The sequence below is a fragment of the Pogona vitticeps genome, chromosome 2, assembly GCF_051106095.1.
Source record: "Pogona vitticeps strain Pit_001003342236 chromosome 2, PviZW2.1, whole genome shotgun sequence".
Lineage (NCBI taxonomy): Eukaryota > Metazoa > Chordata > Lepidosauria > Squamata > Agamidae > Pogona > Pogona vitticeps.
The window spans coordinates 162770426-162899531 of NC_135784.1; the positions used below are offsets into that span (position 1 = coordinate 162770426).

At 43.6% G+C, this 129106-nt stretch overlaps 6 protein-coding genes across 7 annotated transcripts; 5 read left to right on the forward strand and 1 right to left on the reverse strand.

The window, feature by feature from the left end:
* Positions 1-2889: 2889 nt before the first annotated feature.
* On the forward strand, positions 2890-13569 carry LOC140704658 (keratin, type II cytoskeletal 5). Its single transcript, XM_078384611.1, has 7 exons — positions 2890-3423; positions 5499-5713; positions 7058-7118; positions 7552-7647; positions 8306-8470; positions 9039-9164; positions 9636-13569. Exons 1-7 carry the CDS (start codon positions 2890-2892, stop codon positions 9858-9860), a joined length of 1422 nt encoding a protein of 473 aa, XP_078240737.1. The 3' UTR covers positions 9861-13569.
* Positions 12986-25934, reverse strand: ETAA1 (ETAA1 activator of ATR kinase). Of its 2 annotated transcripts, none has more exons than XM_072991050.2 (6): positions 25635-25934; positions 22756-22893; positions 21185-21264; positions 19260-19378; positions 16335-18313; positions 12986-13817 (listed from the first exon to the last, which is right to left on the reverse strand). In XM_072991050.2, exons 1-6 carry the CDS (start codon positions 25834-25836, stop codon positions 13705-13707), a joined length of 2631 nt encoding a protein of 876 aa, XP_072847151.2. In that variant the 5' UTR covers positions 25837-25934; the 3' UTR covers positions 12986-13704. The 2 variants fall into 2 exon arrangements, with proteins under 2 accessions (XP_072847151.2, XP_072847148.2); XM_072991047.2 differs by having other exon boundaries at positions 22756-22908; positions 25635-25933.
* A 4739-nt stretch (positions 25935-30673) lies between these two features.
* Positions 30674-46860, forward strand: LOC110070015 (keratin, type II cytoskeletal cochleal). The gene is made up of 9 exons (XM_020777602.3): positions 30674-31006; positions 33119-33327; positions 37808-37868; positions 38124-38219; positions 38461-38625; positions 39123-39248; positions 40772-40992; positions 43248-43282; positions 46325-46860. Exons 1-9 carry the CDS (start codon positions 30746-30748, stop codon positions 46558-46560), a joined length of 1410 nt encoding a protein of 469 aa, XP_020633261.3. The 5' UTR covers positions 30674-30745; the 3' UTR covers positions 46561-46860.
* A 9983-nt stretch (positions 46861-56843) lies between these two features.
* LOC110070018 (keratin, type II cytoskeletal cochleal) lies at positions 56844-73504 on the forward strand. Its single transcript, XM_072988896.2, has 9 exons — positions 56844-57362; positions 59284-59492; positions 60787-60847; positions 62076-62171; positions 63545-63709; positions 65510-65635; positions 67288-67508; positions 68934-68965; positions 69077-73504. The coding sequence occupies exons 1-9, from the start codon at positions 56892-56894 to the stop codon at positions 69355-69357; spliced, it is 1662 nt and encodes a 553-aa protein (XP_072844997.2). The 5' UTR covers positions 56844-56891; the 3' UTR covers positions 69358-73504.
* A 13498-nt stretch (positions 73505-87002) lies between these two features.
* On the forward strand, positions 87003-103455 carry LOC110070016 (keratin, type II cytoskeletal 8). Its single transcript, XM_020777604.3, has 9 exons — positions 87003-87879; positions 90721-90929; positions 92415-92475; positions 94173-94268; positions 94892-95056; positions 95680-95805; positions 97066-97286; positions 98125-98156; positions 98272-103455. The coding sequence occupies exons 1-9, from the start codon at positions 87397-87399 to the stop codon at positions 98541-98543; spliced, it is 1665 nt and encodes a 554-aa protein (XP_020633263.3). The 5' UTR covers positions 87003-87396; the 3' UTR covers positions 98544-103455.
* A 6870-nt stretch (positions 103456-110325) lies between these two features.
* Positions 110326-125532, forward strand: LOC110070014 (keratin, type II cuticular Hb3). Its single transcript, XM_020777601.3, has 10 exons — positions 110326-110589; positions 112800-113008; positions 115797-115857; positions 116020-116115; positions 118163-118327; positions 119546-119671; positions 120368-120588; positions 121511-121542; positions 123619-123699; positions 125453-125532. The coding sequence occupies exons 1-10, from the start codon at positions 110326-110328 to the stop codon at positions 125530-125532; spliced, it is 1335 nt and encodes a 444-aa protein (XP_020633260.3).
* Positions 125533-129106: the final 3574 nt, after the last annotated feature.

Sequence of the window (129106 nt, forward strand, 5' to 3'; positions counted from 1 at the left end):
TTTATTTATTTATTTATTTATTTATTTATTTATTTATTGGATTTATATACCGCCCCATCGCGCTACAAGCACTCTCTGGGCGGTTTACAATTTTTAATTATACAGGCTACACATTGCCCCCCCCAGCAAGCTGGGTACTCATTTTACCGACCTCGGAAGGATGGAAGGCTGAGTCAACCTTGAGCCGGCTACCTGGGATTTGAACCCCAGGTCGTGAGAACACTTTTAGCTACAGTACAGCGTTTTAACCACTGCGCCATGAGGCTCTACTTGTAGCCACAACTCCACTGACAAAGTTTTACTAGAGGAACACTGAAAACTGTATTTGTGACTGGTATTGTCGAGAGAAGCTGGCAGCAGCTGCAGCCCTTGTCTTTATACTATTTAACCAGTAAACTCATGTGGTGCAGCTCCCTCACAGTGCCATACAGGCCCCCACTAAATTGCTCTGGAGGCTTCTCAGAGCCTCCAGCCTAACACAAGGTGGCACTGGGGAAAGAAAGAATCAATGAAAACAGATGAGAACTGTAGGAAGGTTCTTTCAGAACTCCATTCCATGCACAATCGCGGTTAAGCGAAAACATCATAAAGCAAAATTAAAAAACCTGTTGAAACGCATTGAAACCCATTCCATGCGTTCCAATAGGGTAAAACTCACCATCCAGCGAAGATCCTCAATACGGCGGCCATTTTCGCTGCCTGTATAGTGAGGAATCCATCCCTAAACACAGCGGGGAGCCATTTTAATTACCCGGCAGCCATTATTCAAGGTTGAAGGGTGAAGTCTGCATAGTGAAAGGCCTAATTTTGGTGGGTGAATCTGTTCTTTGTGCAGACACCGTGGACAGTCCCACAGTAGATGAACCAGCCACATGACTCAGCCCGAGGCAGGTTCATACACCATCTTCTCTTCTTTACACATGAGCCTGGCTAGTCTCACTGCTTCTGGGCATGAAGAGGTGGCAACCCTGCCTAGATGAGAGGCTGCTTGGCAGCAAAAATGGGTGGGTGCTGCACATGCACACAGAACGTCCTTCCAAAAGAACTGAAGTCGAATTGGAAGAAAATCTTCTTCTTAGGGAAATTACAGTGTGTACCGTATGGACTAAGCATTCCTCTCAAATGACAGGGGTATATTTGTTCTGTGTCGTCAAGTCAGAACAGACTTATAGTGACCCTAATAGAGCTTTCAAAGTAGGTGAGATATTTAAGGAGTAGATTTACCGGTTCCACTCCCCCAGTGAGTTTCCATGACTGAGCAGGGATTTGAACCCGGGTCTCTAGAGTCCTAGTCCATCATCACTCAATCCACTACAACACACAGGGGATCGAGTGACATAAATCCATTCAATTAATTCCATTACCCGTACCCTTATGTGCACTGTAATAAAGATAGCGGGTGTGGATAGAGGGTTAGACGAGGACTCAAGAGACTTGTGTTTGAATCTGGGTTTGGCCATGGAAACTCTCTATAGGGTAGCAATGGTAAAACCATGGCCAAATATCTCACATACCTCAAAAGCCTTATTGCAGTTGCCACAACTGGATATATGACTCAGCAGCATATCAGACACATTAAACACATACAATGAAGAAAGCAAGCACTAGTTTCATTATGTGCTGCCCTCCCATAATGAGACTCGTGTGGGTGCAGCACAACCTTCTTGTTCAGAATTGTCAGCTTCTGGTAGGAGAAGAATAAGAATAATCAGAGATGCTAAACAGCTGCAGTATTCGTATCCTGAGCAGATGCATACCGACTGAAGCTGTGAACTTGCATTGGTAGCCATATTCTGTTTTGTGATTAGTCTCTGAAAGGTAAATATGGACTTTCTTTGCAAGTCTGATCACCGAAGCATACAGCATTTCTGAGAAAATCCCCAATTCTGTTGTCAGTCAGAAAACAGGTCAATCAGAGGGCATACACATGCCCCTTGACGTCTAGTTTAACCCTACAATCTCTTAGCCTCCGAGCAACCCAGACGTGGCATTGGAGATGGGGAACTGGGCAAGAGAAGACTGGGGGAGGAGAGCTGAAGCCCTCCCCATCATGATCCCTTTGGGCAAAAGGTCTCACAATTGTCTGTTTTCCCAGTACTGAAGGTACCAATCTTTGCCTGATTTCATCTGTGGTAGATTATGCAAATATTAAAACTGCTGGATAGCTCAGTGGTTTGGGTCTCTGGCTATGGAGCAAGAGGTTGGGAGTTTGATTCCCCATAGAGGATCCATGATCCATAGGGTCCCTTCCAGCTCTGGTAGTTTTAAGATGATGATGATGATGATGATGATGATGATGATGATGATGATGATGATGATGATGATGATGATGATGAAGAAGAAGAAGAAGAAGAAGAAGAAGAAGAACTCTATTCCTACCATTTACTTCTCTCAATCCAGGCAAGCTGGTGTGAAATAGGCCAACTTCCACATGGTCTGGCATCCCTGGTTTCATGGCAAGCTCTATCAATGGCTTCCCAATTTCTTGTTCCCCAGCTCAGGTACAAATTGAGCTCATTAATACTGTCTGTCTCTCTCTCTCTCTCTCCAACTGCCTACAGCCATGGGCAAGGAAGGCAATCATCATCCCCAAGTGATACAGTTCAGACTGTTGCACTTCCATTGGGTCCTCTGCCTGTGGGTGTGGGTGCCAGGGCCGAGTGATGTCACCATTCAGAAAAGCCTCAGGCATGCCCAGCCCCATTAATCAGAAAAGATGATCCATAGCATTTGTAGCCAATCCCACTTCCTCAAAAATATAAATAAAAGACGAGCCCTTAAGTGCCGGAGATCACAAGTACACCAGCTCCCCTGTAATCTCCTGTCTGTGCTTGCTCTCTCTCTCTCCTTCCGCCTGTACTTCCCTCCTGTCAATTGACTCCAGCTGAAATGGCTCACCAAACCACCGTGAAGGTCCAGAGGAAAGGCTTCAGCAATGCCTCTGCCATCCTTCCTACCTCGTCTCGCAGTAGCTTCAGTACACGCACTACTGTAACCCGAGGCGGAAGCTGTGGTGTCGGTGGTGGTGCCAGTTTTGGCAGAGTTGGTGGTGGTAGTGGCGGCGGCGGCTTTGGCAGCCGAAGCCTCTACAATCTGTGTGGCTCTAAGAGGATCTCCACTGTGGGTGGTGCTGCTGGTGGGGGCAGCGGCTATGGGTTTAGTGGGGGCAGCGGCTATGGGCTTGGTGGTGGCGTGAGCGGCGGCTACGGGCTAGTTGGAGCTGGATTTGGCGGTGGCGTGGGCTTCGGAGGTGGCCCTGGCTTCCCTGTCTGCCCACCGGGTGGGATCCAAGAAGTGACCATCAATCAGCACCTGCTGACCCCTCTCAACCTGGAGATTGATCCCAACATACAGAGAGTCCGTCAGGAAGAGAGGGAGCAGATTAAGACACTCAACAACAAGTTTGCCTCTTTCATCGATAAGGTAAGGACCAAGAGTGTTCCTATATTCCATCTCTTTTTGTGCTCTGAGATCTCTACTGTCTCCTCTTGTGACTGTGCCACTCTTGAAACAAGACATGTGCCAGGCAGGTATGCCGTCAGGGCTGGGCCACCTTCATATCGGCCCTCCCCTCCTGTGATTTCAAGAGCCTTACGGCATGCAGACATTTTTTTGCAAGAGATGTTTTTCCTGGCGTTTAGGCAATGGGTTTGGAAAAGCTTCTAAAGCTGTGATCACGTTTGGCTTAACACAGACACCTGAGGTGAATTTGCAGGCCCCTGCTCGGGAGGAATACCTCAGCATTCAATAGTTTCCAGAAGGCTGCAACTCCTCCTCTGGAAGTTAGTCCTGTTCAGTCCAGGGGACTTACGTCTCAATAGACCCCGTGTAAGGTCGGCGAAGGTTCCTGCGCAACCCTTAACGGACTAATAACTGTGCGTCAAAGTGTGGTTAGTGGCACAACTTTTTTAAAAAGGCAAGTCTGGTCCAGAAATGCACAGCCCGCATCAGGGGTGCAGTTTTGCTCAGAGGGCTATGACTTGGATGGATCAAAGAGGGTTGGAGGGAAAGGTGACTCACGATGAGTAGTAATGATGGATAGAGGAGAGCCAGGTAGGGGAAGGAAAGTGCAGCAAGATGAGGCTTGAACTGTTCAGGCTTCATTGGTTCACTTCTTCATTCCGATTTGTAATATTTCATCCCTGAAATATTGGCACAGGGGCCATAGTGGTTTAAAAAAACTTTTATCTATGTGAGCTATATCTCCAAGTGGGTTAGTCCTGGCAAACACACAAAGCCCATGTAAAAGTTAAGTGCAGGTCAACTGAAACAGCTAAAAACAATACCAAAATAATTTTGAGTTCTTCAATGGCCTTACCCCAATGATAACAACCACAATAGGTAGACATACAGGCAGACAGAACAGGCAGGCAGAGGGTGCAGGGGTTAGAAAATTGGGCTATGGAGACATAAGTCCAAATCCCCTCTCAGCCATGTATTTTCAGATTGGCCTGCCTCACTGGGTTGCTGTAAATGCTAAATGGAGAGGAAGAATCATGTACCTCACCAGGACAGATGTGCTGTAAATGCAGCAAAGGTTTTTTGTTTGTTTGTTTAAAGAAAAGGGAGTTAAGTCGGTCAGTAGTCCTTTAAAAATCTCAAATTTACGTGAATTTTCAAGAAGCAAAAACTTCATAGGAGTGTTGCAGCCAGAAACATGCAAGTCAAGCTGTTTGTGGTCCCTGTCATTTTTTCATGCTTGATTTATTATTCTGTTCCATCCAATTTCCACATCAAGCTTTTTTGAGAAAGAAAGAAAGAAAGAAAGAAAGAAAGAAAGAAAATATTTAAAACCAGTGTTCTAGTAGGAAAAGCTCTCTCAAAATACACATTGCATTTTTGTATCTTGCTATTATTTTAAAACCCAGTTTTGATAACCTAATGAAGAATTACTTTCCATCATTCAGCTACAGTGGTGCCTCGCTAGGCAGTTACCCCACATGACCGTTTTTTCACTAGACAATGACTTTTTGCGATTGCTATAGTGATTTGCAAAACAGTGATTCCTGTGGGGGAATTTTGCTGGACAATGTTTGGTCCCTGCTTCGCAAACCAATTTTCGCTAGACAACAATTTGCTTTTCACTAGACAATGATTTCGCTAGACAGTGATTTCAGTGGAATGGATTATCATCATCTAGTGAGGCACCACTGTAATTTCATCAAGAGCTGTGTACTAATCCATTAAGTATAAATTAGGCCAGTTTCTGCTGGAAATTCCAAACACTGCATCCCTGAAAGGTTCACAGTTGCAGCTTAACTTGGGAGAAGCTTTCCATACTCCTTTCTTGTATGAATATTTGCCACAGAGATGGCCTGGTCTATCAAGAGATAGATGGCCTGGTCTATCATAGATAGATGGTCTATCAAGATGGTTACCTTCGGGGTGGGGCCCACCATTTGAGAAGCACTCTGTGTTAGAACCCTCAGTGGGCTTTACTTGTTTTCTGTGTGTGTGTTTTAAGTGCATTGTGATATTCTGGGTCTTTGTGTTTCCAGGTGCGTTTCCTTGAACAACAAAATAAAGTATTGGAAACAAAATGGACCCTGCTTCAGGAACAGGGCCAAAAAACCATTAGAAACAACATTGAACCCCTTTTTGAGACTTACATCAACCATCTGAGGCAAACACTGAACAACCTGGAGAACGACAAGGGCAGACTTCTCTCTGAACTGAACAACATGGAGAACCTGGTTGACGACTTCAAGACCAAGTACACCTCTCCCTTTTCTCAAACTCTTATTGTTTCTTCTTTCTCATGCATTCCTCTTTCCCTTTCTTATGCTGCTACAAAAGCCACAGCTAAGACAAACAAGGCCCTTTTAAAAAGGAACCTTGTATGGAGGTTGCTCTGTACGGTGATCTGTTTGTGTGTTCCTTCTGACATCTGGATCTGCCAACTGGCAGATTTCAGAATCCCCAATTAGCCTCCAAAATCGTTTCCTATCTTCCAACCTGTCCCCTTCTTCTGTTGGTTTTATGAAAGAGACAAAAAAGATAAGGGTTATGTGAGTTCCCTTGCACTTTGGGATAGATCATGATTTGGTCTGCAGTGAACCGAGCCTCACCCGATTCAATTTGTGCCCTGGATCTGGATTGCTTTCTAAATTCAGATCTCCAGCCTTCCCACTGACTTGCATAGGAAAAGGGAAATGGCTATGGTTTCTTTCTTTTGGCAAGGAGATACATAAAATTCGGCAATATGATAGACCCTACAAAGCGGAATAAATGTTCCAAATTTCAAATAGCTTGCTTCTGGACTTGTATACTGGTAATCTTTAAGTGATGAAAGTGAAATTCTCAGATGGCATGTTATGGTTATTACCGAACAGATCAGCTCCTTTCTTTCATTCCCAACCAATTGTTCACATAATTCTTCCCACCTCTACCCCTTTCCTGGTTATACCAGACATTCAAATCACAGAATCAGTCCAAATAGCCTTTGATTTGCCATGAAACCAAATCTGCTCATGGTGTTTTGATCTAGACCCAGGCAAAGCAGCCCAGATCAGGTTGATTATGTTCAAGATTCCACACTGGACTAAAGCTGATGCTCAGCACTACCAAAGATGACTCACATTGTCCAGAATACTCTAGAGCTTAAAGCAGCCACATTGCGGAGTCAATAGAAGAGCAAACCAATGTCAAATATCAATTTCTTTGAGAATTGCTTGTTTCAGCTGTCGCTTTTGACTATACTTACCAAGAGTGGAGAACAGGAGTGGTTAGCATCTGAGGCAACTGCAAGATGGTGTTCCTGATAAAGTCCTTCAGATCCTCCAAGACATCCCTTGGGTGCTGGAGTGTTTTTGCCCCAGATCTCCAGAGTAAGCGGAGCCACACCATAAGGAAAGCAAACTGGAGCACAGTTCTCAAGGCATACCATCTTTTGGACTCTGGATCTTGCTGGTTTTCCTCTGCAGGAGGGGTTGTACATCTTCCCTGTCACTTTCACTGCAGAGGATGAATCTCCTAAACCCTTCCAAAACTCTTTAAAAACCTCAGCTCTCACTTCGCCATTTGGCTGAACATTCACTGTTTTTCTCTTTCCCGACAGGTATGAAGATGAGATTAACAGGCGAACAGCAGCAGAGAATGATTTTGTAACACTGAAGAAGGTGAGGATCTGTGTGCAAGCACATGATTCTGTAAGGAGGGGGGAATGTAGCAGTCCTTTACTGTGAGAGGTATTGTTCGTTTGTTACTGTGTTAGAGAGTGAATCACAAAAGATGCAGCCAGATTTCAAAATACTTCTCCATATATATTTTGAACATTTTAAAAACTGTGCCAGAATTCACCATTTTAAAAAAGCTATGCAAGTGCTTTTCTTAAATGTTTTTTTATTAAAACATTTTTAAAATGTTTACAAAATGGCAACATTGCTTATCATTCGTGGTGTCACTAACATTAACCAATACATCCATGTGACATTCCCACAACTATATTCCACATAGCACTCAGTAATAGGTAATGAATGTACATCCTGTGCTTTTATAACTTCTGACCATTTAGCAACTAGATTTTTGATTCAAGAATATCTTTTTTTTAAGGATGTGGATATTGCCTATGTGAAAGATGTTGAGCTACAAGCCGATATACAATCTCTACAGGAGGAAATCAACTTCCTCAGAGCTGTGTATGAAGAGGTAAGGGTCACTGCTTTTTTCCTTTGAAGGGAAGCTATCTGCACAGATTGCCAAAGACACCAACATTTCACCTGGATACTATAATTCTGCAGAATAGGTGCAGAATTACTGGTTGGCTGTGGCCCATCTCCCATCTACGGGTATCAACAGGGCTACATGAACCAGAATTCTCAAGTAAATTCTGCAGTTTCTGGTTGACCAAAAATGTGAAGGGAAAAAACCCAAAAGGAACCTTAAAGGAAAAAACACAGAGAGAGACAGACATTTGCCAAATAAACTTGACAAGATTAGCAGCATTTCTCAGGAACAGAATACAGTATGTCTTCCTATCCTTATACTGCCAATTGAGTTTCAACTTCAGTGCAACTAAGCAGGCCTTCACATCTTCCCTGCTCAAGATTCACTGGAAAAGTACTAAGCTAGACAGAATTAAGCAGTCTTCTGTTCAGAAAAACTGGCAGAGCAGGAAGATGAGATGAAGGTCTCATTTCTACGGGAAGCTGACAAATATCTGTGATGAAGAGGAAGTCTTGACAGGGAACCTCGGCATGGCAAAACCAATGATATAATGTAGCCAGGGCTCAGAGGGTCAAACCTCTGGGATTTTTTGAATAACAGGATTAATATTCAAGGTAATTTTTAAAAAAAACAATTACAGGAACTCTCACAGATGCAGACCCAAATCTCTGACACTTCAGTGGTTCTGTCTATGGACAACAACCGCAACCTGGACCTGGACAGCATCATTGCTGAAGTCAAAGCCCAGTATGAAGACATTGCCAACAGGAGCAGGGAGGAGGCTGAGTCATGGTACCAAACCAAGGTAAAGTATTCTATATTAAAGCAGTGGTTCCCGACCTTCGGTCCCCTATGTTTTTGGACTGCAGCTCCCAGGAATCCTGGCCAGCACAGCTAGAAGTCTTCTGGGAGTTGTAGTTCAGGAACATCTGGGGACCCAAGGTTGGGAACCACCGTATTAAGGAGAAGTGGCTAAAGTGCCTACATTAATGTTTCATTGGTTCAGAGCAGAAGCCCAATTATCCCACCCTCCACTTTAAGGTGGCTCAACAATATTCCAGAGTAAATTCCAATTTATTTCCTTTAAGCAATTCTTTCCTTACATCTCAGATCTTTCTCCCTTTAATTTAAAAAAACAAAACAAAGCAGAAATTCATCCACAGAAGCAGTGCCACCTTCCAGCTGTAGGCAATGGAGAGGGAAGAAGATCTGGTGTTGGTAGCAAACCAAGAAAGGAGGCTCCTAGTGGGCCATGGGCAACCTAATTTTAATATGCAATGCCAGTGTATACTATGTATTATACAGTGCAAATTAAAGCAGATGACTGATAGGATGCACCTCCAGCTGATCTGTTTGCTTTTTATGGACTTTAGTATGAAGAACTCCAGCTCACGGCTGGCAGACATGGAGATGACCTCCGCAACACCAAGCAAGAGATTGCAGAGATCAACCGACAAATCAACAGACTGCGAGCTGAGATTGACAGCGGGAAAAAGCAGGTGAGATACTGGACTCCCTCACGAGTCTCTGAATAATGAAATATTTAGCCTTTGTTTCAGCCCAAAGGGTTACCAATTTCACAGTTGGGAATTCCATCCTATCTTGTACCTTATGATGGTCCTTGACTGAAGTGGATTTAACATTTCATGCTCACCTATTTCTCCATTTGCTTAAACCCTATTCTCTGCACGACCAGCTTCATTAGATGCCATTAGAAATTACAAGCAACATGTTTATGTTAGCATCTCAGTCACATTGTCCCAATGACATTACTGTATTTATTTATTTAACTTATATGCTGCCCACACTACCCAAAGGTCTCTGGGTCTTATCAGCATCCCTTACTCAATGAGAGTTCTGTTTACCCGTGGCTCTGGACCCACAGAAGCAAGCAGGCAAAGAAGGAAAGCTGCCCTGTGGCATCTCCCCATATCACTGATCTAAACCAGCCTTTTCCTCCCCACCCGTAGATTGCCCGCCTGCAGGCATCTATTGCTGAAGCAGAAGAACGTGGGGAGCTGGCTCTCAAAGATGCCAGGCAGAAGCTGGCTGAGCTTGAGGACGCCCTCCAGAGAGCCAAGCAAGATATGGCCCGCCAGCTGAAGGACTACCAGGAGCTGATGAACCTGAAGCTAGCCTTAGATATTGAGATTGCCACCTACAGGAAGCTCCTAGAGGGAGAGGAATGCAGGTGAGTGAGCTATAACCTCAGCATCTACATACGAAGTGCCATCCTTCTACCCACCACATGGATGAATCCTTAATATCTTTGGCTCTATCCAAATTCCCCATTTCTTATCTTTCCTTATTCCGGCCGAGATAATTAAGGGGTACTCAATATCCTTAAGGGATATTAAATATTGTATCTGTCTATCACATGGAGCCTAAGGGAGAGAAAGGTTCTCCTCTTCTACTCATGAAACATTGGGAAGGAGAACAGGGACCCATGTGGTGCCTGTCACAGTAAGCGGTGCTGATGTGCCATGGTGCCTATCTAGATTCCCAGGAACGTGGTCTTCCAGGTTCTCAGGACACCTGCTAACTGCTGCATTAAGTGTCACAGCGTCTAGTCTAGTGGCTTGGAAAAAGGTCACTTCCAGATCGCAGTGCGAGTCTTGCCTTCTTCTCCCAGCATGTGTGTCAGGGTCTGTCTTCAAGGTCATCCTCAGCCTCACTAGTCAAGCAGCTCTTCTAGGGACATCGATGGTCCCCTCCTTTTGGTACCCCATAATAACCAGTTTTAGATCTCCTAGAACTAAGGATTCATGGGTGACTTGTCAGAGAAAAGGTTCCAGAAGGAAAGGAAGCATCTGGCACATCTCCTCAGTGTTGTGGTATAGACATTCATGAATTATCAAGGCGGAGGTCGGGGAGGGTGGGGAGGTCTGCTGTTGGGAGTTAAGGGGCAGAGGTAGTGGAGGTGGCCTACATTCCAATTACTAGAAGTTGAGTCTGGTGTGATTTCATTATGTGCCATCATTTCCCACCCTAGGAATCAGTGACCTCAAAAAGATCTTGTCATTGCTAGCCCTGCTCAGTTTTTGGAAATTAGAAGGTGTGACTTCCTTTGCTGAGTCAACCCATATCATGTTGGGTCTTGGTTTGGAAGGTACAGGGAGAATTTTACTGAAAAGCAGAGCCAAGTATAGGCACACTTCTATTTCATCTAAGGCAGAGGTTCCCAACCTTGGGTTCCCAGATGTTCTTGGACTACAACTCCCGGGAACTTTGTCCAGCACAGCTAGTGGTGAAGGCTTTTAATCCAAGAACATTTAGGGATCCAAGGCTGGGAGCCACTGATAAGGGGAAGAGTAGAATTCCACTTCTTTTCAGTCAGCTCTAGATGATCAGATTGTGCTTAAATATTGACCAACTGTTTTGTTTCCTGACAGGCTGTCTAACAATGCAGCAAACGCTGTAAATATATGTAAGTATCCTGAGGACCACAGGCTTTTCACTGGTGGGAGGAAGGATTCTCAGTTCTGTTTGGCTAAAGGTCCACACTCACTTTGCTTCCATCTGCTCTCCAGTCATGTCTCCTGTATATCCACTTGTATTGCAGTCACTCCTATCTGCCTTTTGCCTACCATAATACTTCGGGGGCCCATTCATTTATTTTAGCTGGCTCACTAGCACATTTCTGAAGTCTTGAGCTTGTCCTGTTTGCTTTTCACAGCTGTTGTCTCTTCAACCGTCTCACGTGGAGCCACTCTTGGCAGTGGTCTGGGCTACGGAGGTGGGAGCAGCCTTGGCATTGGAGGAGGCAGTGGTTTCGGTGCAGGAGCAGGATACGGCCTTGGGAGTGGAATGGCCATGGGAGGAGGCAATTTCAGTGCCGGAAGTGGAAGAAGCATCGGAGGAGGAGTGAGCCTTGGAGGTGGCAGCTCCTCTAGTGTGAAAAGGGTTTCCTCAACTCAGAGAAGTTACAGAAGCTAAAAAATCCAACGCCATAAAACCCTTTAAAAAGAAAATGTAACATGTGAACCATTTCTCATCATGGTACACACACGTTTCATACCCAACAGCTTTGGTAAGACATCCAGCTGGCTTGATCATACTTGGAAATATGCAAAGCCCTGTGTTTCAAATATCCACTTGGTGCTCAGCTGTCCCTTCAACTTGATCAGCTGTACAGATGGGTCATCTCATTCTACCTTTTTTTTTTTTGCTTTCAAGTTTAGATTTTCAAATTTTGTATAAACCACATCACCTCTTTGTGCCTTCAGTAGTTTGAGCCTCACTTCACTTTTGTATGTCCAATAAAAATGCATACTGTAATTTATAAAGCCGTCTCTTTTCAATATGCAAGAGAAAATAAGGACATATAGATTACTAGGATGCAATTTGTAATATCCCCACATCTCCCTTACATATGGACACTGAGCCACCCACTGCTATACTTTCTCCCTACCACGTCCAGAGATCATTTGAATGGCAAAATAGTATATCAGTGCTAGTTCCTTTGTGTGTGTTTTTGATTACTGCTCTCATAAATACAATCAGCCTGCCCATATACCGTATTTTTCCATGTATAAGACTATACTTTTGTCTAAAAATTGAGGGTCATCTTATACATGGAAATAAGCTGAGAAGAGTACAAAACAAATGGAGGAGAAAGCAGGGATCAAATTGTTCCTGCAGGGCTTTGATCCCTGCTTTCCCCTCCACCTGCTAATCCTTAGCAAAAGGAAATCAGGGATCAAAGTGCTGCAGAATCCCTTTGATCCCTGCTTTCCCCTCTGCTTGCTAAGTCCCATGGGGCTTAACAAAAGGAGGGGGGAAAGAATCAAAGCAATCCCATGGCTGCATAAGGGGGTATGGGATCAAAATGATCGTGCAGTTGCGGGATTACTTTGATGCCTTTCCCCCTCCTTTTGCTAAGCCCTGCTTAAAGTATCACACTTCTGACAAATTGATGAATTAGCAATTTTTGACAAATTTGCAATTCGTTTTTAATTTGTGTCCATTTCGCATGGCAACCCTACAAATGAGTGATCTCCAAAATATCAACAGCCCTGCTCAGCTCTTGTAAGCTCAAGGCTTTGGCCTCGACAGAGTGAATCCATGTCATTTTTGGTCTTTCTCTTTTCTTGCTAGACTACTGTGAAATATTCTCCTATAGAAAAATCTGTAGTGGTTGGCCCATATAGCAAGCACCTGAGCACACAAAACGTGACACATTAACCAAAGGCTGTATTCTCTGATTTTTTTTAAAAGGACATGTTGCTTTTTGAACCTCTGAAGAGGCACAAGTGTTCCAATATACAAGCTCTGTTTCTTTACTGCAAACTAGAGGACAGTATCAAGTAGAAAAGAGCAATTGACTGAAACAGTTGTAATTTTAATCACAATTTACAAAGTGTACATAATTTACAAAGTTAAATAAATCATATGGTTTACTGGAAGCAGTTCACAAAATCAGGCCTGGCTTTTGAAGCAATGCGACAACCCAAAATTGCAAATCATACAAGGTTCAAACTGCTGTGCCTAGGAGTGAAGAGGCAGCTTTGTCTCTTTTCAACGTTCCAGAAACTGTTAATTCTAGAACACTATCACCAGTGGGCCTGGAATAAATGATAACTGGACAGGACATCATGAGAATCACTCTGTCCCAGGAAAGAATTACATGATAAACATACCATGAAATTAAAATATCTTGAATGTTTGATTTCCTACATATTGCAAACAAAACATTGGCACAATATTACCTTTGACCTGATACAGTCAATGCCAAACGTGTTAGTGAGTCAAAGAAATTGGTAACAAAAAAAAACCACAACCAGATGCTGGGCTGGTCCTTCACAAACAGGGAAACCATTTGTAGCTGTAAACAGTAGTGTTTCAAGGGGGAAAGAACAGCTAAAACAAAACAGCAACCACTAAACCTTGAAGCCGCTCTGTACTTCTCTATTGATATCAATATTTTGGAGACTCAAGATATAAGCAAGGGGGCAGAAGCAGTTCAACTGTAAAATAATAACTCCTGTGACTTTTATGATTCAATGCCCAAGGGCCAGCTGGTCCTCTTCCTGCCCCTGCTCAAGTCGCCGCTGTGTTTTTTAGCAATGCTTCCATCTTCCATTTTCTCCGCTCAAGAGCCTCCTGCTTTTTCCTTGCGATTTCTTCTTGAGAACATCTTCTGCTTCTCTGTTCTAAGAAAGAAGATGTGCATTAGGGGCCGGTCGTACTCGGCCTTGTGCTCTAAGGGTAGCAACGTCTGTCTGGCTGCAGGATACCATACCAATAACCAGACAGAACAAGTTCATTTAGAATCTGCTGGAAGGAAAGAAGACTTCTGACTTTTGTGTTGGCACACAAACACTCCTCAAAGAGAAAGACAGACTGCTTCAAGGGGACTGGATGTCCTCCTGAGAGAATTGTCCCCAGAGATTTCAAATAAAAATAGAATGGAGAAAAGAACATTTTCCTGGGTTTCATGAAAGTCCAGGTCCGATACAGCACAAAGTTTGGGGCGGGGGAGAATGTCAACGGAAGGGATGACATTCGTGGTTTGGAAAGTTCTTCCATTTTGACAATTGACTGTCTTGGCAGTTATACTGGTGGCTTGGTTTGGTTTTTTGCTTTGTTCTGAAGGGCCATCTTCCTGTCTGATAAAAATGGAATTGACAGGAACACGTTTTTGCTTTCAAAATAAGCAGATACATGGGCATACCCCCCTTCCTGGTAACTCTAATCTACAGGTATGTAGAATAATTGGGTCATTTCAGACTAATTCTCCGCTTCTTCAGATATCAAATTTAAAGGAAATGTGGCACTTTTCAGTTTAGCAAACAGGATGGCAACCTAAACAAAAAGGCAGGGCAAACTTTGATGGCAGGAGAATGAAGGAAAATGCTAAGCTTCAAGACCATGACACAAGAGCCTAGGTACACTTCCTTTGCAGCAGAAACCTACAAGGCATGAAGCACATTTGATTATTCTGAGTTTTTTCACTATGAAAGTTAGCCCGTCAAGTAAGACAAGCCCAATTCCTGTGCACAGGATCACGGCACCTTTACAGGCAAATCCAAACACACTCAAGATGAAATTATCTGACTGCCAGATTGCAGTGTACTAATATGGGTGGTGTCAAGGTTTCTGAATTTTCTCTGGAGGTCTACGGCATTCCTGTAGAACTCTTAGGCATAGTCAAGCACCTGGTTTCTGGGCCTGACAGTGGAATTTAATCCAGAGTTATGACAATCCCAGCTTTCCTTTCTGAAGAAAACACATATCTCCCCTCTACTGCTACACTTCAGTCATCAAAGAGACGGCAACTATGCAAGGCCTTCACTTCCAGTCAGTGGAACCTGTGTGCCTTAAGGGTACCTAACCACTCACGCAGATTAGCACCTATACATATAAGCAGGCTACAATTCCAACTGATCGGTTTATTTCCAAGTACAGTGATGCCTCGCAAGATGAAATTAATTCATTCCCCGAGTCATGTCGTATTGCGAAAATTTCATCTTGCGAAGTGCGGTACCAATGGTTGTGCGATTTAAAACAAACAAAAAGGAAAAGAAAAACAACTGTCTTGTGAAGCACAGCCATAGAAAAATTGGTCTTGCGAGTCACCAAACAATTTGCAAAACGCTTTCGTCTTGCAAGTTTTTCATTGCGTGAGGCATTCGTCTTGCGAGGAATCACTGTACACAATCTGGGTTATCTTCATGGAATAGTGGGTCTGACGAGCTGCAGACACACCACCGCCCCAGTGAAAAACACAAATCAAATACTTGTAGCCACAACTCCACTGACAAAGTTTTACTAGAGGAACACTGAAAACTGTATTTGTGACTGGTATTGTCGAGAGAAGCTGGCAGCAGCTGCAGCCCTTGTCTTTATACTGTTTCATCTGTAAACTCATGTGGTGCAGCTCCCTCGCAGAGCTACACAGGCCCCCACTAAATTGCTCTGGAGGCTTCTCAGAGCCTCCAGCCTAACGCAAGGTGGCACTGGGGAAAGAATCAATGAAAACAGATGAGAACTGTAGGAAGGTTCTTTCAGAACTCCATTCCATGGACAATGGATAAAACGCTCAGAGGATCAGCTCCAAATCCAGCCCAAAGCACTCAACTTCTGAGAAATACTAAGCCACTGTTGCGCTGCATATACCCTGCAGCACCATAAAGATGAAGAGTTATTCTAGTATCCAGCCCAAGAAAAGGTGAAGGACTGCTGAGTCACGGCTCTCAATCCAGAGGGTCTCTCCCCCACCTTGACACTAGAAGGCACTGTTAAAAGGTCTCTCCCTTCCTGCAGGTTTTGGTTTAATTTTAAATTCCTCATCCCACTATTTGCTAGACAGCTCAGTCTTGCAACAACAAAATGAGGAATTCAGAAAGCAGAGCTCATCTTATGAACAACTGGGGAATGCAGAGCATTTGTGAAAGTGCATAAAATGAATTTTCCCAACCCACTGTATTTAAATCAAAGACTAAGAGAACAATCTGAACATGATTGGCAGGGATACCCAAGGGTGCTGGAACCATCCCAGGCAAAGACCTGGGCTCTTAATGTGCACCAGCCCCAAGAGAGGAGATCCAGTGTAGCCAACACCACTCCTAGTACGGCCTTCACATTCCCCTCACACCGAGACAGACATCAACCTGATATTCCAAAAATCCTCTAAAACTCTTACCACAATTTGTGTGAACCAAACCTACCTGCTTCAAACTGTGCAAAGGAATCCGAGAGATGCCTTTTAAAAGGTGGCTTTGTATTTGTCTGGACTGTTGTCTGAAGGGGGACATTGGAGGTATTCCTGCTTTCCAACAAGCCCAGGTGAGTTCCAGAAAGTGTTCCCAAAGTTCTGTTTTCATGGTCCACAGCAAGAGCTTGAGACTGACCCGTCTTTCTGAATACATAGTTTGATTTCACAGCTATCATCTGATTAATGAGGCTGCCCGTCTCTACCTTGCCCTCATGACAAAGGCCATTTTGCCATTTTCCATTGTTGACGTTTGGATGCCCATTTGAGAGCATGGGTGAGCCTGTTCGAGAAGAAAGGTCTCCCTCAGGCACCGAATGAGACCGGCACCATTTCTCCGGGACACTTCTCGTGCTCTCACTTTTCGATGGTTGCTTCACAGCAGGATGTGGAGGATGCTCCTTCTTCAGCATTGTTGCAACTACAGCAGGAGCATCCAAAGAGAACGTTTTCCTGCCCAAATGGGTCTTTTGGGCCTGTGGACAATGAGAAAGTCCTTGATCGGGGACGGTGGGGCAAGGACCCGCCTCCAATATTGAAGGAGGTTCTACCACCCATTTTGCCTTCTCATTCTTTTCCACAGCCTGTTGGCTCTGAGTGTTTTTTTCAACATCATCACAGACTTGATACAGCAGGTCATCGTCATCGCAGTTGACGCCCCAAAGATTATCAGATTCACAATAGAAGTCTAAAACTTCATCTGGGAACTTGGGCTCGTTCCAGTTGTCAAACACAAACACCGTTTTCTTTGGTGCTTCCTTTGGCTTCAAAAGGTCAGAGCTGATTGCATCTGTTGTGCTCTTCAGACCACGGACTGCTATACTAGCAGAACTAGTGGGTAACTGGCAGTAAATATTGACCGGGTTACTTCCGTATTTTCCTGTTTGAGTTTTAGGGAGATTAGGATGTAGCACAATAGGAAGAGCTCCTTTTTCAGATGAATTAGTCTTGGCAGGGCATTTAAGTTGAGTGAAGTTCTGCTGTATGCTCTGACTTTTAGGTTGCACTAAAACTGTATTATAGCCAGAAATTTTATTTGAGCTGTTTTTTGAGACTGACTTCTCAAATTCTAAAGGAACATCATTCATCTTGTCTATCCCAATGCTTTGCTTTGGTAAAGTAAGGGATGCTGCGACATTCTCAAAGGAATTCAACCCTCTGCCTTGGACAGCGTCCCTGGTTCTTTCCCGCATTTTAGCACTGTCATCAGAACAAGGAAAAACATTTTCTGGAGTGCTGATCAGCTCAGGGTTCTGAGTAATCTGCATAAGGAAGGAATCATCTCCCCAGTCATCGAAGTCATCACCTACAATTCTCTCAAGCTTACTTGAGGCAGCCAACTCAGCCTTAGAAGAGACTACACTGGGAGCAGCTTGTTCAGAAGGCACCTCAGCTTTTTTGGCGGGAAATGGTGCCACACTTTCTGTGAGGGCGGCTGTAGAGTCTTGCCCTTGAGGAGCATCTCTAGTCCCAGCTCCAGCAGCAGATGTGACCTGATCGGAAGCACATTCGTCCTGCATCACAATGTTCTGGTTTTGAAGGAAACTAGAGTTTGAAGAACAATTTGAAAGGCCCTGACTCAATGGGTCGCTGCAAGCCTGGGTCGGGCCATCAAACAGTTCGTTAAGTGCTCCCTCAGCATCAAGATCTATGGGCTCCTGATTACTGTTTTCACAGTGTCCAAGTCTTCTACTGCTCTCCTCAATTACTTCACAAGGCACGGTAACATTAGTTGGCAGATGCTCTTCAAGGAATTGTTGCTGATTTTCTCTCTGTGCCTCGTCTTCACATTCAATAGACATTTCTGTCTCGGGTGCAACATGGTCAACACTGTGGCATGACGTATCTTGATCCTGGATTGCCTCAGTCAGGTTTTTATCAAATTGTTTTGCCAATTTCATAAGTTCCTCCTCTTTGTTTTTTAACTGGAGGCCTCTAAATTAAAAAGGAGAAGGAAAAATATACAAATTGTTACAGGAATTATTTAGAAATGCTTACTTATTTTATAATTACTCTAAAGTAGTGTACTATTAAAACAGGATTCTCAGATATAGAAATTAATAAAGTTACCACTAAATAATCCAACATATAGAATCCACTGAAACAGAACAAAGCTATTTTTAGAAAAAGACAAACAAAACTACCGTATAAGGATGGTGGATAATCTGTGGATTTCCAGATGTGATTGGATTGCAATCTTTTCATCCTTCACCACTGCCAACTGTCTAGGACAATTGGAGCAGCACATGTTGCCCATCTGTGCCTTAGAGAAGCCAAATGTCTGCACCACCTTATTTATTTAGTTATTTAATATACTACCCCATTAGTGCAATGCACTATTCTGGGTAGTTTAGATCAGTCATGAATAAAACAAATATTGTTAAACTTAAAATACATAAATACAGAACTAGAAAGTTAAAAACAGTTAACAAATAAAACACGTGGTGCCAGTAGAAAGTTCACAGTGAAACAACAGGACAGGAGGCCAAAGTCAAGTAGGGTCCATGTGGAGGTCCTTCCTGAAAAGCAGTGTTTTAAGTTGCCTTCTAAAACTTAACAGGAAAGGGGGGGGGCAGGTGTAGTTCCACCTGCCTAAAAGAAAGCAGTTTTCACTAAATAATTAAAGGGAAAGAGAGAGGATGAGTAACCTCCAGCAACCGGGGTGTGTGTGTGTTCCAAAATCTGTCTACCTATGAAATGCAACAACTATCAAAGCTGGTAAGGCAAGAAGCATTTTTTAAAAAATCCTGAACCAAGAAACAATAGCTTTCTTCTTGATACACTGCAAAGGATATCTACAGATTGTGTGAATCTACAGATCATTCTGGAGAAAAAAAAACTATTCAATGTTAAAAACAACACAAAGTAACTTGTACCATACCTTGCACCATTCACTTTGGTCCTAGAACGCACTTTTGTGATTCCAGGTGTACAAGGGATTGCGTCATCACCAATCCAAAGCCCAAGAAGGTTTCCTTCATAACAAGCTGGCTTATTATCCTGAATAAGAAGAATCACGGGTATCAACACTGTGGGTGTGATGAAGACCTGCCTAGCTACAAAATGCAACAACTATCAAAGCTGATAAGGAAAGAAACATTTTTTAAAAAAATCTTGCTTTTCAATTAAACAACCATCAGAGCAGCTACCATGGCTGAACAGGAAAAACTTACCATGAACAAATACAAGTCTCAGATAAAGTCAGATTTTCTTTTTCACAATAATGCCAAAGATATTTTTTAAAAAGCTCATATCCATTAAAAAAGGGGGGGAAAGGTAAGGACTGCTACAGAAATGACCATACCCATAAAACAGACTTATGTATCACACTCCAAATTCTGTTCTGAAGGCTACTCATCTACAAGGATACTTTCTCACTTACTTCAAATTAGCTACTGTAGAGCAAAGTCACTTGAAATGGGGATAAGAGAGTCTACTGTGCTATAATTCATTAATAAATTCCGGTCAATCTGCAGCGTGAGCCAAATTAATTGGTTTATCAAAGGCTAGAATGTGCAGCCAATTTTCCTCCCTTTTGAGATCTACCGAAAGCCTGAGTCAAAGTCCTCCTCAAGCCCTTTCTAAAACTTAAAAAAAAGGTGAGAGAGCACAAATTGCAGCTTCTGCTGCTTCAGTGCCAGCCAAGCCCTTTAAAATGCCATTTTTCACGAAGCTGCCTTGCTTTGGAAAACAATCATTGGTCTGCAAGAATCGCTGGAGAACTAAGCAGGAGCACTCCAGCTGGTCTCTCTAATATGGCCTAAATTGAAAAGGAGCCAATTTATATTTGTGGTAGCATCAGCTCAATAAAAGCACCTGTGATTACGACAAGCTGCGCAAAGACAGTCAACCTCGACTTATGAACTTAATCCGTTCTGGAAGGAGGCTCGTACGTCGAAAAGTTCGGAAGTCGAAGTATCATGTCCCATTGAAATGCATGGGAACAGAATTAATTTGCTCCAGCATTTCCAAAAATAAAAATAAAAAAATAAAAATAAACAGAGCAAGTCCCATGTTGGGACTGCAAAAAAGAAAAGAAAAAGAAAAAAAAACATAATCCCCCCAGTCCAAACCCAATCAGAAAAGTTTTTTAAAAAGGACTTACCAGTCCAAAGCCTCCTAGCGCTCCGCTGTCTCCACCGCAGCCAGCGGGTGAGCGGCCAAGTGCCCGGCCAGCTGACCGCTGCCTCCAATCGCGGCGGCAGGGGACCCCCAGGAGGTCTCCGATGGCAGTGGGAGAGGTCTCCCAGGGCTTGCCTGCCACCATGGGAGACCTCCCAGGGAGTCCCTGCCACTACAATCGGCACCTTCGGAGGTCTCAAAGGGGTTTCCCCCCTGACATCGCAGGATGCTGTTTGAGACCTCCGAAGGCAAAAAGGCAGGGAGAAAGGGAGGGAAATTCAAATTTCCTATAATTGCCAGGTAATTTGAATCAGAAAGTCCTTTGACATCTCTGAAGGCGCCGATCGCTCCATTCGCAAAAAATGGCATTGACTTGTGAACGGAGCCTTGACCTCATTCGTAGTTCGAGGCTCCGTTCGCAAGTTGATGCCAATTTTTACTAACGAAGCTGTTCATAAATCAAAACATTCGTATGTAGGGACGTTCGTAAGTCGAGGTCCCACTGTATGATTTATTTTCCTCTCAGACAGCTTTTTACCATGTCAATGTTGGGACACTCCACTGCATTTTAATGTACTATTAAGGAAGCAACAACTCCCCCAACTTCATGTTCTGCTGAAGCCAGCCACCTGCAGAAATGAAAAAGTCTGTCAAGACTCTTCATCTGAAGAAGCAATTAATTACCTGAGGAGCAATCCGATTAACAATTTCTGAAATCTCAACCGTACATCCATGCCGTACTGTATGCTTCCTTCGTCCATTATCTGAAAAGGGGTGGGGGAGACAGTTTTTAGTAAACAGTGTTTCCCAAAGTCAGAAGCAGATCAAAGCCTCAAAATGAGTAGCAATGCCACTTGCTTTTCAAAACTATTCCTAATCTAAGTAGATAATTTTAATATTCTTTTTTAAAAATCACATAAACAGTATTCACTTAAAATGTTCCTTCCAAAACAAGAGGATACTGTACTCTGATGATAGATGTTGGCAACTTCTCAAACAACAAAAGGAATACGCATGTTAAAAAGGCATAAGACAATCTAAAACAAGGCCAACGACATACCAGTTCAACTTGATGAGACATTCAATTTTAATTTGGAACACCTGCCATTCAGACTCCATTTGTTGTTGTTAAGTCGTGTCCAACTCTTTGTGACCCCATGGACCAGAGCACGCCAGGCCCTCCTGTCTTCCACTGCCTCCTGGAGTTGTGTCAAATTCATGTTGGTCGCTTCAATGATACTGTCCATCCATCTCCTCCTCTGTCGTCCCCTTCTCCTCTTGCCTTCACTCTTTCCCAGACTCCATTACCAAACATGAATAAGATTACTTGGTTTAGCCCCACAATAGTGACATCAAATTAAACTACTTGGTCTTCATTCTTCCTTGATCTGTCACCCATGAAGGTTTGGTTCAATTGCTAGAACAGAAATATTTATTTTCTGTTCCCTCAGTACTTATGGTCCTTTTGTCTTTTCCTTTTTTCCTCTACTAGAACAACCAGGGTAGCTTAAAAAGGAAACAATGGCTGAAATTCTGGTTCTTAAGTATAGTAAGTTGCAACTAGAGTATAACTAAATGAATAAAACTTAGAGAAGAGGTGACTCACCAAATACCCATGAGTCAAATGGGAAATCGGAACTCAGCAGCCAGATGTCTAAACAACTGAGTTATAAATGGTATATAGAAGCTACAAGTTCTCTACTTTGCCCTTTTAAGAAAGAACTCCAGAATTCTCTCCAGAATTCCCACATTCATTCCCCTCCCTGTGGCTGCCTAAGGATCAAAATTTTCAGTCTGTGACTTAGCCCTGCCATTGGATTTCCCCATTTGTACAAATGCTCCAGAGAGAAATAGAAGCAAGTATCTAAAAGAATCCAGTGCAGCTCAAGCACCAACCTGTATGCCTTTATTTGGCCAGACCTGGGAGGATGGTTCTGTGCACATTTCTATTTCTAACATTAGCAGTTATAGGCAAATTATCCTGTGAGAATGTTCTACTGTCAAGACATCTTGATGTCTTATCATCAAGGCACCTTAATGCCCCCATACTTGCTAGCCACATACTCATATTTCAAAGTGGGTTCATGCTAAGACAAGCATTTATGAAAGTCCTTAAGGACTGTCGCATGAATCTGGGTATCAGCATACCCATATTCATGTTTTAGGAACTTCAGACCTTAAACTCACATTTCAGAAGATAAATTGCTTTCTAACAGGAAAGTGGCAAGCAAAGATCATCATCAATAAACGGTTACCTAGCTGATGTGCAATTGGAGAGTGGGGATCCCAGAAGATCTCTTGCTGTCCATCATTTTCATTCACAGGAGAACTGAACGTTGGCAAGCAGGTTCTCCTGGCCTGTCTTCTCTTTGGGGTCTTATATGAGCAAGTTTCTGACAAGACAAGATCTATTTTAAAAAACAAGCAGAACTGTTGGAAGAAATGGCACTACATGGACATTTGCATTGTCTTAACATCAATAAATGACAATTTCTGGGGAAGACAAATCTCAGAAAACATATTTATGATATAAGAAACTGTGTCATATCAGATTTTACCATTGGTCTATGGAACTCTATACTCTTTATGGTGACCAGAGACAGATCTCCAGGTATTCAGTCTTTGCCATCCTATCTGGAGGACAATGAGTCTGGATGGTGTACTGTACTGGATAGAGCAATGGACTAGACTTCAGGAGTCTCGTGAGACCTGAATTCAAATCCTTGCTCAGCCATGGAAACTCACTGGAAGGGTAGCAATGGTAAAACACAATGGAATTAAAAAAAAAACTATTAAGGCCACCATAATTCAAAAGTGATTTGACAGCACATTATAAATCTGAAGATTCCAGTTAATGAACTTGGGATCTTCTGAATACAAAGCAAATGCAGAGTCATTTAAGATGAGGAAAGAAGTGAGGAAAGAAGACAAGCAAAGTCACTACAAGCTCTGCTAAGAAACCAGGTTCATCAGGCTTGACTTCTCTATCACACAAAAACCAGTCATGAAATGATAGAGGGCCAAGTACATCAGCTCAGCTAAGGGACCAGCAAGTCAAGGCTCCTACTCAACTACTGTTATTTCCATTCCAGCTGACTGTAATAAAAATAGTACTTAAGAACAGGTGCTTCAGTTTGTTCCTTCCGGTCCCTACTTCCAAGCATCTCTCCTTTTTGTTTATGTCTTTTGGATTATAAATCCAAAAAAAAGGGGGGTACCTTCTGAGGATGTGGAGCTTTATGTAAAATGCTTTAAAGCAGGGGTCTCAAACATGCGGCCCAGGGGCTATTTGCGGCCCCCCAGGTGATAGTTTGTGGCCCTCGCCTTGCCTGCCCCCCCAAAGCGCCCACACATCCTCTGCTGTCAAGAGTAAAAAAAAGCCTTGCCTCGCTCGCCGTCTCTCTCCCAAGACAGCACCTCTTGCACCCTCCATCCAGAACTGCAGCCTGCCAGCCGGCCCACCTGTCTGTCGGCTAAGGAAACTCCTGGGCGGCTTCCTCGGGCTCTTGCTCCGCTTGGCGGAAAATCTGATGCGGCCCAGCCTCATCCAGACTCTGCCTCTAGTGGCCCCCAGGTAAACTGAGTTTTAAAACCCCTGCTTTAAAGCCTGTTATCTGTGTTAATAATGTTACTGTAAGTCTGAAAGTTTATTATCTGTGTTTGTTTCCTTGCTCATCTGGTCCTCATTCCCATAACTATGTATCTAAACTGGGTGACTGAATAATTATATTCTGTGTGCCCAAGAAAATGGATTGTGATTCATGAAAATTCCTATGAAAATAAATCTGTCTCAAAAATGACACAATACTTTTGTTTTTAGTTGGAAAGGAGAGCTATCTGGCTGTCACATCTATCACCTGATTGCCAGGTTGGTTCAGCTGATCTGGCTGGCTAAGCCAGAGTCCCCTTCTTCCATCTCTCCTCCATGTGCATCTCTCCTGAAGTGCACACTTGATAGAAGACTGCAAGTTTTTAGTTTATTTTTTGTTAATTTTACACAAGAGTGTTGTTCTCAGGACAGACAATCATGCTGGTCAGGGTTTAGAGAGATGATCTTATCTTAAGGTTTTTATCATTTGCTCATTCTCTTAGGATGCAATGCCAAAGACAGCTCTGTGGGCTCCCAAAATGGGTTGCAACTGTTTCAGTACCTAAAATCAGCTTCAGTCTTGTCAACATAAAGACCAGTGACTGTTAAGAACTTAAGGACAGACTAACTACTTATTCTTCATAATATAAAGGGACAATTATTGGGGACTGTATTTCCAGAGAGAGAATGCATGCATATTGACTTTTATTATTTTTTCCTATGCCCAGCAAGCCTTGAGCCACTCAAGGCAAAATGCAGTACCCAATGAGCTCAATTTGAGAGTTTGCAGACCCGTCCTCACAACTACATTTTAATACATCATACAAGGAAGAAAGATATAAAGGCCAAAAAAAACGTTATCCAGATGTTGGGACTTTTTCCATAAGCCAAAGAAGGATCATGCCACCCTACAGATTGGACAGCAAGTCAGCAATCCCAAAATACTTTCTAATACTTACTGGGTCACATAAAAGAAAGTTACTGGAGCCTGGGAGACCCATGAGAATACTCCAGAGTCCCTGCTTGTTAAGTGAGGGGGGGAAAAGAGCAACAAAAGGGAGAGCCAGAGGAAGATGCCCTCTTGGATCCTCTCCCAATTCAATGAGGGGGTCTAGGCAGGATTCAAAATCCTACATTACAGTAATTCATTCATTCCATTTCTGTATTAACCATCTGACCAATGGTCACTCTGGGCGGGGGTACAACAATAACCCATACAAGCGAGTAGAAAAACCATAAAATGAACATAACGGAAAATTAAATGCGAAGTTTAAAAGAGGCGGTGATTATAAATGTTAAGATTAACAGTCTCAGCCGACTATTAAGACGACCTGTTTTGGGCTTCCCTGAACGGCATCCCATAATTACTGAACACACCATTTCCAACGATGGCCATTACAGCCAAGAACGGGGTCGCTTACTCGAGAGTAAATCCCGCTGGCCAAGTACAAATTACGGTTGCATGGACGGCTGTTTTGTTAGGACGAAGGAGGCGGACGACCCACATTTGGGGGTGGCGGTAACGGGAGGGAGGGAATGAAGTACCTGCAGGAAGCCGAGGGGAAAGGGGGGGCTCCCCCGGGGGCTCCCCCTTCGTTTCGCTTTGGATGCAGGGACTCTCGGCATCTTGGGCACTCGCGGGATAATGGCCGACCCCCCGCCGCCTGCTGCTCCGTCTCGCCGGACTCTTAGAGGAGCTTCTCTCCGCGCCTGCTGCCGCCGCCGCCTTCCGCCGCCTGCTCGCCATATAAGATTCCCGCGGCTACATTCCACCCGCCGGCTCACCCGCTCACAACGCCGCCATCTTGCCCAACGTTGGAAATCGTCCCCTGATTGGCTGAAACTTGTTCTCCGGCAGCCGGGATTGGTCGCGTTCAGTCAAGGAGGAGGAGGCGGGGACAGAGGGGGCGTGCGTCTATAATAGCAGTGGGCGTAAAATGTAACAATGCGGGTTTCGCTCTGTGTGGGAGTTAGTCTGATGTATTAATAGAAACGAGGTCTATGTAACATGATGCGTATCTATATTCTCTATACTTATACAGAGCTAGTGGATCACTCCGGTCACGTAAACCAGTGGTTCTTAACCTTGGGTTACTCAGGTGTTTTTGAACTGCAACTCCCAGAAACCCCAGCCAGTACGGCTGGTGGTGAAGGCTTCTGGGAGTTGCAGTCCAAAAACACCTGAGTAACCCAAGGTTAAGAACCACTGAAAACAACAGCGGCGGCTTTTTATTCCGTTTTGCTTCTTGATTTCATCAGAATTGCAAAATATCAGATACTGGAACAACTTCGTTATAAAACCTTTTTTCTTATTTGTTTTTCTGCTTAGAAGAACAAAGGGAGAAGAAGAAAAAATTCACATCAGAGTTGTTCTAGTATCAGATGCTTCGTAATTTACTCTGTGAAATTTGGTTTGCTTCTATAGCTTTCTCTGAAGTTTTTTTCAGTACTAAAGCTGTGTGTAACAGGCTTTTCTGCAAGGCGCTCTCTTCCTATGTGTACCCTGCCTTTCTCTTTAAAAAGGACCCAAAGTGGCTTACATCAGTGGTTCTTAACCTTTGTTACTCTGATGTTTTTGAGCTGCAACTCCCAGAAACCCCAGCCAGCACAGTTGGTGGTGAAGGCTTCTGGGAGTTGCAGTCCAAAACTCCTGAGTAACCCAAGGTTAAGAACCAGTGGCTTATATTAAAAGAAAATATTGAAACATAAAAAGAGTATGTATGTAAAAAAGGATCAAGCAAATACCACACAAAAAATCAGTAAGCAAAACCAACATCAAAAACACATTCAAAGGAGCAAGGCATAGAGAATTGCAGATGGTGGTGCTGAGAAATGTGGATATTTTTGCTAAAATGTCAGTGGTTTTCTGGGCAAATCATTACACAATAACTGAAAATATTGCAATGTTTGCTTCTGGGTGATCTCTTGCTCTTTCTGGTCCTCCTAGTGTGACATTTGAATTCATGACCTGGCTGGCCATTGAAAGATGCTGTTGAACTAACCAAAAGGATTGGAGTGTTAAATGTTCATTACAGTTTTGCTTCTCACTGTACAATAGTTTGTGTCAATACAGTACTAATTTTATTCAGTTGAAGTGTACAGATGGAGATGGGAAGGGCTTTGTGGTTCATCGACAGAGATCATGCTTCTTCAGGCAGGCAGCCCTTGGTTTAATCTCCACTGTTTCTAGCTTGTGCCAGAAATAATTCTGTGTAAAATCTCAGAGAACTGCTGTCAAGAAGGGGAAGCTGGGCTGGAGCTCGGCCTAGCTAAGCCTCAAAGCCTTCCAGGTGAAGCCGTTCTCCCAGATCACTTACGTCTAGGTATCTATAAGGTACTGTATCTCTCTGACAGATATAAATCCTCAAGTGGAGAATCACAGGACTTGTAGTCAAAGAATTCCAAAAATCCCATCCATACTGACTGATAATAAAAAATAAACATTGACCAAATGGTAGAAACGAAGGAAGCTGCTTTATACTGAGTCAGTAGCATCGACTGGCAGCAGTTGTCCAAGATTTTAGACAATGTATTTTCTATTCTTTCAGTCATGTTTACATCTTACCTTTTCCTCTACAGCTCAAGACAATCTGTGTAGTTCTCCTGGCAAGGTCGTCAGCTGATGGGTTTCAGGGTTCTCAGTGAGGACCTGAATGTCCCAAGTCCCAGATCAACACTCTAACCACTACACTACACTGCCTCTCTGTGTAGGTGTAGCCTTCTTTGTATATGTGAGGTGCATGGCGCCCCCCCTTCCATGGACCTAGAACCCAAAGATGTTCATTTATGTTGATTACGTTTTCTTTTTCCTGGAGTGCTGATTAACACCTCATTTTTAAAGGATTCACTGACAAGCAAGAGTGGCTCTTTCCAGAGTAAGGCAGATTTGTGAAAACTGCAATTTCTGTGTTCTCAGTGCAACTAATATCTAATTTCTAAAGCAGAATGGAAAGCTGCAGCAGTCAACTTAAGGGACTAGCATAACATTGATTTGTATTTTATTTAACAATTTCTTATGGACATCTGCAAGAGAAGTATATTTATTATGATTATTATTAAAGAACTGTTGCATGCCATTGCATCATATAAGTCAGTCAGTGCCAAACTTCAGCATTGCAGATGTGATGTTCTCTGTGTTATATGCCATCATCAGAAACGACTTGTAGCAACCCTCATAGGGCTTTCAAACAGGAGTGGCTTTGCCAGTTTCACACTCTCTGCCCCCTATGTTCTCATGGCTGACAGGAATTTCAAGGTAGGTCTCTTGAGTCCTAGCCCGCCACTCTATCCACTACATTACACTCAGTGTTGTGGGTGTGATACACTATGGTTATTATGATAGAAGTTTTGTTGTGTGATCCACCCAGCATTCTGATTGCAACATTTTAAAGAATCTTCAGAAGGCTATTTTATATGCTGAGAAACAGAGGGGTGTTTCCTCATGAAAACAGTTGTTCTGTTTTACTTTGTATAGTACAGACAATTGCTGCAGGGCCTAGTAAAGTATCATTTAGTCACAGTGCACATTAAAGCAATGTGTTCTTTCCATCCAAAGAAAAACAGAGTCCCCTGATGGCAGCTTTGTGTATTAAGGAAACACGTGGAATGATGCATTTGTGAGGGGTTGGGGTCCAGGCATTTTGAAAGAGGAATTTGACCGTGGCAAAGTGGTCAAGTGACAATAACCGTGCCCATCATAGAATCGTCGTTGGGTTGGAAGGGACCTTGGAGATCTTCTAGTCCAACCCCCTGCCCAAGGCAGGAGACCTCATACCATCCCGGACAAAAGGCTGTCCAATCTTTTCTTGAAAACCTCCAGCAATGGGGCACCCATAACATCAGGAGGCAAGTTGTTCCGCTTCTTAATGGTTCTCAATGTCAGGAAATTCCTCCTTAATTCCAGGTTGGATCTCCATCTGACGAGTTTCCACCCACTGGTTCTTGTCCAACCCCCAGGCGCAATGGAGAATAAATCGATGCTCCCTTCCCTGGGGCAACCCTTCAGATATTGGAAGACTGCTATCATTCTTCTCTTCGTTGAGCTAAACATATCTAGGTTTTTTAAGTCATTCTTCATAGGATTTAGCCTCCAGTCCCCTTATCATCTTTGTTGCTCTTCTCTGCACCCCTTCCAGGGCTTCAGCATCTTTTTTGTATTGGGGTGACCAGAACTGGATACAGCACCCCATGTGCGGCCTCACCAGTATGGTGAGGCTGCATGTAAGAATTAACCTTAAATGAGTTTCTCCCCATATTCTGGACTCTGTAATGAGCTTCCTGTTAAGTGGAGCAGATGGTTTGAGAATATTTCACTTTCCCATTTTTCAGTTTCCCAATATGGTAGACTAGAGCGCTGGTTCTTAACCTTGGGTTACTTAGGAGTTTTGGACTGCAACTCCCAGAAGCCTTCACCACCAGCTGTCCTGACTGGGGTTTCTGGGAGTTGCAGTTCAAAAGCATCCGAGTAACAAAGGTTAAGAACCACTAGACTAGAGTATTGCACAATTTGTGAAGTTTGAACCATTTATATTTCCTCCATCTACTCTGAGTCATGCCCCACGTCCCTTATTGATTTGCACTTAGGTGCGCCAATAAAAGATTGTCGACAAAATTAAAAGCAGTCTTGGTGATGAGATTCCCCGCAACGAGGAACAGCTGTGTCAGTCTGTTAATACAAAAAAAAAGCCTGTGGAATCTCAAAGATGATCAAATTTCTGATGTCCTGAGATTGTATGGACTGTAGCCCACCTGTCAAATGCATTAAGTGTAACTCAGAATTTCATGTACATGTGCCACGAGCCATGTAAAAATAATTTGGTGGGCAGGTGCTAGGTAGCATTAATCAGAGAAGATTCCATGGAAAGCGAATGGGAAACTTGTTTTGCGTGGAATTTCTCCTGGTCAAAACTGCCTGTTAATATGAACACTTTTGAATGATAAAGATAAATAGATGGTGTCCTCACTAGTGGCTCTGTTGCCTTGACAATGGGTATCTGGATAAGGAGCCCAAGAGGAGTGGCAAAAAAGGGTGTGCCCAGATGGAAATCCTTGTCAGGGAAGCTGAGTGAGCAACTCCTGTTCACTTATTGTGACAGTTCTGTTCCCATCAGGTCCAAAATAACAACCCACACTTGTTGATGTATATGAAGTTAAAAGCAAGGCCTTAGGGCACCTGTGGCACTGTAAAGTACAGGGTTAGAAAATTCCTCTTGGTTTTACAAGCCTGCAGGTTGCCAGGGCATTACGTTAGGCACATAATGGAACAGGATGGAAAAAGTGGCTCTTAGCCAGGCATACCAAAATGATTAATTCTGCCCAATGACCTGTGAATCTCCAATGGCCAAACCCATTTCTAGAACAACATAAAAAGGGGAAATGTGCAAGCTTTGGAAAGGATTCTGATAGTCCAGGAGCCTTGCCCGATTTCACTTGCCTTCCTTTCTCTGCCTCTATCTTTGTCCTCGGGAGCCATGGCTCAGAAATCAGTCAGGGTTACTAGGAATTTTAGTGCCTCTTCGGCTGTTATCCCAGGTAGCCGGACAAGCTTTAGCACCATTTCGGTAGCCCGGGGAGGTGGTGCAGGCTTTGGACATGCTGGTGGTGGTACCTTTGGCAGCAGAAGCCTCCATGGTTTTGGAGCAAGTAAAAGAATTTCCATGGGTGGCTATCACTCTGCCAGATCCGGATATGGCTATGGGATAGGTCATGGTGGCATTGGGTACAGAGTTGTCGGTGGTGGTGGGTATGGTCCAGGTGGCTTTGTACCTGGAGCTGGTGGCATCCATGAGGTAACCATCAACCCCAACCTCCTGGCTCCTCTCAACCTTGAGATCGACCCAACCATCCAGAAGGTGAGGAAAGAAGAGAAGGAACAGATTAAGACCCTCAACAACAAGTTTGCTTCCTTCATTGACAAGGTAAGTTTCCTTCTGATTCCTCTCCTAAAAATTTCCTGTGATCAGGATTAAGGATACCTAAGAGTTTTGTACAAGATTTTGTACGTCTGTTTCGAAGCAAAATGGATCACTTCCTGAACTCCTACTCAGGCTAGAAATGCTGCTGTCTTTCTATTCATGTGCTTCTTCAAATCTTGTGATACAGCTCTTGCCACAGAAATAAATGAAAGTATAAGGTTTATGAGAAAACCTGTTCCGAAATAATGTGAATGTGCAGTGGATTGGTGTGGAATTGGAATGAAGTGGATCTATGAAGCAACACAAATGGGAAAAAGTTACTTTTTTGAAGTGCATCTCCCAGAATCCCCCATGCTAGCTGTAGTTGTAGTGTAAAAAGTAGCACAAAGAAAAATGTTCCAAGAAATCTATGCAGAAGTGACGCAGACTAAAAATAAATTTGCTGATTTTCTCTTTGCCAGTTTTTAACTAGCAAGAATACAGCTAGAAAGTCTAGTTGTCTCCTCATTCACTTTCTAGAAGTGAAGGTTTGCAAGTTTTCCTAGCACTCTGGCAGATGATATCAACATTTCAACTCTTAAAAGTTCCAAAACTGCTCTCCCCATGTTGCTTCTTCACTGTGTCCCAGAGCCTTCAGTTAATAAACTAACAAAAGAAAAAAATTAACAAAGCGAAAGTCATAGACAGAATGCTTACTTATACTTGTAACTCAAACACAGATTTGGCTTGAGTGTAATTATGTCTTGCATTTCCAAACAGTTTCCCTCTTACTGAGTGGTTAGCTTTGTCACTGACATCCTGTCTTGTTGAACCATGGTTTTCCGTGATGTCTCACCAGGAGACCATGGTTTGAGGATCCGACAGAAATGGTTCCCCTGTCTGAACAGATTTATAGAAAGCAGTTCACTGGCATTCTGCGTGCATGTGTTTTCTTGTCCACACATTAACAGGAAGAAACATCTCCCTCTGGCCAGAGGAATAACTGCTGGCAATCTGAAGGATAGAAATGACCCCCCAAAAAATTCTAGTGCACATGTTTGAACATCAACAACATTTTTAAAGACAACAAAAGACAAAGCTGAGATAGGCAAAAGCAAAAATATTAACAAATTGTCCCAGGTAAATGGGCTCAGTTGGAATGTGTTTCCGCCTAGAGTGGTCCTGAGTTGGCTAGATAGGCGGGATATTAAATAAATAAATAAATAAATAAATAAATAAATAAATAAATAAATAAATAAATAAATAAATAAATAAATAAATAAATAAATAAATAAATAAATTTCCTTGTATTGGTGAAAATTGCAAAGAAGTAGAACTTCAGGAGAAACTGCCTAAGAGTGTGAGAGACCATGTCAGGAGGGGACCTGAGAGCTTTTTCAGGGGATGCTATGGTTGCATCCTGCACCAAGCAGAACATTTGCCTAGATGACTTCCAGGGTCCCTTCTTCCAATTCCTGTCTAGCAAATATAATTCCCATTGAGTGGGGTTTCCATTTGAAAAATCATATGCAAAACTGCACATAAACTGGATCCAAAATGCTGCTTTAGAGCCTGAGTCAGTGCCACTGAGGATCTGCACAGTGGCACTGACCTTGCTTCCCTGTTGTAAAAATTCAGCCTCCTTTTTTTATCACAAGATGCTTTTCAAACCCCTCAGCTTCCAAAGAGGTTTGCCCTGGGATGGTCGGGCAGGAAGCAATTCTTTTCAAAATGCAAGCCCAAAGTGGGGTCCTCTTGCATCTTGTCTAAACAATGTCGTGCATCAGAATCCATGCAAAATTCCCCATTCATGTTAAAAATAAAAGGCAAACAGGAATGATCAGATGCATATATCTGATTATAAAGATTCCCGTGTTAATGTCTGGAATATCACATTTGGCCACCCACTACGGGATTCTGACACTTTCCAAGTGATCTGATAATAAGTGCTGTATGATACTACTATACCCAAGACTGGGTATGTTCATATGTATTTTTCCATGCAAAATGTTTGCTGATAAATCCTTGCGATTTAGTTAAAAGAAAGGGAGAAGGTGTTCAGAGGTTGTTGGTCCGGGTTGACAGTCAAGGATGTGGCACACCACCTGTTTTTATGTGGTTGTGGGATTCTTCCAGGTCCGTTTCTTGGAGCAACAGAACAAAGTGCTGGAGACCAAATGGAGCCTCTTGCAGGAACAAAAGATCACCCGTCACAACATCGAGCCTTTGTTTGAAAGTTACATCGCTCTTTTAAAGAAGAAGCTGGATGATATTTTGGGACAGAGGCCACACCTAGAGTCAGAACTGAAGAACATGCAAGGTGCCGTGGAAGACTTCAGGATCAGGTGGGGCGGGCTGGAATCCAGCCGCACTCTGTGAAATATAACCAAGTAAATGCGCCAAATGAAACAGATGGAGCAGAATCCTGTGAGATTTGCAAGCCAGAATCTGGCAGTCTCATAAACGGTACACACAAGGTTGCCTTCTGCCTGTCACATGCTCAGACGTGCCAGGTTATGTATTTGGTTGTGTGTTCAGACATGTGACAGACAGACAGTAAACTACAAAAGTGTGTGTGTGTGTGTGTGTGTGTGTGTGTGTGTGTGTGTGTGTGTGTGTGTGTGTGTGTGTGTGTGTGTGTGTGAGAGAGAGAGAGAGAGAGAGAGAGAGAGAGAGAGAGAGATCCATCAGCCCTAGCCAACACAGCCAGTGGAGGGAAAGGCTGGGAAGTGCAGTCCAGCATCTGGAGGGCTACACTTTGCCCATACCTATTTTACAGAAGAAGAAGAAAAATCAGCCCTAAAACTGGATTCAGAAATGGGGATTGAATCCTCCCTGATTTTGTCCTCTCATGGTGGGGGCAGGGGGCGGGATGAGGAACTGCAGAATTATCTTCTCAGCACACAAGAGCCTGAAGGATTTTGTACACTTCTTTTCAAGAGAAGTAAGGGCTGTTTTCTGTGCAAATAAGGTGAAATTATGCAAGTAGCACTTTATGTATTTATTTATTTATTTTATTGTATTTATACCCCGCCTATTTGGTCAAACGACCACTCTAGGCGGCCACTTTAAAACAAATAATGCAGCTTGCACAATATAACAATGGCAGCGACTGTGTTGCATTGGCTTTAAAGAATAAGAAGTGCCAGTAAGGTTGTTTGTGACCTTTTGAACAATCATCCAGTACTCACTGTGACTTGTGTCTGTGTGTTGCTTCTTTAAGGAAAAGATCATTAGTTTTGCACATAGATTGCACAAACAGTTCTCTTTGCCTTGCTCTTGCCTGGAAGCCCCTCATCTGTTTGCACACGAAAGAAGAATTCAGTGACATTTCTTGATATCCTTAGCTCAGATATGTGCTTGCTACCAGCATTGCTTGTGCACTGCAGTTTTAGATAAGCAAACTACCCCATTTCCCTAACCTCCTCACTGTCACACCAAGTCCCAGCACCCAAACTGTACACCAGCTGTAGTTTTCTGGATATGTTAAAAGGTAATTCACAAAGATTGTGTTTCAATAGTAGGGTACAACTGTGGTCTTTTCTTTATTCATACTAGAGGGTTGTACAATTTAAAATTACAGAAGTCTATGAAATTCAGGTGAAATGAAAAACAAATTAAAATGTTAAGATAATTATTTATTTATTTTATTTATTTATGTATTTAACGTATATGCCGCCCACACTACCCGAAGGTCTCTGGGTGGCTTACAGCATTTAAAACACAATAAAAAGGCAAAATAAAAGGGCAAGATAATTAAAATGCAATTAGAATATATATTCTAAAAATTGCCTTCAGACCTAAGGCTGATATTATTTCAGTTAAAAGCCATTTGGAACAGGAAGGTTTTGACCTGGCGCCGAAATGTCATCAGCGTCGGCGCCAGACGAATCTCAGTCGGGAGGGCATTCCAAACTGGTTTTAACCAGAAGCCAGCTACTTCAGTAGTGTTCTCTCAGTCATTTGGATGATTTTCTTTTGTATGCATGGTGGGGCATAAATTGCATGCACGGAAGTGCTGCATTGATTGGATTTTTCCACAGTCACAGAAAATTTGTCCTGCATCAAAGTAGCCCCATTTTATTTGATTATTCTTTGATATTCACTTTGAAGTCTATTAAATGACTTCCAGATGCTCCAGCTAGTTTTATCCTGGTAGGAGACATTCTTCAGCATTCATCCATTTGGCAAAGTGTGTTGTTTTTGTTCTTCACAGGTTTAGCCTAACCTCTTTTTGGTTTAATATTTAGTGCTTGAGATTCATGCAGAAAGCAGTTCTTCAGTTCTAACCATCGTCTAGGGAGTTGGTAGGGATGTGGTGGCACTGCGGGTTAAACCACAGAAGCCTCTGTGCTGCAAGGTCAGAAGACCAGCAGTCGTAAGATCGAATCCATGTGATGGAGTGAGCTCCCGTCGCTTGTCCCAGTTCCTGCCAATCTAGCAGTTCGAAAGCATGTAAATGGAAGTAGATAAATAGGTACCACCTCGGTGGAAAGGTAATGCATTCCGTGTCTAGTCGCACTGGCCACATGACCACTGTCTACGGACAAACGCTGGCTCTACGGCTAGGAGACAGGGATGAGCACCACACCCTAGAGTCAGACACAACTGAACTAAATGTCAAGGGGAACCTTTAACTTAGGGAGTTGGTGTCCATGAAATTTATGGGTTTGATGCTATATTACCTCATTTCATTCATTATTTGCTAGCCCCTCTCAACACGTTTCTGGAAGGGCAATGGCAGCCAAATAACAAACCTTTTCAATAGGTTTCAGGCAGTCAATAGTAATCTGCATGATTCATTAAGAGCTACATCCACTTATTTGACATCTGCTGATTTGCACCATATTGCATTAGCATAGTCTTCTGTGGAGTAACACAGGCACAAAGCTATTGTTCTCATTGTTTGTGGGTGTGCATCCTGTCTGACCCAGGCAGTTCCCCAAGTATGTTATTTCTGATGGTAACTTTCTGTTTGGTGTTTAGGCAATGTTTTTTGTTGATTCAGAGCGACACCCAAATACTTTGGGGTGGGCCAGTGTTCAAAAATCTTGCCTTCGCAGCTAAACTCAGAGCTTCCTCTCTGCTCCTCTGTTCTTTAAGTGGAAGGCGCACCCTTCTGTTTTCAAAGGATTTGGTTTCAGCTGGTTGGTTTTGTAATATAAAGATTTTCTAATGGAGAGATCAGCTGGCGCTCGACAGCCTCATAGGTTTCCCCATGGACTGTCAAGGCAAGATCATCAGCATAGCTGAATTTCCTAGAATATGGGATGGTTGGTTGATGATTTGTGTAAATGTTAATAATGGTGCTGGGACCCTACCCTGTGAGAGACTGTTCAGTTCAGATTTCAGATCAGAGAGGGCATAGCATGTGTTAAAAGGTCGTAGCCATTTTGAGAGATAATAAAAGCATTTCGGGAGGTCGTTATCTTATAAATACTGGGTGGTTGCTGTTGTTAAAACATATTTTCCAGAAATCAGAAATTTGGCTGCCCTGGAGGCAGCTGCCACTCCAGTTAGCCTTCTGCAAGTGTGTATTTAACGTTAGTGTTTCTTTGACCTGAGAAGCCTACACTTTTCTGAAGTGTAGCTAACCGGCCAGCGCCCACTTGATTGAGTGGCAGTGAGAGTGAGGTGTCCCATTCACCTACCATCACTTTCTGGAGAGTGACCAGCAAGAACAAATGGCACTCTCTTTTCTCCCTAACTGACCCACAGTGATAGCAATTACTAAGAACTTAACCAGTCACTTGCTGCTCAGCAGGATCTCCTGGCCATTGATTAGAATCCCACCCAGAGGAAGGGTCCAGCACGCCTCTTTTTGGTCACAGGACCACAGACCTTCTGCAGTCACAAGGATGGCATTCATCATCCTCTGACTCATTTCTGGGTGTGGCATTAATGAGTTGAACACCAGGTTCTATCAGCATGAGAAGAATGTCAGAAGGGCTAATAAAGTTGTTTGTTTCATCAAAGAAGAACATTATTGGAGTGTTAAGTGCCTTTCATGAAAGCTGGAGAAATGTCAGACAATCTTCCTCTATGGTTTAGCTCTAGGGGATGGTCCTATAACAAGGCCCAGTCAATAACAGACCAGTTCCTGCAGCATCTTTTGGCAGCTTCGTCTCTGGCAACCATTTGAGAAGCCAAAAGAGGAGCATTTGGGTTGGCTTCTCCTCAAAAGTGAAGTCAATAAAGCTAATCTGGGCATGTTCATAGTTGCATCCTTTCAGAAGCATGTCACAAAAGAGGATGCCCAGAGCCAGAACATCAAGGCACTTGAGGCTAATGTTGCTTTGTTTTAAGGCTGAGCAGAGCATGGCTGGATCTGGCAGAAACTTGGCCTTCCCATAAGACATTGGCAAGACTGATCGGTGAAATCTTAAAACAGGATGTCAGCTAGGGGTAATTGGGGACTGCAATAAAACACACTTGGAAGATGCCCACACTGGGTAAGGCTGCCCTCAAACAGTGGCTGGAGACAACATTGCTAAGTAAATCCACCATATGCAGATGCTAACCGTCTGCTTCCTTTAGGGAGTGGCTTCCAGCTCACTTGATTTCAGCACTACAGTTCTTCTGTTGGGGACAGCCATTTTGTTATTAGCATTGTTCAACAAACAGTCAGAACTCTTGGCAGATCAGACGACTTAGAGATCTGCCATAGAATATGGTTTACCTTCATGCCTGTTCCTGTGAAGGATGATAGAAGCCTTTGTAAAAGAAAGCCTTGGGAAAAGTCTGGGGACAGTGAAACTGAAAGAGCTTCCTTTGTATTCCTTTTTTCTCCAAATGCTAACGAGTCACACTCTTCCTTCCAAATAGATATGAAGATGAGATCAACAAGCGCACAGCTGCAGAGAATGAATTTGTGGTGCTCAAGAAGGTGAGGGATTTCAGTCCACTTGGGCCCAATGGGGTGAGAGGAATATCTTTGGTCCTCCAGATGTTTGGGCCCTCACCTTCCACAGTCCTTTGTCACTGATCATGCTGAGTAGGGATGATAGGAATTGCAGGCCCAAACATCTGGACGATCCGGGATTGCCCACGCCTGTTTTATCCCCACGCTGTTGAGGGGAGTGATGGTTCTGTTTGGGCTCTATCGTAAGGTTCAAACTGCTTGATTGTCTTCTTTTTCCAGGATGTGGATGCTGCCTTCATGAACAAGGTTGAGCTGGAAGCAAAAACCGATAGCCTGCATGATGAAGCCTGCTTCCTGAAGACTCTATATGATGCCGTAAGGAAGGACGTGTCATTTGTTAGATGCTAAATCATCTGGATGACCAGTCCTGGGGAGGATGGAGGTTTCGGCCCAACGTTCCAGTCTGGGGGAGGGTGACTAGAGATATGTGAATGGATTCCTTTCCTCGTAAAGCTTTATCCAAAGCTGATACCTGGCCAAGATGGAGATTTTAGTGTCTTTTATTTCGTAAGCATTTTTTCTTCTTCCTATCTTAAACCCCTTTTTTTCGCTTTAGGAAATAGCCCAGATGCATGCCCAAATTTCGGACACCTCTGTCATTCTCCAAATGGACAACAGCCGAAGCCTGGACCTGGACAGCATCATTGCTGAGGTCAAGGCCCAGTACGAAGACATTGCCAATCGAAGCAGGGCTGAGGCAGAATCCTGGTATCAAAGTAAGGTGAGAGGGCCCAGAATTCTTGTGCAGTGGTATGAGTTTGGAAAAAAATCAGTTTTTCTTTTTCTTTTAAAACAAAAGGGGGGGTGACTGGTTTTCAGTTTTCGATAGTATACAAAATCTGTATTATTTGAAGCAGTAGGGTAGGGGCGTGCCTAGTAAAATTGATGAGACTGTGCTTTTCAGTTCCCTTTCCAGGGAGAAGAGAGGTGGCCCTTCAAATGATAATGAATGATCATTCACTTGAAAATTAAAGCAGCCTAATTAGTCCTCCTTCTTGTTCTACTCAGTGGGGGCCTTTACGTATTTTGGTGTCCTTTTATTAAAGAACTAATGTTTTTTAGCTGAAATATAAAAAGGTGTACCAAACAAAATTTGGAAATACTGTACATTTTAAAAAACAAAAATCTCAGTTGGGTCATTCAAAGTCAATTAAAAAGGGACTATGTCCCACTAATTAGGTGTTCAATGTTTTCACTTTTTTGGATCCTCCCCTGCAGTATGAAGAGCTGCAGCTTTCTGCTGGAAGGCATGGAGACGACCTGCGCAATACCAAGAGCGAGATCTCAGATTTGAACCGCATGATTCAGAGGCTTCACTCCGAGATTGACAATGTGAAAAAACAGGTGCTGTCTTGCATTTACCATTCAGTTTTGTACAAGTCAAAATGTCATGGCAAAAGGGTTTTGTGTGTTGTGGGGGGTGGCTGTTTCTGTCTGGGAAGAACATTTGAAGGAGACAATGAGTGAAGAGTTTAAATAAGATGAATGATATTTCTGGAGACGGAGGTCCTTGTGTCCCTAGATTTCCACTCCATTTTTTTCCTCCAGTTAAAATTTACAACCTAGAATGGAATAACAGGGAATATTCCAAGTAGTTTTGAAGCCATAGAAGTACTAGAATCCCCCATCTTTCTTTTCCCCCAAGGAAAAAAACAGATGCAGGGGGGACGACCGTGATTATTTTCATATTAAGCCTGCATTTGTTTCCTTGCTACGGCAGTATAAAATGCTCCATTCATCACTAAGTATATAAAATTGCAACCATTTGGCGTATTTATGAAATGAACAAGTATAAAACCTTATATGCCGGCAAAATTGTGAATACACAAGTGGTTAAACTACAGTACTGCAGTGAAGACTCTCACCATGACCCAAGTTACAATCCCAGCAGGCGCAGGTAGCCAGCTCAAGGTTGACTGAGCCTTCCATTCTTCCTGGGTTGGTAAACTGAGTACGGTGGTGGGGCAATATTTAGCCTGCATAATTGTAAACCACCCAGGCAGTGATTTAAGCCCTGTTGGTCAGTATATAAGCAGAATGCTTTGCATTGCTTTACATATTAAAGAGAGACAATGAGCCACTGGTGTCTGTACTATCTGATCACATGTGTCTTAGCTTTGGATGTCAGAGAAGGAGGGGAAGGAAGTAAAAGCAGGAATTGCAATTGTTTAAAAAAACAGAATTTGTTGTTCAGTGCTGTCAAGTCAGAACGGACATACGGCGATCCTAATAGGGGTTTCAAGGTAAGTGAGATATTTAAGGAGTGATTTTACCACTTCTACCAGCATTCCTTTTGAGTTTCCGTGGAAGAGCTGGGGAATCCAACCCTTGTGTCCTGAGTCCTAGTTCATCCCTCTATCCACCACACCACACTGGGTGCACAACAAAGTGTGGCATTTGAAGAGAAACAGTCTGCACACATCCCTGAAGCTACGATGTGGCCAACCCATTACAAAACGTTTATGTGACAGTGCTCTGATTCCTTGCAGATGCAAACACTGCAACATGCATTCTTATGCCACAGAAGTGAAGGTACAACCCCTCCCCCCCGCCCAAAGCTGGTGAAATCTAGCCAGAACAGCCAATTCTAAGGGATAAACCAGTTCTAAGCAGTTGTAACCCAATCACATTTGTAATCTATTTCTGTTCTATAACAAATAGATCTCTGATTGATAAAATCATGGGTGGGCAACACATGGCCCTCCAAGATGTTACTGCAGTAGAAGCCCAAGCCCACATAGTCATTGGTGTGCACACAGAGGGATGCATGTGTAGCATCTCACCCATGATTGAAGTGAACAGAGAGGGGCTCTGCCCATTGGAAGGCAATACATTCTGAACTCAGTCATCATCCATTCTTTTTGCAGTGTGCCAGCCTGCAGGCAGCCATTGCTGATGCCGAGCAACGTGGAGAATTGGCCCTGAAAGATGCCAGGATAAAGCTAGCTGAACTGGAGGAGGCTCTAACAAAGGCCAAGGCAGACATGGCCCGCCAGCTGCGTGAATACCAGGAGCTTATGAACGTCAAGTTGGCCCTGGATATAGAGATCGCCACCTACAGGAAGTTGCTGGAAGGAGAGGAGAGCAGGTGGGTGGAAGGCATAATACTACCAAATAAGGTGATTTATCCCATATGGAAAGTGCTTCCCTATGTGTAGGTTTGAAGTATCCGAGTCCGGCTCGGGGAATGTGAGGGAAATGATTCTGCTGTAGAGAGCATATTATTAATTAATATAATAATATGCTCTCTACAGCAGAATCATTTCCCTACATTGAAGTACGGAACACTTTGCTTTGGGATACAGAGTTGTGGTCGGGGAACCTGCTCTTTTGTGGAAGCCTTTTGTCTCTTCATGATATCCCAGTTTCTTAATGCTCAAAGTCTACTCCAGGCTTTTGCAATGTGGCACCCTTCCAGACTGAATCAGAGCTTGCCCACAAGGGCATTTGTCCCCTCTCTCTGGTATGCTGATGGTTCACATTGGTCCACTCTTTCTTCCGGTGCTCAGATGTGGAGTCGACCAATTTGTCCCAATCCACACCTTTTTGAACCCCTCTCAGGGAGATCTACTACTTTGGTGTGAGGTGGAGGGCTCCAATGTAGTCTGTTCCCAGTGGGTATGGTCACTTGGAATGGACTAAACAAGAGCATTGCAGCTCTTTACAGTGTCCGTTTCCAGTATCCTGAATCAGCTTATGAGCTGTTTCAATATAGTGGAAATTAAACCCTTACCCTGATCCTGAGGGAGATGAGTTAGGGTCAGGGGAAGTGAAATTATTTTTATTGTGTCTGGTAGATCATCACTGATGTGGTGAATAACTTAGATTAAATTTTTTAAAAATTGTTTTTTTGCCTCTCTATGTAGTGCTCAATGAAACCAAAGCTATGAGAGTTTCTCAATCAGCAATACACATGCAGGCAAAGAGAAGTACTTTTAAAACAATTTAATTGAAGTGATACATCCCATCAGTGATAATATATAAAAAAATTTACGTCCCCTGACCCTCTGCAGACGATCAAGGGAAGTGTTTAATTGATACAAAGGTCAATATGCCATTCGGATGGGAGCAGCATGCCAAATGGCACATTCCTCCTCTCCTCGACCTCTACTGACTCTTTGCAGCCTGATTTAGCATGGACCAAAATGGCCCTAAGTCTCAACTAGCATAGACAAGAACTGAAGATGATGGATAGTAGTCACAACCATCTAGAAGCAGGAAGCTGGGGAAGACTTGTCTATCCTAGTTCTGGGCTGCTGAAGGTATACTGGATGGGGGAGGGGAGGACTAGATACCAGATTTTAAGACCAATCTTATATACTTTTTGGGACATACTTGTTTTTTGTTTATATGTCAAAGTTTGGAAAAGTGACCAGTAATTTTTTCCTTTTGCATGATAATCTTCATAGTATGTTGTCTTCAGGCACAAGAGCCTAATTAACATACTTAGATCCCATTGACACCTTCTAGATGTTTTGGCCCATCAGATGCTTTAGATGATAAGGCCGAGCAGCCTCCAGCCAGCATGATTGGATATTGGGATATGTAGTACAAAAACGTCTGCAAAAAAAGGCCCAGTCCGTGGTAATGATAGGCATCTGATTTAATGCTTCTGGCCTCCACCACTAAAGGATAGTGGTGATGGCAAGATTATTTAATCAGCTAATGTTGTACATAGATCAGATTTTGTCTGATCAGGATCCACCAGTCACAAGAAATTCACTCCGAGAATCTCTTGCGATGCCAAGGACTGTGAATTGGCATTCGCTGTCGCACTGAAAGATGAGAAGCAGACCGAATCAAAGTATAACTGGACTTCCCACTACTAGCTGTTTCAAGAGCATAAAGCTCTTCTTAAGCCTTGGCGTTGTTTCAAAGAAGGACACCCAAGACTGGTGTCTTTGCATGGCATCTAGGAACAGGGGCCCCTTGCTGATCCTCAGTAGGTATTGCTCAATACCCATTGAGGCCCATACTCAGAAGAGACTTGTGGCTAATTTTTCACCATGTTTTTGCAGGCACTGCTATGTGACTGTTGCTGTTCCTGGACATTACATTTGAGAAAACGGAGACGGCAAACACTTGTAGGGTCACTTCAGTCAGCACACTGCTTAGGGCCCCTTCTCTCTTAAAGCCAGCTCTGATATTGCAAAAGACCCATGCGTGCAGAGCTCATTGTGCACTGAAGACCAAATCTTTACTAATGTGACAAACAAGCATTTCATGTGATATAATAACGTTATTAGATTTGGATGTTTCTGTAAAACAACTTCTAAAACCTATTGCTGTCCTTCAATATTGTAGTTGTTAACAATAATCTTTTTTTCCCCCTTTCTCATACAGGCTTGCTGGAGAGGGTGTTGGTGCAGTAAATATCTGTAAGTAATAAGAGGATGAAAGAAATTCAGTAAATTACAAGTTACTCTACATCCATGAATTATGTCAGTGGTTTCCCCATCCTGGGTAAGCCAGGTGTTCAGGAACTGCAACTCCCAGAAGCCTTCACCACCAGCTGTGCTGGCCAGGGTTTCTGGGAGTTGTAGTCCAAGAACACCTGGGGTTACCCAAGGTTGAGCACCACTGAATTATGTCATTGATCTCCCTTCCTTCCACCCGTCTTTCCTAATTAAAAATGGAGTAAAATAAATTACAGTTTCAAAGTAATTTTAAAAAAAATACCTAAAGAGGTCCATAGGCTTTGTTTGTAGAACTAAGGAGATGCAGAAGGCCCTTCAAAGGTTATCCTAATTCTTATGAAACCCTTTAGCTCCTTTTCTTCATATTCCTCAGATGTTTAATCTGAAGCCCTCTCCAAATTTGCTTCAAACTTTCCTTTAATAATAATCATCTGTCATCAAGTTAATTCTGACATGGCAACCCTTTTTCAGGGTTTTCCAGGTGGAGAGTACTCAGAAGTGGTTTATCATTCCTTTCTTCTGGGGACGTTCTGGGACTTTGCAGTTTGGCCAAAGCCACACAGGCTGGCTCTTCTCTCAGGAATCATAGTGGGGAGTTGAACTTCCAACCTCTGGTTCTGTAGGCAACCTCAAATAGCAGCCTCAGTACACGTGGAACCTTTTTGCTTTCTTCATAGTATTTCAGAAGTTTGGCCTCGGGAAGAAATCCACCACTAATCCACCTCAAAAAGTCACTTTAGGCCAAGGGGTGAGCAGTGTGTGACCTTCCAGATTCTGATGGAATGTAAGCTTTTGTTCCCTCGCCATTGCCCACGCTGGTCAGAAGTGTGGTCCAAAGCCATCTGAAGGGTCACAGTTGTCCATCTTTGCTTTTGGCCAAGAAAAGACACCAAATTTTTAAACTCCAGCTCCCATTAATTCCAGCTAGCATGGAGTTGTAAAGCAACGAAGTCTGGTGGGGGGGCACAGGTTCCCCATGTTCCACAAATGCCATGAGAACCTAACAACATAGATATTGTCTTGTTAGATCATATCAGTGATCCAACTGGCCCACCCTCCCTTGTCCATCCGTGAACATCCAGATGCCTTTAGGAAGCCCATAAGCCCACCTGAGGGCAACCAGACCCTCCTGTTACTGTTTCTCAGAAGCTGATATTCATTAGTGTCCTGCATACCCTAGAGAGGACTAAGGACACTATATATATGACAAGTCAGTGTATCATCATCAGAAGGAAATATATAGAATGTTCACAGTAGAAGGTTTTCCCACCTGATGTAATCTGGAAATTAGCTTCTTTTGTTTTGTAATTAGTCTGTGGGATCTAAATAAGGCTTTGTTTCAAAGCCTGGTTTCTCAAACCCCAGAAGAATTTCCTAAATGACATCTCAGGATAAACTCTCTGGAGCACTAAAATGATTTCAGCCCTACTGATGTCTTATCTGTAGTAGAGGGGAAACTCACCAACAAGGTAGAATGAGTGACAGCCATCCTACTGTTTGTCTCCAGCTTGTGACAATCCAAGTTACATAACCATCTCAGGACATGAAGGTTTTCTTTCTAGCTGTCATGGTTGAGAGCCATTCATAACAGATCTATCTCCCATGAAGTTCTCCTGAAATAACCAAGCAAAGCTATTTTGTCAGTGAGTGGTATTCTAGTCTTGGCAAGTAGTACAAAGCTGGATATTTCTGATGCATTGACCAGACAAAACATTTCCTTATTTTTTTTTTACAAAAACAAAACAAAGCAAAACAAAACAAACCCCAAAGGAATGTGTTGTGTTTCTGATCCTCCAGAAGAGAAGTTATTTTAGAACACTCTTTAGGGGTGGGGATGTGGAAATGAATGAAACCCAGCCCTGCAGTCCTTCAAGCAGTATCTACACAAACTGTTTATGCAGCTTTTCTGCCTCAGATGGAAAGAAGAGGAAAAAGGACTGTATTTTGCAAGCTATAAAGCATTAAAGGGCAACTGCTGGAATTGGCTATGCCAAAGTTTGTTACAAGCATAGGTGATATGTAGTGGGTTGTGAAGGCTCACGCCCTAAGCAGTTCGAGAGTATCAAATCCAAATAATAAGGCAATGTTGTAGGCAGTATCAAAAAAAGGAAAGCCAGTGGAGAAAGGGCTTTGTGATCGAAATATTTTGAGGCTTGTTGGCTTCCCCTTGGTTCACAGCATAGTGTTCAGGATCCCATGGGTGAACGGTCTTTGCTCCCCTTACCATGAGCAGGAGCTGACTTTTGCTCATGCCATCATGTCCAGACATTGCCTGCACATGGCAACTGAGGGACTAAGGTATGCTCAGATATATTGTTTCCAGTAGATACCATGCACCCTCTGAGATGGTTATGTAAAACAGCCCCCAAGGTGTGGGTAAAATGTTTGCCCCAAACACCGACGGAAGTCTTCACCACCACCACCACCTCCCCAATTAAAAACATGCTCACAAACAAAGAAACAAGCCCAGAAGTGTCTGAATGTTCACATCCTCTTTTGATTTGGGGGTTTGGGTCGGGAAATCCCTCTACCCTGTTTTATATAAAAAGCATTGCTACTGGAAACCTCCAAGGGGGTGGGGAGGGATGTGTATGGCTGAGAACAGGAACCCCCACCAAATTATTCTGGGTGACAGAGCTGCCTCTAATGGGCACATGCAGCCTGTCTACCTTACTTTGTTCACCTTTGCCCCAAGTATAATTACATATACCTTTACTAAAGAGTACATTCCACAGAATTTAGGGGGACTCTGGAGTAAAATACACGTGGGACCAAGACTGTACCTTTACTAAGCATGTGGTAATCGTGGCCTCCCTGAAGATTTGTCTGGAGGAAGAAGCTAAAACCACGTCCTTCATTCTACAGCTGGGGAGGTGTCTCTCCTGCCTTCTCCCCTTTTCCTTCCTTCAGCCAATGTTTTCACGGGCCTCACTCTAACACCCACCCCCCAAAAAAGCTGCTGCCCTGTGAACACACTGATCTTCTGCTTTTATTTCTTTACAGCTGTGGTCCACTCTTCTGGAGGCATGAACTACGGTGGCGGGAGTGCCATGGGAGTCGCCGGTGGAGCTGGCCTTGGCTACGGAGGAGGCCTCAGCATGGGAGGAGGCGGCAGCAGCATCAGCTCTGCCAGTGGGCGGGGGCTCATGGGAAGCATGGGCTCGGCCATGGGCAGCAGCAGCTCCAGTATGAAAATTGTATCCAAAACATCCACAACTAGAAAGAGCTACCAGAACTAAAGGGTTTAGCCAAGTGAGGGGCGGGCCAAGTGCAGCTCAGGCCAGATGTTGTTGGACTGCAACTCCCAGCATCCATCAAACCTTGGTACAGCTGCCTGCTAGGGCTGGGCTTTGCTCCCCCCTCAAATAATTCAAGTGCCTCTCAGGGGCAAAACTGGCCATGACGGTGAGAGGACTACACATAAGAGCCTCCTCACCACCAAATTCTAGAAAGATGGGAATAGGTGGTCTTCCAGTCCATGTTGGATGCCAGCTCTCACCAACAGGTGAGAGGAATGATGGGAGTTGCAGTCCAATGACATCCGGAGGGCCATATGGTCCCCTGTCCTTTCTGTAAAGCAAGGAGCTGAGAGGAAACTGAATGCATAGCATGGATCCGGGGGGGGGGCATTGAGTCCTCACTCTTTTTTTGCCCCTAAAAAGACACATTGACACACACCAGCTTCTCCAGAAGTCAGAGTTAAGAAGGTGCTTCTGCTAGGAGAAAGCCAGGTGGGAAGAACCACTTTGTGGGTGGGAACCACAAATACAGTGGTGCCTCACTTAACGATTGCCTCGTTAAACGACGAAACCTCTTGACGATGAAGTTTTTGCGATCGCAAAACAATGTTCCTATGTGGAAAATTCGCTTAACGATGATCGGTTCCCTGCTTTGGGAACTGATTTTTCGCTAAACGACAATTTAGAAACAGCTCATCGGTGGTTCTAAAATGGCCACCCACTGTGCAAAATGGCTCCCCGCTGTGTTTTCAGGATGGATTCCCCACTTTACAGGCAGCGAAAATGGCTGCCCCATGGAGGATCTTCGCTGGACGGTGAGTTTTCAGCCCATTGCAACGCATTGAACCAGTTTCGATGCATTTCAATGGGCTTTTTCGTTTTGCAAGACAATGTTTTCGTAAGACAGCGATTTTCGCGGAACGAATTAACATCGTCTTGCGAGGCACCACTACTGTAAGTTGCCTTGGGTCCTCTTAAGAAAAAGGTGACGTATAAATATTTTAAATGTACCAACCAACCACTGGCTAAAGAAGAGTTCAGCATATACAGATCCCTCCTGCCGAGCCATGTTATCTGTTTTTTATTCCCTCACTCCCTTGCTTTACAGAAACTCGACAGATTTCACATTCTAACACATACTGTAAGCTGGCCAACAGTAAAGTCTAGTTTGGGCTCATCCCCTTCTACACATACAACTGCTCTGTGAATGACTTCTTGTTATCTGCTTGTCCTGATAATACACTTTTGCCAGAATCTTGTTCCTTTGATCCAACATGTGCAACTGTCCTTTGTGCCAGCGGATTGATCTTTTCCAGGCTTGTGTGAAGAGGTACCTAGCAACCCTAAGCGCCACTCTTTTTAACGGAATGCTATCGTCTTTGGGATAATCCTGTCCTCCCTATGAATGAATACTATACACATGGTTCTGCAGTCTCAGTTTTAGACATTGGTTCCCAAGCATTCACAGTGCACTCACTGAGTGACCATGGCCCAGTTTCTGAATCTGTACAATCAACATGCTTCTGTTCTACCTCACAGGCCTGTTGTTGGGCTCAGTGAGATCGTAGCTGTAAACTCAAGCCTATGTGTTGCAAATTATACATCTGTCAGCGACGGGAGCATACAGCTGTCTCCTTGGCACACCTGTGAGCTCTCTGCAGCTGTATTCCATACTCTTTCATTTGGCAGCCAATTGTAGGGAGTCAGCCGCATGTATGGCTCACGACCGGCATTTTCAGTGGCCATGTCAGCACAGCGATTGCTCAGGCATTATCTTAATTTAAAAAAAAAAAACACACAACATCACACATTATCTTCCTGAACTAATAGTGGCACAAGATAAGTGAATTGCCTACTGCAGCTGTAAACTGCTCTCATGCCACAGCCATTTCAGGGAAATTCATGCTCCATAAAAAAATGGTATTACATACATGCTTTGAGGATGCACACATGAGACACATATAACCTTTCCTGCCCCCAGACCTTTGACTGTCCGGATGCCTCATGAAGTCACTTGTAATGATTCAGGTTCCTTTCAAGGACAGAGCAAAGTTGTAAATCATATACAGTATATATATATTTAGATTCCTTCTCCTAGAGTCCCCAAGCCAGCGTGACTACTGGTCAGAGCCAAACAGACAGTGAAACATGTCTGGGAAGTGAGCTAATTGACCTGAGAGAGGGTTTTTTTACTATTCCGTGTAAAACTGCAGCATGAAAGGCCTGTCTGACAGCAGCAGCAGCTTCATGAGGATGGCAGAGAAAGAGGCATCAACCTGGAATAAATTTTGAAGGGAGAATGCCTAACTTTCTTAATGCATGCCATTTTTTGTCAGTCACCCAGATAATTCCATGCAGTGGGCCCAAGGGATTAAGCAGTGTCAACCCCTATGAAGGAGTCCATGCAACTGGGGGGCAGGTGTGGCACCATAATCTTCACCGCACGTTCTTTCATTTCTAGTTTTATGCCACTGTCTGTAGGATGTTGGGTCTATGCTTAGCATATCCTCTAAAGCAGTGCTTCCAAACCTTTGATAACCCAGGTGTTCTTGAACTGCAGTTCCCAGAAGCCTTTTACCACTAGCTGGGCTGCCCTGGCTTTCTGGGAGTTGCAGTCCTGGGTCACCCAAGGTTGGAAACCACTGTTCTGAAGTTTCCCTAATCATAAACATGTTTGCCTTTGCACATGTATAGTTTATCTTCCTCACTGAAAGAAACCGAGATCCCACAGAAGGGCAATGTAGGTCACATTATATTTACAAGCAGTCCATCATTAGAAGAGGGAATTCTGCCAAGCACTGAAAGACATTTGATTGTCACAGCAAGAGCTTTTCACACCTCGTGTAGATGGCAAATGGGACTGCGGTGTTTTGTGACTGGTTGTTGTGAGATCAGTGCAAATGTTCTTTGCATGTCTGATTACCCAGTCACAAAGATCTGCTTGAACTTGTTTCTGGTGCACTAACAGATTTCAGCTACTTATGATGGGTAATTTGTAACATATGCTTTAGTTCTATGACCTCTCCTGTCTGCAGAGATGGCTAGGGCAGATAGATTATTTATAAAAGTAGAAATTTGAGTCTGTACTGAAAATGCTAAGATTTGGTCAGTGCAGAGACCATGCTGTACAATATCCCAAATCTTCTCTCACCATACCTTCAATGTTGTGCTATACCATTTCTTCACTTCTGGACTGCACTGATTTAGTTATGCGGAATTCTGTCCTTTCCTCCCTCTTGACTCTTGAGAGGTGTGATACAGTACTTGTTTTCTATAGGTGTGGAAACCTGTTCAGTCAAATGGATTAACAGACAGAAATGCTGTATGGGTCACTGCACATTGTGCTATATTACCATTTATCCATGTATTCTGCTCTTTTCTTAACATTAACTGTATTTTAAAGGACATCTTCCATTTTCCCATCTGGCATAAAAAACAGACCATAATTACAGTGCAGCACTTGTTTAATAATCAAAAGCATGTCTTTGTGCAAATATCAGGTGCAATCCAGCCCAATTTAACCATGCTGAAAACCTGCTGGTTTCAATTGAAGAGCTAACTGTACGCTCAGATAAAACCAATTGTGTAGCTACCTGTGTTTTTATTCCATAATGGCTAATTGTGCGGGGGGGGGGGTGTCAAGGCAGGTAGTGCAAGAGAAACAGGCTTTAGAAACAGGCCTCCAGGACTGCAAAGCTACTGCCACCAGTAATCTTTTTTTAAAAAAAAATTTTTTACATCTTTTTTTAAAAAAAATATTAGGACCAAGAGAACCAATAGTGGGTTTGTCACAGCATGACTAGTCTTGAATTTAGGAGTGCTTTGGTGGAGTCATGCTCAATATAAAACAATAGTTATATCATGGAAACATAACTTTGGGTTTGATCATTCTTTTTCTCTGGAATATTTTCCAGTGGGAACAGGCAGGTATAGTAGACTTCCATAAGCAGTTTTTCTTTCTTCAAAACAAAGAGAGAGGTAAATATTTTCTGGGAGCCTTGTTGTTGTTGTTGCTGTTACATATATTCCCTGCCTCCCTGGCAAAACAAACAAACAAAACAAAACAAAAACCAACCAACAACAACCAACCTTATCTACACTTGGAAATAAATGTGACATAGCTACACTTTTGAGGAATTTTGAAGCTGAACACTTTTCAGCGAATGATTGGAAAGATTCTGACCTTTCAGAAACCAAAGATCTTTTGAAGTCATTTAAAAACGAAAACTGTACTGATGTGACTACACTTCTGACATTTAAAATGTGACAATTAATAGATATTCTTCCTCCCAATTTAAAAAAAATCTACAATTTTAAATTTCAGCACGCCTTGAGTCCGCAAAACCTTTGCTTTCCCGTACACAGTGGTAATCTCAGTGTATTGCACTCATGTTTGTGTCCTGATCAGGGAAAGAGAAGTATTCCTGAGCTGTCGTTGTAGTTAGACAATTGCAACGCTTATTACTTTGTACTCACACTTAAGTCTTTTTGATTATAAGAGATCTCCTTAATAAAACTGCCGCACACAACCTAAGGTGTATGCTTTGTTTGTGACTTTGGAGTGCTAATTGGGATGCAGAATTCTTTCCTCCTAAGATGAAGCCCATTCCTTATCTAGAAGGAGTTTCTTGAGAGGCAAACATGTATGCTTGCTTATGAGGGTTCTTTCAATAAGAAGGCAGGACTGCCATTGGAAAGGTAACTGAAAGGTCAACAGTGACTAAATTTGCATATCCAGATTTGGAGATATACCCAGCAAAACAAATCATGTTGCTGAGGAGAAAAATGTGGGTGCAAGGAAGACTGCATGTGTGTTTTATCCCTTAAACGCATTTATTTGTGTGACTGAGCTGGCTATAGGGCTTTGTTGGTGCAAATGCCCTGGATCACTGGAACATAAAAATTTGGCTTGTGCCATCTCAAACCTTTGTCCCGCCTAGCTCTATATGGCCTATTCTGAACTGTGATCCTCCAGTGGTTTTGGCCTTCAACTTCCTTCATCCCCAGCCTGTAAAGCCAATGGTGAGGAAATGGGAAACATAGGCCAAGAGCGTCAACAACCTCAGATGTGCAGATGAGACCACTCTGATGGCAGAAAGTGAGGAGGAATTAAAGCACCTCTTAATGAGGGTGAAAAAGGAGAGTGCAAAAAATGGTCTGAAGCTCAACATCAAAAAAACTAAGATCATGGCCCCATCACCTCCTGGCAAATAGAAGGGGAAGATATGGAGGCAGTGACAGATTTTACTTTCTTAGGCTCCATGATCACTGCAGATGGTGACAGCAGCCACGAAATTAAAAGACACCTGCTACTTGGAAGGAAAGTGATGACAAACCTCGACAGCATCTTAAAAAGCAGAGACATCACCATGCCAACAAAGGTCTTCATAGTCAAAGCTATGTTTCTTCCAGCAGCGATGTATGGAAGTGAGAGCTGGACCATAAAGAAGGCTGACTGCCAAAGAATTGATGCTTTTGAATTGTGGTGCTGGAGGAGGCTCTTGAGAATCCCCTGGACTGCAAGGAGAACAAACCTATCAATTCTAAAGGAAATCAATCCTGAGTACTCACTGGAAGGACAGATCCTGAAACTGAGGCTTCAATACTTTCCAGAGAAGACTCCCTGGAAAAGAACCTGATGTTGGGAAAGTGTGAAGGCAAGAAGAGAAGTGGACAACAGATGATGAGATGGATGGACTGTGTCAACAAAACTACCAACATGACTTTGACCCAACTCCAGGAGGCAGTGGAAGACGGGAGGGCCTGGCGTGCTCTGGTCCATGGGGTCACGAACAGTCGGACACGACTTAACAACTAAACAACAAAAGGTCTACATTGGCTGGCAGTTCTGTAGGATTTCAATCAATAACCAAGAGAGACAGAGCAGTGTAGTTATAACAATGTTATACCAGGGCACATGGAGCCTGACGTCAAATCCTCACTCAGCAACGGAGCTCATTGGATTGCTGCAGGCCAGCCACATACCATCATGTATCTCAGCCTGCACAATTTCATAGGGCTGTCATAAGAATATAATAATCATAGATTTGCAGAGCTGGTAGAGACCCTATGGATCATGGAGTCCAGCCCTTGTCAAGGAGGCACAAGTGGGGAATCCAACTCCCAACCTCTGTCTCCCTAGCCAGATGCCTCAACCTCTGAGCTATCCAGCAGTTCATCATGAGGTGCAGGACTAAGCACACCATCTTGAGCTCATTGGAAGAAAAGCAGGATACAGAGGTAACAAATACCAATTAGACTTGCAGGGAGATATCAAGGCTTAGCTCTAAACTACATATAACCATTTAAAATGCAATGGCATTCTCTCCACCCATACAAACATGCCTGCATATGAAATACCAAGATGTGTTTAATACGTGTCATTTGGCCCTAGCATGAAGGGTTGTTATCCCAATGGACTTTCATCTCTCCTCTTCTCTAGTAGAAATGTTTAGGTACAAACGTTGGCTAGAATGTCTAAGGAGTATTCCCCCCCGCCCCGAGTCATGGGATCAATATAACAGGCTTTGAACTGTCTTGAGGGAAAAAAGCAACATAGGAAACATGGGTCAGGAAAATACATGCAGGGAAGCTCATTGTTTTCTTTATGCTTACAACGAAGGCCTAGTCCATCTTAAGACCAATGTATTGAGGAGTAAGGTTTAACTCCTTGCCAAATGAACAGCTCATTTTTCTAAACCCTCCACCTTGTGGGAGCTAAAAAAAGAAAAAGAAAAACTCCACTGGTACAGTTGGATGATTTTTAGCCCTAAAGAGGTTTCATTTAGGGCATGGAAAAAACTTGTACAGAGAGGAGATTTAATCCGGATGAGAGCCCTGCCCACTGAATTGTAAGAATGAATGAATGAAAGGAAGAAATGAGAGGGTTCTGCTTCACGCTACCTATTTCATATATGATGTGGTGTGTAGCCCCTGACGGGCAGCCCTATGGCCCACAGGGCAAGGCCTAAACCTGGGTCAGATGCCTGCAGTCTGTAGGAGACCCACATTTTCCTCATGGGACTATGCATCACATAAGAGGACAGTGATCTAAGTTGTGGCTTTGCTTCTGCAGCATATAAAGACCTTCTACAAGACGGACAGACTAAGAGCCAGGCACACTGATTTGTATTGATACAGCACTCAGCACAACACATGAGCATTAATGCTGCAAAAATGAGGATCCCAGTACAAAAGCTCATAATCCAAACAGATCATGGGGGGGGGGGTGGTTTCATGAGAAACAGGATGAAGATTAGCTTGCTGTGGTTCAAGTCCTGTTACACCAGCTCTCTTACTTTTCAGTAGCAGGGGGTGGTCAACCTTTCCACTTTCCAAAGGCCACATTCTTTTGTGAATAGCCAGTTGGGGGCAGAAGTCAGTGGTGGGCTGGGCACGAGGCAAAAAGGACAAAGCCTTTCTCTCTCTCTCACCCGCACACCCCTTTCTCTGCTCAAGCTAGATATTGAGGAGAATAGATGTTCCTTGCAATCAACCCATTTCTCTTCCCTCAAGAGGGTATCTGTAGAAATCATAGCTTTCCAATGATGCATAACAAAATAATCCCTCATAAAGATTCTGAGGAAAATCACATGCTGTGACAAACAGATCTTTCATCTATGTATTCTCGAAGTCTTTCACGGCTGGGATCTGATGGTTGTTGTGGGTTTTTTGGGCTCTTTGACCACAACAACCATCAGATCTTCCATCATTTGAGGGAACCCTGCTTCTAAAAATACATTCAATGTATCACCTCCTGTCTTTAACCTTTTCCATCCTTTTTTCATCTCTCTCTAGAAGGTACTGAGCTAAGGGTGCATTGCTGCTTCAATAGGCATCTAGTTTCTGAAAGCCACACATTTATTCCATGTGATCCTTAAATTGACAATATCACTTCTTAAAATCCAAGTCCTTCATGTTCATGAGATCATGAATTAGACTATGTATCACAGCTATTATGGTAACTATTGCTGCAATTTAGACTGGAATGAGAAATCCCATAGTCCAGCTTCCTGACTCCACACCTATTACTGGTGGCTGCAAGGTTTCTGATGGGCATACATGCATAGTGATTTGACCAATGGTTGCTGTTTGAATGTCAGTCTGGGAACCAAGTGCGATGACTTTGAAATACGTTTGTAGATCTACTCTCAATTAGGATGATGAACTGAAGCAAAACTGCTTCAGACTCATTTTTTGTACTCTGACTGAAAAACCAAGACCCCTCACCATGACCCTCCACACTGGATCTAGTCCCAGATTCTGGAAGACTCATAATACAAACCCAGTTCCTCTCACCTTCCTGATGAGTAGATGGGCAAGATCACAGGCCTCTAGAGCAGCCATTTTGTAGCTAAATATCCATCGAGTGCTTCCACTGCCAGAAGAGAGCCAGAGCTTCCAAATGGAACGTACAAGGATTATCCGGTACATGTAAAAATAGCTCCTTCAGACCGCCTTCTTTTCATGTTAGGAAAAGAAATGAGAGGAAATGATCGTAATCAGCTTTATGGTTGATGACTACTAGTTCACGTGTGTTAATTGCTCAGATTTTCCTGAGGGTAGATTGTGGGTCTCAAAGAGTAGCAAGACAAGTCCAGGACGGTTTGCTATCTGAGCAAAGGTCAAGGTGGCACCTCTCATTTCATACAGAGAAGCTGACCAGATTAGTGCTTGAAACTTACTTGGGTGATGGTAGCTAGTCAGCTGCTTGCTCCATAACTGGCAGCAGCAGCTTGTTTAAAGAAGGTGGAGACTTCCCCGCCCCCATACAGTGGTGCCCCACATAGCGACATTAATCCATTCCGGATTAATCGTCACTATGAAGAAACATCGCTAAACGGATTGAAAAAACCCATAGGAACGCATTAAACTTGATTTAATGTGTTCCTATGGGGCCCAAACTCACCGCTGAACGCAGTTCCTCCATAGTGCCGCCATTTTCGCACCCTCGGCAGGGTGCGAAAACACTTGCGGCAGCCTTTTTGGGCGTCTGGTGGCCATTTTGGAACCGCCAATCAGCTGTTCTAGGAACATCGCAATGCGAAGATCGGTAAGCAAAATGCTTACCGATCATCGCAATGCGATTTTCGCCCTATCTAACCATCGCAATGCGGTCGCATTAGCGATCTAAAAAAATAGATCACTATGCAAATTCATCGTTAAACAGTGCGCTCGTTATGCGAGGCACCACTTTACTTCCAACATAATTGGATAGCTCAGTGGTTTCAGGATATGGCGGCAGAGTCAGAGGATGGGAGTGTAATTCCCCACTGTGCCTCCTTGACAGGGGCTGGACTCCATGATCCGTAGGGCACCTAGCTTTGTGGTTCTAAGCTGATGATGTCTCTGACCTCCAAACTATTGCTGCTGCTTCCAGCTTCCAAGCATCTGCCACCACAAGGTACCTCTCATACTTTACCTAATGACAGGGCCGGCCCTGCAAACACTCACAGACAGACCCTGGGGCACCCAAGGGTTCATCCATTTTCAGTCTTAGTCTGCTCCAGCCAATGTGGCTGGTGGAGTATGCAAGCTGTAGTGACTTCAAAAAGTAATTTTGCCCATCTCTGTTAATGACTCATGGAACACCACAGATCACACAAGCGTTCTCAGATATAAGCATGTCAGTGGTGACCTTTGTGGCTTTGAATTGAGGCTCCAGTCTTACATTCAAGTATTCACTGGTCAAATTTACATTCCACTTTTCCATCAAAAATAGAACCCAAGGTTGCTAAACAATTTTATTTACCTTTTTTCCCTGCATGGATAGACCTAATTTTTTTAGAGCCATTGATCCGGAATGTCTGTGTCCCTCCCAGTCTCCAGACCATAGGCACAGGCTCCCTCAAGTTGATGCACCCACTTAATAAATAGTGTATCTGCCTTTTTCCCACATATAAAATGAAGCAACAGCTCTTTCCTAACCCACAAGATGCTGAGTACATCAAAAGTGTCCCTTCCTCTCTCTCTCGTTTTCTTTTAAACATTACTATTAAAAAAGGGGAGTCTTGCAAGTCTGGATTTTATGGAACTGGCTAGCCCTGCCATTAAATTAGAAGTTATGATCGAGGCGCTTTCAAGCAGAGACCAAACTTCTGCTCAGCAAACCGGGCAAGCAAACAGGTTACTTAATACCCCAAGCTAATAAATTGCATTTAAATGGCCTTTTCGGGCTGCTTAGACCAGCAAGGGTTCATCATCACACAAATAAAAAGGGAGAAAGTGCTAGTTTTGGTTTCAGAAAGCAAGAACCACCTGTGAATGCTTTGCTACCAGCTTCTGCACCTTCAGCCTCATTTTTTGGGTCAATCTGCTGTCCGTCCGTCACCATGTCTTGCCGATCCTATGGTCTTAGTTCTAGGGGCGGAGGTGTGGTTAGGAATTACAGTTCTTCCTCGGCTGTGGTCCCAAGGAACGTGAAGCGCTACAGTGCGGTCAGCTCCGTCTCCTACAAAACAGGCGGTGACGTGGGCCCCAGAGGCTTAGCCTTTGGAAGCAGAAGTCTTTCTGGCGTTGCCTCCTGCAGGCCCAGAATCGCTGTCGGCAGGTACCAGCCTGTGAGGCATGGATACAGTTTGGGAAGCCCTGGTTTTGGATATGGCTTAAGTGCCTCTGGCTTTGGCTGCAGGGTCAGTGGAGTCTGTGGGCCTTGCCCACCCAGCATTGCCCCAGTTACGGTCAATCCCCACCTCCTCCAACCTCTCCACCTGGACATCGACCCCAGTGTCCAAGCAGTGAAGCAACAGGAGAAAGAACAGCTGAAGACCCTCAACAACAAATTTGCTTCGTTCATCGACAAGGTGAGTCGGGAGATCACAGGCTGCTTACGGGACAACCCCTGTAGGTATTCAATGGAGAAGTTAATTGGGTTTAGAACAAACTGATAAACTGATATAAGCCTGTATTATCACGTCCTAATGGGAGCAAAGGAAGCATGTCACATTTCATAACAGGGAAATGCACAGGAATATTTTGGGGAATTTAATTCTATACTGGATTGAAGGTCACTTTGAAGCTGGTGATCAGTAAACAAATTCTCATATTGTAAAGAACATATAAATCAGAGGTCAGGTCCTTAAACCCAGTGGGAAAGTTATATGGGACTGGCCCACTCCAGAAAGGGGGAAAGTCATGACTTTTAGGCAACAGCTCCCAGACCCCACCGTGTCCATGTCTGGGGATCCTAAGAACTGTCGTTTAACAATGTTTCCAAGCTATGCCAAGGATTATCTACTCTGTCTAGAAACATCTGGTGAGAGCCTCAGTCTTGAGGCCTTCACTATTACCTGCTAAAGATGAGAAGACCAATTAGTTTTACTGTTTTCTGCAACTGGATTTCTTTAACCCAAAATTCTTTCAGTCCCCAAAAATGTACTTTGCAAGTCTTGATACAGTCTTTAAAAGTGAGCTGGCGCAAAATTCTTTCCCAGTTTGCAGTGGGCAAATTCAGCTCTTTTGAGCAATGGCGGAACAATGCTGTGCATGCCTGCTGGCCATAGAGAAACTCCTCATGAAAAAAAGAGGTGGCATTCTCTTGCCCAGTACAAAATGGGCTGGATGTGTTAATCCACCCATTTTGGTTCCTCCTACATTTTAAAAATCTCATTCGTCCCCAGCTGGGTGGTAAGTACATCCTGAACGGAAACCCTTAGCCATCCTTATTCATCCTCAGCTTTTTAGTCCTGCCAGATGCAAAACTTCCAGCTTGACAAGTCTACATACTTGTTACAGCCCATCGTTAGTCTCTATCCTGCTATGGCCCCTCTACTTTCTGTGGTATTGGGGGAAAAACCTTGTCTGAAGGTCTGGAGAGCTGCTATTAGCAAGGGAGATAGACAGATACGGAGAAAGATAGATGAATTCTTACTCTCTCATGTGCACACACACATACACACACACACTCCCACACAAAGGTAACAAATCCAATACATTTTGGAATGTTACAAGCCTAGGCAGAAACATGAGATCTTAACAGTAGAAGTCTAATGAGGATTGTCAGTTAGCCATATTTGTATATTTGGAGCATATCTTCCAGTATTGTAAACAGTTTGCGCAAGGGGTGGACTGACAGCTTTCCGAAAAGCCTGTTGTGTCGAGACCTGTAAATTTTCTCACAAGTACAGTCCTGGGCAGGGGGGGAAATGGAATGAGAGAGAGCAGTGCACACACCTGAGCAGCAGTCTAAGACCACAATGAGTAAATAGCAGAGGAGTACAGTGTTGACACCATCAATAGATGAGGTGGGCTGAAGTCCATCAGAAGTTCCATAAAATCCAGACTCTGGGAAAACTCCATCACCTTTCTTTCTTGATTTATTTACTCCATCAAGATTCTTTCTTGATTTATTACAGGGAATGTTGGGGGACCATATTTTGGTGATAAGGGATGAGGGATCTCAAACACAGTTTTCAGCCCTCCACCTGACCATAATAAATTGTCCTGTTATCATACAGTATTTGTCATCATCAGAGTTCAAAGTGGTACTAAGCCCATGCACATTTGCAAGTGTGTATCTAAAACACACTGAAGCATGCCACCTCTTTGTAGAAGGGGACAATTACTGTGATGTGGGGGCAGACTGTAGAAACCACCCATAAGTCAGGATGTGTTTTACTGTTTCCTTCACTGTACCTGTATATCTACTTGCACATGCACACGTTTAGAGTTTGGTCTGTGCGCTCCTGTCATCCGAAGTGCTGTTCTGTTTGGTGGTGGATCTAGGTTCGGTTCTTGGAACAGCAGAACAAGGTGCTGGGAACAAAATGGAGCTTATTGCAGGAGCAGAAACAGGTCAAGAGCCACATAGAGCCTCTGTTTGAGAGTTTTATCAATAACATGAGGAGAGAACTGGACACAATAGCGGGTGACCGAAGTAAGCTGGAGTCAGACCTGACCAACGCAAGGGGCATACTGGAAGATTACAGGAAGAAGTAAGTGGAGGTTGACGTTGATCTCACCCCTACAGTGTTTCTCCCCAAGGTGGCCTCACCTTCATTTCAAGCCAGAAGGTGATGGTTAGAGAATGGACCTGGTCCCCCTATGACCCAAACACCAAAGGTAAAGGTAAAGGTTCCCCTTTACATTTAGTCCAGTCATGTCTAGGGGGCGGTGCTCATCCCACTTTTCAAGCCATAGAGCCAGCGTTTGTCCGTAGACAGTTTCCGTGGTCACGTGGCCAGCTCGACTAGACACAGAACGCCGTTACCTTCCCACCGTGGTGGTACCTATTTATCTGCTCGCATTTTACATGCTTGCGAACTGCTAGGTTGGCAGGAGCTGGGACAAGCAACAGGGGCTCACTCTGTCATGTGGATTTGATCTTACGACTGCTGGTCTTCTGACCTGGCAGCACAGAGTCTTCTGCGGTTTAATCCCCAGCACCACCACGTCCCCAAACACCAAAAGTAACATACAAATTAGCCCTTAAGAAGGTGTCATGCTTCAAAAGGTGTGTGAAATAAATCAGATCTCTTTCTTCCAGTCAAGACACAGTGTCTCCACCTTTGCCTATGAAAGGTCAGGATTTTTTTTTAAAAAAAAAGTCTTTAAAATATCATCAGAGCCTTGAAATGTCTGTGTTTCTTCCTTCTTTCCTAAATCTTTGCCCTTGTTCTGCATAGCACTAAAAGCCCAAATTTCCAAGCCTGGAGCCTTGCTTAGGTTTTTGACTACTCCTTCCATCATCCTTAATGAAAAGGTCCAGGTGGAGGCTCACAAGGGTTGTAGTCCAAAACATGGAGAGGGAAATACTGTACCAGTCTCAGGGTGATAGCACTATGATGTTGTGAAGAAAGTGACTTACCTAGTTTGATTTTTAGCTAAAGGAATATTCCTAGTCTTATAGAAAACACTTAGGAATTACTGTAAGCATGCCACAAAACTATGAGTTTTGATGAACTGCCAAAATAGTACGTGTAATAATGAGCTCAACCCAGGAAGCCAGATTTAGGCTAAATATCGGGGGGGGGGGGACACACTTCTTAACTGTTGGAGCAGTACGTCAATGGAACCAATGACCTCTGGAGGTGTTAAGCGCTCCCATGCTGGAGGCATTCAAGAGAAATTTAGACAATCACCTGTCAGATCTGCCTTGATTTGTATTCCTGCATTGAGCAGGGGGTTGGACTCAATTATTCTATTATTTTATGATTTTAATTGTCATGTAGTTCCAGATTTACGTTTTTGACTACCTATGACGGTTCAAACTGATTCACTCTCTGGCAGGTATGAAGAGGAGTGTCATCGGCGAACAGCTGCTGAGAATGACTTTGTAACACTGAAAAAGGTGAGTGATGCACAGCTGGATGAAAAAAAATATGAACTCTGTTATTCCAGGTTTTCATACACAGAGTGTCCATTTGTATTTTATTTCTCTAAAGCAAGGAAGGATAGTTCCTTGGTTTGAAGGACCATGTTGGACTCTTCCCCAGGCCTGTACAACCTCTGAAGGAGCTGTGCTTGGTAGCAACAAATGCAGCCACTCTCCCTAGCACAGGAAGGTGCAAAATCATCAGAGCATGCATAAAATGTTTCTCAGATTCTTGAAGCACTTTGCTTATGATTTTGGAGGGGACATAAGAGCGGGTTTAAGAGCTGCATGTGCCCCTGATGTATTGTCCATCAAAGATTTAAAAGCAAAATTATTACTTGGACCTGCAAGTACAGTACTTAGGTCTGAAATTCTCTGCTGACCCTGTTGTTTTGTACAATATGCACCAGAGGTTCTTCACCTATGAGTGATGGACCTCAAGAGGGTCTATGGAGGGACCTAAGGATGTCCATGAATCAGATACAAGGAAAATGATTTGTCTGCTCGTGTGCATTTGTCTGGGGGTGGGATTTATAGCTTTCTATTAGATGCTTCAAGTGGTCCATGACACACACACACACCCAAAAAGGTGAAGAATTACTGATATAGCCCAGTGTTAGGATATTCTAGCATTGGGCCACTGTTCTGTTTAGGAGCCTGTGGGGTATAAGTGTTAGACTCTTGAAGTGGGACCCGAGAGCCAATTTGAATCCCCACGGAGTTACAAAGTTCACTGTGTAACCTTGGGCCAGTCACAAACTTACACAAACTATTGTCATGCCGAAAGAAATTTAAGAGGGATTCTCTATGAAAGGCAAACTTTTGGTAATTTATTCCCAGAGGCCTGTTGTACAAGGGACATTGAATTTGTCTTGTTTCGGGGATTCTTATGTTCCTTTTAATAGAAAAATACTTGGTTTTCTTATACTCTCTCTCTCTCTCTCTCTCTTTCTCTCTCTCTCCCCCCCCTCTCTGTAGTCTTCTTACTTTTGTCTTTTGTCTGTTTGTAATGTTCTCACATGGTAAACTGTATATATACAGTATGTATGTCTATGAGACAACAATCAACTTTTGAAAATGATAATAAAAACTAAAATAAACATTAACAATAATGATGATTAAATTACCAATATTTTTATTAAGTATATGAACCATTTTCTACATAAACATAACTCATCTTACTATATTTTTAATGAATCCCCAGGATGTTGACTGTGTATACATGAACAAGGCAGAGCTGGAATCCAGGCTGACCAACATAACAGAGGAAATTAACATTCTGAAATGTGTTTATGACATGGTAATGACATTTCCTATTCTCCAACATACCCTGTGATTTTTTTTTAATTACAAAATCTTTGGTCCATTGGAAGAGAAAGTTATCAAATAACATACGATCAGCCATTCCAGGTGTATTTTTCAAATATGAAATTGCAGGAAGTAGAAGTCCAAATTAGAGATGGGGGCATTCATATTTGTATACAAATACCCCTGCATAGGTGAAGATAACAAGGGGTCCATGCTCCCGTCCTGTCGCTCTGGAGTGCCCAATCTGTGAGCCACTCTTCAACCTGGCAGAGAGGCTTATCATCCTACCTCCTGCCAGGAGAGGCTCGGTGATCTCAATCTCCGGAGCAATAGTATGGGAGTGTGGACCCCACGGCATTAGCGCATTGGTGAGTGGACCATCCACCCCCATGGGGCTGGACCCTTGTTATTTCCACCTCCGCAGGGGTATTCGTATTCGTATACAAATACCCCCATCTCTAGTCCAAATATGAAGTCCATATAATGGTATTTAAACAAGCCTGTAATTTGGGTCTCTGGAGCCATGTTTTGATGCACTACCAGCCCCACATGCTAGGAGGGGCAGGTAACTGGCATTCTTAAGCTAAATCCAGCCTATATTGACTGTAGCTTATTGAGGTCTCCAAGGAAAAAACGGTCTGAGTCAGGGTCAGCTCTACTGTTAGCCATAAATGAAGCTATCACTCACAGGGGGTAGATCCTGGAAGACAGTAGTGGTAGTTTCTTGCCGGTGTCTCATGGGCTCCATAGCTGTTTACCTCTTGCTATACCCCTCCTCCCGGAGCTAATTGGACTCTTCTGGTGAATAGGAGGACACTCTTGCATCAACGGTGCTGAAGTAAGATGGCACTCCCAGTCGACCCACTGGTCACCATTTTGTCCTCCATCACAGATAGGACAATGGCTTGGGACTCCACCCCCCAGTATTAGTCTAATATTAGCTGAATTCAGGAAGACCACAAACTGGCCACTGACTGCATGGTCCAACTCATCTTCTAGAGCGTTCTAAAAACTGCAGCAGGAGCCCTCTCCACTCTCACACTGCCCATTCTGGCCCACCGTACTCCTTGCCAGCTTCAGACCTTTAGACCAGTGGTCCCCAACCTTGGGCCTCCAGATGTTCTTAGACTACAGCTCCCAGAAGCCTTCACCACCACCTCTGCTGGCCAGGATTTCTGGGAGTTGAAGGCCAAGAACACCTGGAGGCCCAAGGTTGGGGAACCACTGCTTTAGACCACCCAAGCACATGCCTGTGAGTCGCCCACTGCTGTGTCAGATCATGCCAAAGGACATCATGGGGAGCAGCATCCTAGTCTCTAGGCCTGGTAGCAAATGACGAACGTGTCTGATACTTGTTCCATCCAGGAACTCCAGGAGCTGCAGGCCTCCATCTCTGATACCTCAGTTATTGTGCAGATGGATAATAGCCGAGACCTAGATTTGGACAGCATCATCGCTGAGGTCAGAAACCAGTACGAAGATATTGCCAACAAGAGTCGCTATGAAGCAGAGTCATGGTACCAGTGCAAGGTAAGCATGCAGTTTCTTTACCAGGCAAAGACGACTAAAGCCTTGTAAAATACATGACAATACCTGTGATCACAACATAGAGGCTATGCACTTTTTAAAAAGGAAGTGAAGACCAATGCAGAAATGTCACCTAACATGGAAACGACAGTATGAAATGACAGACAGCTTTATTTTAAGATTGTTGTTATTTTTTTAAATGTACAAAGATCCATGAGGGAAAATGTTTCTTGGATTCTGGTGTTCTTCTTGTTGTCTGTATATGTTGTTTGTATAAGAATCTTCTGACATCTAAAAGGCTTGTGAGTTTTTATTTGGCCTAAGCCTTTATGGATGACTTCATCAAATATAAACAGGATGCACTCCACAAATGCTTATGCCAAAGAAAACCTCTTGGCCTTTATTATTTAGTCAAATGATTTAAAATATTTTTGTTCCACCTTTAACAGGAAGGGGCCTACCACTTAGGAGTCTGTGTTGACCCCCTTGCCACAGTCTAACACAAGTGTGTCCTGAAAATTTCAGTGTTAATTGTAAAGCATACTACTAATTGTAAAATATATTGACGGCACATGAATACTTCAAGGAGGTAGAAGAGGAAGAACAACTTGGGTTGTTTGATTCACATTTAGACCAGCTGACATATGTATATGCCCTATATGGGGTATAGTCTAGCTGGGCTCCCCATTTAACCTAGACCTTTAGATAGCATCTCATCTGTTTGCCAGTGTGTGATGCTCTCTGGGATGCAGGGTGAGGAGCCACTGGATGTGGTGGGCTTCTCTCCCTCCTCCTTCAGAGAAGGAGGTCTGCCACCAGAGGCCTCCATGAAATAGTGGTGGAGGAGGAAAGTTCTGCCAATTGGGCTGTACTACCACCCACATTTTAGTGCGGTGGTTCCTAAACTTGGGGTTATATATGTTCTTGGACTACAACTCCCAGAAACCTTGACCATTGGCTGTAATGACTAGAGCTGCTGGAAGTTGCAGTTCAATGATATCTAGGCCCCACATTTAGGAAGCACTTCTCTAAGGCACTTCAGGCAATGTCAGGGGAAGAAGAGTGTGGTGAGTGGCCATAGATTGGCATATTTCTAAGCCCCTTCATCCCCCTGAAATGCCCCCCCCGCCACATAGTGTTGGCATAGTATACAGCAGGGGATCCCTCCTCTCTACTCCTCCACAAGAATGGTTTGGCAATATAAAGTCAGGAACTAATTCCTGACCTGGGGGGGCACGGGGGGGGGGGCTTCTCTTTCTCCCAAACAGTATTCCATGACCACCTCTTGTTTCAGTGGTATCCATGCATGTGAAAAGAAGAAAGGGGAACAAAGATTGGAGGAAAGAATGAGGCCAACTATACATTACAGATAATCCATCCTTAGAACTGAAATTGTGTTATTGTTAAAGAGACTAAGGCAATTGTTGATGTCTGTGTGCTTTTGCACTGAGGACCAGTCACAAAACAAAGCATGCTAATGTGCCGCTTATAGGAGGTGAGGAGAACTCCTTCAGTGACAATCGCATATAATCACTCCTTAAGCTGTTTCCTAGTGATAGTTAACTGTAATAGATAGTTCAGTATGGTGACAAAACGGATCAAGATACAACCTGCACAATCAATCACATTATTCTTTGATCCACCTTTAATACATTTTAATAAATCCAACTCTCCCCCCCCCCACGCGCGCGCCGCTAAAAGGGGGCACAAGGGATCAGCATGAGCTTTACCAGTATGAAACTCTGGCTCAGAAACTGTGGTAAAAGCTCCAAGGTGTTTAACATTTAATATTGTCCTTCTAAGTATGAAGAGATGAGAGCAACAGCTGGCAAGCACTGTGACAACCTGCGGGACACTAAAAACGAGATTATGGAGCTGAACCGTGTGATTCAAAGGCTGAAGGCTGAAATTGACAACGCCAAAAGCCAGGTAGCTCTCAGTTGGCTTTGAGTGGGTGGCTGTTAATCGCATTGCATAGAATCGTAGAACCACAAAATACTGGAGTTGGGAGGGGGCCTATAAGCCCATCGAGTTCAACCCCTTGCTCAATGCAGGAATCCAAATCAAATGGTTATCCAATTTTCTCTTGAATGCCTCCAGTGTTGGAGTGCTCACCATCTCCCATGATCATTGGTTCCATTGTTGAACTGCTCAGTTAAAAAGCTTTCTCCTGATGTTCCATGAGATAACCCTAAACCACTGAAAGATGATGACTGGGAGCTGGAATGGGATTTTGGATAGGCACCATAGCAGAATAAACTGGAGATGGGACCTTTTTTTTGAAGTACATCCCCATACTGGTCCAAAAAAAGGTAACTTCTCCTCAACTATGGGTTAGATCTGCCCCACTTAATTTGTTTAAGATGCCACTGTAATTAGAAGGCTTTCTGAGTCTTCTCTAGGCCTGTCTCTGGCTCTTTAGGATGAAAAACATAATGCTAAAGTAATATAAGGTAGACAGTGATGAAGACTTAGTTCCAGTTACATCCTGCCATTCATCAAATGAACTCAAAGCTCTTCTCCCTCCCCACGCTTCATCCCCACAACAACCCTGTGACAAAGGTCAGGCTGAGCAAACAGGATTGATCTAAGTCTGTCCAGTGAGTTTCATGGCTCAGTGGAACTTTGATCTTCCAAATCTCTACCCAGCATGCTAACCCACGGTGGCCCTACCCCCAGGCAAACTAATTCCCAGGACATGATATGGCAGGTGCAGGCACAAAACCACTCAAGACAGCAGGGGGAATCAAGAATGAAGATAAAGGCAGCCCAGAGGTCTGGCAACCGAATCCTACCAATGATCCAACAGAGATAAACCAGCCCAGTTGTGTCTGAAACCAAACAGAGAGAATCCAGAAGTGTAGTCGTGAAGTTCAAAAGTCATACATAGCAAAGAGGATCCAGTCACACAACAGGCATGGATCAGAGTGGGATGTGATCTCCAGCAGGGGCCCAGGCAAATATTTCTATAGCTGAGTTGCTGGAATCCACCCAGAGATTGCTTTGTAGCTGAGCAGTGCACCTGGGGGTGGGGGGAACCATCCCTTGATCTTTGCAGTCTAGCATTCTTCTTTGGCTGAGGCACAGGATCACCTTCTTCTGGAAATTCAATATTCTGGGCTCTCAAGGATCAAAGCTATGCCAGACCCAGAACATACTCCTCTTTGTCAGATTTGGTGGGGGGGCGGGAGCAGGTTTCTGGCTTATCCACGCTGCAGGATTTGTCCAGTGTGGCCCAAATTGTTCCACATGTGGATCCCTTTAGGACAAAGCATACCCCCACACCCTCGGGCCCCTCAAACACAGAGAGTCTCCCTGCGTCCTTTAAAAAAATTATACTGTAGTAAAAATATTTTTGCTCAAAAACGGTGTCCTCTAGGAGGCAACATAATACTAGCAGATGTGAGGCATTTTTCATTATTATTTTTTCTTAAGAAATATAATTTCGTATGGGGTCATAGGCATTGCTCTTAGACTTCTGGGAGGTGTTTTAATGTAAGCAGTTCACCCTATTGGCTTCTGCTGTTCATCTTGATAGGGGAGAGCAGGCCGTTAAATGCCTCTGGTTTTCCTCTGTACAGCGGAACAAGCTGGAGGCAGCCATTGCAGAAGCTGAGGAGCATGGAGAGATGGCCCTGAAGGATGCGAAGGGCAAACTGGCTGAGCTGGAAGATGCCCTGATCAAAGCCAAGGCAGACATGGCCCGGCAGCTGCGGGAGTACCAGGAGTTGATGAACTGCAAGCTGGCTTTGGACATTGAAATTGCCACTTATAGGAAGCTGCTGGAAGGAGAGGAGAGCAGGTGGGTTAACTGAGGAGCCCCCACTGGAGTTTCTTTCTTCCATGTATGTCACAGTGACATGGAAGAACATATATGTTTCCAGGTGGGGAAAAAGTTCCACACACACACACCTTTCTCCCTGTTCATCCTTGTTCATCCAGCAGAAGTGCAGGGCTTACTAAGATCTGTGTCCAAACTGTACTTTTGAATGTATCCACTCAGAAGACTGCTTCTCTCCCAAGACAATCCAGAAACCTTTTCGGAAATCGATTTTGGGGGAGGGGGAGGCAAATCCTAGCCAGAGATCTTCTGGAGCTCTTTTTTCTGTTCCAATTAGTTGCGGACTGAAAGTTTCCAATGAGGAAGCTAGAAATGACCTTCATGGGAGCTAAGCTCCAAGACCCCAGAACTATCCAAAGCAAAACTACCCATATTTGCCGGCGCACAAGGCGACTGGCCGTATAAGACGACACCCCCCCAACAGGAGGAGGAGGAAGAAGGGAAACGGGCGGGTAGCGGGCGAGCGAGCGCGCAGCTGGCTCAGCGGTGCGGGGCAGTGGGCAGCCCAGTGGCGGCTCAGGCATGGCAGTGAGAGGGAGAGGAAGAATGGCCGCTCAGGCATGGCAGGCTGTGCTTCCCTCCATCCATCCAGACCACCTGCCTGCCCGCCTGCCTTCCTCCCCGGCCAGCGCGGCCCCGCGTCTTTCAGTGCACCCGGCGTACAAGACGACCCCCCCACTTGGAGGCATGTTTTTTGGGCCCAAAAAGTAGACTATGTCTTCAGGAGGAGACAAAACCCACACAATATCACAGATCGAGAATGGCAGGAAAAATGCTGATATCATCAGTGAAAAAGCAGGTACTTTAGTTTAGGAAATGCAAAGCTCTTTTGGAAGCGCCCAAAAGCTTGAACTAGAATGTAAACATCCTTCTGATTTTACACTTTGGTGAGGAGAAAGGCGTGGAGGGAACAAGGCAATTTTCCATGCATTTCTTAGAATTGGGAGTAAATTTGTGAAAGTGCATACCTTAGAAGAATTGTGTGCAAAAAATGCATACGCTAGGAGAAACACATGCAAAAGAGCTGCATTGCAGCAGAAATGCACGCAGAAAAAGTATACTGTATGTTGGAGGAAATGTGTAGAAAAATGGGTATATCATTTCATGCAGACTTTTTAGTCCAGAGATTTGCAAATGGGTGCAGAAATGGGACAGAATAAATTTGTGGCCCGCATGGTCGGAAGGGGGAGAAACCAGACCACATTCCCTCATCACTTACATGGGCCAAGAACGGCCTCACAAGTACCTTGGGGACATTATGTAAGAAGCGCTTGAAATTATGCCAAATAGTGGCTTTCATCCACCTGAGGAGGCTCGTGGATGGGTACAGAATGCAACCTTCATGATATCACAGAAGTGTGAGACTTCCCCATTTTCTTTCAACAGGTTGTGCGGAGACGTCAGCCCCGTGAATATCTGTAAGCAATCCTTCGGTTAATCTTTAACTTTGACTTTGCTATGCATCTCATGCCACTTTTTCTGTCTTGGGTGGGAATTGACAAAATTCTGTTCTTTTCTTCTGACTACAGCTGTGTGTCGAAATCAGGGCGGCTTTCTGTGTGATCCTGATCCATGTATCGGCGGGGGATACGCCGCCAGCAGCAAGACGGTCCTCAGAGGGGGAGGGATCCTGAGCAGTGGAGGAGGAGGAGGAGGAAGTGCACATGGCATTGGCAGAACTTTTACGGCAGCCAGCGTGGGTGACCCGGGTGCCCCTTGCCTCCCAGTTGGCGCATACAGTGCCGGAAGTGCAAAAGGCTCTAATGTCAAGTTTGTGTCCACCTCTACTTCCTATAGGGCAAAATATTAAAAAGCAAAGGAGGAACTCGGTAGGGTGACCTCTGTGCTTCAGCAGGGACAGGAACAGCCTTTTAGCAGAGCCTTTTCATGGCCGCTTTGTAAGTTCCCTTCTGTAGCCACCTGCGCACCCTTGGTTACAGCATATAGATGGATTGGGCCCGCATGGGAGTGGGTGCCACAGATCTGATGCACTGCTTTTGTCTTTCAACTGGTTGCAGGCAGGGGTTCTTTCCTTGCTTGCCTGAATTGTGACTCTGCCTCCTTTCCAACACCCCTAACATTTCCTTGTATAGGAAGCTCTCAAGAAGCTTGTCCTTCTCTGCCCGTCTTTCTATTGGAAGCCCAACCAGCTTCCAAAGAACCAGATTGTTTGGAGTCCTACTGCTGTTTGTCATAGGAATTCCATTCAGACAACTCAGTGTGGTGAATCTTAAGGGGCAGGGCATTTCTTCAGGTCATTAAATGCTTGTGTAAAACTCCATCTTTTTCCTTACTCATTTACCAGTGGTCAGCTAGCTGTGCTGATCTACGACTGCATTCATTTTTCACCGTTCCAGGAAAATGAGGGAACTCACAGATGATGTTCTGCAACTGCTCCTGTGGTCTGCCTTTCTGTTGGGTTAAGTCTTCTGTTTTCTAATAAACGGGTACAGCATATAGCCTCCAGTGAGTTGAAATCTTAGCTCCACCAAAACGTACACATCACTGCGACTGCTGCTTTTGCTATCCCTGGTGCAGCGTGGTCCTTAAAGCTTCAGCTGAACTCCAGTGAGATATTAATAGTAATAGGATAAGATGTAACTTAACAGGATACAGCCCATAGCCTTGTCAGGCGAAAGACAAATAAAATAAGACAAATAAAATAGTTACAGACGAATAAAATAATTATAGCTCCATAAGGGATAAGCACTCTCAGTGGGTACAGAATAGTGATTTATTGGTGAATGGAGAACTGGGCAGGGGATGGACAATGGAATGGAGGATCCCGGGAAAGGGCATTGTTGGCTTGGACAGGCAGTGTCTACCCTTTGCAACATTTTGTTGCAGATCTTTATTGATCAATTAGATGATGCACATAATCTTAAAACTGCAGAGCTTGAAGGGACCCTATGCATCATCGAGTCCAAGACCTGTCAAGAAGATACAGTGAAGAACTAAAAGCCCAGCATCTAGCTTTACACCCAGATCCTTAGACCAATGAGCTATATGCCAACATTCCAGCATTAATTTTATGAAAGATTTCTGATCAACAAAGCACAGGACAGGCAGAGCACCTTTCCATCCTTTTGACCTGGCCATGTCTAGTCCACTTTTAGGTTTAGGAAGTACAGATACTACGGCAGATATAACATCTTTCTTTAAAACTCATCTCCCTCCCTGCTGAGAACTCCTCATGTGAAGTTCAATCTCTGTCTTTTTGCTATTAAAATCCCATTTATTTATTTGCCATGAATTTAAAAGAAATTTTCTGAATGGAAATAATCTATTGCACATACTTCCAAAGAAAAGCAATTTAGGCCTTGAATGATACCGGTGTGGTCCTTCCATTAAAAATGAACAGATAATAAAATATTTCCAAAATAACAGAGAAGAATGTGTGAAGGCCTATTGACTACATCTCTTCCAACAGGCCTGTCCTTCCTCTTCCTGAGTCCCTGAGTCATGTAATTTACCTTTACCTATGTAAGATAAGATTCTCTGTAGCTAGACTGTGCATATGTGTGTGTATGAATATGATAGAATATATTGTGCCTTGTCAAGCAGGGAGGGTTTTTTTTAAGAACCAGTCTTCCTCCTATACAAAAGAAAAAGAACTCACCTGTGAAGACACACAGAGAGAGAGATAGAAGAAGCTATTTAAGTGTTGATGCTGAAAGATCCCAAAACAAATGTTTGAAAATTTTTGAGAATAGATTTTTTTTTAATTTGGACAATATCTGTGTCTAAGTAGTAGTCATGCGAGGCAGGAATTCCTAAAAGCTTAGTGGTTGGCAGTCTTTATGGTACACACCAATTAGAACAGTGGGACACTTGTGTATATGCATCTTCATCCCCCTTCACTCCCCATGTATAATTCTGCCTTTATCTACCAAGCTGCATAAAACACAACATGAGTGTCAGGGAGGAGGTTGGGCCTGACTGCACATCACCAAATCTTTCAAACATATGCATGCAAACACCTCTATCTATCTTACAGTGTGGCTATGGGAAGAGGGAGAGCACAAGTTGAATGCAAAAAAGCTCTTATTATTAGCAATCAACTCTTTTTGATTGCTAATAATAGGATGGATGGAGCCTCACATATGACGATTTCTTACTGGCAGAAAGCAGCAATTACTCAAAAGAATTATCTAGGAAACTGAAAGAAGAAAACGCAAAACTGGGGTTGCTGCTCAATATTAAGAAGATCCAAATACTGTAATGACTACAGAAGAATTTTATAACTTTAATGTTGACAAAGGGTGCAGTTACACGATTCAAATAAATCAGGAGTTGGATTGGGGGTTTTGAAGTCGGTTTAAAGTCATGCGACAGTCACATGATTTTTGGATTGGTGATATCCAGATATAAGAGGCAGGGCATATCAGTCGAGGGAGCTATGTGGCTTTTTAATATCATTTTAGAATGAGCGCCACAGGGCTCCAGTGTCCTGTGTTTCGCCCTCCCAAGGCTATGCATTCCCAGCATGAAATACCTGCACCAAAAAGCTAAAATAAAATCCCACACTGCTGTAGACTCCCTTACTTTCAACATGAACGTCCACGTGAGTAAGCAGTGGACACAGTGTGCAGGGTGGCGTTCTTAACACTCCCAGCACTGAAATCAGGATGACAGGCCTGCGTGCAGGAACAAAAAGAACTGCAGTCATTGGCACCGCATGTCTGGATGGTTCTTGTGGTTTTGCTGCCACCATAGGTGGCTCTCGTGCTGTCACAACCTCCTTGGCTTCTGCAGTTGCTTCCACATGGGGAAGAGTGTCCTTGTCCATGATGGGGTTTATCATTACGAACTACTGCACCCTTGCATTGCTGGACAGCTGAAGGAAAAAAAGAGCATTTTCATTTTGTAGGGAAACCAAACCCAGCTTCCTACAGGCTTTAACAACACATGGATATGGAAACTCCCAAGGGCTTCAGTTTAATTATTTTGAGGTGACCTATCTAAATATTTAATAAGAGCGAACCAGGTACAGTGGTGCCTCGCTAGACAGTTACCCTGCATGACAGTTTTTTCGCTAGACATTGACTTTTTGCGATCACTATAGTGATTTGCAAAACAGTGATTCCTATGGGGGAATTTCGCTGGACAATGTTTGGTCCCTGCTTCGCAAACCGATTTTCGCTAGATGACGATTTTGACAGCTTCCTCCGCACTCGGAAAACAGGTGTTTTCGGGACCTAAGCTTCGCAAGACAGCGATTTAAACAGCTGATTGGCGGTTCACAAAACGGCTTTCCTATGGCCGATCTTCGCTAGACAACGACGATTCTTCCCCATTGGAACGCATTAAACAGGTTTCAATGCATTCCAATGGGGAAATGGTTTTCGCTAGACAATGATTTCGCTAAACAGCGATTTCAGTGGAATGGATTATCATTGTTTAGCGAGGCACCACTGTAGTAGGATAGACCTCCTAAAGTCATTTCATCAAAATAACATGTAGCCGCAGACCCTTTATGTCCAGAGAAAGTATACCCCCAACTGAAAGTGTTAGAAATAGTCTAGTGACTCATCTAATGTTCTCATCAGGTCTTGCTTACGAAATACATTATGTCCAGACAGAGCTGGAACCCTGGACTAGGTGGAGCTGTTGTTTGGGAAAGAAAGGCAACTAAGTTTCTCAGAACATGGTGAAGTTAGCTGTTTTGAAGGATAGTTTCCTGGATCCCCCAGCCTGCGTGGCCACTGGCCATGTAAACTGAAGTATTATGGGAACCATAGTCTAGAAAACCACCATGTTCAAACCCTGACATTTCAAAGCTTATAAACCAGATAGCTGCTTTGTGCTAATCTTAAGGTGGGCACTGAGTTAAGAAATTCTGGCTGAAGGAAAAGAAGCATTTGAGGGTTTTAACTGACTGTTTGATCCATGTAGCAAATCTGCATAATTCTGCATGCAAATAAAAACAATATTCCTGAAGGAAATAAAAATAAAAATTCAGATGAGGCACAGGTATATTACTCAAAGGTATCACCATCTTAGACTGAGCACTTCCTTCTTTTTAAAGGAAGAGAGGGGATTACTCTTCTAAAATGGATCCCATAACCTTTGTAAATTATGTTCAAGATATGCCCCCAATCTATCAGTGGGTTTAACAACAATCGCCACGAGTAAGCAACCTGGTGCCCTCCAAATGTTTTTTACACATGCTTTTGAGTTCATAATAATGCTAATAATCATCTGCCATCAAGTCAATTCTGACCTATGTCTACCCTTTCCAGGGTTTTTAGATACAGAATACACAGAAGCAGTTCACCATTCCCCTTTTATAGCAACACCTTAGGACTGTGCAGCTTTCCCAAGGCCACACAAGAGGTGTTTTCTCCCTGGAGCCGCAGTGGGAAACCAAACTCCCAACCTCTGGCTCCACAGTCAGGTATCCAACTGACTGACCCATGGCCATCACCTTTGCTGGCTGAGGTTGAAGAGCATAGTGTGTCTAGAGTGTACTGGCCGGACTACTCCTGCAACTAAATATTGTGGTTCGACAAGGGATGTTTACTGCTCCATGTGATTTCTGGAGGAATCTGGATATGCACCAGCAGCCATCTAATACTACCATCTGGATGTACGCTAGTAAGTCTTGAACAATACCTGTCATATTGTAGCTCAACAAACAAGCAACTTACCGATGTTCACAGCACGCTCCTCTTTCTTCAACCTAGGAGAACAAGAAAAAAAAAGGAAAGTTGAAATCACTCATTGGGTCAACATCTGACTCGAGGTTAGACACAGCTATGATCTGAAGCCTGAAAACTCTTACCCCAATGAGCAAAAGACTCTCCTGCAAAGTATCATGGCTGAGCACAACCCAAGAAGAATCAATCAAATCTGAAATAGCACAGCTCAAGTGTAGGCAGGTTTACTCAGAAGTTCGTTAGGCATCCTTCAGTCTCGAAAGACTATGGTAGCGTGCTCTGTATGGAGGGCTTGGAACAGCGCCTAGTGTGGCTGAGAAGGCCAATTCGAGAGTGACAGTCCCTTCCACACTGAAGACAAACCCAGTCTGTCCCCTGTCCGGCTCCCTGGTTTTGCTGCTTATGTGACTTCCTCTTTGCCTCGGCCTGCTGGGGAAGAGTCTCCTCAAATTGGGAGAGGCTGTGATGCACTGCCTGCCTCCAGGCTGAACGGTCAGATGTCAGGGTTTCCCAACTGTTGAGGTCTATTCCTAAGGCCTTCAGATCTCGCTTGCAGATGTCCTTGTATCGCAGTTGTGGTCTCCCTCTGGGGCGCTTTCCCTGCACTAATTCTCCATAGAGGAGATCCTTTGGAATCCGACCATCAGCCATTCTCACGATGTGCCCAAGCCAACGTAGGCGTCACTGTTTCAGTAATGTATTCATGCTGAAAATTCCAGCTTGTTCTAGGACTGCTCTGTTTGGAACTTTGTCCTGCCAGGTGATGCCAAAAATCCGTCGGAGGCAACGCATATGGAAGGTGTTCAGCTTCCTCTCCTGCCGTGCACAAAGGGTCCAGGACTCACTGCAGTACAAGAGTGTGCTTAGAACACAGGCTCTATAAACCTGAATCTTCGTATGTGTCGTCAGCTTCTTATTGAGCCATACTCTCTTTGTGAGTCTAGAGAACATGGTGGCTGCTTTGCCAATGCGTTTATCCAGCTCGACATCTAGAGAGAGGGTGTCAGAGATGGTTGAGCCGAGGTACACAGAGTCATGAACAACCTCCAATTCTTGTGTGGAGATGGTAATAGAGGGAGGTGAGTCCACGCCCTGGCCCATGACTTGTGTTTTCTTCAGGCTGATTGTTAATCCAAAGTCTTGGCAGGCCTTGCTGAAATGATTCATGAGTTGTTGGAGGTCTTCAGCAGAGTGGAAAACAATGGCTGCATCATCTGCGAAGAGGAAGTCCCGCATGCATTTCAGTTGGACTTTGGTCTTCGCTCTCAATCTAGAGAGATTAAAGAGCTTTCCATCTGATCTAGTCCGGAGATAGACGCCCTCAGTTGCAGCTCCAAAGGCATGCTTCAGCATGACAGCAAAAAAGATCCCAAAAAGTGTTGGTGCGAGGACACAGCCCTGTTTCACTCCGCTTTGGATGTCAAAGGGGTCTGATGTTGAGCCGTCAAAAACTACAGTGCCTTTCATTCCCTCATGGAAAGATCTGATGATGTTAAGGAGACGCGGTGGACATCCAATCTTGGGAAGTATTTTAAAAAGGCCATCCCTGCTAACCAGATCGAATGCTTTTGTAAGGTCTATGAAGGCCACTAAGAGTGGCTGTTGTTGTTCCCTACATTTCTCCTGCAGCTGTCGGAGGGAGAATACCATGTCAGTGGTGGATCTATTAGCTCGAAATCCGCACTGTGATTCTGGATAGACTTACTCAGAAGTAAGCCCCATGAAATTGAATTGTGCTCTCCAGATGTCTTGCACCTTATTGTCAGGTAAACGTACAGAGGATTACAGCCATCAAGAATGTTTAAAACATTGGCATTTTGAAATTCCAGCATGTATACTCAGAAAATAAAGAAGACTTGTATAGCATGAAAGCAAACTAGAAGGTAAACATATATTTTAAATCCATGTTTCCCAAATTCAAATCTGAAGTCCAGATTTTTCAAGATATGGACTTTGAAACTGAGTTTATAGCAACGCTCAAAGGTGGAATTCTTAGATGCATTTGGGGGTAGAATCCATATATCTGTAGCAGGGGAACAACCTTTGAACTGTAGTACAACTACTTATTTCTATAAATGTATTGCCTGGAACCTACTGGTGTTTCTGAAAGGTTTGCGTAACTTGCTGCAACTAATTACTGAGGTGTCAAGGAACATCTCAGTGATGCTGCTGGGAGCTTGACTAAGCACATGACCAAGCTGAAGCCTAGCACTTTCATAATTAGCCACATCAAGTTACACAAATCTTATGTGAATACAATTAGAATTCTAGCCATTGTTTCAATGTTCAGATGCCTGCACTCAAAACTGGAAGTGTCAGATTTAGGATATCTGTCTCATCTTACATTTTTGTGGAAGGAGTTCACGCCTAATTCAGATACCTAGATGGCAACAGATATACTGTTGGCAAAAATAATTTTCCAGGCCTGAATCGTACTTACCAATATTCTTCTCCTTCCAAAAGTTTCCTGAAAGGAAGATGGAAAAAATCTGTCAGTTCCCTCTCTTATTTTGCTTCTTAAAAACTCAAATTCTTTGAGTCTCTAATACAAAGAAATATATCAATTCTGATAAATTCTTCAAAAGAAAGGAAGCAAAATTATGTTGGTCAAATTGGACAGGTACAGCATGCAGTTACCTGCCTTATAGGAGCTCTGAGAAGATGCCACAATAAGCGGCTGAGCAATACACAAAGATTCCATCACAGTATTTTTAGATGAAATTTCTAAAGCCCTGGCCTGGATGGACAAATATGTCCATTTCCATTTATCCAACATCCTATTTGTTTTTTCCATCTCACATAAGAAATTTGAAAAGTTTCATAAAATTGTTGTCCAAAATGAACCAAAATAGCATTCTCATCCATCCCTACCTGTAAGTTGCAATCTCAACATCTAGAGCCAGCCTAACATTCATCAGCTCCTGATATTCCCGTAGCTGGCAAGCCAGGTCTTGCTTGGCCTTGCGCAGGGCCTCTTCCAGATCACCCAGTTTAGATTTAGCATCCTTCACCGCCATCTCTCCATGCTCTTTGGCAGCAGCTATCTCCTCTTGCAGTCTATGACACTGTGGATGCAGAAACACACATTTCTCATAGTACCTTTCCTGGAGTGCCCGGAGTTTGACTCAAGTCAAACCCCATTCCACATGAACACAGAGAGGACAACCAGACAGTCCTCAAAAAGTGGTTTACCCTTTCCTTCTTCTGGCACCAGCCTGGGACTGTGCAGCTTGCCCAAGACCACACAGGTTGGCTGTACAGGCAGGAGTCACGGTGGGGAAATGAACACTTAACCTCTGGCTCCACAGTCAGATACCTACATCACTAAGCAGTAACTCCTTTAAACTCACCTGAGCTTTGATGCTTTCAGTTTCTGACTGCAGATGATGAGCAGCACGGGTCAAAACCTGAAGTTCTCCCTTGATATTCTGCAGATTATCATTCTGTTCTGCTGCTTTGGTCTGGAGCTTCTGATACTGCCAAGACATACAAAGTCCCTGATTAGGAAGTGAGATAGGTTCGCCATTACACTATGTTTCTGTAAGGACAAGAATCGTTGGGGCCCAACCAGATCTGCCCAGTTGCTGACCTGGCACTGGAACCCAGCTTCAGCTACAGCTCGGCTCCGGGAAGCGGTGCATTCAAACTGACGCCGGAACTCCTCAATGATCCACCCCATGTCTAATTTTCGCCTGTTGTCCACTTGCACTCTGATGGAAGTGTCAGAAATGCGGTTCTGCAGCTCAGAAATTTCCTGCAGCACGAGAGAACGCAACGACTCCTTTCTCACTGTGCAACATTGAGAATCAAATAGTTGGACAATGGGGCATTCATTTGGTAGGTGCTGGGAAAATAAACTACAACGTCGCTGCAATGCATTCTATATAACAAATAGGGACATGGGATAAAATTCTTGCTTCGCATTGAGTCAATTGAGGTAAAGGAGGAATTGATCCAAATCCCCACATATTGAATAGGCATACATCAGTTCGGACTACCAGAAGGACTGAGGCCAAAATGGCTTATGATATATTTTCAAAAACACATAATATTTAAAAACACACACACAATGGCTCTTGCTTAGTGTATTAAGTCACAACTAAAGTAGGTTCATTAACTCAACAGAGTTATGGAGGAATTGACTCATCAGATCCCCTGATTCAATGGACCTACTCTAGTTTGACTTACTACGGTAAGCAACGGGGTTTTAGCCAATACTTTACATTGAAAAAGGTTGCACATAATTCTAATAACATAAACACTGTCAAGTTGAAAACCAGTTGGCCTAAATCCTCTTGCATAACTTACACTGCTGTAGCAGAAATGGCATCATTCTGGCAATTCCATATGCGATTCCTCATATTGCCCTAGGTGGGTGGCTTTGCTCATGACACAGAATTCAAGTGGGACTCTTTAACCATTGGCTGGTCAAGCACCTCAGTGGAAATAGGTGAAGTCTCTTGCTCTAGCAGAAGCCCCTTCCCGACTGCTAGTCCATTTGAATAGCAAGGTCTTTGCCTGCTGGCAGAAGGACAATAAGGATGGGGCCAGATGAGCTTCCCTGGAACGGAGTCCCAGAGCATGGGAGCAGCCACTAAGAGGGCCTTTTCTCACCTCTCTGCCAAAAGTTCCTATGAGAAGGGCCGCCCCTTGAAATCTCAGAACCCTGATAGACTTTCATGAGAGTCCACAGCCTTCTAGACAGTCTGGACCTGTAGAGGGCTTTATAGGTCACAACTAGCAGTTCCAACAGTGCCTAGAAACAGCCAGTGAAGCTTTTGTAGCATGAGAGCAGTAAGATCCCCATCATCAAGCCTCTTGCCAACAAACTGGCAGCACCATAGCTAAGGGTGGTGGGGATTCTGGAAGCCTTAGTCCAACAATGCTTTTCTTCTAAGCTCTGTCTTCATTTCCTCAGATAAGATACATGAGAGAAGTCTGGCAAAACAAAACAAACAAACTGGATATCTCGGTGGTTTAGACCTCCAGCTGTGGAGCCAGAGGTTGGGAGTTTGATTCCCCACTGGGCCTCCTTGACAGTGGACTGAACTCGATGATCCATAGGGTCCCCTCCTGCTCTGCAATTCCAAGATAATTATTATTAAGCAAACAAACAAAGAAACCCCCCTGTGTTACTACTTTAAATTTGTTATGGGAACTGACAGGCAAAGCATCATATAACAAGAACCAAAAAATCTTATTACCTGTTTGTAGATACGTTTTAAGAAGCTGAGGCGTTTGACATTATTTGCTATTTTGGTTTCCAAGTCTGCAGCGCGCGTAGAGGCACAGACAACATCCTGGATCAGAAAGAAAACTAAGTGATTGGTACCAAGTTAGATCTCCTTGGGAAGGAGAGTGCAACAAGACAGGAAAGAATAGAAGGAAAAGTGGTTCTGGATGCAAAGAATATAAATTAAAGTTGTCACTGAAATTTTGCTTAAAGGGATATTTGAGGTGAATCCAGGGCCACGGAGAGGGTTGGGAAGGGTTGTTATAGGCCAACCTATTAAAGGAATGTCAAGAGAAGCCAGAAGAGTTTCTCTAATATTTGTGGATGCCTGCCTTCATATCCCTGGAGAACCAGATTTCCTCTAAACCAATAATCAAAATAAAGGGAGCCAAGAAATACAGCTAGATTTAGGGAGAAGAAGCATTGAAAATATGGTTCCTTCTATGGCTGAACCAGTGGAACAAAAATTAGAAGCTGCTTCCCTGCTCTCCTTTTTTTTCTTTTACACTTTTTCTCTCCTACTGATCTCAATGAGAGGTACATAAATGACCCCACCTAAAGGAGCTGACACAGGGGGACCTGTCCAGATGGAGGAATCTGGAGCCCTCGGGTTCATGCTTAAGAGGTCCTTACTTGTTATCTTTGACCAGATCTATTTTATTTCCCATTCCAGGGATTTTTCCATTTACCCTGGATATATATTTTTTCTCTCTCTCCTGCGAGCAGGATCCACACATGTCTTTGGATCCCTGGTTTACTCATGAGCAAGGTTTAACCAGTTTTCCCATGTATAAGTTGAGCATCAGGAGCTACAAGAGACATTATTTTCTAAGGAGGATCCTAAAAATATCAAGTCCCAGCAGAGGTGGTAGGGGAATGAAAAAACGACAAGTAACGATATGGAAAAATGCAAGCAATTTGGAAAAACTAAGCCACATCTTCCAGCGGTGGTGTAAAGCGACCTAAACTCTAGACCATTGGCTCCCAACCTTGGGCTCCCAGACATGATTGGACTGCAACTCCCAGAATCCTTTGCCAGCATAGCTAGTGGTGAAGGCCTCTGGGAGTTGCAGTTCAAGAACATCAGGAGGCTCAAGATTGGGGGGAAACTGCTCTAGACAAATGTTTCTTAACTTTTTTTTTGGTCATGGATCTCTTTAAGAATCTGGTGAATGCTATGAACCCCTGCCTCCAGAAAAGTTCATAAACCTTTAGACAAAAAGACAATTTTCTAAAGAACAGGAAGGAAATAGAAGGAGGGAACTGCATGTATTTCATGGATTTCCCCTCAAGCTCATCCGTCTATCCTTTAAGAGTTCACTGATCGCAGGTTAAGAACCCTTGCTATAGATAAACAGAGCGGCACTGACAAAACCAGTTTAACACCTCACAGTCTCTGGAGGAGAGAGGAACAACCTCAACTTTTGTGGATTTCATATTATTAAAAATTATTATAAAGCTAATAAGATACTGGTGATACTCATACTGTTGTACTACTACTTACCCTTTTAAGTAATAAACATTCATTCTCAGCAGATGTTCGCCTATTGTATTCCTCTTCAAACCTAATCCAGTAAGAGGAAAGACCTTTAAAGAGTGGAAAAGATTTTTTTTAAGGTATCAGAATCTATAAACTGGGCTGTGTGTGCTCCATGCTTTGGTCAGATCTCACCTGAAGTAGTGTTTCTGTTCTGGGCACCACAAGTTTAAGCAGGATATCAAGAAGCTAGACCATGTCCAGAGAAAATAACTAGAATTGTGAGATGCTTGGAAACCAACCCCTATGAAGAGAAGTTGAGGGAATGTGGCATATTTTGCTGAGAGAAGAGAAGGCAGAGAGAGGATATGACAGCCATCTTTAAGTGTATGAAGGGCTACCATATGGCCTTGGAGGATAGTAGACTCTTCTTCACTAGAGTCTTTTAAGCAGTAGTAGAATGATCACATAGCAAGGATACTTTAGCCGTGGCAGGTGGCTGGATTCAGTGATCCTTGGTCCAGAATTATAGATTCTTCCAGTTCTATAATTCTGTAATTCTATGAAAACTGGCTGAGCTCTGAACCAAGAAAGCCAAGGGGTACAGCTTCATAAACCTCCATCTCTGTTATGTTAGGGTGTGACTACACAGTGAGTGAAATCAAAATTAATCCACATTCTCTCATTGTGAAGTTGGAGTGGAATATTCAGTTCTCTTCAATATGTGGCCACAGAAGCAGAGGAGAAAAAACCTTTTAATTGCAGTTCCATTTGAAATGCCTGTAGGTGGTGCAGGTCAAAGGAACTGCCTTAATAAGGCTTTCCTTTCTCAGTCACTCATTTCCTCATCTTTTCTTGCCCACAGGTAGAACTCATTAAGATGTAAATAAAATTATGTTAAATAAGCAAGAGCTCTGCCAGAGGAGAAATTGGTTTTTTTTTGTTTGTTTGTTTTTTAAAGAGAGGCTTTCTGGAGAGGGATGGGTGCTGGAGCTACTTGTGTGTGTTTATGTATATGTGCATGTGCACTCTGCTCATCTTCTCTCATGAGGCATGAGGCAAGGGGGAAGGTGCTTTGCTGAAACACCACTCTGTGTATGTGTTTGTGTGTGTATGGGTGCGCACGCACACACACACACACACAATTGATTTTTCCTTTCTGCATTTGTTCAAAGTAATCACACTCTTTGAACAAAAGTGAACAAATTTGACTTTTGAAAAGTAATGGGGAAGATTTATATTGGAACTGTAAGACTGGGCTGATTTGCATTTGCTGTTGTGTCATGTGATCAATGGGAAAATGTGTATCAAATTTCCCCAGTCTTTTTTTCTGTATAACGCTCTTACTTAAAAAAAATCATTTGAGATTGATTGATTGATTGATTGATTGATTGATTGATTGATTGATTGATTGATTGATTGATTGATTGATTGATTGATTGAGAGAGAGAGAGAGAGAGAGAGAGAGAGAGAGAGAGAGAGAGAATCTTAATAGCTGGATTATACCACCTTAATGCTTCTTAAAGCTCACCTCCTCTTATGGCCCTCCAGGGCTTCCTCCAAAGCCTGGCACTCAGTCTGCAGCTCCTCTCTCTTATGCTCCGCACACTCCAGCTCCTTTTCCAGGCTCTTGACATGTTCCTTAAAGAGGGGTTCCATGTCACTTTTGTGACATTTCTTTTCTTGCAGAAAATCCCACTGAGTCTTCAGCTTCAGGTTGTATTGTTCCAACAACTGGACCTGGGTTGCAATAGCAAACCGTTGGTGCCTGTGCTTTCTAGTAACCATCCAACATGTTGGTGTGAAGTGTCCTATCAGATAACTAAAGAAGAGGCTGCTGTTTGATATTACAATAAGAGGAGCCATTTCCCTTCAGCTATGACCCATGGCATGAAGGCCATAGCTGAAGTTTTTAAACTCCTCGTCTCACTGTGCATGTGTTTATGTGTGATGCAAATTATCTGGATGCTTTCCAGCTGTGATCTACAATAATGAACAGGTGGGAAAGACCTGCACATTAGTCCTCCAACCTACATCATTTAGGGTCCCCAAAAAGCCTGGATCCCAAAACAGTGTCAATCAACTCAAGCCCCAAATTGTGGGAACTTTTGCCTCATCAGATCACAGGTTACTCGTAGAACAGGGACTCTAAATATGCCTTATTGGCTTGCAAGGATGATGCAGCCCTGCGCTTCTGCTAGAAGTTCCCTTCTGTCCTGTGTCTTTAAGAGTCATCATCACTGTTCAGGATTTGAGGGCAGTTCCGATTCTGATTCGGCTGTGTGGTCCCCTTCTCTGGAAGCAGTGCATCCTCAGGGGTCACTTTTGGACACTGGTTTCTAATATAGGATGATGGAGCCTGCCTTCTGGGAGCTCTGGGTCCTCATCCAGTGGGGACATATTTCTCAGTCATGGGAATTCTGCAGCCCAATTCAGCTCTACACAGATACAAGACCAAGGTGTATGGCCCTGCTGGGTGTAGGGGAATATTTGAGGGCAGGGCATGCACATGAACCTACATCTCTAGCACCAGTTTAGCTCTATACGCATTTCAAGCAAATGTCTAAGGCTTGGCATATACTCAGGTGACTGTCATGCCAGTGTGGGAACTGTTCTATCATGACTTCTCTCATGAATTCATCCATGAAGTTACCACATTTACAAGGGTTGCAAGTACCAGGGGTTGAGAAATTTGTGTCAATTCATTTTTAAAAATGGTGATTTAGCAAAATGTTCATATTTCTTCAATGTTGTTTCAAGTCATGCAACTCCCATTTAACTAGGAAAGATCGTCAAGAACTTGCATTGTGAATCTTACACACAAAAACACACAGTGTTGTCCCATGACTATAGGATCGGCTGCTCAACATTTGACCATATGCCTAAAACTTATCATCATCATCATCATCATCATCATCATCATCATCATCATCATCATCATCATCATCATCATCATCATCATCATCATCAATCAAGTCAGTCCTGACTTATAGCAACCCTTTTACAGGGTCTTCCAGGCAGAGAGTTCTCAGAAGTGTCTTACTCTTCTCTTCTCCTGGGGATGCCTTGAGACTGGGTAGCTTCCCCAAGGCCACACAGGCTGGCTCTACTCACAGAAGGCCCATTGGGGTATCGAACTCCCAACCTCTGGCTCTGCAGACAGATACCTAAACCACTGAGCTATCCAGCCAGCTAAAACTTAGCATAGGAACCTCGTTTGGAATCCCCTTTCCCCATCGTCCTTGTTCAGCCATGTTTCCCTGATGGACCAGGAGACACTTGTCTTCCTGCTCCCCACCTGCAACTCACCTTCTCAATGAAAGAGGCTAACTTGCTGTTGAGGCTCTGGAGATCATTCTTCTCCTGGCACTTCATCACTAAGGCGCTGGTATCAATCCCCAGGTCAAGAGGTTGCAGCAGAGACGTGTTGCAAGTGATGGGCGTGATGCGTGGTGCCCCAGGAACAGCTCCTCCGGCCTTCACAAAATGGCAGTTCGATCTAGAGCCACAACAACAGTGTTCAGCACCAATACCAGCACAATGCCCATTTCTGCAGGGGCTGTTCCTGCGGGCCAGTCGGGGTCCGCCGCAGATAACGCTCCTGCTGCTAAAGCAAACTGCTCCTCCATGACACTGTCCAGGACGCATAGGAGGGCAAGCACCATGGCTGACCCTGCACTGCCTTCCTTGGGGGGGCAAAATGTCTGAATAGGAGCTGTAGGTCCTCGCACCCCATCCACAACAGGAACGGCAAGACATTGTTTCTTGGCAGAATGAGATGGAATCAGAGGAAGGAAAATCAAAAAGATGTGGGTTGGGGGGGTTGGGGAGGAGAGGGGTGGGGAGAGGAAGAAGGAGAAGAGAAAGCTTGGATGGTTTCAGAAGGACAAATAGTCCTTTATATCCATTTTGCAAAGCTAGGTTTGGCTGCTTCCTTGTGGGGGAAGAGCAATTTCATGGTATTTATGAGCTGGGAGTTTTCAGCAACAGGCATCTCAGGTGCTGGGCTTAATAACCAGGCCAAACATAGCTCTCCCTCTGAGTGTACCTGAATGTGAACGTTCCTGTCAAATTAGTGGGCCAAATGCACCCATGGAATTAATTTACTCGTGGGAGAGCTGGGCTGAGGCGGAACCTGCTCCTGTTGTGACTCCCCCTGTAAATGGTATTTCCTAATTTCCTTTTGTATACTCTGAAGCAACGAAGCAGCAACAGGGCCAACTCCTTGCATACCTGAAAGGAAGAGAGAGAGAGCCTGGGTACCCCAAGACTTGTGAAAGTCACAGAAACATTTGTGAAGATGTCACAGTTACACAAGCTGATTTCCACGTGACAGGGCATCATCCCGAGGGATGTTCTATTCAGCAGGTTGCACCTTGATGACCACAGCGACATTCTATTTAAGTGTCCAATCATTTGTCTGTCCAGAGACAAAGGTGCTGCCAAAGTCATCATTAACTTGGCATTTTGTGGCCATCCCAGTTTCATTGACTAATAAAAAACCATGATTAAGGCATCTGTTGCCGATGCGGTTGCCGCCCTTTGGAGGGCCTGCTGGACTGTCATTAATACTTGCAAGAAAGCACAAGCAAAGCTAGTAAAAATAAATGCAATGGTTATTTTGGATGGTCTCTCCATTTGTTCCATGAATCATGACAAGCACTAGTTACATTGCTTTGATCTTCTGCGAATCTGGGGTATATATAACCCTGTGTGAATATGGAGATGTAAGAATGACTGGAACTGGACCACCTTTCCTCTCTTTAGATCCAGAGGCATATACTGTATATGCACATGCCTCTGGAGCTATATCTATGAGTTGGCTATGGTTTCTTTAGCATGTTGCTCTACCACCAGTTTGCACCTGAAATCTTCTCCAGCTAAGAAAGTGCAGGGAGAAACAAAGCCTTGTGCCACTGTTGTCGCCTTCAGGGGGAAAGGATAAAGGAAAGCTCAGGAAGGGGAATAGAAAAATCCACACACAAGCATGGTATACAAAACCCATATTACGTGAGCGACCATCTAGTTCAATAAGACAGAGCAGAGCCAGGGAGACTGATGCTCCGGGATGCTTTTTAGAAGGACGGCCAGCCTGTGTAGTTCTTGGATGGGGTGGCCTAGGGAGAGGAGGATGCTGGGGTAGGAGAGTCGTGGTCTCCCCTGTCTGAATGGAGGGAGGAGGTTTTTCGTTTCTGGTTGGCCAGGGAAATACAAAAGTGGGCTCTGGCTGAAGTTCTGGCAGCAGGCAATGGCTCTTGGCCCACTCACCTTCCCTCTGCTTTGTTCATGGTCATGTCAATTTGTATTGTGGGATGGAGGGTTGTGTTTGCATGTTGTATTATCACGGTGGTTGCAGTGGAGTGGATCCCATGTAAGGGAGGTGGGCAGCTGTCCGTGTCACAGAGATCCCCTCTAATGGGATTGAGCAGCTGGTTACTGACAGGGGTGTGGCCATCTCAGGAGGGTTGCCAAAGTTCCCCATGACCAGTGGCAGTGGGCCACGCTTTGGTGCTCTTGTGCTGGGGGGGGGAAGTATTCATACCCAGTTGGTATGGGGCTAGGAGGATAGCATGGGCTGGCAGGTGGGTCACTCAACACTGAGATGTCCTCTTTATGCTGCACCAAGACTGTCCCGCTACAACTAATTCAAGCTGTGGCCTTGTCCATCCACATGTCATTTTCTGTGTCACCCATAATCATCTGTACTATTGACAATTTTCTGCTTGTTTATAATTTTCTGTCATAATGGTCTTGCTGTTGTTTTTACTGCATCTTGGTGTGGGAAGGAAGTGCAGGGCTGTTCCACCTGGGCCCGCAAGCAGCTGGGGGATTTTGAGAGCCTGTAGTCTAGAGATTGTAACTCTCGAATTGGCCTCCTCAGCCACACTAGACGCTGTTCCAAGTCCTCCATACAGAGCACGCTACCATAGTCTTTCGAGACTGAAGGATGCCTACAGTCTAGAGAAGTAGCTTTTCAAGGCTGTGGAATTTGTGATGGAACAAGAATGAGATTCTCTCCCATACGAGAGGTTCTTCTCCTGAGCTCTTGAAGAAGACAAGCAGGTATCTCGGAGGATATTTGGGAATCTTCCTTTGACGTTTGCCCAGCTGACTACAAAAGAAGGTGCCAGATTAAAAATAGAATCCCTCTCCTGGTGCCAATTTTTATAGATCCCTAGAATGTATCACCCTAGTAAATCTGACAAACTCAAGAGACGTAAACTATATGTATGGACCATGACTGATAGCATGAACCACGTTTTTTTCTCTTTTATGAAGTAAAAACAAAACATTCCCAGCTCATTAAATTCAAGAAATTTTACCATTTCCAACTCCCCCCCCCATGATGAGGAAGCCAAATCCTCCTCCTGAAAGAAATATAAAGGGCAAAGTCTTTCCAAAGCAGGTGAGATGTTCTACAGTTGTGTGTCCTGCCATTATCGTCTCTTCTTCGTTCTCGTACTCGTTTCTTAAGAAGCCATGTCTTCGCCACTGAATCCAGGAGATGGACCCCGTCATTTTACCTCTGGCTCAGCATTCCTTCCACCCTTGGGTAGTAAAGGCTACTCCAGCTCTTCTATGAGTCCTTCAGGTTTCAATCCTGGTTTTAGGGGAGCTGGTTACTTTAGTAGCAGAAGCCTGGGTGGTATCAGCCCAAACAGATGTAGAATTCCAGGTGTTGGTAGCTTCCGTTCTGCTAGATACGGACCCAGTCATCGGGAAATTGGGGCAGGATGGGGCTACCCTGGCAGTGGGTGCAGTTTCCCTTCTTTCCACCCGTATGGGTCCAAACAAGCTTGGCCCAGTGAAAACGGTAGTCCCTTCATCACACCTGTGACTTGCAATGAGACTCTGTTGCGTCCAATCAAGCTGGAGATCAACTCATCCGCCCAAGCAGTGAAATGCCAAGAAAAGAAAGAACTCCAATCGCTGAACAGCAAGTTTGCCTGTTTCATTGACAAGGTGAGTTAACAACGTCAGGCAGTTACGCTTATCGAAGGGAAAGAAATCCATGTGGTTTGCCTCTTGATGCAAACTTCCCTATTTCCAAACATGAGGACCGATATGCAAATCCAGATTGTGTCATTCTGCCAAATTTGCATCTTTACATTTTGCAAGATAGTTCTTCAATTATTATTATTATAATTTTGCAAAAGGGGTATGTCAGTGATAGTCTGTTAATTCTAAACATAGGGATCCATATGCAAAGTAAAATCCAGGTGCCCTAAAAATTTTGTACCTCCATGAATTCAGTAAAAAAAATGCATTCAAAAGAAATATTTACTTTAAAAGGACATTATACTAGGAAAAGTACTTGCAAAAATGGGCATATTATGCAAAAATGCATTTTTAAAATGCATGCATTAGGAGACATATGGATATATATATGTATATTCTTCCACATAAATTGCTTTTTAAAAAGTCAACATTTAGAACAATCTATTTAGAAACTAATACTTTTCACTGAGAATCCTTTAAATGCATATTTAGATGAAAACATTTGTGCAGGTATTTAAAATAAATGCAGAAATTGGATAGACCAGACTAGGCTGCATGAGAAAGTGACACAGGCTTGCCCATCTTTGCTTGCAACATGAATGTGCATGCATGTCAGCAGCGAAACTTCATAGTAGGACACTGAGTCTCATCTACAGCCATTCACACTCCTTTTTCCTCTCCACGGTCTGTGCTGGCAAGCTACTTGGTTGTTCTCTAGGCACAGCCTACAAACTGGGGCTCCAAGAATGAGAGGGATGGCTAAGAAAGAAAATGGGAGATGCAGACAGTTCTTATTGCATTCCATGACGATGCTCAAAGCAGCTGAATGATTGAGTTAGGGAGAAACTACCCAAGAGGTGTTGATTAACTCAGACATGACACATAAAAAGGGAAAGAACTGGCAAAAAGGCATAAAGCCTATTGGGAGAGAGGGATAGTTCTGGACATGACTTTGATATCTTCAGAACAGACTGAGGCTGAGGGTCCTGAAATGAAGCATTTTAATAGTATATATCTTAGAACTGCAGAGCTGGAAGGGAGCCTATGGATCATCAAGCTCTTGTCAAGCAGGCACAGCGAGGAATTGAACTCCCAATTCTGGAGCCAAAAACATATATATCTGCATGCTCTTTGACCTTTTTATTCATGGTACACAGTATGCACTAATGTCCGGCATTCTGGAAATGGAAAGAGCAAACAGAGTGAAATCTGTACGTAAGGGTCACATATTTAATTCTAAATAAGCAGCTGCAGCTAGGTGCTTGAATGCAGGCTTCAAGGTGTCAGATAGTTATAAACGTGTGTTCTTTCTCAGATAGGCCAAGATATCTAGTGGCCTTGCAGGATTTTCAGACTTCATAACCAAAAACTACAGAAAAAAACAAAAAGCTTTTCCAAGGTCTGTTTGCACATATTTAGTTATAACTCAATTGCATCCAATTGTCAGATCGGTCTGAGCTTTCCAAAAGGTACAAAATGTAGCCTTTATTTTCATTCCTTATTTGCATGTGTAAACATCACTTTCCCTAATGAATATGTTTTTGTACATAGCTTTCTTTAACATATGCATCGGCAGTCCTTCTTTTCTTGGTACAGTATAAGCTTTCTCATAAATGTTTATTTGCAATTTTATGGAAACTGTTTCACAAAGTCTGAGGGAATGTGTAAACCATAGGGTAAGCAGATACCAGCGATGTGTGTGTGTGTGTGGGGGGGGGGTGATCAATCAATTTTGCTTCAAGAAGATGGAGCAAACAACATTATTTACATTTCCGTAGACCAGCATTTCTCTGTTATTTTGCCCCAGTGTTATTCAGCACTACACTGCTTCTGAGCATGGAGGGTTCATTTCACGGACAACAGGACCATTCTGCCTGAGCAGAATCATGCTCTGATCACATGATTTCTCACAGCGATATGTATCCTGTCTATCCAGCAGCAGCTTCTCTCTGCAGCCTTGGCTGCCCAATAGAAACATTCTTTTTTAAACATGCCAGGCATATCTTTTCTTCTGAACAGTGTGAGAAAGTCTAAATATACAAGCACACATAGAGTACCGAATGAATTGAGGCAGAAACAGTCCTGCCGTTAAGAAGAGTGGAACAGCTACCCCATTTACTGAGCCCTCCCTAACCATTCCTGTGCTGGAAAGCAGAGCTGCCTACAGTACATACCCTATTCTTCCTGCACCCCCCCCCCATGCAACTAGCCCATAGCCTCTGGTGCAGTCCGGAGGTACAACCCCCATAACAGTCAGTGTAGCTGGCTTCTCTATAGTGACTAGGGTGGTGGCACCATCTCAGCACAGATGGCAAAATAAATTAGGCTGGTCATACAGCAAGGAAGGTTATTTGCTTTATATGTCAGCCAAGTATTACATTTTCCTCAACATTGCGTGTTAGGACGAACTGGCCCAAATCCTGTTGAGTAGTTATGTCTACGTAACTCGAAGTAGACCGAGCAGATTTCAGATTCATACCAAAACAGATGTCATATCCAGCAAACAGTGTTGATGGCATGGTTGTGTAACTAGTTGTGCAATCAGGCACGCAACATGAACTGCCTGGGTGTCCCTCCCTACAAACATTACAGGAGTAGCTTTACACCACACCAAAGGTAATAGTATTTCAGCCACTGTGTAAGAAAGGAGGAAAAGGTTTATGTGGTGCCTGTAAAGTTCACACTAAAGCCCAGAGCAGATTTCACATCCCTGTCTCTGCATTATCAGCCACCTGTGGAACAATAGTACAGGCCACTCTGTTTAAAGAACGGGCCGGGTAGTCATGGCTGCCACTGTCCCTTTAGGTCCGAGACCTGGAGCAGCAGAATCTGATGCTGATTACCAAGTGGGAGTTCCTGAAAGAGAAGAAGCACCCCAAAAGCAACATGGAGCCCCTGTTTCATGAATACATCAGCCAGCTGAGGAAGAAACTGGAGTGCCTGGAATGGGAGAGAACTCAGTGGCAAGTGGAAGCGAATAGCTGGAGGGAAACTATGGAAGGGAACAAGAAGAAGTAAGCATCCATGGATGGGCATGTGGGCTGGGTGGGAACGCACTTCAAAAGAAAAGTAGCTTTCCTGAGTGCTGGTGATTCATTGTCATTCAATGCAGCTGCATTGTCAGGATTCCACCTAATGCTCTTATGAAAGCAGTGGAAGATAATGGCATTGTATGCTCTAGCACCATTGTTCTCAATCTTGGGTAACCCAGGTGTTCCTGGACTGCATTTCCCAGAAGCCTTCACCAGGAGCAGGATTTCTGGGAGTTGGTGTCTAAGAATATCTAGGTTACCCAAGATTGGGAATCACTACATCTAGCATTAAAGAAACATTCTATGATTTGAAAATTAGGTTCCCCTTTTCAGTGGCATGCTGTATATGCCTAGAGCTTTTACTGGATATGATGGCAAACTCAGTCATATAAGCCACTTATCTTGCACTATGAATACATACAGGCCACCCAGCACTCCAACTAGCACAGTCCTTCCTTCCTTCCTTCTAATGGTTGTTGTGGGTTTTTCGGGCTCTTTGGCCATTTTCTGAAGGTTGTTCTTCTCCTTAGCACAACAATACACCCACGACAAGACACACTAATCACCCATCTACAGAAAAAGACAAAAGCCTATTTCATAGCCATAAATACTGCATCCCCTAGCCAACTACACCTGAGCCCAGAGTGCTGTCCTCTGAAGATGCCGGCCACAGAGACTGGCGAAACTTTAGGAAGAACAACCTTCAGAACATGGCCAAAGAGCCCGAAAAACCCACAACAACCATTAGATCCCGGCCATGAAAGCCTTCGCGAATACTTCCTTCCTTCCTTCCTTCCTTCCTTCCTTCCTTCCTTCCTTCCTTCCTTCCTTCCTTCCTTCCTTCCTTCCTTCCTTCCTTCCTTCCTTCCTTCCTTCCTTCCTTCCAACCATAAATTCCAGAATTCCCAACCCAATAGCCATGCTGGCTATAGGATTTTGGGAGTTGTAGTCCAGGAAAGCAATGGCTCCTAATCCTGCATCCCCAGATGTGCTCAGACTGCAACTCCCAGAAGCCCTGGCCAGCACAGCTCGTGGTGAAGTCTTCTGGGAGTTTTAGTCCAAAAACATCTGGGGACCCAAGGTTGTGAAACACTACAGTAAAGGACTTTTCCAAGCTCTGATAAACATATAGTCTTCCTGGACCTGGCATCTTCCAATGGGCTGGAATATAACTCCCATGAAGAGAGAGCAGTTGATTACTGTGCTGGCTAAGGGCTATGAACATTAAATTCCCATACATTGGTAGAAGAGCCAGTTTGTAAGGGGTGGTTAATGGGCCAGATGTTCAAAAACCTAAGATTCTATTTTTCTGAAGACCTTGTTTTCAACATGATTCAACAGGCTAGAATGATAGCAAAGCCTGGTGAGTTTAATATGGCTAACTCCCAGACCTGTGGACACAGGGTAGCAGCTTCATCATTATTATTATTCACTCATGTATAAAGTCTGTCTTCCTGATTCTCCCAGATTTGAAGAGGAATGCAACAGGAGAGCCAGCGCCGAAAATGAATATGTGGCACTTAAAAAGGCAAGTTGCTGCAAAGATACATCCTTGATTACATTCTTGAAATACAAAAATAAAATCATCAACAACAAAAGAAAACAAAAATGTTTCAGCTCCTTAAAGAATAAATTAATGTTAGCTTCCATGGCTACATCTAGCTCTTCAGGAGGGAAGTTAGCTTGATACTGCAGCCAAAGAGACAGAGGATAGGCACATATAAGAATAGAGCATGGAAACAGACCAACTTTAGAGTCCTCCTCTTTTAGCAGATGTGTGAATTTCTTGTGTTAGATCTATCCGGAACATAAATGTATTTGAAATAAAAGCCAATGAAATAATCTAAAAAATCAAAATGTGAAATTTGGTATGTTACCGATAAATGTGTTTCAGATTGTGTGGTTTAGTATAGATTACATAAATTCTAGGTCATTGGTTACCAATCCTGGGTAATCCAGGTGTTCTTGGACTGCAGTTCCTAGAAACCTTCACCACCAGCTGTGCTAGCCAGGGTTTTGGGAGTTGCAGTCCAAGAACACCTGGGTTACCCAAGGTTGGGAACTGCTGTTCCAGGTGATTGGGTAGTCCAGTCACACATTCTGTTTTTGATCATCCCAGAGTATAGGACATGCAATAATGGGCTCAAGTTAAAGGAAGCCAGATTTCGGTTAACTATCAGGAAAAACTTCCTAACTCTTAGAGCAGAAAAACTTAGATAATCACCTGGCAGATGTGCTTTGATTGTATTCATTTTTTATTTTATTTATATATTTGATTTATATACCGCCCATCTAGAACATGCCTACTCTGGGTGGTTTACATATAAAATAAAAAAATAAACTAAGATAAAATCCAAGATGGGAAAGGAAAAAGGAAAAAGGGGGGAAAGAAGAGGAAGAGGAAGGAGAGAAAAGGAAAAAGAAGAAAAGGGAAGACAGACTAGGTAATGGCTGTAGGGAAGGCCTGCCTGTATATAGCCATGTCTTCAGGTTAGTCTTGAAGGCCCTCAGCGAGAGAGCCAGGTGGATCTCAGCAGATAAGTTGTTCCAAAACCGAGGGGCCACTGCTGAGAAGGCCCGATTTCTGGGTTTTTTCCCCACCAGGCCTCTCTTGGTGTTAGGCCCCTCAGCCGCCCAGCCTGACTGGAGCGGGTGATATGGGTAGAACTGGGCGCTCTGCCAGGTATCGAGGTCCTAAACCATTAAGGGCTTTATATGTAATAGTTAACACCTTGAAATCAATGTGGAAGTGACTAGGTAGTCAGTGTAAGGCAGCCAGAGCGGGGGAAATATGGTGAAATCTTTTCACCCCAGTTAATAGCCTGGCCGCCATGTTCTGGATCATCTGAAGCTTCCACATCAGTCTCAAAGGAAGCCCCATGTAGAGAGTATTACAGCAGTCTATTCTTGAGACTATGAGTGCATGGACCAGTGTGATGAGTGCCCTCGTGTCTAGATAGGGAATTTCTGCACTGAGCAGGGGGTTGGACTTGATGGCTTTGTAGACCCTTTCCAACTTCACTTTTCTATGATTCTATGATTCTAGCCAAGCAACCCTTGATTATTCTTTGGATTTGCCCCCATCTATCCCAAACATAATATGCCAAATTTTTATTTTGTAATCTTTTGAGTTCAAGTCCAGCCATTTCAAATTTATTGAACCTGCTATCTATTGAATTTTGGTGACAATTCTCTTGAGGCCAACAGACTTTTGTCTTCCCCCAGGAAGTGGACTGTGCTTTCATGGACAAGGCAAAGAAAGAAGCTAAAGTGGAGAGCTTAATGCAAAACATTAGTTTTCTCAAAACTGCCATTGAGGAGGTAACAATGCTTTTTTTATCATTTAGCAATGCTACTTAGCTCTTGTGGTAAAGGGCTTCCATGTGCTTGCCTCAGAAAGGCTTATGCAAAATGAAAGCTGACATACTGTACATGCTCTTCTAGCATAGTGAAGGCCATTACCCACTGAAATCTGGGGAATGAAGGACCAAAGCAGACAAGATAGGGATCTAGATCATCAAAAGTAAAGATGATTATAAGCAGAAGAGGGCATGTGATCATCCTTCAAGGTCTTTCACAGCAACACAGGCCCAAATTAGTTTGCTTGTGTTTAATGATTGGCCATTTGGAGGAAACAACTGCCTCCGTTTACATGTTGATTGTGCAGAAAGGGGAGATGTGAAGAAAGTGTCTTTGCAATGACCATGCCTTACTAAGTCCTCCTAATGGCAAAACTGCCTGTCTCATCTGTTTTGGCCTTTACGTACAAGAAAATGTACTTAGGCTGTGTGTAGAGGTATTGGGGGCGGGGGGGAAGGAGGGTCAGGCTTAACAAACTCATAAGCAAAATGACTGAGCACTCAACTCAGTACTGCTGTATTTTTTTTTTTAAAAAAAGGACTCTTTAAAAGTATCAACCAAAATGCATTTGGTGTTCTTGGCAGGAAATCTGTGAGTTGCAATCACGCATCTCAGACACCTGCATCTCTATGAAAATAGATAACCGTCGAGACCTGGATATGGCTGGCATTGTTGATGAGTTTCGCTGTCGTTACGAAGATGTTGCGTCTCAGAGCCGAGCTGAGGCTGAAGCTTGGTATCAAGACCAGGTTTGTAGCCCTCTTTTCTACTACCTCCCATATGGAATGTGGGATATTCTTTGCCACTGAGCTACTGGCCCTTGAACCAAGATGCACTGGAATTCCTAGGAAACAGAGACTCAACTTAGATGCGCCAGGGAGCAGAGAGGAACCAGCGTTTGTAACCCTGGAACTTCATAGGGTGCCACCTAAAACAGCTTTTCCTGTGTTAAGAATTGCCCATAGCTCCACCAGGCAGGGGCTGAGGGCCAGTAATCTCATGAACGTCTGCTGAGAACAAAGTCCTGCCAGCGCAATCGCATAGGATTACACCTCTTGTGAAAGCAACATCATTGCACAAGAGATGTTCTTCGTGATGAAGCTCACCCTCTACTTGCACAACTGCAACACCTGTGCAATTGGAGAGACCCTCCTCTTACCACACTGGCAAGACTTTCCACTCAGTGGAAGCTCCGTGGGAAATGGACCCAAGTAGTTATTCTAAAGTGGAACATAGCTGCAACTCAGGGATCCAGTATATTATATGTTTGGTGTGCAAAAATCCCCAGGTTCAACTCCAGACATAATACCTTGGGGCTTCGGCACATAGCAGTGTTTTGCTCAGCTGGATAATTGGTCTCCTTCCCCTGCAGTACCAAGAATTGAAGACAGAAGCTGCCAAACACTGTGACAATCTATTCAGTGCTAAGGATGAACTGGGTGAACTGACCCGAGTAATTCACAGACTGCAGATGGAAACTGTAAATGTTAAAGCCCAGGTGAGTGCAGGAGAGCAGGGGGCTTAGTTTTCAACAGGCACACCACCCGTTACTGGTGAGATTTCCGATGGTGATAATATTATATGGGGAAGGTTCACACATGGCCATGGACAGGAAAGGTATTCATTTGAGATTTGCGATGCCTCTGTTAGAAGGAGCAGGTATAATATAGCCCATGGTCCACGTATGACCCACCCAGTGGCATTCTGTGCCCACTAATCTTGTCCACCCCAAACCAAGGGGTGGGGGAGGCCTCCCTCTAAAAATAAAATTCTGGTCCCCCCCAAAAAAATCAAAACTGGGCATCTGGGCACTCCCTGTTTCAGTTTTGTTGTTGTTGTTTTTTTGGGGGGTGTTTTTTGGTTTTTTGTTTTGTTTTGTTTTGTTTTGTAATGGTCAATTGACAGGAAATGAAGACCATGATAAAAAAAAAACATTTTCACATTTCTAGGCCTGGGGTGCCCCCGGCCTGCTAAACAGTGTACCCATAAACTGAAACAATTTCTGTTCGCTTACACAAGAAGAGAATAAATTAGTTCCCTTATGTGCAATCCTGCCTCCCTGAGGGAAAGGTCTGGTCCCAAATAGCCGGCTACGGCCTTTGCTGAAGAGATTTCGAGTCTCATTTGGAGTCTGCAGAGGGAAAATGTGGAGAGATCTACCAAGTCTCATCAGTTCCCTTCTTAAAGGGAAAATGATCAGTCTAGATGCTGAAATTGATGTGGAACATGGGAATCTCTGAGGAACTTTTCAGCCACAGGCTCAGACGGGAGGCAGTCTGGCAATCATTCAAAGGATACTATAATCAGGAAATTTTTCACATGGCCCATCATCCCTGTGATGGTTATGTGATAACAATATACTGAAGTGAAATAGAATTAAAGTATAGAAGGGTGATTTACCCATACAGTAGGACCCCCATATCCACAGGATATTTGGTTCCAAGCTCCTCCCCCATGAATGCTGGAAAATACAGATTATCACAAAGGCTATTAGAATAGTGAGCACTATACATAGCATGATCTTAGTTACCCAGTTCTGGTAACTTCCTTGTTATACATATTACTTCGTTGTTACATTTTGGGGATTTTTCTTTTAATATTTTTAATATTTTCAGACCATGGATAAGTGAAACAGCGGATACTGATCCTGCAAATAAGGCCGCCCTATCATACTGTTCATTCTACAACTTGTCCTTGTGTGGGTTCTTTCTCTTTTGTTTTTGTTTTTGGCTTTTCCTCTTTGTCCCATCCTTTATAGTGTAGAAAACTAGAAGAGGAAGTGGCTGCGGCCGAGGAATGTGGAGAGATGGCCATGAAAGATGCCAGACGCAAACTGGCAGAGCTGGAAGAGGCCCTGCACAAGGCCAAGCAGGACATGGCCTGCCAGCTACGGGAATACCAGGAGCTCATGAACCTCAAGATGGCCCTGGATATCGAGATCGCCACCTACAGGAAACTGCTGGAAGGAGAGGAGTGCAGGTGAATGCAAAGGGGATACTGCTGGGTTCCACTTAGGGTCTGGATCTGAGCAGGGACAAAAGCCCCACCATCTTCTGCAGTATACTGAGGTTCTATGAGAGCCATGGAGAAGGGGAAGAAAAAAGGTAGGAGAAAATTTGCTAGGATATATGTTTTACTGTAGGTGCCTTTTTTCTATGATCCCCAAACAGCGCAAGTAAAGGCAACTTGGAAGCCTTCCAGATGTTCTTGGACGGTGTCACCTATCAGCCCTAACCAGCATAGCTAACGGCATGATGCTGGCATGAGTCCAGCAATATCAGGAGAGGTGTACCTTCCTAATTTATGGCTCAAGGCAAAATGTGAAGTTCACACATTATTTTCCTAAAATGCATCCCCCCTTTCTCTCTCATTTTCTCATCTCCCTCATTTAACCTTGCAATTTCTTGTTATTTATCTCCAAGTTGGTGGCCCTGAACATTTGCAATCACTGGACTGTAGAGTTTGCTGAAGGCCACGTAGGTGGTAGGGCATGCCACACCCTGCACTGTTGGTGCGGCATGTATTCTGAATGACCTTTGCTGTCACCTTTACAGGAAAGCTCAGTAGAGGTTTGAACTCCCATCTCCTCGGTGAGGTGCTCCAACCCACTGAGCTATAGCAGATTCTGTTGGGCCTTGTCTGACCCCCCCCCACTACTTCCCTTCCAAGAGGGAGACTGCCTGCCTGTTAGAAGCACACACGTGGCTCTGCAGTCTTTGCCACACGACACATGCTTCAGTGGCCAAAACGGTTTGTAAATTGGGCCTCTATAGAGAGCTGAGGAGATACTTTACTGCTCCTTTTTATTTCCTTTCAGGATCAACGAAGGGGAGTGTGCTGTGAATATCTGTAAGTAATTGGAGAGATTCCCTCCAGAGGTGTCCTTGCTTATTTAATTCTTTTTTTGAGAGAAGCTTTGTGTTTCCATCATGGCATGGCCCTTTGTGTTCTTTCCTCTTCACAGCTGTGCAAAGGAGTCAAGGCGCTGTTGTGTGCAGCAACAATTTCCTCTGTGGGCCAGGGAGAGGCAGTGGCGTTCTGACCCATGAGAGAGAGATCAGCAGCCCTATAGACATCAAAAGAGGCCTGGAACCAAGTAGTTCCCCCTGTGTGGAGTCACCTCCCCCCTGTGAAGAGCTCTGTATCCGTCCTAATCAAGAATTTTGCCTCCTGAATGGGAAGGACTCCGGTGTTACCTTTGTACTTTCACCTACACCTTCCGAATCAAGAGGGTAAAAGTAGCCAGAGCTTGGAAAATGTGTTTTCTGGGAGTGTTTCTCCCAGAATCCTCCAGATCTGGATTCTGGGAGTTCTAGTCCAAAAAATGACATGGGTTTATGTGTTCTGTTTTTTCATAGAAATACTGTAACTGAAGTTCTATATTGTACATTGTTCTTTCAGAATTTCTTATCCAGAACCAGCAAATTCCATACATTTTGGAAGAATCTTTGGGGAGTCCCACCTATATTTACTCCCAAAGCTCAGGTTAATTGCAGTTTAGAGTGTACTTTCAGGGCACTTTGAATGTCTCTAGATTTCTCCATACCCGATAAGAGGAAGTGGTCTTTCTGCAGTCATGTATCCTAAGACAAAATAGCAATAATGCCAGTACGACCACTCTCTGCCAAATTATGCAGGATCTTTTCCCCAACTGCAGTAAAACCCTGTGATTAAAAACAGAACTCAAACTAAAAATTTGAAGAAAAAAAAAGTCTTGCTGCTCCCAAGGTTTTCTGTCCGTCTAGTCTCTCAAGCCAGGCAGGACTGTACCACATATGCACCACCCTCTGATGAGGATAACAGACTCCACAAGGAGTCCTACAAAGATTTATAGACCTCCCAGGCAAAGAGAACAGATTTTATGATTCGTCATAGCTGACTAATTGCTGACATTGTCCCAGTAAGGGGTGAATGCCAGAATGAAACCATGTAATCAGTAATAAGCTTTCCAAATTCATCTGGCTACCTGATTATAAGACTTGTTGCTGCAGAAGTTCCTGGCAATTCCAGAACTTTTTATTTCTGTACAAGTTCTATTTATTTACATAATTTCTAGGTTCCATACTCAAAATTAGCAAATAAAAAAATTCAGTCTTACAGTTATGAGGAAAAACTGTAGGCACATAGGTTTAAATCCGAAAGTCTTACTATTATGCAAAAATTCTAGGCATAAAATACTTAAACATTCATGCAAACAGAACTTAAGTTTTAGAGAAATACTTAAGTCAGAAATTACATCTCAAAGCAAGCATGTAGCTATACATAGTCCAGACAAGAACTTTAGTCATGTTTGAATCAAAAGTACAAAAACATTAAAACACTGGAGCTCATAACCTAAAAAGTCAGAGAATACATCTCTATAATATTTCATTTAAAGGTAAAAAGTAATATAACTCAAAAAGCTTTAAAAACTTTTTTTAAATTACATTAAATTACTTTAAATTACATTAAAGAACAGTTCGTGTAATGAGAAATACAAAATGAAAAGCATTATTTAGCTCTAAGCATGTTGTTAACCGACAGAAAAATATTTTCTCATCAAGCCTTTAGCCAGTTGGAATACATAGCGATGGTATGTCCATTTTGGCTCCTGACCACTCTCAGACCATTGGCGTCTTCCCTTCAGAAAGAATGTCTTTCCACTATGCAGCACTGCACAAGAGTTCTGTATTAATAATCTACTGCAGTCTCAGAGTCTAAACCAGGGTGAGGGTACTTTTTTATCTTTTACGCCCCAAAAGATTTATATACAGCAACATTACCCCGCCCCCTCACAGCACTGCCCCTCCGCTCTTGCTGTCCGCGGCTGACCCCCCGCCTCTGCGCTCGCCTGGGACCTGTGGCTGTTGACCAAGCATCCAGTCTGCTCTAAACATTCTTAGCCAATGAAAGCTCAAATGTTGAAGGTGGCAAGGCTTGCTTCTCCCAAGATTTTCTCTTCCCAGGGCTTTCAAAGCCCAGATTCTTGCATCTCCAAGGCTTGGCCTGTCAAGCTTCTGGCCATCAAGGTCAGAATAAAATCCTCCCTTCCTTGAGCTAGCGCTTAGATTGACATAGTTAACTGAGAATAAAATGCATTACACTGGGTACAATACATATGCATATTTCATTTATTAATGCTACAGAATATTGTATGATTCCATACTCCTTATTGTTACTCCACTGAATTAGGTAATTATTATAAGGCTAGAGCTTTATAAAACAAATAGCACCTTTTTTTCTTTTCTACTTGCTTATCATTAAACAAACTGCTTAAAATAAGATTAATCTTTTTCTCCTTCTACACTATTTTGTAAACACTTCTATTTTAGAATATATTGTTGTTTCCACATCTATTCTATTCTGTTTCTTTGTTAAGTTACATTGTAGGTAAAACACAACTGAAGCAGCAATTTAAAATGCATTTCCTTTTTTTCCTGTTTTGTCTCTGTTTCATATAACATAAGCACTCTATTCACTTTTTTTCACCACGAAAACTGGCACAAAACTGCATGAGCTATTTCTGCCTTGTTATCTTATTAGTTGCTTGTTGTACCAAAAACATTTGCTGTTTTGTAAACAATATCCTCAGCTGAGTTTTTAAGCAATAGTTTTTCTTCTAATGCACCTCTTTTGAGGTACCTTTTAAAAGAACTTTTCAATTTTAGGGCAGCACCTCTGCACCCCATATAGTTACATTTTTGAACTCTAACACAGATATCTCAATTTCATTGTGAGACTAGAATGCAAAAAGTGTGATGCATTCCATAATTTATTCAAATCATAAACATAATCTGTACAAAATGCTTGATTGCTTAAAATTTAGAACAGTCTACTGTCTTGGGTGTTAATTGTGGGCTTTTCCAATCTAATCTTTTGAAAACCAAGTACAGAAATGTACGGTATGTTATAGATAGCACATTATTGCCAAACAAAAAACTTTAAGGGCTGATTGTGAGTGGGTCTCACAGCAGGTGATTTTCTCAACTGCACACTGCCACCATGTTCCCTGAAGTTTGCAGATCAGCTTGCTTTGATTGATGATTGTTTTTCAGGACTTAAGAACAGCATTCTTTGAAACCTGGTTTCTCAACCATGAAAAACTACTTCAGTTGTAGTGTTCTGATATTCAGGATCCATCAGCTCTAATTGCAATCTCTTTCTGCACAAAGTGTATCCAATTTTGTCTAATTCATGCAACCCACAAGGCAATGGTTATTGAGTTTGCATGCAGTGTGCTTCCTGACAAACCCACACAATGGACAAATTTTCCCTTGAAAAATAAATAAAAAAACCACACAGTCAGTGCAAATGTTTTCTGTTTTTCTTGTGGACCATCTGGGGACATGTCTAATCAAAATTCACCTCCTCACCTCAAACACCGATTTGATTTCAGAGTGTTATGGCACCCCTAAAACTTAGAGATCCATCAGAGCATAAGATTTTGGGAATACTGTATAGTCCACCTTCTTAAATAGGGGTGGACTGTTTCCATGAAAGCTCACCATATCAGTGATGGAATCAGTTAGTCCACCACAAGTTTTTGTAATTATTATTTTGCTGCTAAAGATTAACACATCTATCCCTTTGAAGACTGATTTAACTTCAGTGAACAATGTTACTGCAGGGTGATCAATGTCAAAATCTAATTGCTATGTTGAATGGAATATTTTCTTTCTTTTAGTAATACCATGTCTTGTCTGATTATTTCATTCCAGAAGGTGAGGTCCACAAGTGGATCTTCCAAGCTCAAAGTTAGACATACCTGTATACCACTTCTATATTTAGAGGTGCTTTTTTTCCAAGGGAGATTAATGCCAGATCTGCACTTTGAGAATGTGTTTCCCTGCTTTATGCCCATTCCTAACTGGGCACTGATTGTCAATCATGGGTGCCCCCTGCCAGAAAATAATATATAAAGTAAGGGTGTGACTACATGGGAGACCTGAATTGGAACTACTGTATTTGGATTTGCTGTGCTTTGATTCAAAGCTTGTATTACATTTGAAATAGCAATCAGTGAAGATTGATTTGGGAGTTCACCATTCATGCTTGTTGTGATGGGAGTTGCATTCCAGCGGATAACCTCTCCTTCCTTCCTTCCTTCCTTCCTTCCTTCCTTCCTTCCTTCCTTCCTTCCTTCCTTCCTTCCTTCCTTCCTTCCTTCCTTCCTTCCTTCCTTCCTTCCTTCCTTCCTTCCTTCCTTCCTTCCTTCCTTCCTTCCTGCTTCCCCTTGCCACTCCTTCCTTCCTGATCCTGTCTTTGCTGATACTTTAATGCTTTGCATCCCAGGGAAGTTCTATAGCTCAAAGGGAGAGGTTCACTCAACAGCCAAGGAAAATGTTGCCTCTGTGGGGACACTCAAACAGCACAGTGGGACTTTGCCCAGTGATTGGGGTGAAACAGCTGAAACCCCAACTGAATTGTCTCAAAAATCCCCCAGATGGCATAGTATTTTAATATGTGCATTCAGAAGAAAGCCACAGGAAGGGTCAACGGATGTGTTGGCTGGATGCAGGGTGGAAGGGAAAGAAGAATTGCAAGTGTCCCAGACATGATTCAGGGGGACCCAAAAAAAAAGGGGCTATGTGCAATTTACCCTCTAATTTTCAGCCCCACTGGGTGGGGCTCTGCCTCTCACACGTGCAACTTCCCCCTGCATGCGCACATGACTGCAACCCCCCCCTCGTGTGCAGGGTTCTGTCATGACCAAAACCAAAGGAATTAAACCCAATTGCTGTGCGGAGGAGGAAGAGAGCTGCGCGCAAGAAGATGGAGTCACACACGCCTTGCACAAATGCCCAGCTTGGAGGGAACCTTGGCTATGTGCCAATGAAAATGTACCAAGCAATATTTTCAGCCCAGCCCAGTAGAAATTCCCAGGCTTTCAGCCAAGTATCCTTTCTGGGGATCCTCGCCACTCAAGTTTCAGACTACTACATTTTTGAAAAGCTTTTCCAAGTAAAAATAACACAGAAATCTACTTACAGTCTCAGAATAATTGTTTTTTAATTGTGAGCTGCCCAGAGACCTTTGGGTAGAGTGGGCGGCATATAAGTTGAATGAATGAATGAATGAATGAATGAATGAATGAATGAATGAATGAATGAATGAATGAATGAATAAATAAATAAATAAATAAATAAATAAATAAATAAATAAATAAATACAACCCATCTAAAGTTTGAACAGTAATTTTGCAAAATACATCATGATTCACAGCAACTCAGGATGATTCTATATGGGATCACCTTTTCCCTTACTTTCAAATACACATGCACGAATTACTTTTCTCTGGTAACAAAAACTAGTTTAAATTATATGTCACCAGAGGGGAATAATTCATGCATGCATTACTCAAAGATGCAACAGAAAGGAGTAACAGATGGATAATGGGAAGTGGTGGTCTCATATGGAATAGTTGTGAGCTATGTATATTGCATAATTACTGTTCAAACATTTGTTGTTCTGTATTCTGTGAAATATCTTTCCATGTTACTTTTCTATAGAAAAGGTTTTTTTTCAGACACATAGTAGTTTGTCAAGCTTTGAACAAGGAAGCAGTTTCATAGAAAACCATGGTGCTTTGCCTTTGCATATCCTCCCCCCCCCACTGACTATCAAACCCAAACTGCCTGTGTCACCAAAACACCACCTAGAGACACTCCCTCTGTCTTTACAAGAATGTATCACAACTAACCGCACAGGGAAAAAACCCATTCCTATCCCTCCAAGTAGAAGCCCTCCAGCAGCAGAGGGGGGGGGGGGGAAATCATTCTGGGAGCAAAGAGGGCTGGACTTTTGCATCATGCAGTCAGTAAAATAATACATCAAATTCCCTGTTTCATAAGTGGAGCAAATCCCATGGTGTTTGACCATGTCATTGCACTCTAAATCAATTAGGAAAAGAAAACAAAGCACTGTCTATGATAGCAGCAAGGTGATTCAGTGCGTTTGAATGCTCTGCATGCCACAAAGGTAACCAGAGTCAGCAACTTTCTTTGATTATTAGGTTTCTGGGATGATTCATTGTCGGGTGGCTTGTTGCTGCTTCTACACCTGCCGCTTGTATTTAGATGTAGGAGCTTCACTGCTGTGCAACTGTTAGCAAAGAATGGGGATGTGGACCCTTCCCCTAGCTTCCTCTGAACTGATAAGAGTTCCCTTCTTCCTTATTTTGTTCCATGGAATGAGACGTTATCTCACGCAGACCATCAAGATTTATTGAACACAAAGATAACTTGGCAGCAGAGGCAACGTCAGACGATTTTAAACTAGTACCCAGCACTGCCTGGTTCATCTCAGTTCTTTCTTCTTGTTCTAGAATTACATCACCCTTCTTTATGTCTACCGATGAGGGGGTTTGGGTTCGGCTTGCTTGATGGGTTGGTCTTGTATGTCTCAGGCAAGGAGTGTCGCAACAGGATTGGCTTAGATGACCAATATGGGAAGAAGCTGGTGATCTCTTCTTGCTTCCTCTCCTCTCCTCTAGGTAGTTTGGCAAACCCTCTGTTGCGTATTTGATCAGGGCTCCTTCTTGGGCCAAATGTCATCTCTCTTTTTTTCTCTTCCTTTCTCCACAAAAGGAAGACTTCTGAGGTGGTTGGGAGCTTCAGTGAATTCCGCTTCCCCTTTTGGTACACTTCCAAGGAGACAGTCTCTTCCGCCCAGGGGTCTTCTTTTAATGCGTCTTCCACTCGCCCTGGGGTTCTGCTCTCACGAGGTTCTCTTCCTCTTCCAGGAACGATTCTTCTCCCTCTTCTCTACCGTATTGCCCAGTTCTCCTCCTCTCCCTCTGTTCTCTACCCCCACCACTGCTTCTCAGGCCACTTGTATAGTTTCCACCTCCCATGTACATGGGAGTACAAAGGGTATTCATAATCGAACATTGTTGCTCCCTGGTTGACTGGGGAGCTGGAATTTTGAAACTCGGCAGGTCCTAGGGCGAGGCAAGACAACTCACTGACAGCGGCCTTGTTGTGTATGTTGCTCTCTTCACGGGGAAAAATGAGGTTATTTTCATCTAGTTCAGGCTTTTCACTCCATTGCTTGTTTGGTTTTCGAAAAACAGGCTTTAGTGTGTTCCTCTGTTTCCAATTAACATGATCTTGCTAAGCAAAGGAGTTTGTGATGTATTTGAGCTTCCCCCCATTCTGCAGCTTCAAGTCTGAGGATAGTTTCAAAAGCTGCTTCCCATCTTTGATTATTTGTTGCTGGCAAATTGAAGGGGCTGCCGCCTATTAAGCACCATGGATGGACCTTCCCTATCTCTTTCCATGACCTCAGATAAGAGATGCTTCTCAGCCAGGTGAGCCCACTTGTTCAGCTGGCAGGCATCTTTCTATGGGGGAAGAGAGCTGTGCTGGCCACAAGACATTTGTGCATCACACTACCATCTCTAGCCTCCTGCCCTCAAGGTAGGTGGGAATACATATTCCATTGTCATTGATGCTGAACTAATGTTTATTTTTCAGTCAGTCTTACTCTCTGTGTGAAATGGGTGTGAAGAAATGGGGGAGAATGAAGGGCACCTTGTCTTTTACCTCAGACATGGACTGGGCTGAGTATGTTGTTGTTATGTGCTATCAAGTCGCCTCCAACTTATGGTGAGCCTGTGAATGACCAGACCTCCAAAATGCCCTGTCCTCAACTGCCCTGCTCAGCAATTGTAGAGTCAAGCCTGTGGTTCCTTTAGCCCACCTTGTATTTGGTTTTCCTCTTTTCCTGTTGCCTTCCCTCTTTTCCATCATTATTGTCTTTTCCTCGAGAACCCTGTCCTCAAAGTAGGACAGCCTGTGTTTCAACACCTTTGCCTTCAGAAGTAGTTCAGGCTTGACTTGATCTAGAACCCACTCGTCTAGGTATCTCCCCACCAAACGTCACTTTATGTTTTCTCCATGCTTCTGATATTTTCTCTCAGAAGCCAAGCCCAGGACATGACACTATTATAGACTGCCCCAAAACTTAATTACAGGCGAGGTAGATTTTTTATGGCCATGTCACTTCAAGGAGAGAGGTTAATGCCTTGAAACTGAGCAACCATAATTGTAGTTTGCAACATGGTCACATCTAGGCAACGATGACTGGCTTAGTAATTAGCTAGTGCAGGATAGAAAACTTTCACAGAACAGTGGTTTTGCCATCATCTTCTGCCTGCTGGAGAAGATGAAAGGGAACTGAAGGGTGTTGGTCCAAATAATATGAATTAATAGAGACACACACACACACACACAAAGACTTCTGGGTTACCTGCTGTTACATTAGGACTACATGAGACATTTATTTATTTATTTATTTATTTATTTATTTATTTATTTATTTATTTATTTATTTATTTTACTTACTTACTTACTTACTTACTTACTTACTTACTTACTTACTTACTTACTTACTTACTTACTTACTAAATTTTTACCCCACACTATTTTAGGTGGCTTACAAGAACATGAACAGAAAATAAAAAAAGATTCAATAATAAACTTTAGTTTAAATAACAAATTAAAACACACACACACACACAACCATGCAACAAGGCCCTTATGGTTTTGATGATATCTCCATTTTTTTTTCTTTTCAGACTCAACAAGTAGGTCATCTCAGAGCCCATTTCCACTACAAGAATAAAGCAGCAAAAGGATTGGGTTTTGGGGGGGGTCTAAAACATTTGTATCCTCACCACCACCACCATCTCGGGCTCTCTTCTGCTGCTGCTGCTCCTACATTGCCTCAGAGTCCCCAGTGCCATGATGCCACCTCCACCACCACCACCACCACCACTGTTGCAGATCAACTAGCTCTGGTCACCTGGGACTGGGGCAGGCGGAACGGCTGGGGAGGAGGAAGAGAGAAAAAGGGATGGAAAGGGACAGAAGAGCCAAGGGCGAGAGGGGGGAATGGACGTGGACTGGAGTGAGGAGTGGACAAATGGGTGAGAGGGGGGTTGAGCAACAGGTGGCAGTCAAACAGGTGGGCTGAGTGAGCGAGTGATGGTGGGAAACAAATCAGGTGGGAAGGGGTGAACAGAGGGAAAAGAGGATGAGAAGGAAAGAGGGGCCAAACAGTGATAGTGGGAGTTGACCAAGCAAGGAAGGCAATCAATTGGGCAAGCACCAGCAAGCATGGTGGTTTTATTTTATTTTTTTAAAATCCCTGCCCTCTGGCATGGTGCTGTATCAGATTGCCAGATTTTTTTTTAAAAAAAGTGGCAAGAATCAATTCCACATCCGCCCCAAAATAAACAAACTTCTGGCAGTGGAGCAGAAAACTTCACTCCCATGGCACAGTAGCCCACATGCGCACATGCTTCAGATGTATGCTTAAATTTGCATTGTGGGTTTTTTTTTTCAGCAGAACCTGGGTTTTATTGTCAGTGTGTGTGTGTTTAAGTGGACACCCTAATGTTAGTAGCAAAATCTGAAATCACTTCCAGTGTACTATAGGTAAAAATTTAGTGGTAATATTTTACATTCAGGTCCTATTTTCCTCCTTATATGAGGTGTGCAGACTACTCTAACCTCCTTAAAGTGGCATTTGATATATTCCGTGCACCAATGATTAGAAGAAGGAAAGAACCACATTGCTAGCTCTACTGTGTTTGTCTTGCTTGCTCTTCAAGTATACACAGACACACATACGCCCCAGATTCCAAAACAGGATAGCAGCACAATTTAATTGGAAATGAAAAAAAAAAATTACACAAGGAACCAGCACTAGCAATTTAAAAAGAGAAAATCCAGATTACAGGAGACGATGGACAAGTTCATGGCCCAAGTGTGGTTTGTCTGTCTTTTCTTTGCCCATTTTTAGTGGGTGCTTGATACTGTTTGTTGTCTTGTTTTGTTTTTCAAACAATGAGCATGCTTTCATGAATATGCTGGTTTGATGTGTGTTGGCCTGCTAGTGTTCTTGCTGTGTGCTTCTATTGTGCTTCCTGTTGTGCTAAGGAGTAGAGATGGGCACAAACTACTGATTTGGCAGTTCGTGCTGGTTCATTGACCACTACAACAGGTGTTCAGCAGTTTGGTGCCTCCCCTCCAGTGGGCATCCACTCAAAAGCAACGCCCAGAGGAGGTGGGGCAGGGAAGCTGGCACACTACTTTTGAGTGGGCGCCCGCTGGAGGTGGCAGGGTGCCGAACCACGGAAACCTATTGTGGTGGTAAATGAACTGGCATGAACCAAGAAACTGGCAGTTTGTGTCCATCTGTACTAAGAAGTCTCATGGCACACTGGTTATATTGCAGTACTGTAACCAAGACTCTGCTCCCCACCTGGGTTCAATCCCTGGTAGCCAGCTTGAGGTTCACTCACGCTTCCATTTTTCTGAGCTCAGTAAATTGAGTACCCAGCTTGCCATGGTGTGATATGTAGTATAATTAGACTGTAAACCACCCAGAGAGTGATTAAAGCACTATGGGGAGGTTTTAAAGCAATATGCTAGTTGCTGCTCTGCATTTCTTGCCAACAGTTTTAGAATTCAGTTGTACATTATTTTATTATACTATTTTGTAACTGCAGCATAGAAAGGAAGACTTTAAAAAAGACAAAAATAAATGAATTAAACACCATATTTTGTAGAGACTCACTCCTCATGGCACTGAGTTGGTTCGTCAATACTGTCCAAAATGGTTTGTATGGAGAACATGTCAGTGGGATTCTCCCATTCCTAGTTAGTGGAACCCAGTCAGGTGATTCAGAGATATCCGAATCACCTACTTGTCATTGTTTTGTTCACGTTAACTAGATGTAGTGTGATGCGGCTTAGATGGTTTTAAAATTATTTCTGATTGTGCTTTGATACCAATAAATCAGGAGTTCCAATGTACTGGAGATTGTATAGAGATCTTCCTTTGTTGTCTCTTGGCGTATGTGTGTTTAAGTGGCCAACCTAACATCAGCCAGCCACACCCCCCGTGCTCCACATGTCTGGCAATGATATGAAAGTGAACAACATGTGCATACAGATCATTTCTTCCTGTAGCAACCGTATATATGGCAGAAAGGGGTTGCAGCTGTTGATGGGTGGTGATTGGGATGAAACAGTTTCTCCACCCTGTTCCTGGAAGTGGTGATGGTAGCAGGTGGTCTCCACTGGAAATGACCTCATCATTGGAGGTATGCAGCATATTGGGTGATTTGCCACCATTTCAAACAGGGATGTGAAATGGCAGCAAACCACCCAGTGTGTAGACATGGAATTGTCTACAATTGGTCTCCATTTCCTTGGGCTTCACAAGAAGCTGCACCCTTGGCACATTACAGATTATGCAAGAGATCCTGCTATTTCACGCAGCAAAAGCTGTGATAAATCAAAGCAGCCTTTCATCTGAGAACAGCATATGTGATGATTGAGACATTATTTCCGAAGCAAAGAAGAGGTGTATCATTAGCCTCACAAAGAGGTCTATAAACTGAGGCACAGGAAAGTCTTGCATCCAACTTCTGGTATAGCCATAAAAAAAAAGTGGGGGAGTGGGGGAAACTCAACCTGATCTTGACTTCTTGATATAGTCATGTCTTAATTGCAACTCTTGGGTATCAAAAAGAGAAGGCGGAATAAACTCTTTTTAATACTGTGTTGTCAGTGCAGTAAACAATGGCTTTGTGAAATCGCTGAAGCTTTTTAATGGTCCAAGCGAGCATCCACTGAACACTCAGCAGCAGAGGATTTGGTCCCATAAACATCCCCAAGCTCATAAACTTTGGAAAGTTGTTTGGTCCCTGATTTATCTAGTGGCCAAACCCAGCTTCCCCAAACAGATATAAAGGACAAGTTTCTCCACAGGAAAGCACAACGCCTTTGCCTCTTTTGCACTGCAGTTTTGCATTTTTTCCCCCTTCTGCAGCTTCAGGCTTTCCTGTCAAACCATGTCTTGCCACTCTGTCCGTACCTGTGGCCCCAGAAATTTTAGTTCTTGTTCGGCGGTCCTTCACCCGCTAGGGAACGCTAAACCCCCGTGCTCTCCGAGAGTTGCTGGGGTAGGCTATGAAGGTTGTTTCAGTACCAGGAGCCTGGGGTGTAGCAACTCGTGTGGTCCCAGAATGGCGCATGGCAACTGCCTGCCTCCACGGTGTCCCTACAGCTACCAGAGCCTCAGCCCAGGTTATGACTGCTGCGACAGTGGATATCGCTGCAGCTTCCAGCGCTCTGGGCCTTGCTGTCCAAACATCACTCCCGTGATAAGCAATGAAGCCCTGCTCCAGCCCCTCTGTTTGGAGATCGACCCCACTGCCCAAGCGGCCAAATGCCAAGAGAAGAATGACCTCCAGTGCCTCAACAGCAAATTTGCCGGTTTCATTGAAAAGGTGAGTCAAGTGGAGCTGAGGAGGAATGCTCTCCACCTAAAACCGGATGGTGCCCCTTAGTTCTTTGACTGCATTTGGAAAGCTGTCTATTGGAACATGAACACAGTCCAGGCTGGCCTCTGCTACATGACAGGGAAGAGAGCCCATCCTCTCTTCCTTTCACTCCCCACATGTTCAGTGTTCAGTGCCTCAGTAGGACTTGTACATGGATCAGTTTAGAAGCTGGGATTGGGATGTTGATTTTCTGCTTCCCTGACTCTGCCACCAACATCTCTCTTTGCTTACTAATCAAGTTTCTAGTTCTGCTCAGAATATCCATAATTGTTTTTGTCAAAAAGTATGGATTCTTTACTCTCTGCACTATTACAATAATGTTAAAGTCGAGAGGATCTATCTATGTCTTTTCATTCGCTCCCATCCTATGAGATGCACCATTAATTTGATTAATGTGGAGACCTGGATAATTGATTCTTGGCTATATAGACTATTTTCTATGGCATTTCCTCAGCTTCTTGGTGGGGGTGAGGGGAAAGACTGAAGAATTATATCATTAGACCTTAAAGAAGTTTGTATTAAAAGAGTCACAATGAAGGGTACAGTGAATTTGGATAAGGACCAATACTTGAAGTTTAAACTGTATAAGGGCTGGAAAGAGCCCTGTAGGTCTCTGTCAACACACAGTTCTTTATTAATGCCCAGTTATACTTTGGTGTTAAGAATGAGTTGCTCTGTTGAAGGTAATTTGCTGTAGTGCAAGGCTTATTTTATCCAAAACCAAGAGAACAGAAAGCTGCCTTTCCAAAGTTATTTATTCCTGTTATTACAGTGTTTACAAAAAGGAACTATTTCCATTATTTGTTACACTACTGGTTACTTTTTTGGGTTACATTTTGCATTTATGAAATTACTGGAGGAAAGAAGACAGACTTAAAAATTCCTGACAAAATGCCATTCAAATGTCTTCAGATTTCCTCTTAAAGCTAATTTTTGAAAGTAAACAGAAAGAAACATTACTCATCACATCAATAATGTGGAACCTACTCATTACATTACTTTGGAGACACAAGGCAGTCACTGCTTTTAAAGCAGGCTTTTCTCTGGCCATAGACTCCTGGGAGACCTTCTACATTGCCGCAGACTAGCCTTTTGCTCCTCGTAGACCATTCAGAGCTCAAGCTTTCCGAATGAAAGGCTGCCTGCTCCTCCTTCAGGGACTCTAGGGAGGGAGAGCCCCTCTCCCTGGGGCTCTCTTGCTGAGATGCCCTTCTTGTTCGTAAAGTGATTTATTTGCTCTTACTTGCGTCAAGCTACTTCCAACTTATGATGCCCCTAAATAGGACTTTCAAAGTACACGAGGCACATAAGGACTGAATTTCCTATAGCCACTGTCCAGTAGAGGGACGTGGTGGCGCTGTGGGCTAAACCGCAGAAGCCTGTGCTGCAGGGTCAGAAGACCAAGCAGTCGTAAGATCGAATCCACGTGACAGAGTGAGCGCCCGTCACTTGTCCTAGCTCCCGCCAACCTAGCGGTTCAAAAGTATGCAAATGCGAGTAGTTTAATAGGGACCACCTCGGTGGGAAGGTAACAGCGTTCCGTGTCTAAGTCGCACTGGCCATGTGACCACGGAAGATTGTCTTCGGACAAAACGCTGGCTCTATGGCTTGGAAACGGGGATGAGCACCGCCCCCTAGAGTCGAACACGACTGGACAAAATTGTCAAGGGAACCTTTACCTTTACCTTTACCTTACTGTCCAGTAAGCTTCCACAGCCCAAGTAGGATGTGTACCTAAATCTCCTCTAAGTCCTAGTCTATCACTTTATTCACCATGCAGAATGAATGTATACTCGGTTCAAATTTTTAAAACTGTTAAGTCAAATCCAACACATTCAGATGTGGATGTGAAATGTCATACTGAGCATCTCATTATTATGGCTTCGATTATAAAATCCCAAACAAAATGCACTAGATTTATTTTTATTTATTTATTTTTGAAGTAATGGAGTGGTCATCTCTCCTTGTGTGTTTGATGACTGCAAGGCTTCCTTTCTTTGCAAGTCCCTTTGAAACCAACAGGACGTGGGCCAGCATCTGGATTTGGAATTGATACTGGCACCTTCTAATTTCACAATCAGTCCCAGCATGAACTCACTCAGTCCCCATATTAATCACCCGGGGGGTGGGTGGGTGTTATTTGCTTTGGGACACAGGTCCGATACATGGAGCAGCGGAACATGATGATGAAGACCAAGCTGGAGTTCCTGCAAGAGAGGAAGTGCTGCAAAAGTAACATGGAGCCCATGCTGAACGAGTATATCTGCAACCTGAAGAAAGAGCTGGAGTGCCTGGAATATGAGAAGGCACAACTGCAGGCAGAAATGAACAACTGGACGGACGTTCTGGAGGGCAACAAGAAAAAGTAAGTGTGAGCCAACAACGTTTTCCCTATAGTCAGAAAATGAGATGGCAAGTTACTGCTCCAATCTGTGCATGAGGAGTAAGTTATGATCCTTTAAACCACTGGTTCTTAACCTTTGTTACTCAGATGTTTTTGGACTGCAACCCCCAGAAGCCTTCACCACCACCTGTGCTGGCTGGGGTTTCTGGGAGTTGCAGTTCAAAAACACCTGAGTAACAAAGGTTAAGAACCACTGCTCTAAACCAGTGGTTCCTCAGATGTTCTTGGACTGCAACTCCCAGAAATCCTGACCAGCACAGCTACTGGTGAAGGATTTTGGGAACTGCAGTCCAGGAGTATCTGAGGAGTCAAGGTTGAGGCCACTAATCACACAGATAATGTTTGTTTATGGTGGCCCATCGGTGGCTTGATAAATTTGCGTTGTTGCTCTTTTCTTTAGACTAAAACAATGGGAGAGGGAATCCTCTGAAACTACCTGTGTAAGAAATGCTTGACATGCATCAACCTACACTGGCCAGGCCTTCCATTCTTCACTGTTATTCCATCTAGCACGTGCGATCCTACTGAAGAATATAACCCTTCTATGCAATACAGCCTTTTAAAACCATCTTTTCAAAACAGGGCAGAATTGTGGGAGGTTGAAATGCTGATGAATGTTGAATTGGGCTGAGAGAGGGTCAAGTTGGTCAAGGAAATCAAGGTGGTGTTGCTTTGGACAGGGAGCCATAGGCCCATTGGTAAAGAGCATTTTTTGGGGGGTCCGCACGTCAGGGTGCCCCTTTAAGTACCTCCAAAAAAGAAAAAAGAAAAGAAAAGATACAGAGAGGGCATATTTATTTATTTATTTATTTATTTATTTATTTATTTATTTATTTATTTACTTACTTACTTACTTACTTACTTACTTACTTACTTACTTACTTACTTACTTACTTACTTGCTACGCATCTGGCAACCAAGGCCACTCTGGGCGGTTTACAACAAGTAACATAAAACAACAAAGTAACAAAACAGCAAATAACAATATTAACCCTATAATCATTTCTCTCTGTTCCACCTATACTCCCAAATATGTACACCTCGTCATAACTTTGTATGAAATATGTATATACTAATTTATAATTATGTGGGTCCAACTTATTGGAGCCCTTTCCAGGGTTTTCTAGGTAGAGAGTCCTTGGAAGGGGTTTACCCTTCTTCTGGGGGATTCTTGGGACTGAGCAGCTTGCCCAAGGCCATGCAGGCTGGCTCTTCTCCCTGAAGGCACAGTGGAGAACTGAACTTCCAAAGATAGCTAACTCTCTGAGCTATACAGCCAGCTAGTAGATACAACATATCTCATCACATGAAGGAAAGCCCTGAACAAGTGTTCTTTGTGGACCAACCTACTCTTTTTGCTATTCAGGTGTTAACTGTTTGCTTTCTCCTCCTGTGGCCTTTGGTCTAGACTTGGTCTGAGCAGTCTTTCCTATGGACATAGGACATAGGTTTGTCCTGTGGAAAGGAACGACATGTAGGTTTTCTGTCCACTGATACCTCAGTAGCCCTGTTTTGATGACACTGCAGCATCTGTTGGGACGCAGCATCTGATTTCAGAAGAAGTAATCTGTAGAATGGTTGTCGTAGTTTTTTTGGGCTGTTTGGCCGTGTTCCAAAGGTTTTTCTTCCTAATGTTTCACCAGTATCTGTGGCTGGCATCTTCAGAGGACAAGAGTTAGAACTCTGTCTGTGTTCTGGTGTGGGATAGTTGAGTATTTGTAGTTGTGGGATCACCTTTTGTCCTTTTGAGGAGATTGAGTGATTATAGTGATCAGGGTGTTTTTTGTTATGGGTGTATTGTTGTGATAAGGGGTGGTGGTCTGTCATTGTGACTGATGGGTGTCATTAGCTAGTCCTTTGTGTGCAATGATCACCGGTCCTTGTGGCTGGGTGGAGTTTGTTGACCTTCTGCAGGCTGTATTTTTGTGTGCCGGGAGCCAGGCTTTGTTGAGTTTTAGACTTTCTTCTTTTTTGTTGAAGCTGTGCTGATGTTTGTGGATTTCAGTGACTTCCCTGTGTATTCTAACATAATCATTATTGGTGTTGTCCAGTACTTCTGTCTTTTGAAATAGAATTTTATGTCCAGCTTGTTTCAGGGCATGTTCAACTACCGCCAATTTTTCTGGTTGTTTTAGTCTTTCATGTTCTTTGATTCTGGTGTGGATGCTGCATTTTGTAGTCCCAATACTATACCTGGCCACAACTGCAAGGTATCTGGTATACTCCTGCAGTGGTGAGGGGGTCCCTTTTGTCCTTTGCTGACAGTAACATTATTTGTACTTTTGTGGTGGGCCTGAAGACTGTTTGTAGGTTGTGTTTTTTCAAAAGTATCCCCTTGTGGTCCGTGACCCCTTTGATGTATGGCAGAAATACTTTATTTATGGGTGGCTGTTTATCTTCTTCAATTCCAATTAACACGATCTTCCAGTGTTTTGATTATGCCTCTTTTTTGCTGTGGGTGGTGGTTGGGGTTTTTGTGTAGGTACCAGTCTGTGTGGGTGGGTTTTCTGTAGACCTTGTTTCCCAATAGGAGGTCAGGTTTGCATATGACCATAACATCTAAGAAAGGGAGTTGTCCCTCTATTTCATTTTCCATGGTGAATTGTATATTTGGGTGGTTCTAACATGTCGAAAAACCTTAGACGAATCTCCAGTCCATTTCCAGCTTACTGACTTTTTGGTAAACAGCAGCTCAAGTAGTATAAATCCATTCAGATGTGAGATAAAACTATTTCACTTACCTCTCCAGGTTTGAAGAGGAATGTCACCGGCGAACAAGTGCTGAAAATGAGTATGTGGCCCTTAAAAAGGCAAGTGATGGCGAAGCTTCAGAGAAATGGCCTTTGTTTCTGGCATGTGTATGAGTTCCAGTCCTCGTCCTACCTACCCCTGAATCTCAGTGGGTGGGAATGGTGAAGTGTTATCATTTCTTTATGAAATGTGCTTATATTTTCTTATTTAAATTTCTGTAGGAGGTGGATTGTGTTTTCATGGACAAGGCAGAAAAGGAAGCCAAAGTGCAGACTCTGCAGAAAGACTTCAGCTTTTTCAAAAGTCTTTTTGGGGAGGTAAGGCACTTTCCCATGCTGTCTTCTATCCTATATCCCAAAACCTGTAGGACAAAAGGCAAAAAACAAGGCTGAGAAATTAAAACCACATGAAGACTATAGGGAACAGAGATACCTCAGAGAGCTTTGGGACAGTTCAGCCTGGACTTCCATGTCTTTGGCTCTTCCTGTGACTGAGAGATGAAGTTTAAAATAGATTTGGCTCGTAGCCTTAGCAGGAAGGAAGGGATTCTGGTGCTTTGGGCAATCAGCTCAAAGTCCAGCCATTGGTAGCCATTTTGGTATGTCCCCCATGAAGGAGTCTCCAGCCATTTGGAACAACCTCTGATGACAACTGCAACCTCCCAGGTAGAGTTCTATTTCTTCATGGGCCAGCCTTCCTTAACCTGCTGCTGTCCAGGTATTCTCCAGATATTTTGAATTGCAACCTCTGTTGGCTTAAACATTATGTGGGCTATTGACCAGAAATCTTGAGTGTTGAGGCCCAACACATCTGGAGAGCCCTATGTCATGAGAAACTGGTCAGGGTCTACCATAGGAGACCATGGGACAACCTCAGATATGCCACTTTAAGTATTCAGGAGAGAAGGTAGCCTAGAATGTGAATGATTAGAGGCTATTTTAACCATCAGAGAAGTAATTCCAAAATTCTCAGAACATTGGCAAAGCCGGCTGAAGATTTGGTGAGTCTAACAACCTTCGGGGAGATTGGGAACCACCAAGGTATATTTCCCCTAGATATTAAGGGCTTTTTAGGTCAAGACTCTGACACCTTAAATAGTTCTCATGGGACAGCAGAGAAGTAAGGGTGGACCTTTAGCACAGAAAGAGAGTGGTTACACAGGCATTTAGACTACCGTTTGGTCTGCTGTGGCAATGGGTTGGTTCACTCTTTTTGCTGGCAAACAAACAACGTAATTGCTGGAATGAACTAGCTCACCCCTAGAGCAGTGCTTCCCACACCGTACTGAGTCTATGTCAGGGGCTTCTACTTTTTGAGTGCAGGTCAGATCATGCTGTTTTGTTTTTCTCCCAGTATGTGTCATGACTGTGTTTCAACCAAAATGAACTTCCTGCTTCAATTTCCCCATATCATTAGTAGTTTACACAGAGAGCTTTACCACTTAATAATGTGAGATAACTGGAAACTTCAAAACTTCCTTTCTTTGCTTTGCTCTTTTTGGCAGGACAAAGCAAGTTGGCTTCCTGGCTGTAAAGAAAATAAAATAATCCTGCCTCTATCTCCACCTGCTTCCGGGAGGAAGCCTTCAATTTTTTTATTTATTTATTTTCTTTAAAAGGAACTGTGCAACAGCACTTCCCTAATTGGTTTTTAAAAACATTTTGTCTTCTCCCTCTATTCCGTGGAGCAGAGAAAGGATGTTTTTATTTTTCCATTTGGCCTGAATTTAAAAAAGGCTTTTCTTTCCTTAACAGTTTTAGGAGGTGGACCAATTAGAGTTGTTACGCCATGTGAATGCAAAGATTGCAACACATAGCATACCAGATCTCTAAATGACCATAAGCAACCATATTTAGTGCACACTAGTCTTCTGCAAATGAATCGCGTAGCCAAGCCCAACGTTTCCAACATCACATTTGCTGTATGCCTCTGGCAATTTACTGAGCAGTTCAATGTGAGAACTGAAACTTCAGGGCTGTCCAACAAAACAAGCTTCCCCCACTGAGGTGGTAAACATATTTCAGCTTCAAAAACAAAAAAAAAGTGCTCTTGTATTGTTCTTATAAAATTGTTTTAAAATGTAATGTGTTTAATTGGTTTTTATTATCCCGATTTATTGTACTTGTAATCAACACTTATAAGGCACTTTTAATTCTTTCATTAGGAGATAAGTGGGATGTAAATAAAATGAGGGAGGGAGGGAGTGAATTAATGAATTAATGAATATTTTGGGGAGGATCGGGTACAGTAGATTTGAATTAATTTCTTTATTCAAGGAAGTTGGAAAGACAAATCCAAAGTCAATATGGCGAGAGGAACCAAAGATCCATGGTAATCATGCATCCTGTTTGATGCCTCTTGCAGGAAATCTGTGAGCTGCAGTGCTGCATTTCAGACACCTGTGTCACTGTGCAGATGGACAACAGCCGAGGTCTGGATATGGACCGTGCCCTTCAGGAATTCCGGCATCGTTATGAAGATATTGCTTCCAGGAGCCGGGATGAGGTTGAATCATGGTGTCAATGTCAGGTAAAACTCACTTGGCATGATTTAGAGCTGGAGGTACCTAATGGTTTCTTTCATCCAAAATGCAGGAAGAACAAGTCTTGTGGTACCTTCAAGACTAGTTGCTTTTATGGGCTGTAGCTCACTTCTTACGAGGCAGTGAAATGTAAAAGCATTCAGACTTGCTGGAAAAGCAGGTAGAGGGAGATGCCATCTGTAGGAAGCTAGGAAGAAACTGGTGGGTACTGACGAAAACAGAGCAGAATGAGGAAGTGAAGACAGATTTACCTCAGGACAGGAAGCAGGACAGTGTGGTGTAGTGGACAGAGTGATGGACCACAACTCAGGAGACCTGGATTCGAATCCCTGCTCAGCCATGGAAATTCATGGGGCAGGGGTGGCACAGGTATTACTACTCCTTAAATATTTCACCATTAAAACACTACTGGGGTCACAATAAGTTGGATGAAACTTAACAGGACATCACACAAGACGCAGGAAATCAGAGGTAAGGCCAGTGCTCACCCTACTATCAGGAAGAAAGAAGCAGCCACTTCCTCAGGTAATAGAGTTCAACTCTATTCAACTATCACTTAATCTATTATAATCAATAAGGTTAGAGATGATAGCCAAGCGCTGCAGTTTATTTGTTTGTTTGTTTGTTTATTAATTTATTTCTGTTAAAAGATGGGATTTTCAGATTTTCTGAAATACAAAATTCCCATTCTGGGAGTTCTGTCGACCTTACAAAAACCTTTAAAAACACCTAAATGTGCTTCACCTGAGAGAAAAGCCCCCCTTGGAAGGCTCTGAAGCTTAGCTAGGCCCAGCTTTGCACACACATCCTGTTCCTGCCCTGGTGCTGAGAACTTTCTTTCTGAACAGGTACCTTTGGCAGAGCTGGGCCTGGTCAATGGTCAGAGCCATCCAGTTTAGGCCTTTCCCTAGATATGTCCATTTAGGTGCTTCTAAAGAGTCTGCAATAAATAGAACTCCCAGGATGGAGAATTATGGGTTTGTTTGTTTGTTTTCATTTCCCTTGCTCAAAATTTCCCTCAACTGAGGAGGAATGTTGTCACTGTAGCTGCAAGGGATTATACAAAAATGGAAGGTGCCTATTAGACCACCTCCAAACCACAGTGCTCAATACAGTGGACTTTTTGTGGGCAGGGTAGAATCTTGTGGCTGGAGATTGACCACGGTCAACTCAGTATTTTCAGCATCTTTTGTCTTTTGCTTCAGTTCCAGGAGCTACAGACCACTGTTGCCAAACACTGCGACAACCTACGGTGTGCCAAGGAAGAACTTAATGAGATGACAATCACAGTCCATAGGCTGGAGGGGGAACTTTCAAATGCCAGAGCCCAGGTAGAAGAATCATCGCTCTTTATTATGTTACAAGAAACCCACTGATTTTAAAAATAAACAAGTGGTAGAAGTCACCCTTCTAGGCGTTCTACTCTTGCACGAGCGCAGCTGCTCACTACTAAGCACAGAGTTCAGCACTCTGACAAATCCTACCTCTGTTTTTTAAGAACAGCTAGCCTGTTTGTAACCCTCAATGCTGCAACGATGGGCTTGAAAGCAATTCCTGATTAAAGACGTTGGCAGGAGAATGCATGTATGGATGTGGGCATGGTGGGTTTGCCAGATCATAGACCCAAGTCACTTGCTTTCTCAGACCCGATTCCTCCATCATGCCATTGGAGAGGTAGTAACTACTCCGCCACTGTTGGGAACTGGCAGTTACAAAGTAGTGAAAGAAACTAACTATTCATCACCATCATCATTGCTATCATCTTGGCAAGCTCACATAATCGCTAGGATCCATCTCCTGCTTCTTCAGATGTCACCTTGAAAGAAAGGAGGCATTGTGATGGCCGGGTTGTGGCCCTCCAGACATTGTAGGCTTGCAGTCCCCATCACTTGTGAGTCACCATAGCCAATGTTCTGGAGCCTCACAAAAGTTGTAGGCTCTTGCTTTGCCCATCCCTGAAAGAGACCATGAGACCGTGCTTGGTTTAGAAGGTGTGTCAATAAAGCCCCTGTGCTTTGGCCTCGCAGCGTTGCAAGCTAGAAGAGGAGGTGGCTGCAGCTGAGGAGCGTGGGGAAATGGCTGTGAAAGATGCCAGATGCAAACTGGCAGAGCTGGAAGAGGCCCTGCAAAAGGCCAAGCAGGACATGGCCTGCCAGGTGCGGGAATACCAGGAGCTCACGGCCGTCAAGTTGGCACTGGATCTTGAGATGTGCACCTACAAAAAACTACTGGAAGGAGAGGAATGCAGGTGAGTGTCTAGTACACAAAAAGGGTGAATTCGCACTGACCAAGATCTTTTGCATAGCTACAGAAATGGTGTAGCTTTTGGAGCCAACTTGCCCCAAGTTCAGAAACCACTGTAGACCTTAGTGGTTGCACACTGAGCCACACAACTCAGCATGCAACTGATCAACTGACCACTCTAGCTGCCTAGAATGGTCCGGTGGGCCAGATAGGCGGGGTATAAATCAAATAAATAAATAAATAAATAAATCATGTCTATGGTGATGTCTTAACTTGCCTGCAAGCATTACACTGTGCCGTGCCAGCATAGCTAGGTAAGAGGATTCAGGCCACTGTCTACGAAAGGCAAGACTATGACTTATGGATCAGGTGAGACTTGATTGATCACCTGCTTCAATTGCTTACCAAGGCTGCCCCAAGATATTCTGCTGCCTGAAGCAAACAGCAACATTTCTAGGCATCTCCCCCCCCCCCCCCGGCCCCACTTCTAGGTAGAGAAACAAACTAGGCTCTCAGCTGATCCTTATTGCAGAGACATCCTTCACTATCCCGAGAACAACAGGCTAGTTCAGAGGGTGCGGAGCAGGCTGTACAGCATCCTCAACATTTTCTCCATCTGAGAGAATGGGCAAGGGGACTCAGGAGGAACGGACAAATTTCAATGTCACGACAAGATTTTTAAGCACCTCTTCGGATCAAGCTGTAAATTCTAGATTATAGTGACTGTGATTTTATACTGGATGAACGCATTTTTAAATGGGGGTGAAAATATAAATATTTAGTCGGGGCTTTTAAATCAGAATGAGTTGTTTTTATTATGCTTGTATATTTTGTTTACCTGCATTAGTCGGCTATTATAAAAGGTGGTATGTAAATGTGATTAACAGCTACATCTAGTAAATCAGTGTCCATTTATTATTTCTTAGGCTGGGTGAAGGAGAATGTGCTGTGAACATCTGTGAGTATCCAGAGGACCCTCCTCTTTCGTTCTCTGACCTTTTTTTCTGTGAGCAAGTATAAAGGTGTGTGCAGTTCAGGAAGGAGGATATGGCTGTGCTGTCATCAACGCAACAGGGAGGGCCAAGCTGGAGGAATAGGACTTTTGGGAATGAGAACCTGGAGGCAGGAACTGGGGATGACCAGAGGCTCAAGAGTAAGGATGTACTGGGTATACTGGGTATGTAGAAATGTCCCCATGTTTGCCAATGAAACGTATCCTGACAAACACCACATAAGGGAAAATCCCAGAAGCTGACTTTGTTTTTCATCAAATAAGTGTGAATGGTAGTAAGCATAAAGAGGGTATCCTGCAGACCTTCTTTCTTTCTTTCTTTCTTTCTTTCTTTCTTTCTTTCTTTCTTTCTTTCTTTCTTTCTTTCTTTCTTTCTTTCTTTCTTTCTTTCTTTCTTTCTTTCTTTCTTACTTACTTACTTACTTACTTATTCAATTTATAATCTATCTTTCTCCTTAAAAAAGACACAAGGCAACAATTAAAAGACAGTATTTAAGTTAGTACCCACGAGTCTATCTTTATTGTCTGATACATCTGTGCCAGATTTGGAGCTGATCTGAAGTCCAGTTTCAAAGCTATGCATTTTTTATTTGGGGTGCCCTCATTTTTAAAATTGTTTGGCAGAATGCCTATTTGCTCTGCTGCTTAACATCTATTGCTGCACTCCCATGCAGTAATCATAAAGCCCATATGGCTAGACCCTCCAAGTTCTAACTGAGAAATCAGTGCTGACTAGAGATGGGGACAAATAAAAAAAAACTGGTGATTCATTTTGATTCTTGATTCATCATGATTAATTACTCAATGAATAAAAATATACAAATGTTCTTTGATGAACTGATTTGTTGATTCATCTTCACTTTAAATGGCTATAAAACTGGTCCCTAAGCACCTAGAGACACCAAATTTGCAGGGATGCTTCCTCAGATGCTCTTCTACAACACCTGAAAGTTTGGTAAACATTGGATCACGGACCCCCAAGTTATATAGTTATATAATCACAAAGAGGACACCCCCAGGAAAGCTCCCCCCAGGTACCTAGAGATTCCAGAATCACAACAGCGCTTCCTATGTCTTTCCCCAACATGCCTGACAACTTTGGTGAAGACTGGATATTGGACATCCAAGTTATTCACCCACAATTGGGTCCCTCCCAGGAAAGTTTACCACACGGCACAGAAGCCCATTCTGCCTACTGGCCGCCAATCAACTGATTGGAGGCCGATAGGCAGCCACGCCACCGCTGCCACCAGCCACCACCACAGCCTACACACACCCCTTCCTTTCCGTATTTTAGCCTCCACCCACCCCACCAACACCCCTTTACCTTAATCGCTGATGATGATGTCTACTTCTGGCCTCCCAGCCATGCATGTTAAAAGGGAGACTAGCTGCCCTTTGGAAAGATGGCAGCCAGTCATTTAGGGTAGGGATGCTGCAGCTGCCATCTTTGCAAAGGGCAGCCTGGATTCCCTTAAGGGGGTAGGGTGGGGGTTAAGGTAGGGAAAGGAAGGGGGTAGGCTGTTGGGGTGGTTGGCTGTGGGAGGGGGGTGGCTGCTTATCTGCCTATTCTGATGGTAAGCAGAATGATGTTTGTTGTTGTTGTTGTTTAATAGGAAGGGGGTGTCAGTGGGGGTGGGGGAGGGCTAAGGTAGGAAGAGGAAGGGGGTGGGAGGGTAGGCTGTGGGGTTGGGTGGCTGTTGGGGGTAGTGGCTGCCTATCCCCCACCGATCAGGTGATCGGCGGCTGGTAGGCAGAATGGGGTTTTGTTGTTGTTGTTGTTTTAATACAAAGGATGAATAAAAACAGGTAAATATTCATCTCTTTGTATTTTGGGGGGTCTCTGGAACCTGCAAATATGAAGGGATGAATATTTAATGAATCGGCTCTCTTCATTGAAAAAGCCGGTCCATTAAATATTTTCATTGAAAAAGCCGATCCGTTTTTATATTCGTCCCCATCTCTAGTGATGAACCATGACCAATAGTGTGTCTTCCTCTCTGCCCTCTTCTTCTGCTCCAGCTGTTCAGAGGAGCCAGGGTGCTGTGGTGTGTGACACTGACTCACATCCTGTGTGTGGACCCCGAGGAGCATGTGGACCCAGTGGGAGGATAGCGACAATGCCATGTGTCAGCCCTTGTCCCCCATGTGGGGATCTGTGCCTCCCTCCACAAGGCTTCAGCTGTGGGAGTGGAAGAAGATCTAACATCCGATTTGTGGCACCCACTGGTGACTGTGGACCGAGATACTAGGAATATTAACACAGACCCGCCTGACACCATGGAATAACCAATGACGGCAATGCAACCTTTGTTGCCTACTAATCGCATTCTCTCAAAAGAGCAAATCTACAAAATACCAACCAACCAACCAGAGATGGGGAAAGTTAATTTTGAGGGGACTCTCAGAACCCCACAACCAGCATGAGAACTGGGTGTGTGGTTCTAGGAGTAGATGTCCAAAAAAGTAATCTTCAGCAAGGCTGGGCAGGTCTCCTAATGCCCATCAGAGACTCGTTCAGCCATTTGGAATTGATGCCCTTCCCTTAACAAATGTCTGCAATGTATATAAAATCCCCATTTTGCCTGTTGACTGGTTGCTGTAATAAATTGGCTTAGCTGCATTTCCTCAAACTACCCTGGGGAAATGGGAAGTAACGTCTAATTTCCACTCCCTGTAACGCCCACCCACCGCACCCGGTTTCTGTTAGAAGGCACTTGTCACCATGGCCGCCTGGTCTCAGAGCTGGATCTTTACATTCTTATCAGCCAAGATACAAACTAAAAATAGAGTCAGAGCCACTCCCTTCAGGGCGGGAGAGTCATTCATAAATCCCATACATCCAAGTAGCTCAAAATGACACTGGGATCCAGAACCTCTATGTTTCTTTTTGAAATACTTGGATTCGCACAAGTATGCAAGAATGGTTGACATGCGTCCCTCCTAACATATTTTCATGCAATAAATTAATCTTTTGCATGCTTACTGTAGGTTTTAGTTTGGAGTAACCATGCATAGGATTGCATGCTAAAGTGTCCCCGTTTTCCTTCCAGCTCACTGTCCCTTATCATACCCCTAAGCTCTTCTACTTAATAGGTTTCTGCTTGCATTTTGTCTTCCATTCTGTTTGGGAATCCTCTGTTTCTAATAAACTAGTTGTGCTAAGCAAAGAAAAAACAAAGGCTCGAAAGACTGCAGATTTCTTTTTTCATTGTCGCTCTTTTTTTTCCAAGCAAAGAGAAAGGTTAGAGAGAAAAAGCAGCAAGAAGGGAAGTGGTCTGTTTCTGCCTGATGACCACATCTGGTGTCAATTGGTGGTTGGGGCTACACACACAAATAGTCCTGCATCTTTAATTGTGATATCGAAGACTATGTCTCATCAGGGTCAGGTAGAACTTGTGATGGCAGGATAGCAAAACGGTCCTCAGATGCTGAAATTGCTCCTGTATAATAAGCAGCAGAAGGGGGGGGGGGTCACCACAAAGGCCTGCTGAACATATGCAATGTCTAATGTTGGTTTTTCCAGGTCTCTGAGATCATGGTGCATACACCCATTTCAGCATGCCAGGAATGGGGTGGGTGGGGGTGATGGGTTAAAAAGCAGTGAAGTACATCCATTTTTGTACTCAACTGTGAAACTCACTAGCTGACCTTGAGCCATTCTCTCTTTCTCTTGATACCAGAGCAGAATCAAACTAGATTTTAGTATAACCCTTAGCAGAGAAAACACAGGCCTCAGAGAAACTAGGCCCAGGAACATTCACACATAGCTCAGGCAAATAGAGGAACATTCACACATCGTATAGAATGTCACTGCAACACTTTCCTTCGGTCCATCCTCCTTTTGACCTGGCAGATGGCCTGATCCTGGAATGCCGGCAGGAGGAAACCAGGCATGACAGGCCAAAAGATTCACACCAGGGAGCTGGAGAGTGAAGGCCATATATCAGGGCCAGGAAGGCTACACATAAACATACCAAAATATAAGGTTCCCCAGACATTCAGGCGCATCTTGGGCATAGGCCAAGGACAGAGGGGCACACAATATGGATGGGAACCAATAGATCAGCGTAGTTGGCATCACTACCCAATGAGGGACTAGAGTCAAATTTGGGGCACAAATGACCAATAGAATTGTAGCATTTATGATTCTTTGTATCATTATAAAACATATGTACACTGTATTTTCAGGATCTTCTCTGCTTTTAAGAGAAGTCCCAGCTGACCTTTTCTTTGCTGCCATTCAGATAAAATTGGGCCTTTGGTTCAGCTGTTGCGTCTATGCCCGATTCCATGCCAGAGAATCTTAGAACCCAGGTTTGGCCGGTAACCCTCTCAGCCTAACCTAACTCACAGGTTGTTGTGAGAGGGGAAGAGAAATCATCAAGGCCAGGTTGAGCTCCTTCCAAAACAGAAGGTGAGCTATAAATGGTAACCAGCAAATATTAATGGATAGAAAGAGGAACCAGCCCCAAATCGTATGTCTGTAGAAAAACAACCACAAGAAGGGGCCAGGATTTCTGTATTTTAAATAGCTGCTCAGAAGTAGAACTTTCAGGTTGTAACACAAGCCAATTTTTCTCCTCCACACAACTCTTAAAGGTACGAGAAGCCCGGCCTCTGGTCACCCTACAAACATGCTCTGTTTCCTGAACTAATTAATTATTTTAAAAACTTTCCAACTTAAACTGAAATTTACAGGAAGAACAGCAAATATATATATAATGAGGGAGGTTTGTCAATCCTTTTTCATGGGTAATTCCTAGGTCTACCAAGCATTGTAATCCTATCTTGCAACTTTCTCTTGATAATCCTCACCTACCTAGGCACCCTGAGCTCTTGTTGAAGAGAGGGGTGAGTTGGAATTTTTTAACATGAATGAAATTTTGTATTTCTCTGCTAAATGCCATGCCTGATTTGTACTTTCTGGAGGAAGGAACAGAATAACTTCCCCTGGCAGACAGAAAATACCCATAATGTGTCAAACAGTTAAAAATGAAATATCAGAGGCCCCTAGTCTCCAGATCCAGTCCTACAGGAACTGGATCACAGAGGACCACCCAATCTCTGGATCAGCAGTCAATACAGATTTCTGTCTGAACACCTGTACAGCGGAGGGGATGTTTCACAGTCCAGGAAGAGATTCTAGACACCTGTGTGTGGTGCGTGACCTCTAGTGGCAACCCATGGAATGGATGGCTTCTGACCACCAGGGAGTGAGTGGAATCACATTTCTAACCTACCCCTCTAAAATTTAAATTTATTTTTTTAATGGCTTAATAGTGCCACAGTGTAAGTTCCTTACATATCATTTGAGATTTGCAGTGGTGGGAGAATCAATTTAAAACAAACACACACACACACACACACACACACACTCCAAAATATGTCATGTTCTTTGGAGCACAGATTGCTCATCACAATGATTTCTATACAATGTCGGGCTGTCGTGCTGGTAAATTAACAGCCATTAATCTGCAGAGAGGCATGCATACTTAGCAGAGTAAATGATAGCCTGTTATTTTGCCCAAAAAATCAGTACCATTCTCACCATAGACCCTGGGAAGAAGTTGACTGAGGACTGGGGATAAGTTTTAGGGTTCAGGGAGAAGTTCTGACAGTTTTGATTTCATGCCTTATAAGCTATCTTGGCAAGAATGTAAAGGAAACAGGTAAAGACAAAGGCAGAATGCCAAAGGGATAGATCAAGCAATTTATGAAGGTTTCTCATCAAAATCCCACACACCGTCTTCATACCCTGTCATATGAAAGGCAGGGAGGTAGGGAGTAGAAGAGGTCCAGGAGACCTGTGGAACTGGAGAGTCTGGGCCGCACATTCATACAACACCTCAGGTTTGAAATAACATCCAAATTTTCTAACCCTTGTTTGTTGTTGTCATTTCTTCATTTTTTTTCCCCAATCATTTCTTGAGAGCCTCAAGAAATGGAAGTGACCTGGGCCTCCCTCAATCTCTGAAAGGCCCTGTGGTGGAATCATAGACCCAGGACTCAGAGTGTTGAAGCGCTTAGGGAGGATGTTAACATTATCTGCTCACAACGTCCCTTCAGATCTTTCTCCTGAGCTTTAGCTGAGCTGCCACTCCCATAACAGCTGAGCAAGGAAAGGATCGATGTAGCAACCTTATGTTGTTGCTTGTGAGTGACAATTTGGAGGCTGAGTTTGAAAAAGTCCTGTTTTGAGCCTACAACCCACCAGCTTCCCTAGCCATTGTGACTTTGCTACCTGGTGGGTTCTGAAGCGAACTGCACCAAACCACCAAACCAGCAGTTTGTGGCCATCTCTAATTCTGAGACTGGTGGGTTGTGACTGGCTTTATCTTTAACTGCCCTTGCAGGGCCTAGTACTAGAATGATGACAGGGGATTCTTCTTGCTTCAGCTTAACACCTTTATTGGTCACGACGGGTATCTTATCAATAACAACTTCTAATATCCAATTTCCCCTTCCCTCTGAAACTTCCTAACAGCCAGTTTCTTCTCTTCCCTCCAGAGAAGGAGGGTCAGCATGTTAGAATTGTCCAGAGACTCATCTCTGCCGTTCACTTGAGATACCTCCCTTCAGGCCCACAACATTGGCTCCTGCAACACAGATGGCAAGCCCACTCCCCATCAGGTTTCTTGGGGGAGGTCCTGGACAGTAGATGAATTCCAGTTGCCTAATGTCCATCTGGACAAGTGTCCATTTCGCCACACAGGAGGCCCTTTCTGGCAACCTTCTCTCTCCACCATCTCTCTCTTCTCTCTTGCTCCCTAAAAAAGGATGCTTTTCTATGGGTCTGGTGCATACACTAAAGGGCATCCTCTTCAGCTGGGAACATAAACTTGCCTGGTGAAAGGGGTTCTCTTCACTACCCACTCCCAGACCTCAGGGAGCTTCTCTGAGGACCTGCTGTTTCCCCTGCAAGTATCATTTCTCCTCCTCTAGAGGTTTCCTTTCCTTTATCTTCCCTGGCCTCTTCGTGTGTTCCTGGGCCTCCTTTCCTTTGATCTCTGTCCTCCAAGCACACCCTTTTCTTTTCCTTCCTTCTCTTTTATCCCCTCTCCTGGCTGTAGCCTCTCCTTCTTCTCTTCTCCCTTTCCCCTGTGGCCGTGAGGTTCATCATCCTCTTTTTCGGTGGGAGTTCTGAATGTCACTTGTTGCAGTCCTGTCGCTATGGCCAAACTCATGGTTTTGTATTCCTCTGTTGCTATGGACAGAAACACCACACAGAGTCCATATGTATTTTTGCTTTTTAAGCACATTTTCAAGCTCTGCTTTTGGGATGGCTTGGCCTTGAGCAGGCCATGACAGGACCAGCCATGCAAAAGACCTTCTCTTTATGCAGACAAAACCTGCTGGAACTGAGTTATTCATAAGAATCAAGAAGTCTTCCTCCTCCTCCTCCTCCTCCTCTTTTGAGATGGTCTTAAAACTGCTTGTAGGGGTTCCTTACTGGTCATCTGGGCTGATCCTAAAACATTCCCTACAATCCACCCTAATACTGCTGCAC

Bases quoted from the DNA above. Each gene is read 5' to 3' on its own strand.
- LOC140704658 (XM_078384611.1), top strand. From the start codon at position 2,890: ATGGCTCACCAAACCACCGTGAAGGTCCAGAGGAAAGGCTTCAGCAAT. The intron at 7,119-7,551 runs GTGAGGATCTGT...CTTTTTTTTAAG, and splicing joins ATTTTGTAACACTGAAGAAG to GATGTGGATATTGCCTATGT. The intron at 7,648-8,305 runs GTAAGGGTCACT...AAACAATTACAG, and splicing joins TCAGAGCTGTGTATGAAGAG to GAACTCTCACAGATGCAGAC.
- ETAA1 (XM_072991047.2), bottom strand. From the start codon at position 25,836: ATGGCGAGCAGGCGGCGGAAGGCGGCGGCGGCAGCAGGCGCGGAGAGA. The intron at 19,379-21,184 runs GTAATTAATTGC...CTTCTTATTCAG, and splicing joins TTAATCGGATTGCTCCTCAG to GATAATAAGCCAGCTTGTTA. The intron at 13,818-16,334 runs GTAGGTTTGGTT...CTTCTTTCTTAG, and splicing joins CTTTGCACAGTTTGAAGCAG to AACAGAGAAGCAGAAGATGT.
- LOC110070015 (XM_020777602.3), top strand. From the start codon at position 30,746: ATGGGTGGCTATCACTCTGCCAGATCCGGATATGGCTATGGGATAGGT. The intron at 40,993-43,247 runs GTGGGTGGAAGG...TTTCTCATACAG, and splicing joins CTGGAAGGAGAGGAGAGCAG to GCTTGCTGGAGAGGGTGTTG. The intron at 43,283-46,324 runs GTAAGTAATAAG...ATTTCTTTACAG, and splicing joins TGTTGGTGCAGTAAATATCT to CTGTGGTCCACTCTTCTGGA.
- LOC110070018 (XM_072988896.2), top strand. From the start codon at position 56,892: ATGTCTTGCCGATCCTATGGTCTTAGTTCTAGGGGCGGAGGTGTGGTT. The intron at 57,363-59,283 runs GTGAGTCGGGAG...TGGTGGATCTAG, and splicing joins TTGCTTCGTTCATCGACAAG to GTTCGGTTCTTGGAACAGCA. The intron at 63,710-65,509 runs GTAAGCATGCAG...TGTCCTTCTAAG, and splicing joins AGTCATGGTACCAGTGCAAG to TATGAAGAGATGAGAGCAAC.
- LOC110070016 (XM_020777604.3), top strand. From the start codon at position 87,397: ATGTCTTCGCCACTGAATCCAGGAGATGGACCCCGTCATTTTACCTCT. The intron at 92,476-94,172 runs GCAAGTTGCTGC...GTCTTCCCCCAG, and splicing joins AATATGTGGCACTTAAAAAG to GAAGTGGACTGTGCTTTCAT. The intron at 97,287-98,124 runs GTGAATGCAAAG...ATTTCCTTTCAG, and splicing joins CTGGAAGGAGAGGAGTGCAG to GATCAACGAAGGGGAGTGTG.
- LOC110070014 (XM_020777601.3), top strand. From the start codon at position 110,326: ATGGCGCATGGCAACTGCCTGCCTCCACGGTGTCCCTACAGCTACCAG. The intron at 113,009-115,796 runs GTAAGTGTGAGC...TTACCTCTCCAG, and splicing joins CTGGAGGGCAACAAGAAAAA to GTTTGAAGAGGAATGTCACC. The intron at 115,858-116,019 runs GCAAGTGATGGC...AAATTTCTGTAG, and splicing joins AGTATGTGGCCCTTAAAAAG to GAGGTGGATTGTGTTTTCAT.